This window comes from Talpa europaea (assembly GCF_964194135.1).
Source record: "Talpa europaea genome assembly, chromosome: 4".
Taxonomy (NCBI): domain Eukaryota; kingdom Metazoa; phylum Chordata; class Mammalia; order Eulipotyphla; family Talpidae; genus Talpa; species Talpa europaea.
The window spans coordinates 103,307,074-103,428,969 of NC_140070.1; the positions used below are offsets into that span (position 1 = coordinate 103,307,074).

At 46.0% G+C, this 121,896-nt stretch overlaps 1 protein-coding gene and 1 pseudogene across 2 annotated transcripts; one reads left to right on the forward strand and one right to left on the reverse strand.

Annotated features, from left to right (window-relative positions):
• Positions 1 to 33,494: 33,494 nt before the first annotated feature.
• PDIA5 (protein disulfide isomerase family A member 5) lies at positions 33,495 to 121,433 on the forward strand (the record flags this gene model as incomplete). Its single annotated transcript, XM_084232210.1, has 17 exons — positions 33,495 to 33,669; positions 57,396 to 57,522; positions 60,168 to 60,255; positions 68,344 to 68,427; positions 68,683 to 68,728; positions 72,487 to 72,579; positions 75,764 to 75,824; positions 80,775 to 80,842; positions 87,320 to 87,411; positions 87,494 to 87,565; positions 94,100 to 94,236; positions 107,271 to 107,341; positions 107,874 to 108,034; positions 111,735 to 111,865; positions 114,844 to 114,914; positions 120,906 to 121,040; positions 121,353 to 121,433. Exons 1-17 carry the CDS (start codon positions 33,622 to 33,624, stop codon positions 121,431 to 121,433), a joined length of 1,566 nt encoding a protein of 521 aa, XP_084088336.1. The 5' UTR covers positions 33,495 to 33,621.
• LOC311169936 (large ribosomal subunit protein eL22-like) lies at positions 82,494 to 82,867 on the reverse strand (annotated as a pseudogene). The gene has a single exon. The product of its transcript is annotated as a large ribosomal subunit protein eL22-like (transcript).
• Positions 121,434 to 121,896: the final 463 nt, after the last annotated feature.

Sequence of the window (121,896 nt, forward strand, 5' to 3'; positions counted from 1 at the left end):
CAGTTTCCTCAATTGTCAACGGAAGTTGTAATACCTACCCTACAACACGATGTGAAGAACAAGTAGGGGCTGCAATGAATAAAATAAGATCAGGAACATTGGGAGGGCATCCAAGAGATTAGCGATCCCCAGGGGAGGTGGAGCGTTCTCTGCTCTGGAGGGAAGGTATAACGTGATCACACCCAGAGAGGCTGAATTGTTTACAAGTTTAAGTATCCAGTGTTTCTGATGGCAAGAAGGTGGGAGGGAAAGTCAGAGGGACAGCTTCAAATCCTTTCTGCCCAGGCTGCAAGAGGGGTGGAAAGTGAGCCCTCTGCTGAACAAAAAGAGGTATTTAAAGACATTTTTTAAAGGTGACCTAAGAAAAGAATGAAGGATAAAGACAAAGAACCTGAGAAATTGAACACCAAAAGTGTGAGTTCAAGAGATAACCAAAGAGAACTGAGGAATAAAAATAGATAAGTTGAAAGAAGGAAAGCATTAAAAGACTTGCTGGAGTATGCCAGAAATTTAAGAAGCAGAGTGAAGTATTTTACATAACAAAATTCTGGGGAAAAGAAATCCCAGATAATGCAGAAGGATGGAGGCAGAAAGAAACCCAGAGATGCAACACACACACACACACACACACACACACACACACTCTCACACACACCCTCTGAAGCAAGGAAAGAATTGGTGTGGCCAGGATGATGGGAAAGAGAATCCAAGAAGGGAGTTTAGGACACACTGTAAAGAGAAACTGTGCAGCCTCTCCGAAATAAAGACTTTCTAGGACAACAGAAATGCTGAAACTCATAATGTGCAGAATGAAGAACCTGCCAAAGTAAGACACACTGTGGACTAGAGGAGAGAGATGTAGAGAAGTGGGAAAAGGAAGGAATCGGTTATATCCAGACATATCAGTTTGGTAGCCTGTCCGTTGAATTTGGAGCTGACAGAGCCGGAAGAGGTAATGTAGGGCATTTGAGCCCACGTCTTTGTCTTTCTTTTGCAGACAAGGACTGACATCTTGACAGGGAAAGCCATTGTCCCGGAGAGCCAGGTTGAAGTGGGCAAAGATCCTCTGAGCCCCAGTCTGGTACCCTTCCACTTCATTTCCCTTCCATCCCGGTTTCTCTACAAAACTGTGGGAACTGTTTTGTCACTGCAAAATTATAAATGTGTGTGATATAGACACATTTTAACTAATACAAAACCACAGAAATATTTCATATACTGCAGAAAAAGAGGATAAGCAGAAGGTTTCCCATTTGTTTGCGTTCAAACTGTCCTCTGAGTGGTTGTCAGCCCAGCTCTCTCTTGGAGGCAATAAAAATCTTCAGCTTCATCTAGTCACTTGTCCTCCATCCTTTTTTTCCACTGTGTTTTGACTATTTTCTCTGTTTCCCTTCCCATCATTACTTCATGGCCCTTCCTGGCTCTCCCTCACCAGGAATGAGTATGGGAGGGGCTTGATGTAGAAAGCAAAGAGAAGAGACCCCAGCCTGGGGGTGCAGGCCAGGAACCCCTCCTTTTCAGGGGAGACAAGCAGAGGAGGCTCCCAAAGAGATACAGACATAGGAGCAGAGCTGCTTGGGATGCTGAGCTAATTAATCTTAATTGCATTCTACAGTATTGTATTGATTAACAGTGATTACTCAAGAGCTCTCAATACAAGAGAGCTTCAGAAGTCCAAACCTAGGAAGGGACAGTTGATTTGTTAGCCTTATTTACCACCTACTTCTGGCATCTCTGGTGTTTGGTAAATCCAACCTGGTTAGAATCTCTTAATCTTTTATTTGGAACAAACCTGGAATGTTAAGCCCCCTCACCACAGTGTCACTACCACCTTCTGTCACCTTCTTAAAACCTTTGCAGGTCATCACCTTCTGCCACATTCCTTAAACCTGTACAATAATAACTTTATTAAGAACGAACTTTTCTACCTACTGGAACACTGTTAATTAAGCAGAATGTAAATACAGTAATTAATACAGAATTATCCAAAACAAAACAAACATGCTAAAGAGCAGTGAACATGGTGGGAAACAGTTCTTAGAATTCACTCTTAACCTGGAAGTTCCAAACTTATCTGGAGCTAAGGTGCAGAAAGGTTAAGAAGTACTCCAAATTCTCAAAAGCAACGGTGTAAAACTGGGGGCTGTTTCCTAGAAGATTTAGCTACCTTTGTAAAACCAGAGCTCAGTCTTCCCAGGAGTGTGTGTAGGGTTGTGTGTGTGTGTATACACACACATCTGTACATAACCCAGGCACAAACACAAATTTGACCTTGCAACAAAAGGCAAACAACAGTCACATGTGTGTTGATAGGAGAGAGAGAAAACTGAAAAGAAAAAGACAGCGATCACTTATCAAATAATTTCCTGGTCCCCAAATCACCTGCCCATTGTGTGCAGGGGAAAAAAAAGAAAAAGAAGAAAATTCTCACTCAGAAGTTATTGTTGGTTTGTGAACCAAAAGCACACTCAGGTCAGAGGCACTGAAGAGTCAGTAAATGGCAGTTTTGCCATTGTCTTGAGCTGGTGAAAGAGAAAGACCTTCATTCCTTCCTTCCTCTCCAAACAGGTAAGTGCCACTCACTGTGCTAGGCAGAGAGGTCGTAGGAAGAGAAGAAAGGCAGAGGCTCACAGAAAGGCAGGAGAGGCAGATATAACCACAGTCAATACTTGTATCTCAGAAGGACCAGAATCTGTGAGGACCAGTGATCAGCTCTACTGGGCAGGGCAAGTAAGTCTTCCCATCAATGGGCCATTTAAGCTGGGAATGGAGATGGGGCAGCAATTCACTAGACAGGGACGCCGAGAGATTATTCCAGGCAGAGGAAATAGCATGTATGAAACACAAGGTGATATAATTAGATTTCTGTTTTGGAAGAATTACTTGGCCCTGGTTAACAAATTCAGAGAGAGCTGAAGCAATAAATGTGAGCAGGTGCATCGTGTGGTGGAAAGAACACCACACCAGCAGTTAGGGCTTCTCTGTTCTAGAATGGGCTTAGCCATGAGCTAGGTGTCCTTGGACAAGTCTCTTAACCTCTCTGACCTCACATCCTCCTGGAGAAAATGAGAGGGTTTGATCCACTGGCTTCTAAGATCCTTCTTGCACACACATTCTACCTGCACCTACTTCTTAATTATGCCCTTTACCATGTTTATGTATTTAGTCTTTTCAAGGTAGATAACAGTTTACAAAAGTGATTTCTGTATAATATCTTTTGAACTTGATGCACCTGTGTAGGAGACAGATACACTGATTCCCTAGTTGATTTTGTCTAGGCCCATAGCTGTAAACACTATATGCTGCCGCTGATGATGATTATTATCCCAATTTACAGATAGGGAAACTGAGGGTGAACAACACAACTAGTAATTTTCAGAGTTGAGACCTAAATAGATTTTTTTTCATATAAAGCTGGTCTTGCTAGTTGATTATTAAATATTTATGCTTGTACTTTTAGAAGATTTTTAATAAAAAATACATATTATAGTGAAACATATACAATACTAAAGTTTTCAACATGGTTAACCACATAGGTCCATTGACCCCCTCAGCAGTTGTCCAAGTCATACGTTAGCTCTGAAAACCCAAACATATTAAGTGGTCCCAATCCCACATGTGCACACTCATCCTGGAATCATTTCTGTTGTATTACAGCTCTAGATTTTTTCCCCCCATTCTTGAAAAAAATGAAATTCCTTTCCAGTCTTCATATATTTACTTTCATACATTATCTCTGGTAACAAGTATAAATAAGTGCACACATACACACATGCCTCATTTTTATATTTCCTAAATCATGGGTACAGTGAGAGAAAAGGAAGACTGGCCCTTGAGCTGACACCCAGGGATAATCACCTCTCTTTCCCAGAAGCAACTTTCTGTCTCCCTCTTCTCTACTGCGCTGGCAAACACTGGCAGATTTGGGCTGAGGATGAGTCAGGAAGAGGTGAGGAAAAGGAGAGGTATAAAATTGAGGGAAGAACAGAGGCATGACTGGTCTGGAGGACACCACCAGGCCTCCTGGTAAACGATGGATAAAAGGCTGAGTCAAAAGCTCAGCACCAAGTGAGGGAAGGACACAGTCCTGTGTCTGTGATTCTCTCCAGGGTGGAGCCCTTGATCCTGGACATCAGGAAAGAGTGGGTGTTAGCCAAGGAAACCTAGGGCTCTGTCCCCAGTGGGGGCTGTGAATCTTTTCAAGAAGAGAATATCTTGGATACTTCTTGTATCCAAGAAGAGGCATGGACCCAGCGCTTAGGGAACCCAAGCAGGGCCAGACCTGGGGACAGGGCTAAGGAGGAATCTGAAGGAGAACCTCCTGCCTGAATAGGAGTAGAAAACCACTATAATAGTGGAGAAGTCCATAGAGACTTCTCAACCCTGACCAAAATGTTTCTCCTGTGGAGTTTCATGACCCCTGCATTCCTCACCATCATAGAAAAGTGGATTGGCACAATGCTTTATCTAAAGAAGGCAACCCATAAATTAACAGCACCACGGAGGTTGCTGGACCATGAGCAGGGCCAGATTAAAAATGCCAAATGCCACAGGAGCGGTTTGGATTGAATCCAACGGTACAGGCCAGGAGACTCATCCAGGAGCTGAAGCGGGAGGCTGAGTTGTGAGGAGGGGGACAGAGGGAGGACTTGAGAGTGAGCTGTTTAGGAGAATGTGATTTAACAACTGACTAGGGTGGGGGCGACAGAAATGATGAAAACCCACTGTCCACCTTTGTTACATGAGGCAGCCACCAAAGATAGTGGAATATAGAAAATAAGGAACTGAGCTAGCCATGAGTAAAAAAAAAGTGAGTACAGAAATGTGGGTACCCAGAAAAGTGGGCATGTCAGCCAAGTGAGTTACAAGGGCAGGCATAAATAGAACTTTGACCCTACAAATAGGGCTTGGTGCTGGCTCCATCCCTGAATCTGGGAAGTGAAGGGGGATTGTAGATGCCCTTAGCATATCCTGTTACAGGCCCCTCAGATCTCAGATGTTGGCTGGGAAGCACGGATTCTCAGAAAGGCTGCATTTCAATTAAATACGAATTTTTCCCCCTCTGTTATTTGCTCAGTTCAGTACAGAGGCTAGAGAGGACACAGATAGAGGATGAGCAATGCTTAAGGGATGATCGTCTTACTGGGAATGTGAGGTGCATGCAAGAAGTAAATAGCAGGTAAATGCCAGATTGCCTGCTCCAGGCAATAAACACCAGAGAAGTTCAAGAGAGAGGGAGCCAGCCAACTGGCATTGAGTCCAGAAAGACTTCTCAAAGGACATGGGAACTGTGGTCCACACAGAAAGTATAGGTGTGGGCAGGCATAGGGGAGGGAAGAGACAAACTTAATGGAGCTCTTCCAGAAAGAAAGGAAGTAGACATACCGAAGAGAAACGACTATAATCTACTTTAGACTTTTAAAAAGCTTCTCGACATAATTCTCTGAGAAAGGCTTTTGAAAAGGTTAAGTCACCCTGGCGCTAAAGGAGGGATGATGTCTCTTTTATCGAGATCTGTAAATGATACAGAAAACAAAAGTGGGGGCAAATTCAGGCTTTTCTAGATGCTACACTGTTAAAATTCCCTCCTCAAGAATCTGTGTCATGAATGGATAACAGAATGTGATAAAGACAGACAGTGGAACACTATTCAGTTTTATTTTTTTAAAGATTTATTTATTTATGCATATAAGAATTGGGGTACAGGCCAGAGGTGTGGGGGGTGAGAGGATTCAACAGAGACAGAGTGGGGAACAGAACAGGCAGACTGACTGAAATACACTGCTGAGGGGAGCAGTCGGTGAGTCAGAAGAGATCTGTTGCACCATGTGGGTAGCTCCCTGGCCAGGGATGGTTGAGTCTTTTTTTTTTTTTAAAGATTTATTTTTATTCATTTATACAAGCACTGGGTACAGTCAGAAGCGCGGGAAGGTGAGAGAATTCACCAGAGCCAGAGCAGGGAGCAGAGCAGGCAGAAGGACCGAAGTACACTGCTGAGGGGAGCAGCGGGTGGCAGGAGAGGTCTGCGCCCCATGTGGGACCCGCCTCCGGTGGCCCAGGAGCAGCCGGGGATCGAACCGGCGCTGCAGAGGCTGCGGGCAGCTTTGCAAGCCAACGCTCAACCCACCGGGGAGGCCCTGGGGATGGTTGAGTCTTAACCCCTTGCGCCACAAGGGAGGCCCACTATTCAGTTTTAAAAGGGAAGGCAATTCTGACACATGTGACCACAGGGAGAAACCTTGAACACATCATGCTAAACAAAATGACTTCACCTACGTGAGGTACCTAGAAGAGTCAAATTCATAAAGAGAATGGAATGGCGGTTAACAGGGATCATGGTGATGGGAAAATGGGGTGTTAGCATTTTTTTTAAAGATTTATTTATTTATGCATACAAGAGCTGGGGTACAGGCCAGAGGTGTGGGAGGTGAGAGGATTCACCAGAGACAGAGTGGGGAGCAGAACAGGCAGAATGACTGAAATACACTACTGAGGGGAGCAGTGGGCGAGACAAGAGAGGTCTGCAGCACCATGTGGGTTTCTCTCTGGCCGGAGTTCGAACTCGTGCTGCACAGGCTTCGGATAGCTTCATAGGTTGTGTCTTAACCCCTTGCACCACCAGGGAGGGCCTGGGGTGTTAGCATTTTTAATGGGGACAAGAGTCAGCTGGGATGGATGAAATGTTCTGGAGATGGTGGTGGTGATGGTCCCACAACCATGTGAGTGTACTTAATGCCTCGGGATTACACATTTAAATATCACAAAGATGGCAAATTTTATGTTATATGTATTCCACCACAATTTAAAAAAGAAAATAAGTGTGTAGAGTAATCCAGCTTACATTTTAAAAATAAACTTAAAAAAAATAGTTAACCTCGTAAATGTTATGTTTATTTTACCATCACCACCACTGCAACAATAACAAATCTATGCCAAGACTGACCTGATTAAATATCTTTACAAATGCTCTGGAGGGGAGAGTGCCTGTGACAAACCACCCTGTGGCAGATGACTAAATGTATTCCTATTCCAGTAGAAATAAACTGACAGGCTTGGACAGTAGGAGGCACCAGAGTAGAGATTCTCAATCCTGATCGGACAATAGAATTACCTGGGGGAGCTTTTATAGATATCTCTCTCTAGGTCCCAGACCCTAAAGAACCTGATTTATCTGTCCTGGGGTGGGATCCGGAAAACTGGTGTTTGTTTTTTTTTCAAAGCTCCTAGATGATTCTAATCCAGACTTAACTGCACAGAACATTAAAACTGAAAATCTCAGTTTCTCAGAGTTGCCATCTAGGCTCTGCCATTTACCAGCTGTGTGGTGATCAAGTTACTTAATCTCTCTGTTTCTCAATATTCTTATCTTCAAAATTGGGTAATAATAGTCCCTACCTCAGAGCGTTGCAAAGAAAGATATGACATACTTAGCACAGCGCCTGGGGCATTTTAAAAGCTCAGTAAATGTTAATTATTATTGTTATCAACCGAGTTTGTATAAATTTGGCAGAAAGGAGGCAGATGAATTTAACACGGCAGATGCAAATATGTTTAAAAATAAACATCCAAACTTTGTGATTAACATCTCTGTCAAAAGGCAGGGAAGGGCCTGTGTCTTTGGAAGCACTTTCCCCTCTAGTACCGAAGTTTGAAGCACTACTTTGTTGCGAAGACCAAGAAAACACAGCAATTATCAGCAAGGGATGGGGCAGGCTGAAAATAACTGAGCCCCTACCCTTGCACTTCTCTAATCATGATCACCTGCCCTGTATTGATTTGTGGTGAGTTCTAGACACTGAGCCTCTGAAGGATGTTCTGACACTAGAGAAGGAACAGAGAGAACAACTGAGAACTGTGGGGGGGCGGGGGCGGGGGCGGGGGGCATCGACAGGCCTAAGGTTAGAATTTTCCAAACTGGAAAAGGACACAATGGAAATCAGTAAGCTCATCAATAACCAGGAGAAGGTGAACAAGGACTTATTCAACCCAAACATTCGCTGGAGGGGAAGATGAGAGAGGAACAGTTAGAACAAATAAAAGAAATGGGTAATAAACTCGTGAAACACATTACTCCTAGATGTAGTACATGAGGGAAATATAAATGAATTTACAAAGGGCCTAGACAAATTAAAGTCAGAGATATAAATGGACACCCAGGGGAGCTGACATACGCCCACCTTGAAGATTGGCATCAGGGAAGCCAAGGGGCATGTCCTTTCCAACAATGGGCTGGAGAAATCATGGTGTGAACAGGAGGTACAACCCAACTTCCTTAGTGTCCTTAGGGAGGAATTTGGCTGAGGGTCAGGAATGAATAGGAGTGAGCTATTGTCAGGGACAGTGAGAAAATTGGTTTGGCTGGAGTACAAGGGCCATGTTAGGAAGCGAGGGGGTTTGTCGGAATGTGTAAGACTGGGTTAGATATCAAGGGAACCCAGAACTGGTGCTGAGGACCTGAAATTAGATAGAGAATCACAGGCTCTTGTAGCTCTCTTCTCATTCAACCCCTTCCTTTAAAGATGAACAAATTGAGCTTCAGCAGATAAAGTCACTTGCCTTGGGTCCTGTAACATGTCAACAGCAGAGCAGAGACCGGAATCCTGAGGCTTTTCCACTACACGGTGGGCTGGGGTTGAGAAGACCATGAGCAAGTGTCTTAACTCCTCGGAGCCTGCTTTGAAATAACTTGACAAAACCTTCCCAAGCATATTAGCCCGGGCAGAGACTTGGCTGATCTCACAGCTCCACCCCCATTAGCTCTACAGAAATTGTTGTTTCCCCTAATTCCTACCAAAGTTGGTTCTAGCAAGCCCCATCACAGATCTCAGCCAAGTCCTAGGCCCAGCTGTCCTTTCTTTCTTAGTTCTGTGGGTTAATGTCTCCAGTCTCTACTCTTATCCCATTTGAGGACATGCCTGGTATCCAACAATACCTCCAGATCAAGTGTCCTCATTAAAGGGCAGGGAGAGGGACACCCCAGAGTCCCCAAACCTGCCCGTTCTAAATAGGTTTTGCCATCCGCAGCATCAAGACAAAACATATAAGACCTTTAATGGAAAGGAACTTAAATACTATTAGTGTGCAACAAAGAAAAGAGTAAGAATAATGTTTCCAAATCAAGCACTCTCATGGGTAAATGTCCAATCAAACAGGTTTGGACCAAAACAAGGTCTGAAAACCTGCCACCAGTCTAAAATACCTTCTGGTGGGGAGTCATTGAAAAGGGGCAAAATGGCCAGCCAGTCTGGAAGTAAAAGAGCAAGAGCAAAATCAAAATCAAAATTAAAGGTACCATCGTTATCCTCCCCATGGGTCTCTCACCCACATCTTTTTCAATCAGTCCAGGACCGAGAAGCAAATGCAGCTTCTTCACAGGTCTCTGCTCCATGGGCATCCTCCAGGTCTCCTTCTTGCTCTCCATCCTGCTTCTTTCCTTCCCCAGTCTCCTCTCCAGTTTCTTCTCCTCCCTGCTCAGCTTCACCCTCTCTTGGTAGGGCAGGGAAGCTGGAACCTCCCCTTCTCCTGGGGACCCCCCTGTTAAATGCTGAGGTTTGTGTAGAGGGCATCGTCCTGGTGGCAGAACCCCCAGTTCCTCTCACTGTCTGTTTTTTATAATTTCTTCAAAATGGAACCCAAGCAACTTTTTTTTTTATTTTTTTTTAATAGAGGCATGCTTTATTTATTTGTTTGTTTGTTGTTTATACATGCAATGGGTACAGTCAGAAGCGCGGGAGGATGAGAGAATTCACCAGAGCCAGAGCGGGGAGCAGAGCAGGCAGAAGGACCGAAGTACACTGCTGAGGGGAGCAGCGAGCGGCAGGAGAGGTCTGCTCACCGTGTGGGACCCTCCTCTGGTGGCCGGGGAGCAGCCGGGGATCGAACCAGCGCTACAGAGGCAGCGTGCAGCTTCGCAACCCAGCGCTCAACTGCTGCGCCACCGGGGAGGCCCCCCAAGCAACTTTTTGTATTTACTAGCTCTATACTGCAGTGGCCATGCCTTCAGACAGGCCTGGATTACAGAACAATCTGAGTGCTACATTTTCTACTGCACTCAGAATTCCCCCTCTCCTCCAAAACTGAGGCATGCCCTCAGATTTCTCACTATTGTACCCCCGCCCAGTGCCTCACACAGCGTTGAGGACATTGTAGGTGAACTACAAATATTTGATGAATGAATCAGTGGGCAAATCTTTCTCTTCCAGGTGGATTTTTTCTTCAGACTGAGAAAATTAGCTTTGTTTTTTTTTCCCTAGAAGGCACAAAGCAGTCCCTGCATCCTTGTCTACATCATTATCCCTATAGTTTCTAGATAGGCTTGTCTGGACCTTAGGGTTACCAATGACTTAGGCTCCAACTAGGACCCTATAAATCTAGGATGCATGCAAAGAGGTAATATAGAAAAACATGTCCAGCATAGAAACTGGGATAGCACAGATTACTCAAAACCATTATTCCTTTCTTTCTTTTGCCCAGGAAGGCTCACTGACTCAGAAGGGGGAGGAACATCAAAGGCTTCACACAAAGAAATTGATTCAAATTGAAAGCAATTTGTGGTACATCCGCATCTGGTATAATGTGGGTAGTTCTACTCACTGAACCTTCAAAAAGCTACAAGGATTTTATTTATTACGATTTTACTCTAGATCTCTTCTATTTCCACAGAAGATTGGAGGCAAGTAACAACTCAAAAAGTGAAAACTTATGGGTAAGAAAAGCAGGAAAAGGAAAATAAAGGCACCAACCAGCTGGTTGAGTTTGTGTGGTTGAAGAATGGAACGGTTGAAGAGAGATGAGCAGCAGTGGCCAGGAGCACAGCCTGAGCTGGGGACTGCAGGAGGGGCTGGCAGTGCTGAACATGTCACAGGTCAGCATATTCGGGATGGAGACCAAACACGGACATGCCTGGGAGTTCCCGGGTGAGCGGGAAATACCTGGTGTTTCTTTGATCAGTCTAAGAAGAAAATAGACGCTGGTTAAAAGGCAACAGAGGAATTACATTAGTAGATATGAACTTGGAAAGAAGAAATTGTACCGCTTTGAAGGAGGCACTTTTGTATGGATGTGACAGAATGATATGAGGCACCAGCCACTGTGTTCTTTACTTCTCTTTTTCCTCCTCTTCATTCTATTCAGGCCTCAAAGCAGGGGGAGAGAAAGCTGCCTGGATTTTTTAGACCTTGAGGGTGGCATCAGAGAGCAGGTGATGAGTGGGGAAGAGAGTTAACTGAGAAAGAATGTCAGAGTGAACCAGGGCCTGGGAGTGGCTCCTCAGTTAAGATGAAGGGAATGTGTTTTATACTGTCCCCACAGTGAACCTGATGGGGATGTGACTGCAACTATGGGTCCCCAGCACCAAAAAAGTGCAGTCTCCATTCAGAGGACTAAACGTTACACCAGTCAGTCCAACTATGAGGCCCAGAGAAGCAGACACCATCGACCTCACGGTTCCACTACTAGGGGAGCTTTTGCAGAACCCCACTTTCCTTCAGTGCTTCAATACCATCCCAAAGGGAAAAGGAGAAATTACCATGATTTGACTACCTTTTTAATAAAAAATGACTAGGAATATTGAATTTTATTGAATTTACTTGAAATTTAATAGAATTTCTAGATTAGAATACAATTCTTTTTTTTTTTTTTAAGATTTACTTATTTATTTATACAAGCACTGGGTATAGTCAGAAGCGCGGGAGGGTGAAAGAATTCACCAGAGCCAGAGCAGGGAGCAGAACAGGCAGAATGACGAAGTACACTGCTGAGGGGAGCAGCGGGCAGCAGGAGAGGTCTGCGCGCCATGTGGGACCCTCGCCTGGCAGCTGGGGATCGAAACAGTGCTGCAGAGGCTGCGGGCAGCTTTGCAACCCAGTGCTCAAACGCTGCGCCACCGAGAAGGCCCTAGAATACAATTCTTGCACCAAGCAGAATAAAAGCTCAAGATCAGAACTAACCTGAATTAGAAGAAGTTACGTAATTGTACACCCAAGTTTGTGGATATGAAATTTGTACCTATTGTTCTGGTTTTTATTGTTGCTGTTGCCATAGTAACAACTCAATTAACCAGAAAGTATAGGCCCAGAAACTTTGAGCTTCAAGAATAGCCCCTAAATGAGATGAGCTATTTCTTTCCTTTTTTTTTTTTTTTTTTAAGATTTTATTTATTTATTTTTGGCAGAAGAACTGGGATGTAGACCAGAGGTTCAGGGGGTGAAATAGAGTGGGAAATAGAGTGGGAAACAGAGCAGGCAGATTTACTGAAATACACTGCTAAGGGGAACAGTGGGCAAGACAGGAGAGGTCTGCTGGGCCATGTGGGTTAGCACCCTGGTGGGGGATCACAGTGGGCCTTGGAGGTGATAACACTGAGACTATGGCCCTAGGCCAGCAGGGAGGCCCAAGATGAGCTATTTCTAATGGCAAGTAGTACCTGGACATGGAGTGACACTGAAAACAGGAAAAGAAGTGAAGATCTGAGGAGTTCATACTGAACCTGGTTGATTTGTGTGCCATAATCCCTCACCTGCTCTTCTCTCTTCCACCACTTCAGAGTCACATGACTTAAGGTAAGTCATTTAACCTCTCTAACACCAGGAACTGTGGTGGAATAATTGTGAACATGCTTGGGGAGCCATGATAAGCTACAAGTATATAATGCATAACTTCCTAATTAAAGGACTACAAATCACACTGGGTGATGTTTGTCTCTGTATTTTGTTTCTCAGTCTTTATACCATGTTTAGCATGTGCTCAATATTCACTACAGGTGTGTTAGTTTGAAATAAACAGGTTGACCACAACTAGTAAGGTCAAAATGCTTTATGGAAAATGAATAAGAGAGATAAGGAGAGAGAGAAGAAAAAGTGCAGGAAGCAGAGCGGAATGAACAGAGGAGGAAGTGGTAGAAAAGTCAGCCAGGAACATTCCAGAGCCAGACCCACTAGCTCTGTGACTTTGGGAAGTTAATCAGTCATGCTGGACTTCAATCTCCAAATGGGAATGATAATGCTACCTACTGCACAGGGTTCCAGTGAGGATTAAATGAGTTAGCATAAGTAAAGTATAAATTCTCTGTTAATTAAGTCTATCATTAGACACATCCACAGGACATTTAAAAATGGGTACTCTCATTAGTAAGTGAAGAAGTGAAAACAAAATGCCATTGTCACCAATCAGCAAAGTTTTTAAAATAATTACTTGCTATTCTTGAACACCATTCTATGAGGGCAAAACAGAAATTAAGGAGATGGCGATTTGAGGGGAAGGATTATTTTATGAAAATTTCTTTGGAGAGCACTGTGCTGAGATGACACACACACATGCACACACACACACACCTGTCAAGGGTAGGATGCCAGTGTCTATCCCCCAACTCAAGACTGGTATAGGGGGATCCAGCAGGACCCTTTAGACAATGAAATATGTGACCCTTACAGTTGGAAGAGGGGAGTACGGGAGCCTGGTACGTGTCCCTATGAAACTAGAGGGCAGGAGAGGTGGGTGGGAGGGCTGCCTAGGAGACTTAGAGCGAGAGTTGTAGTCAAAGACACAGAGCAAGCCAATCTCAAAAAATGCGTGAAAGTGCTCACAAAAGAATGAATTAGCTTTGAATATTTGCTGTGCTATGGGAGCACAAGGCTGTTTTACCACTGTACCAGTTAAATAAAAGCCTTTTCTTCCTTTTTATCCTGTTTTCCCCTGCTGTGACAACAGAGGGGCAAGAAGCCACAGGTCAGGTGGAGAGAAGAGAAGGAGGCTGACCACTCTCCTCACTGAAGGCAGACAGCTTGTCTGCAACTGATCAGTTGGGATTAAAGAGCTAATAGAATTAACATTCTATTACTGAATTTAAGATTGTATTTGTATCTTAGGGCGATCACAGGCTGCTTTATTATTTCAAAGTGAGTAGTGCTTATGCATTCAGGGACAGGACATAGAATTCCTCCACTAAGCAGATTTAAAGAAACATAGGAAGTAGGGGAAAAAAAGTTGTTTTATTATTACATCCTATGAGTTCTGTTTACTGATTGTGTATTGTTTTCAAGCTGTATTCAGCTGTGCCTGTGTTGAGATGTCAACTGCATCTTTTTTCTTTTCTTCTCCTCCTTTTTCCTCTCCTCCATCTCATTCTTGTCTGAAAGGAAGGGAAGGAAAAAACCCCTGGATTTCCTAGACTTTGGACATGAGAAGGCAAGTCTAGTTCCCGTGAACTTGGAAAGAGAGAACATTGGAGAACAGGAGAAATTGGAGAAACATTGGAGAAATAGGAGAACATTGGAGAAATAGGAGAACATTGCTGCAGTTTTGGTAGGCATTTTAATCCAGGTACTATTCTCTCTGACTGAGAGGCATGTACCCAAACATGAACTCAAACTGTTACAGCCAGGTCTCCTTCTGGCTCTCCATCCTGCTTCCTTCCTTCCTCAGTCTCCTCTGCAGCTTCTTTTCTCTTTGCTCAGCTCCACCCTCCCTTGAGTGGGGCAGGAAACCTGGAACTTCCCCCTTTCCTGGGGACCACCCTGTTACAAAACCTCCTTACTTTTAGACTTTGGGGCCAGGACTGGCACGCTGGAGTTAAATTATCCTGGCAACTAAGTTGTTCCCTTACCCAGATTCTGGAATGTCCCTCATTCTGTGGGCTACCTCATGTAGCCACTCTCATTGGAAAACTGACCGTGGTCAATTTCTACTTCTTACAATAGAAAGATTCCCAAGTGTCATACAGGAGAGAAAACAGTATATGCCCAAATAGAGCTGGTGATATGGCAATGTCATCCTATGAGTAGGAATCCTATGTTTCTATAATGAAAATGTTATGGAACACATCTTATCAGTAGGTTTTTTTTTTTTTTTTGGGGAATATGAACAGTTTTCAAAGGTGGCAGGAGAGTAGGGATGTAGCTAGACAAATAGGCAACTAGCCATATAGGTAGGTATAGATAAAATTTTTATTTCAAATATCATATAGTCATTTTCTCTCTGGCTCAGTGCTAATTTGAAAAGGTAAATGGATTCAAATGAGCAAGTATGGTTGATGGAACCACGTATTTTCTGAAGAACTGTTTTGGTATTTCAAAATGAAACAGAATTAGAAAATTATGCCAAGTTAGTGAAAAGTTATCACTTCATAGTCATAAAGCTATAGACCAATTTGGGGATCTTTTCAAGGAACTCTTTTTGAAATACTGTCTCTCTTGAGCAGTTTTATAGTGTTTCTGAAACTGGTATGTCATTATGTGAAGTTTAATGATCTCTAACCCAGTAGGTGTCAGTGAATCAAATGTCCTGGGGTTTAAGCAGAATAAAATAGATTAAAATCCAGCAATGTGTATTGAGGCTTGTAGCTGACATCGTTGGTGTCCTGCCAATAATCATCATTCCCCTTCTATGCTAATAGAACATGTGTGCTATTCAGATATAAGGCAATTATGTACGTCATGGATGGCTTACCCCAACCCTAGTCCAGCAGACAGTTCTACTCATTAAAGTAATTCTGTTTATTTTGCGAGTGATTAGCTTTAAAAAGGACAAGTGACTGAATTCTGTCTAATGGGATATCAGTATCCATCTATTGGTTTGAAGGTTTCCCAAGGGACTTCTTAGTTTTAAACAAAGATTCAAAAAAGAGATTACCCCTTTCCTGCCTCTGGATAGTGGTATGTGAGGATTTGATGCCTGGAGATAGTGCAGCTATGTTGGAACTATGAGGAAAACTGGCTCCTGTACCTACGGTGGCAGAAAGGAATGAATATACCCTGGATCATGGATAATGTTCTTAAATCAATATAAGACCAACCTGATCCTACTTCTATACTTCTTGTTATTATGTGAATTAATGGGAAATAGCTATTGTTTCAGCCATCTTGAGTTATTTTGTGTTACTTGAAAGCCTTTCTCTTGGGGACCTTACAATCGCTTTTTAAAAATTTCAATGAATGGATTTTTTTCAAATCTTTGGACTAGTTTTTCTCAGACAAAGTTATTTTCCCTAACTGATACTAACATCCTTTTGAATCTTTCATGAAAGAATACTTAAGAATCATAGACTCCCTAGGTGAACAAAGCTATCCTTTTACTAGATCATTATAAAATGTTCCCTGAGCTTTTGGTCTGATAATATTTTCACTGGCTTCCTGCTCACCACCTTCTCCCCTGCCCTCACTTTCTCCCTCAATGTTACTTCCTTGATCTGACCTGTGGACCAGGGGGATATTCCAAATATGAGGTATTATTACAAAACAAATGTCATGAGCAAGCTGCTTTATCTTGCAGATACTATAGAGGATTTCCCTAGCCTGTGACAGTATTAAAGATATGGCTTTCATATTGCTTGTACTTGAGAGTCTGTCAAAAGTCAAACATGAAAATGAACCTGAGGAAGTCATAACCAGTGGCATATTTGGAGATGTATCACGTGATGAGGATGATAATAGTAAAGATACACTAAATAAATTGATATCAAAATAATCCTGTATAATTTTGTGGCAATGGCAAAAAACAATCTTCCTTCACATCCAAGCACAAACCTCTTGCACATGATGGTACAGTGGGTCCCAATCCAGTTCATAGGACTAAAGATAGAGAAATAGCTGATAAGATTTCAACAGCTGCCAAAGGGTTAAATGACACGAAGAGGACATAGTGAAAAAGAAAAAAACCTCTCTGGAGAGTGAGCAATCACTAGCAGAAGGCAGCTCTGACCTTTGATTTGCTAATTAATTTTGCAGAAAGGCAACTTACACTACATTGTCCCCAAAAGCAGGGAGGATCCAACCTTCACCTAGCTGTATGGGAGAGAAGCAAATAGCCCAAAGCAAGCTGACTTTAAGGCTTTTCCAGGAGAGCGATTTGCAGGACCTTTCTTGGAGTCAGTGATCATTCAGCCCTATGGGCCATTCTGTCAGCCATTAGTACCAACCATGGAGAAAAGTGAAGGTCAGTGTGATGTCAGACACTGCCTGGCATAGAGAGATACCGCAGGCTTTGATGTCACCTGTCTCCCACCTCTCTTGCCTCTTGTTTCTACCTTGAAATGTGCTGTGTGACCAGAGCACATTTCTTATCAATATTCAATCTTAATTTTTCCATTTGTAAGGTATGGACAACAGCTTAGGTCTTAGAACGTTATTGTAAAGACTTGTGAATGCAGTAGATGCCTGTGTTTTTTGTGGGTCCATACCTCTTTATCTGGGCAATGCCCCCCCACTCACCTACAAGTTTTCCAAGGTTGTCATCCTATTAATACCATGACCCCTACCCATTGGCCACAGTTGATTGGTTAAACTGGGTCACTGGAGTCCAATCTAGGAAATTTAAACACAACCAAGAAAGTAGGAGACATGTCACTACTGAAACTGAGGACCTATAAGCTCAGAAGAAGGTAGCCCTGTTCTGCAGCGGGGGTAAAAGACGGGCAATAATTATAGAGAAGAAAGAAGGAGGGACACAGAGAGAAGGAGAGAAAAGGAACTTCTCCTTGGTGTCCCTAGGATTCTATCCTGGTTCTAGTCAATTCCTAGTGTTTGGACTCCATTGGCGACCCCATAAATCCTATTGATACATTTCCATTTATGCCTAGTTTAGTGAGAGTCATTTTCTGATGTGTGCACCAGTGTAGTACTTCATAACACAGTGTGTGTCATACGACAAGGGGAACTTATACACCCATTCAAAGAAAATGTCTTGCTGCCTGTTCTGTGCCAGGCTTGGTCTAGGCCCTTGGTGTACAGTGCCCTCTTCATGGAACTGACAACCCAGTGAGGAATACAGGCAATTTACAAATAATCACACAAGTAAATATGAAACTCTTGGTTCCATTCCCTTGTTTTTAGGGGGGGGAGCTAAATTGTGCCCCATTTAGATACTCAAGAAGGTCGAGCAGCAAATTATTGGCGTTAAAGTTCAAGCCTTGGCCCTTCAACAGTTAAATTTCATTCATGTGGAAAATGTACTAATCCCAACAGTATATTCCCTCCTGCCAGATGAGTGGGATGTCACTGCGTATCTGTGGGCCTCATGCTTCCATCATCACCTTTATTGCTCTCTTTAAATCCTGGGGTTTCAATTTCCCTTCCCATCAAATGATTCTGCTTTTAACAGCCCCAGACCTTTCTCCCTGTGATTCTGTAGCCTCAGGCTGGTGCATCTACACATGTAAGAGAGCCTTCTCTCCCAAGCAGAGGGCTGCACAGACCCCAAGGAGCTGTATTGTCACTGATTTATGACTCCCTGTCCTCTGCCTCTTGAGGAAAATCACTTAATCAAAATGAAAAGTCAGGGGTAGGGTGGAGTGGGGCTTCCTGTTTGGCTCCATGCGTTCTGCTGCATATTCCAGAGGCTCTTCTATTTATCAGCCCTCAGAACTGCATGTGAATGATGTGGAGAGAAATTACCAAATGTTGAACAGAGGTGTGTGCTTTACTTTATATTTATTCAGTCATGCTTTTCAGGATTTCAATGCAGGGGGGAGGGGCATGGTTCTGAGCACAGAAACAGGAGCAGAGGCAGCAGCCTGCTGGCAGATGTTTCAGAGGAAATAACTCTTGTTTTCCATTGAATGCATCTGAATGCACTTGGGGTCCATTAGCATCTCCTTCATCTTCATCACTATCATTATCACCACATTTCAGCTTGAACCTCTTCCTACTTGCACCCATTGTTTCACAGATGCAGAAACTGAGGTGCACAAAGGAGGAATGATTTGTTCAAGGTCATAATGTGAAATTGGAGCAGAAGCTAAAAACCAGGTCCTCTGACTTCTGATCTATTATCAGGCCTTTTGTGTTAGGTGAAGAGTGGACAAAGCCTGGAGCACTGGGTGTTATTGAGTGGCCTCAGTCTGGTATGCAGAAATTTTAAATTTAGGTTGCTCCCAACCTCAGAAGGACAAAACATAGGCAGATTTTCTTGCCTTTTGTTTCCATGAAAGTAGCAATGAAATTGTAACAGGTTGGTCCCCAGGAAAGGGGGAGGTTCCAGGTTTCCTGCCCCACCCAAGGGAGGGTGGAGCTGAGCAGGAAGAGAAGTTGCAGAGGAGACTGAGGAAGGAAGGAAGCAGGATGGAGCTAGAAGGAGACCTGGAGGAGGCACATGGAGCAGAGGGACACGTGAAGAAACTATGCTTGCCTTTTGGTGGTGAACTGGTTGAAACAGATGTGAGTGAGAGACCCGTGAGGAGGTGACAATGGCGGTTTTTGTCTTGATGTTGATTTTGCTCTTTTCCCTCCAGACTTGCCTGGTTGTTTCTGATCCTTTTCTGTAGGTCCCCACTGGAAGATGCTTTAGACTTGTGGCAGGCTTTGGGGCCTTGCTCTGGGCCAATCGCATTTGGATGAACTTTTACCCACGAGGGAATGGGTAACTTTGGGTGCTTGATTTAAAAACTGTATTCTTTGTCTTTTCTGTATTGTTTCCTAATTGTATTAAAGTCCCTTCCCATTAAAGTCTCATATGTTTTGTGTTGATGCGATGCAGCGGATGGCAGAACCCGTTTAGAGCAGGCAGGTTTGCGGGGTCTGGAGTGCCCCTCTCCCTGCCCTGTAACAAAATCATGCTACAAAAACTTGGAAAATGAGGAAGAGAAAAAATTAGTCCCATCATCCAAACCCAATCTATGTTAGTATTTTGTTCTTTTCTAATGTTTTCTTTTACTTTTAGTTTCCTCTCTGCAGTTGTGATTACAACAGATCTGCACATGGTAGTCCTGTGTCCATTTAACTTTATGGCACAAGTGTTTTCCATATTACTGCTTTGTTTTCATAGCCATAATTTTAATGATTACTTAATACTCTACCAAATATATATGTACTACAGTTTTCTTATCCACTCCTGTATCATTGGACATTTAGGTTTCTCCGGTTTTCCATTAATATAAATAATGCTGCAATGAACATCTTATGCAGATAGCTTCCCCCCAAATTTATGCTATTTCTCCAGGATAACTTTCAACAGTGGAATAACTATGTCAGTGATTCTAAAGAGTTTTATGGTTCCTGATGCATATTGCCAAATTGCCTGCAAAAACTTCTTACCAATTTACATAAACAATTTTGAGTGAGAGTCAAAAAGGTGATCAGATGAAAACTTAGCAAGGAATTAAGTAAAAATCTCTTCCTGTACACTTCATAGATACATGCTGGGTAAACACATTCTGGGTTGTATGCTGTGAGATAATCTTATCTCACTCCTAGGGTTCAAAGAGAAGAAGAAAGTAAAGGCCCTTATTATCGTCATGCCATTTTTTATCTCCAGGCTTCTGTAGTTCTTATAGCTGTACAGTAGAATTACCTGAAATGCTTATTAGACTGACAATGCCCTGGGCTGGACCCCAGAGAATCTGGTTTAATTGACCTGGAATGTGGTCTAGCTCTGAGACTGTAAAAGTTCCTCATATGCTTCTAGTGGGTCAATGAGTTCCCCAGCCTGATCAACAAAGGCAAAGACTTTGAGTAATGTTCCCAGATCTACTTCCTTCTCTGCTTCCTGTGCCCTAGAAAGACCTCAACTAGGTGCCGACCAGTCTCCCACTGTTGCCCCAGCCTGAGGCTGGAAGTACCTGCCACATCCAGCTCTCATAAGCCCTGACTTGGAGACTCAGGGATTCCTGTGAGGAGGGAATGTAAAAGAGTATAATGTCAGAGAGTGTCTAAACTGCCAGCCAGGGCTTTGAAAGGCTAGGAACCCTAAATGTCCAACTTTGAGAGATTGGTGGACACATCACATTACATTCACATCAGGGAGTGTCATGCAGCCAGTGAAAAGTTTGTGCTAAGATGAAAAGTTCTTTAAAATACTGAAAAAAGTCACAAACAGAAGAGGTGTACAGAATATTCTGATTTGGGGATCAAAAAGAACCTATTGTATGCATATTCACTTGTATGTGCATGGAAGGTGTCTAAAAAGATACAGGAAAAATAAATCTGCACTGTGGATACTCAGGAGTGGGGGAAGAGTGAAAGGGAGTTGAACTGTTCACTTCAAGCCCTTCTGTATTATTTGTATTGTGTGTTTCAAGCATGTATTATTTTTAATTTTATTTTAAAATGAATATTATAAGCTTTTCTAATAGCAGAGGGCCAGGAAGAGAGATAATAGTAAGAATATCTCATATAATCCTCATTGTGTTAGGGGGAAAGGCTGTCCTGAGCTAATCCCATACAGGCTTTGTGGACTCCACCCCCACTCCAGACTAAAGCCATCAAGACATTGGGAAAGACAAATCCCGTCACCACCAAAGGGAGGGTGGCTGGGACCTGAGGATGGAGTTGGACAGCCAGGTTGGATATAAAAACCAAACACGTGGGCCTTGGGGGGGTGGGTCGGTGTCGCTCGCCTCCTGGCTTCACGGCTCCTGGCTTGCAGCCAGCTCTCAGAGCGCCATTTGGGATTCCTGATCAGCGGATTGGGTAGGACTCATTTAAAACTTTGTCTCCCATTTTTCTCCCTGAGCTGTACATTTCTTCATTTCCCCTTCCCTTGTAAATAAACCTTTTATTAACCTTTCGCGTGTGCCTGCAGTAGAGCATTGATAAGTCCATTTAAGAGTGCGGGTGAGGACCCACAGTCAGGCACCCCGTTTTGTATCAGGGTTGCTCTACAACAATTGCACATTACAGTTCTGAAAGTACTATCATCTGGTGTGCTTGGGAGCCAATGAGAGGCATCTTCCTTTCCTCTGTGTACCCTGCAGTGCCTTGCCTGCAGGTGGCATAAAACCCTCCTGTAAATGCATATCAAAGTCAGTGGAGTGTATACCATCAAAGATGGTGAAACTCACTGTATTTTCCATTTTATTAATTTAGTTACTATATTTATACACTATTATTAAGTATAGTAAATTAATTTACAATAATATATAATTCTATCAATTTTATAAATGTCTACCGATTATTTATTTGTAATTGATTTATTACTGAACTTGCAAAAGATAAGCTAATAACCATTACCGATTCTAGTTTACAGATGGCAACTCTTGAGTCCTACAGGTATAAGAAAACTTGCCTGAAATCACACCTAGAGGAAGAGAAAGCCAGGATGAGCTGGGCAGGGTGACTTGGGATCAGCTGGTTCTGCCACTACACATCCCACATTCCAAGGACACGGCATTTCTCTGAGATGCTATTGAACCATAGTCAAGCACAGAAATCTGGAGTGGGGATTTCAGAGGGTTTTGATAAGGAAGGTTGTTACATAAAAAATGAACCTTGAGGTGTGTTCATCTAATGAAAAATCTACCAAGCCACACTTATAATTCGTGCATTTCATTGTAGGTAGGTTATGCTTCAATAATGATTAAATTAAAAAGGATGAGCTAGCAAATAGTTCCTGGGGCTCCTGATACCGTCTTATATAGAAGGATGACTGGCTAATTCTTTTCCTTTCCCTTATGGTGGGAGATGGCAGGTTCAGTCCCCCGTAATCTCTCCTGTACCACAGCACCCTCCACACTGCTGCGGGAGCTGTCACCCTGCAATAAAGGGACCCCCTCTGCCTATGGTTCCTCTTTGGCTTCTTGGTACCTCCAGAACAAATTCCAGATTCCTTGGGGAAGCCGGCCATGTTCTGCACTTAACCAACTTTCCAACCTAATCTTTCATGAGAGAGGTGATCTAAGACCCTGGGTTCTACCATCTTTTTCCCTGCTGTGTAACCCTGGCCTCTCACTGAAGTGCCCCTGTAAAATGGGGCTGATGGTGATGCACTGAGGGTGGTAAAGAGGCAGGAATTGAGCACTGAGCTGTGGAGCTGTCCACAGCCTCTGCAGCACAGGTTTGATTCCCGGCCGGCCAGGGAGAAACCCACATGGTGTGGCAGACCTCTCCTGCTTCGCCCGCTGCTCTCCTCAGCAGTGTCTTCGGTCCATCTGCCTGTTCTGGTCCCTGCTCAGTCTCTGGTGAATTCTCTCATCCTCCCACGCCTCTGACCTGTACCCCAGTTCTTGTATGAATAAATAAATCTTTAAAAAAAAGAGGGAGGGGGCCTCCCCTGTGGCACAGCGGTTGAGCACTGGGTTGCGAAGCTGCCCGCAGCCTCTGCAGCGCCGGTTCGATCCCCGGCTGCTCCCCGGCCACTGGAGGAGGGTCCCACATGGCATGCAGACTTCTCCTGCCGCCTGCTGCTCCCCTCAGCAGTGTACTTCGGTCCTTCTGCCTGCTCTGCTCTCTGCTCTGGCTCTGGTGAATTCTCTCAGCCTCCCGCGCTTCTGACTGTACCCAGTGCTTGTATAAAAACAAATAAATTAAATAAATAAATAAAGAGGGAGGAATTGTGCATAAAATGGTATGCTGGGGGAGGGGGGGGTGCACCCCAGTTATATCCCCTGAATGTTTGGAGGGCACTTTTTACTTGACTACCTGGACACATTAGACCTTTTCCTCACAATTCCCTGATCCATTTCCTCCCCTCTCCCCTTACATCTTTATTCATCCACATTCTCCTTCCCTCTCTGCATTCCTCCTCTCCGCCCTGCTCGTTGTTGGTGCAACTTCTCAGTCCTTTCTCATTTTCCCACAGTAATGTCTGTACTTCCACCAGACACTTATTCTATGGCAACAGCTCTGCCACTTGAGTGCTGTGGCACTTGTGTGTCCCTTGTGAGGGACAATGTCTTATGAATCTCCACAAACCTCCTGGTGAGTGACTGGCACTTGTACATTGGTACTTTGGAGCCATCAATACTGGGGATATTTGCCCAGCAGGTGAGTCAGCATCCCAGGCCTTTCTCTGACACATGCCACTGTCTCCAGCAATATTTTGCACACTATGCCTCCCTGCTCCACTGCCCGCTCCAACCAGTGCTGATAGGAACTAGGGCTGAGCAACAGACCCACGTTGGACTAATCAGAATATTTAGTCTTGGAAGTTAGAAATAGAGGGGAGATCTGTGTTGGTCTGGCCAGCACTGCTCATCCTTTGATGGGAGTTCAATTGTGCTCCCCTCAATGATTTCTAACATTGAAGTCTTAACCTGCAGCACTCAAGAATGTGACTTCATTTGGTAACGGTCCATGTTATGGGACCAGATTAAATAATGAGGCAAGTAGGGTGGACTCTAATTCAACAGGACTAGTGTTTTGTTTTGCTTTGTTTTTTAAAAAGTTGAAATTTGGACACAGAGCTAGAGAAATACAAAGCAAATTTGATGTGATGACGGGGAGACTTTATAGGTCTAAGCCAAGGACTGCCTGAGACTACCAAAAGCTAGGGGAGAGGCACGGAGCAGATTCTTCCTCACAGAACCTTGGAAAGAAGGTTGACTTCAGACTTCTGCATCACAGAACTAAGACAATAATTTTCTGTTTTAAATCACCCAGTTTGTGATATTTATTTATTTATTTTTAAAGATTTATTTATTTATGCAAGAACTGGGTTACAGGTTAGATGCACAGGAGATGAGAGGATTCAGCAGAGACAGAGCAGGGAACAGAACAGGCAGACTGATGAAATACACTGCTGAGGGGAGCAGTGGGCGCGACAGGAGAGGTCTGCCGTGCCATGTGGGACCCTCGCCGGCCAGCCAGGATCGAACTGGCGTTGTAGAGGCCTGCTGACAGCTTCACAGTGCTGCGCTCAACTGTCTACACCACCAGGGGAGGCCCAGTTTGTGATATTTAGTTATGGCAGTCCCACTCATTTGGTGAACTTTCCCTGTCCTCCCAAACACGTGATTTCAGGAGAACATCATCCCCTCCTCTCCTCCCTTATAATAATCATCATCATTATCATTAACACTAACAGAGCCTTACTGTGTGGTAAGCTCTGGTCTAAGCCCTAAATTTAATCTTAATAACAATCTATGAGATGGGTCCTATTGTTATCCATATTTTATAGACAAGGAAACTGAGGCATAGAAAGGTTAAGAGAGGCCAAGTATCACACAGCTAATAGGTCACAGAGCCAGTCCTTAAACCCAGACAGTCTGACGCCGGAATCTATGTTCTGTCCACTACCTTGCCTAGTCTACCTCCCATCCTGCCCGGGAGGGAGACATGCTCTAAGCTGAATCAATTAGTGCAATTAAAGTGCACTCAGAATTTTTTTAAATTGGAATTAGCAGAAAAGAGTCAACCTTTGCAGGAGTGAGATTTATCAGGTGCCGTCTTAACACATGGAAGGAGCAGGCATAGGCTGTGGGTTAAGGAAAGGACACTCACAGGCAAAATGAGGAATGGAGAGATAAATGACATCCAATCAGTTACCCTCTGTCTTGGAGGCCTAACCTCAGTGCGGCCCTTCTTAAAACTTGTTTATCAGAGGCTATAAATAATAATTTTGTTCAAGCTAGTGATGTTGGGCTTCCATCTTTTGCAAGATTACTAACTAGCACACCTGCAACTTGCAAATCAGGACTGAAAGACTCCATTCCCATTGAAGAGTGGTCTCTTGAGTGGCAGGGATAAAAATAAACCTTGGATTCTGTGAGGCAGCAATCTTCTACAAGGGGATGAGAGAGAGAGTGAGCTGGGGTCTGCAGGGGAGATGGGGAAGCAGATGCTGAGAAAGGCAGAGAGTGGATAAGAGCGAATACCTTGGATGCCTGAGGTTTCCAGTCCTGAGGTTTGGTTGTATTCCTGCCCTTGGTTCTGTGAGGCCTCCCTGGGTGCATGTAATCACCTCTCCTTTTTTAGTTTAAACTGGCACAAGTTGGTTTCAGTAGGTTGCATGCAAAGAATCATAAATAATACACACGCAGTAGGAACTCAATCCTGTTGAATATAATGGAAGGTTTTTAACTGAAGTAATAAACAGGATGGAGGCTATTCCTTAAGAATATTGCTCTGGAGCCTGTGTGTAGGAGAGATTAGTTGGGAAGCCATGAATGGGAAGCAGGGGTCATGACAGAGGAGACCCACCAAGGTAGGAGAGGGGAACAGGACCTGAGTGACCAGGGAGTGGCATGGGGGGAACCAGGGGGAGAATTTGACAGGATTCAGCCGCTGAGGAGATTCAGAAGTAAAGGCAGGTATGTCACAGAAGACGGAGAATTTGAACCTAGTTTTGAGAAAGCAGGGTAGTACCATTAATAGAAGGAGGGAAAACAGGAGAGAAGATGATCCAAGAAGGGCTGAGCAGAGGTACCAGTGACAGAACTAATTAGAGTAACTGCACAGAAAGAAATGTGGTTTGGCATTTAGGGGAGGAGTCGGATGCAGAAGCAGAGACTGGGGGTCACCCTCAGCTGCGAGCTGGAGCTGGCAGAGAAGCCCAGGCAGCTGATGGAGTGCACAGAGGAGGAATAGGCAAGAGGGGGCTGACTTAGGAAGTGAGAGAAAGAATAAGAGAGGAAAAGCAGTTGAGAGTTAGGACAGAAACATGACACTGCAATGCTGAGGCATTGAGGAAGGAGACAATTTCATGAAGGAAATTGGGGTGAATGGTGTTCAAAAGTGCAGACAAGCCACAAATGGGTGGTTCTTAGGGGTGTGAGATAAGGCGACAATTTGCTGAGAAAGCAACTTCCAAGGGAGATGATGAAGGTATGAGACAGATGTCAAGGCTTGGGGAGAAGGGGGCTGTAAGGGGTTTAATGCCACAGCATCTGCAGCTGCTTCTGCCTTTTCAGGAAGTGCTGAGGATTTTACAACTAGGAAGATATTTGGACGGCCCACTTGAGCAAGAAAGGTGAAGCCTCTGGGACAACCTGGATATGCTGGTGAGATGCTGAGAGTCCCGAGCCACCCTACCTGGAAAAGGGCAGGATCTGTGCAACCCTGGGAATGTGAACTGGGGGTAGAGCGAGAAAATGTGAAGAAGCAGTAACAGTCAGTGCTCTTGGTTATAAACAACAGAAACTGGCCCTGGCTAACTAACAGGAGAAAGAGTATGCTAGAAGGTTTATTGGTGTCTCCTAGAATCCAGAAGTATGTTAGCTATTTATGCTACATAACAAATTTTATTCTCCAAGTTAGAGGCTAATAAACATCACACATTTATGATCTCATAGTTTCCATGGATCAGACATTTGGGAAGAGCTTAGCTGGGTGGTTCTGGTTCTGGCTGTCTCACTAGATTTTAGTCAAGATGTCAGGTGGGGCATAGGTCATCTGAAATTCGACTGGACTTGGAGGAACTCTTTGGAAGATGGTTCACTCACTGGTGTGTTGAAAGAAGTCTCAGCACTTGGCTAGCATCGGCAAGGGATTTTATTCCCTTGAATCTGGGTCTCTGTATGGCTGCCTTAGTGTCCCTTTGACACGGAAGCTGGCTTCCCCAACAGTGAGCCATCCAAGAGGCTTGGGAGATATGACAGGGTAGAGTACAAGGGGATTGGGACCCAGTTACTTGAGGAGGACAATTGCTCTAACTGAAGGAAGGGCCAGGGGTGGGCTTGAGTGCCTACAGGTTTAAGGACAGGCAAGTCAAAGGGAGGCTGGGAGATAAGGATCAAGGCTGAGAAAAAGGAGCGGAAAGTGCTCTTACTAACTTGATAACTGGGTTTTTTAATGCAATGTCAGAGAGGTCTTGCAAATGAGTCTATGATGAATGTCCAATCAATGACCAATAATGAGTTACTAATTATTATTCAATAACTATGCTCTTTCCAGACTTGCCATAGAAACAAGCAGCTTACAGAGACGCTCTGAAGCTGTCTCTCACATACCCATGTTTCTGGAAAGCCCTGCCTTAAGCCCCTCTTAAAGCCCCTCTTAAAACCCCTCTTAAGCCCTGCCTGTGAGGATTCCTTTTCATTTTTTATTATTTTTTTAAGATTTATTTATTTGTGCATACAAGAATGGGGTGTAAACCAGAGGTGCGGGAGGTGAGAGGATTCACCAGAGACAGAGTGGGGAGCAGAACAGACAGATGTACTGAAATACACTGCTGAGGGGAGCAGCTGGCAAGGCAGGAGAGGTAGGAGAGGTCTGCTGTGCCATGTGGGTTGCTCCCTGCCAGCCCAGATCAAACCGAACTCCTGCTGTAGTGGCTGGCAGTAGCTTGATAGTGCTGTCTTTAACCCCTGTGCCGCCAGAGAGGCCCCAGGATTCTTTTTTAAATTGTACAGTTGATCAGCGTTTTCTGCTTGCCCATATTAATGTTGGGAAGTTTTCTTTTTCTGCACTGTCAAAACCTCTTGTTAATGTTCCTTTCAAACAGTCATTGATCTACTATGTGCCAGGCACTGTTCTGTGCACTAGGAGATACAAGGGTAAACAAGGTAACCTGGAAGTTGTGCTCATGAGTTCACATCTCTAGTGTGTATGTGTGTGTGTATACGCGCGTGTGTTGGGTATGGGGCTTACGGTGGTTGAGAAACTGGATACTATAGAAATTATAATAGATTGTGAGGAAGACTACCAAAGAGATAGAGATACATATTGATCCAGTACAAATGCTAGCTAGACATATTGTATATAAAAATCTCATTTAATTCTCAATATATCTCTGCCAAGAAAGTTATTATCCCGTTTCACAGGAGGATCTGAACTTCCCTTAGGTCATACATCTAGTAAGGATTCAATCCATGCATTTCTTTCTTTTTTATTGTGGTAAAATATACATAACATGTGCAACTTTAACCATCCCTTTTTCAAACCGAAATCTTGTTAAAATTTTATTTTGAAATTCTCACGTTTATTTTTTTAAATTAAGGTAAAACAGACTAAAATGTACCACCTTACCCATTTGTAAGTGTACATTCTCTAGGTAAAGTGCATTCATATCGCTGTGCAGCCATAACTCTTTTCCTCTTACAAGACTGAAACTCTGTACCCATTAAACAACAACTCCTCATTTCCCTCCCCACCATCCTCTGGAAACCACGGTTCTACTTTCTTTATCTGTGAATGTGTCTGTGCTCTAAAAGGCCATATTCCACACAAGAAAATGTGGGAGCACAGAGAAGGGACAGTTGGACTCAGATTGGTGTGGATGTGGGTCAGGAGAGTGATAAGTGTCACAGAGACCTTTGGAGGAGGAGAATCAAGCTGGATTGGTATCAGCCAAGCAAGGGAGTGCACTGGAGCAACAGGCCAGCTGAGCATGAGCTCCTAGCAAGGCTGGTGAGCAGCATGGGATGTTCTGGGCTCTGTAAGCTGCAGCATTCAGTCCCTGCTTGTCTAGGAACAGAGATCACTGAATGCTTCCCCAGTTGTCACTTTCTTGGAATTCCTGTTCCCTTCCCTATTTCTTCTCCTCCATCTCATTCTTTTTTTTAATTGTAACCTTCTTTTTGAAATACATCTATAGCATAATCTATGATTGTGTGGGATGAATTTTCACAAAATGAACCCACCCAGGTATCCTGTACTCAGATGGAGTAAGAGAACTCTAACACCCCAAAAGATCCCTTCCAATGCCTACCCTCAAAGGTAACTCTTTTAACAAAAGAAGTTACTTTTGGGCCTCCCTCGTAACCAAGGGGTTAAGTCTCAGCACAATCATGCTCTGGCCTGACTTAGATCCCTGGCCAGGGAGCTAATGCACATGGTACAGCAGACCTCTTTTGTCTCACCCCTGCTCTGCTCAGCAGTATATTTCAGTCAGTCTGCCTGTTCTGCTCCCCATTTTGTTGAATCCTTTCACCTCCTGTACTTTTGGCCTATACCCCAGGTCTTCTACACAAAAATAAGTAAATCTAAAAAAAAGAGGTTATTTTTGCCCTTTGTGTAGCTTCTATGAATGGGATCTTATAGAATATACTCTTTTAGGTCTGCCTTCTTTGGCTCAACATTCCTCTTTTTTTTGTTCTGGACCAATTTTCACCCTTGTTTTAATGTCAGAAAACAGGCATTGGGGGCTTCCCTGTTGCTGCAAGGGTTAAGATGTAACCTATGAAGCTGTCTGCAGCCTCTGTAGCATGAGTTTGATCCCCGGCCAGGGAGCAACCACATGGCACAGCAGACCTCTCCTTCCTCGCCCGCTGCCCCCCTCAGCAGTGTATTTCAGTCAATCCACCTGCTCTGTTCCCCACTCTGTCCCTGGTGAATCCTCTCGCCCCTTCCATGCCTCTGGCCTGTACCCCAGCTCTTGTATGCATAAATGAATAAATCTTAAAAAAAAAAAAAAGAAAACAGGCATTGTGTAAGTCCTCCTTCCAGCCAAGACGCTGGAAAGGAACTGACTATACAAATATAAGATGGCATCACAATTCACAATAAGCCACTGGACAAGAAGTTTTGTTGGCCTGGCCCGCGGGCCTGCTGCTAGAAAATGGATAGTTCCCATTGAGGGCTGTAATGGAGAAGGGACAGAACTTGCCCTGTGCTATTCTCCTAATATTTCAAGGAGAGTGAAGCTTAGGATTGTTAAACATTCCCAGAAGGGCCATAAATCTCATTTTAGCTAGTTTCAATTGCAGAAGGAAATGGCCTGTTTTCTTGGCAATTTTTATTTTTCCCCTCTCAGTCCCTTGTCCGCTAGTTCTCTGGCTCAGGGACACACGGCTTCCTTCCTTCCTTCCTCTCCTGGACTCTTTCCCCTTTTGGCAGTTACATTTCTTCAGAGTTCACCCTTCCTCCGAATTCAGGGACTTTTAGCCAATCTTGGACTCAGGAGATACATGAGTTGCAAGGCATCCTGAAGATGAGCTGATTCATCCTGCCCCTCATTTTTAAGACTTTAAAACAATTGAGATATGATTTACATACAGTAAAGTGTACAAATCTTAGCACACAGTTCAATAAGGTCAATTCAATGAATAAATTAATTTTTACATAAGCAGACTGTCATGTAACCATCATTTAGTCAAGATATAAAACATTTCTAGAACCCAGATGTCTGCTCTGTGATAACGCTTATTTTTCTTTGATAAGAACAATAAACCTATCAAATTTGCTTTTTCTTGAACTTCAGATAGTGGATTCAGATAGTATGGAGTTTTTTTTGGTCTGGGTATGTATGCTCAACATCATGGTCTCGAGATTCATCCATTGTGTGTTGTTGAGTATCTGCAGTTTGTTTATTTTTTTTTGAAGTTTTATTTATTTTTATACAAGAGCTGGGGTACAGGCCAGAGGCAGGGGAGGGTGAGAGGATTCACCAGAGACAGAGCAGGGAGCAGAACAGGCAGATGACAGAAATACACTGCTGAGGGGAGCAGCGGGCGGGACAGGAGAGGTTGAGTTCAGGAGAGGTCTGCTTTACCATGCGGGTTGTTCTCTGGCCAGCCAGGGGATCGAACTTGTGCTGCAGAGGCTGCTGACAGCTTCAAAGTTTGCCTTTTAACCCCTTGCACCACGAGGGAGGCCCAAAGTTTTCACCTTTAAATACAGTTACATTCTGAGGTCCTGGGGCTTAAGATGTCAACACAGGACCTGGGAGGAGGAGCACAAATCAGCTCACACAGCTACAACAAATAAACAACTTTACTATGAATATTTTTTGGTAAACATTCTATATGTATAAAGTGTTAAAGTCCAAAGTAGTTAAACCAATTTAAACTTCCATCAACAATGTATGAAAATACAGTTGCTCTACATCTTCCTTGAATTTCATTTTAAGAACAAGGGGAAATCATTGGGGGGTTTCAAAGGAGTGACAACTCAACCTGACCAACATTAACAAATGAATTGTAGGGGATATAAGGAGGAAGAAGCAGGCAAACAATTCAGATTTTACCCTTACCTAGGTGAGACATGTCAGTGATTTAGACCAAGGAGGAGGCAGAGAAGTTTATTTTGGAGGTAGAATTGATAGGATATGGTGATGGTTTGGGTGGATCTGTTGAGAAGAAAGAGTGAGTCAAGGATGATTCTAAGTTTTGAGCTTTGACTCTCCAGGCAGTGAACAAGGATCCTTCAACTATAACCTATCAACTCCAGACTGTACTACAATGTCCATCTCACTACTGCATATCTTGAGCTCCAGGATGTAGTAGGTGTTCAATAAACATTCTGGAATGAATAACTGATGATATGCACAAATGTCTCAGCAGATGGAATGCATTTAATGAAGGTTTTCTTTTGAAGTTTTTTATTTAAGTAAAATTCACATAACATAAAATTAACCATTTTGAAATGTAAAATCCAGTGCTGTTTAGCACATTCTCAATATTATGCAACTATTGGCTTTGTCTAGTTTCAAATATTTTCATCACACCCGAAGGAGTCATCACCCATTGAGGAGTCACATCCAATTCCCTCCTCTCCTCAACTCTGGGCAACCACTAATCTGCTTTCTGTTCCTGTAGATTTACCTATTTCTGGATATTTCTTATAAATGTAGTCATATAATACATGATTTTTGCGTTTGAGTTCTTTTGTCTAGCAAAATATTTTTTTTTATTTTTTTTTAATTGTTTTTTTTAATAAATTTTATTGTTATATTCCCCATACAATTGCAGCCCCCCCATTCTGACCCCAATCCCTCCCCTCCCACCCCCGCCCCCCTAAAAGTGTCTCTGGTTCATAGTTTTTTGTTGATTTTGATTTTCACTTTCTTATAGTTATTCATTTTCCTGGTCCCTTATTTAAGTTTTCTAGATTCCTGCTATGAGTGAGACCATCCGGTATTTTTCTTTTTCTTTTTGGCTTATTTCGCTGAGCATGATCCCTTCCAGCGCCATCCATGTTGCTGCAAATTGCATGTGTTTATCTTTTTTGAATGCTGAGTAATATTCCATGGTATATATGTACCACATCTTCTTGATCCAGTCATCTATTTTTGGGCATTTGGGTTGTTTCCAAAGCTTAGCTATTGTAAACAGTGCTGCTATAAACATAGGGGTGCAGGTGTTCTTTGGAATTGATGTTTCTGTGTCCTTTGGGTAGATACCTAGGAGTGGTATTGCTGGATCATATGGAAGCTCTATGTTTAGTAGGTCCAGAAATCTCCATACAGCTTTCCACAGTGGTTGGACCAGTTTTCTAGCAAAATATTTTTGAGGTTCATTCACATGGTAGCATAGATAGGTAGTTCACCCTTTTTAGGGTTGAATAATACCCCACAGCATGTATATACCATATTTTGTTCATCCAGTCATCCCTCAATGGGCATGTGGGTTGTCTCCATCTTATGACTATTGTGAGTAATGCTGCTATGAACATTGGTGTTCAAGTATTTAAATAGCTTCTCCCCCCAATTCTGGGCACAAACACTTGCAATGGAATTCTGGGTTATATGCAGTAATCTATGTTTACCTTGAGGAACCACCAAAGCTCAGTAAAGTTTTACAGAATGCAAAAAGAAAGGAAAGATGGGGCTGAAGCGTTTTCCTATTGCTCTCCCACAAGCATCCCTGGCCTGTGCCATTTGCAGACTGTGTGGGTCAAATCACTTAAATTCACTGGGTTGTTTCCTTACCCTCAAAGTAGGGAATTAAAATTTTACCTGCTTGCTAAACGAGATACTGTTCCCAAAGCTCCCGACACAGACTAAGTATCCCCAATTAATTGCCTTCGTTTTCTCCCTGACCTTGCCATTTTACACCTCACTCAAGCTCCCACACAGTTTTGGGGCAAAGTGCATGCCAGCGGGCCCTCCAGCGCAGCCTTCTGCAAACTACAACTCCCAGCAAGCACTTCGCCCCAGCCGGCCTCTTCCAGCCTGGTGCGCATGTTTGGCAGACGTGGCACCGGGAACTCGGAGGCGGGGAGTGGCTGGGAAGTGGCCGTGGCGGTTGCACCCGACTGGGCGGGCGGGCACGGGAGCCCGAGTGGAGACCGGAGCCGGCCGTGCGCGGCGGCGGCGGGGATGGCGCGAGCCGGGCGGGCGTGGCTGCTGCTGCTGCTGGGCATCTGGGTGAGGCTATAGGGTGGGGGTCCTGCCCGGGGCCGGCACGTGCTCCCAGTGCGGGATTCTGTGCTCCCTGCTCCCGGCCCTCTTCCAACGCGAGGGGACATGCCCCCCAGCTCGGGGGTGGGAACGTGCTTGCCAGGCAGGCTGGGACTCGGTGGCTGCGGGGGAGGCAGTGGGGTGCCCCATGTTCCCGCCTCACAGAGCGCCCCGGGGCTGGAGGGAGCCGGGGGTGCCGGGCGATCTCTCGCAGGGTACTTGCGCCACTGGCATAACTTTGCGGGGGCGCGGGTCAGGGGGCGGCCGCCTGCTAAGGCGGGCCACCCATGACTTTGGAGGTGCCCCCAGCCAGCCCCTGATGCCGGGCCCTGCACCTGTTTGAGTGCTTTCCACCTGCGTTACCGGGAACCTTTTTTAAGGGCCACCTTGTTCTTGGTTTGGACCCTGAGCTGCTGGGAAACTGCGGGTCACCAATTGGGCCCCAGCCTGCAGGCAAGGCTAGGAGGGTTGGGTGGGGTGATCACCTAGGAGTTCTGCTCCGACATCCAACTGAGGCTCACTCCAACCTCCGCCACTTGGGCTGTGTGACGCTGCGCATCATTTAATGTATCTGACTCAATCTCCTCTTGCATGAAATAGGGACGGGGAAAGATAGTCCCTTCACAAGGTTGTCACCAGAGCCAGATGAGAAATTCAGATGAGAAATTGGAGGAAAACGCTGTGTAAGCTGTAAAATGCTAAGAGTGGAAGAGTAGCGGGCCAGGATGCTAGGAGTGGTGGGAGAGGAGAGTCTACACGTGTGGGGAGAGGGTAGGGCATCCCTGGGAGAGGCAAGAATGGGTGTGTCCAAGCAGTGCAGAACAACCCCCATCCGCACCCTCCCCAACGCACCTCCGGTCTGGCTTTGAGGTTACTTTTGGGTGTGTGATGGGATATTATGACCTTCCACATTTTTCTCATAACTTGGGCCTTCCTTATCTTAGGACCATCTTGATTCCTTTTTTCCTTGAAGTTCCAGGGAATTTCCTGTTGCTGACACCCTCATCAACCCAGATTCTTCAGTATTTTTGTTTTGGGTATGGCAAGGAGTGGGCCAAGTGGGAAGCTGGATGCAGGTTGAGTTGTTTCCAACTCCCAATACCCGATATCCTGCCCTATGGGAGCACCAGTGACCAGTAGCCTCTTTTTTTTTTTTTTTGACCAGTAGCCTCTTATTTCCTGGTTATCTAGAAGTGAATGGGGAAAGAAGCTCCCTGTACCCCTAATTCTGATCATTCTCTCTCTAGGACAGAGCTAGACTGGGTGGACAGTCACTTCACCGCTATCTGAATGTATTTGATGATCTGTTTGCTTTCTGCCCCCTGGAGCCAGTTGACCTGGCTGGGCTCCAGGCCAGGACTGTGCAGCGAGGGCTATCTCCAGCACTACCCCTATCAGATAGTGCACTTGGGTTGTTTTAGGAAGGCCCAGCTTTCCTTTCTTCCCCTCTTTCCCTTCCCTCCTGTGAAAATAAAGGGTTAGGTAATATGACCGGATTTCATTCAGCAAACATTTATTTATCAATGTTTGGGGTTGGATTGGATTTGGATTTTGGGTGGAGAATAAAGCGCACATTGTCCCTGCCCTTCCCTATTACTTTGGGTTGGGGAGCTAGGGTAAGTCAGTCCTGAGAACAAATAAATAGTATAGCCAGTGCTAATGCCCTAAGTGCTGGGCTCCTAATCTAGAGGGCTGATCTGTCCTGACTTTCCTGAGGGGTTGGTTGAATAGTCTGGAGGAAGTGTGGTCATCAGCCAGGCCTTTAGGTTTTTGCAGGTACTTTTTGTCAGGAGGTGTGGAAGTGCAGTTAGGTTTGTTGAGGGCACTAGAATTTGAGAGTGCGCAACAAGGTCAAGAAAATTAACATTTTCTCCTGCCAAGCCCAAGAGGTGGAGGCACAGGGTTGGTGGTGAGTGGCTTCTGAAGACCAGGTTGAACTTTTGTAAATTTAAACTCCATGTTCCTCTGATAAGGGCCCCACAGGAGCGGAGTGGATTGAGTCTCTTTGTTCGCTCAATATTTACCAAGGGCTGATGTGTGCACAGTGCTGGGCTGTGGCCTGAGGGATATGGAAGTATAAAGAGGTCTACAGAGCTTTGTGGAACAGGGATGGACATCCTCCACATTGTTTACAATAGCAGAAGTATGGAAATGGCTTCAGTGCTCAAAAATAGCCACGTGGTTAAATGACTTCTGGTGCTGTCCATACCACGGAAGATGATGTTTATGAAGAATATTTACATTTACTGGAATGCTATGTTTATTATTAAAATATGTTATGATGCTTATGAAGAATATCTAAGGACATGGAGAAGTGCTCAAGTGTGATAATTAGGGGGAAAGCAGAGTGCAGAACTGAAGCCTAGAGTGGCTGAAGGCAGCTCCTTGTGTGTTTGACGACTGACAGCTTATCAGTGTTAACACTGATTGTTTGGGGAGGTGGAGTTGTGGATGACTTTTGCTTAGGCGTTTCTATCTTCCAAGTTTTCTACATGAAGATATATTAGTTTTTGATCAGAAAAAATTATTAAAGAAACCTTTACAACTAGCTTCTTTGGGGGCCTGTTACCCTTCCAGTAGAATACTGGGTAGAAAGAGTCTTCGTCCTCCCTGGTGGCACAGGGGTTAAGGACACAGTGCTAGCAAGCTATCACCACCCACTGCAACATGAGTTCAATCCTGGCCAGGGAGCTAACCCACATGGCTCAGCAGACCTCTCCTGTCTCCCCTGCTGTTCCCCTCAGGAGTGTATTTCAGTAGATCTGCCTGTTTTGCTCCCCCCTCTGTCTCTGGTATATCCTCTAACTCCCCTACCCCTGCACCTCTAGCCTACACCCCAGTTCTTCTATGCATAAATAAATAAATCTTAAAAAAAAAAAAAAAGAGTTTTAGTCAACACTTGGAACAAGTCAGTTCAGCATTTTCAGGCTGGGTGTCTGCTCACGGCCTGCAGCTGGGGAAGCCCAGGCCTTATTGTCCTGTCCCCACCCCTATGGCAGACTCCCTTGCAAGTGACTCTTCCCCTGAGCCATCCATGCTGATTGTCAGACAGTCCACACCCAGTCCTCAAGTGGAGAAGTGTCAGACTGGAATGGAGTCTAGACGTCTCCTGGCTCAAGTGGTTCCAACATCAGGCCAAAGATGAGCTGGGCTCTGGTTCACAGACAAATTGGATAAAAACAATGGTGAATGTTTTATTTTCATTAATCCAAATATTTCTCTTTAAAAACTTGTTCATTTTGCTGACCTGATATCCATATTTGAGGGGGGGTGGTAAATCACAGTGTCCTTTTGAAAAATGAAAGTAGTGATAATATGTTGTGATTAAAAAATAAATCCTTGATAAAATTTTCTTTAATAAAATCCATAATTTTAAATATATTCTGCCAATCTGTAAGATTCAAAAGTCTGAGAATTACTGAACTAAGGTCCTCAGGCCAGAATTACTGAGCCCTCCCATTCTATAAGAAAAAGTAAAGCTTTGAGAAGAAAGCCACTTGCTCAAGGCCACTTACTTGGTAAAGGTAAAGCCGAAATTAGTGACAGGCCTCCTGATTTATAAATCAGGGTTCTGCCTGCTCCATTTTTTTCCTCCCAGCTCTCCCACCTGCTTGCCCCCTCCCAAGCCACTGCTAGGCCCCCTGATGGTGACTTGAAGCTCAGAACCTGGTGGGCCAGTGGGCCGAGGTGGAGGAAGCAGATTATTGCCCTGGTCTCTCCTGCAGAACTTTTAATGTACATGTATTTAGGTTCTACACCATTATATATTTAATAGGCTTTTGTGGGCTGGCCTGGGGACCTAATTGCCATTTATAATGCTGTTTGGAAACTGGAGTGCACTTTTCCCACAGAAATAAACACATTATAGAGGAAGTTTTAAAACAGAACTGGCACTTAAGTTGGAGGAATGGCTGAGTGCTGTATGAGTGGCAAGTGCTGAATGCTGTGCTTTTGTGCAAGGGCTGGGCTGGGGGACACTGACTGACAAGAGGGGCCTTAGCTCCCGCCTCATGAAGACAGACTCCATGCTCTGTGACAGTAGGGATGCTCCCTGTCCTGAGCACCCAGTGCAGGACCTGCCTTGCATTTTGCCCCTGGTCCTTAGTTGAAGGAATTAGTATTGCAGGCAGAGAAAGGAAACCTTCAGGAAACTTTCAAAGGGAAAATCCTGGGCAATGAGCAGTGATAGATAGGACTGGATGAGAGAAGACTTTGAATTTGGAGATGGAGAAATAAGGTGGGAAAGTGGACGGTAAAGGACTTTAAATGCTCAGTAGAGCTTTAGAGACTTGATTCTACAGGTAATGGAGAGAAAGGATGAAAGCTGCCCTTTGAATAACAGGGTCAGTCAGGCCACAGTGTAGGGTTGGGCTGGAGTGGGAGAGACTGGATTAATTTCCCCAGAACAACACTTTCTTCCTCTTACTTTCTCCTCTGTGATCTACAAGATAGTGTCAAGTGTGATGTAGTGGAAAGCTTGTGGACTTTTAGCCAGCCAGACACTCAGAAGCTGTGTGACTTTGGGCCCTGCCTCAGTTTTCTTTCTTTTTTTATATATCATTATACTATGTCATTTATATTCAGAATTCACCAGTTGTCCTTATAGTGTATTTTAGAGCATTTTTTTCTGATTAGATTCCAATCAGAGATTGCACATTGAATTAGTTGTCATGGCGCTTTAATCTTCTTTGCCTTTATGCTGTATGCTTTTACATCTTTATTTTTAATTCATTTACTTTTCAAGCATACTAGCCTCTCCCCCCCCCCCTCTTTGTATATAGGTTTTTTTCCTTCCTATTTTCCCACCAACTCCATCCTTTGTGTCCCTTGTTCCTTGTCCTTCAGCGCCTACTTTTTTTTTTTAAAGATTTATTTATTTATGCATGCAAGAACTGGGCTACAGGCCAGAGGTGGGGGCGGGGGAGGATGGGGGTGAGAGGATTCACCAGAGACAGAGTGGGGAGCAGAGCAAACAGATGTACTGAAATACACTGCTGAGGGGAGCAGCGGGCGAGACGGGAGAGGTCTGCTATGCCATGTGGGTTGCTCCCTTGCGGGGGATCAAACCCGTGCTGCAGTGGCTGCAGATAGCTTCATGGGTTGCGTCTTAACCCCTTCTGCCACCAGGGAGGCCCTGCTTCCACCTCCTTCTTAACTTCAGAACTGTCAGGATGTTTGTTGATGTCCAATAGTTTATGAAAATGTTTAGCATTTTGAATTGTCTGTGTAATATTTGTTTTTACTGTTCTGACATGTTTTGCTAGTTTTCTTGTTTATAGTTGCTGGTAAGAATATCCACCTCCCAGAGTTGAAAGGATGGGAAATAACGCAAGCGCAGGGCTTGGCACATGGAAGCGTCCGATAAATGGACGCCACCGTGGTCATCTCAAGTTGTTGAATAAGAGGTACCAGGGAAGCCAGTTGGGAGGCAGTAGGCAGTGAAGGACCAGAGAACGTGTGAGCTGAGACTCTGCGATGTGGGGGTGGGGAGGGGCCTGTGCTGCGGGATTCTCTTTCACTGGGCTCTTGAATACTCCTTTGCTCCCTCCCTGCTGGGCTCCCGGGTCGGGGTGGGGGGTGGATTGCAGAGGCTCTAAGTATTTAAGTGCTCTAAGTCTCTTTTACGTTCTGCAAGCGAATCCTCTCTTGAGAATGGAGATACCAACCACATTGCCTCCCAGGAGACTTTGCCCCAGCTTTGTGGTTTTGTTCTGTGGGGGTCTTGTGTCTCACCTACTGTTCTCTTATATTACCCTCACTTTGATGGATTATTTGTACCCCCTCCCACCTTTCCCTCTCCTTCCCACTCCCCTTCTCCCTTACCTCCTCCCCTACATCCCCAACCCATTCCCACCCTCTGGTCTCCCAGTTGGAGGGGGAGGCGCGCTATAGTGCTCACTTACTGCTTGCAGTGCTGATCCGCTCCTCCTGCCTGGCCCATCCTGCAGCATTCACTGGAGCCTCTGGCTACCCATTTGATATGTCGGCAAGAATTATAAAGCACCCAGTACATTTGTAGAAGGCTTTACAGTTTGCAAAGCATTTTCACATATTTCACGTCTGTGTAGCTTTGAGTCCCATGTTAACTGAGCTCTGTTAACTCCTAGAGAGGGGTGGGTACTGGACTGGGAGGTAGGAAGAGATAAACCTTTGGATTATAGTGGGGGACGTGACCTGGAAGGGGAGGGGACAGACAGATGGGAGGGAACACAGTATAGTTCTCCAGGGCTTGCTTGAATGGTTAAGCAGCTTTGCTGGCAGGTGAAATGGCAACATCAGCCATTTTACTGGGGTGGCCTGAAACTTGCTCTTTAGCTCCCTGTGGCATTGGTATGGGAGGAGGGGCAGCTAACTGGCACTTAGTGACCATCTTTTCCCACCTTTCTCATCATTCTCCCTGACTAGCACTAGATTGCTTTCTTCTCTGACTTCCTATATCTAAAACAGGACTTTTTTTGCACACCCATTTACAGCTACTTCTAAATAATGACTTTGCAGTTTGTGGTGGGCGCTTAAACACTCAGTGGAGTATGGAGTTAGAATAGCCTTTTTGTGTCTTTTCATTCCCCAGGGTCATGCTGATCCCCATTTGCTGTGTGCTCTGTTCCCAGATGACCTGGTTGTGAGCCTGTGTCTGGTTTCAGAGTCTCCAGCTTACGACAGTTTTCTGGGCAGGGATAGATCCTACCATTCCTCCAACCCCTTGGCCTGAGCAGATGTTTTTAATCATAAGCCTATTCCTTAATTCTTGCTTTGGAAGGTATTAATGAAGATCCAGGTTGAGGTTTCTGGCCTGGGGCTTAAACATAAAGATGATCTGGCATCTGAGCTGAGATGTGGACTTGCTGGAAGCTCTGTTGTCAGGCCAAGTGGGGCAGGCTCCCGAGGAACAGCAGGTTTGCTGTCAAGGGGTCTGGTCTTGCTGGGCAGAGTATTCTACGTGCCTCTAGTTTCAAAGGCATGTGGCCATTCTTCACCTCTCACAGATGTGCATTCATTGCACAGATTTTTCTCTTTTTTTAAATAGATATTTCTTGAGAATCTTCTATGAGCCAGACATACCATACTAAGGCATTGAGATATAACAATAAATAAGATGGATGCCGTCCCTTCCTCCCACAGCATAGTGGGAGAGCCACAAATTTATTGTTTAATTCAGGTAGTAAGTTCTAGAAAGAGGAAGTATAAAGTATTAAGTGTCAAGAGACTGTGTAAACAGGGGTCCCTAACCTAATGCAGAAAGTCAGCAAAGGTTTTTCTGAGGATTTATGGATCCTTGTCATAGAATTTTTTTTTAAATATAGATATAATTAACATGTAACATGTTGTAGTTGTACAACCTAACTCAATATTTGCATATTTGAGTAATGATAAACACAGCTATCATCAAACATATAGAAATTTTTTTCCTTGTGATGAAAACTTTTAAGATTTACTATGAGCAAGCTTGAAATACATACTGCAGTATTATTAACTGTAGTGCCCATGACTTGTTTATTTTATAGCTGGGAGATTCTACCTTTAAGCCTCCTCCCTTTTCACTCCCCTCCCCGCACAGTGGCCATCAATTTGTTCACTTATCCATGAGTTTCTTGTCGTCTTTTTTTTCTTTTCAGATTCCATATATAAGTGAGATCTAGGATATGTGTGTTTCTGTGTCTGACTTATTTCACTTAGCATGATGGCCCACAAAGTACATGTTGTGGCAAGTGGCAAGGTATCCTTTCTTCTTATGGCTGAAAAGAATTCCTTTTAAGGTTGATGATTTGGTCAGTGATGGACCACATACATGTCAATGGTCCCAGTAGGCTGTAATCACATAGCCTAGGTGTGTAGTAGACCATATCTCTAGAACACACAACTGAGAATCTCCTAATGAAGCGTTTCTCCAAATGCAATCCCCACCCTTAAGTGACTCATGGCTGTATACCCTACTTTCTTTATCAATTCATCTATCACTTAGGCTGTTCCATGACTTAGCTGTTGTAAATAATGCTGCAATGAACATAGGAATGCAGGTATCTTTTCAAGTTAGTGTTTTCATTTTCTTTGGATAAATAATCAGAGGTGAAATTGCTGAATCACGTGGTAGATCTGGTTTTAATGTTTAATGAGGAATCTCCATAGTGTTTACATAGTGGCTACACCAATTTACATTTCCACTAACAGTACGAAAGGTGTTTTTCCACGTCCTTGCCAACTTTAGTTATTTCTTGTTTTTTTGATGATAGCCATTCTGACAGGTGTGAGGTGATATCTCATTGTGTTTTTTTTTTTTTTTTTTATAAAATTTACTTTTTTTTTTCTTTTTTTTTTATAGAGGCATTATTTATTTATTTATTTGTTTGTTTGTTCGTTTGTTTCGTTTATACATGCACTGGGTACAGTCAGAAGCGCGGGAGGGTGAGAGAATTCACCAGAGCCAGAGCAGGGAGCAGAGCAGGCAGAAGGACCGAAGTACACTGCTGAGGGCAGCAGCGGGCGGCAGGAGAGGTCTGCGCACCATGTGGGACCCTCCTCTGGTGGCCGGGGAGCAGCCGGGAATCGAACCGGCGCTGCAGAGGCTGCGGGCAGCTTCGCAACCCAGCGCTCAACCGCTGCGCCACCGGGGAGGCCCCTCATTGTGGTTTTGATGTGCATTTCCCTGATGATTTGAGATATTGAACTCCTTCTTTAGAAAAACTTTCAGATCTTCTGCCCATTTTTTAATTGGATTGTTTGTTTTCCTGCTATTGAGTTGTATGAATTCTTTATATGTATATTTTGGATACTAACCCCTAATCAGATAAATGACGTACAAATATTTTCTCCCATTCGATAATTTGCCTTTTCATTTTGTTGATTAAAATCCTACTTGTTTATTTTTGCATTTTTGTTGATTTGCTTTTGGTGTCAATCCAAAATATAATCTCTAAGACCAAAGTGAAAGAGCTTGCCACCTATATTTTCTTTTAGGAGTCTGATGGTTTTTGGTCTTTGATTCAAGTCTTTGATTCATTTTGAGTTGATTTTTGTGTATGGAGTACGGTGATGTTCCAGTTTCTTTAATGCACAACTGTCCATTTATTAAAGAGACTGTCCTTTCCACATAGTATATATTCTTGATTTCTTTGAGAATAATGCCATGGATATATAGAACAGAATCCTTGGGATTACAAAGGAAACCAATAATATTGAAACACGGTCATCAAAGTGTAACAAATACACACATATATACAATAATATATACATTCTTTATTAGTATGTCATGTAAGATCTAGTGACAGGTTTGACAAATTTCTGTAATTTTAAGTAGTGATGTGCATGAACAGTGTTTTATGATATTTGTACCAATTGTAATGTGATGAGAAAATGTGACTTCTGAGGAATAGGTGGCCAAAAAGAAGGAAAAAAGAAAATGTGCTTTCTGTTGTTAGCAGTCATAAGCACTTTCTCTGCTAATTCTAGTATTATTGTAATTTGTTACTTATATTCATAATAGAAGGAGGGCTCGAGGTAGAGATTAGTAAAATCTCTACAGGTAGAGGTTAGTAAAGAGATACAGATTCATCCACCTTTGTATAAAGAAAAATTATCCTAAAACTTGTAATGACATATTAGAATGTTATTTATGAATCTTACCTAAGAGCTGTCCAGTTCTAGGGAATGTAATTTTGTTTGTCATTCTTTAGGACATGTACTCAGTAAAGTTAGATAAGGTACAAACAATTTGTTTGGTAGAGAAGAGAGACCTGAAGGTTAGTGCCCTGAGACACATTAACCCATTTGGTATCTAATTTAGCTATTTTTATTTTTTTTAATTAATTTTTTTAAATCTTTATTTTTTAAAAGATTTATTTATTTATGCATACAAGAACTGGGGTACAGGCCAGAGGTGGGGGGGTGGTGAGAGGATTCACCAGAGACAGTGGGGAGCACAACAGGCAGATCTGCTGAAAAACACTGCTGAGGGGAGCAACGGGTGCCACAGGAGAGGTCTGCTGCACCATGTGGGTAGCTCCCTGGCTGGGGATCGAACTTGTGCTACAGTAGCTGCAGGTAGCTTCATAGTGCTGTGTCGTAACTCCTTGCACCACCAGGGAGGTCCCTTTGCATCTCTTTTCAGTTGGTTACCCGCAGTAGCGAGACTGGAAGGGAGAGCCGACTTGCTGGCCCTCTTGGGTCATGCTCTGGGTAGAGCTCTAGTGAGTGATGGGAGCTCTGGGGATACCAGTGGTAAGGATTTACACTGACAGGCAAAGAGAAGAGCATCCTGGCTCAGAAAACCCCATCTGAGTCCTGGCTCTGCCATGTAAGACTTGACTCGAAGTGGTCCTGGAACTTCTTTGAGCCTCCTTTTCCCCATCTCTCACAGAGATTGTTTAGCAGTTTCCCCAGACACTTTTACTACAACTCCTGCAAGAACAATCACATTTTCCATTATATACAAGCACATATACAAAGAAATATAACAGATATATCTCACTTAATATTTAGTCTTGCTGTCTATGGTGCACACTTATGCTTTCTGCTTAATGTCATTTTTAAAATGACATTAACCCACCGAATTGATTTTTTGACTCTGTTGAGGCCTCAAGGTAGATACCACTGGTTTAGATTTTCAACTTTAGAGGATTGAATGAGACAACATGTGTAAAAGCGTGCCTATATACCACAGGTCATAAGCAATTGAACTGATATTTTCTTATCAATTAACAGAGCTTAGAGGCAGAGTTGAATCCCTGAAGTCGGAATTCACCCGCTCTTCCTCTCTCTGTGCTGCCTAATTCACTGTTCCCTCTACCAGTTCTTGATTAACAGGCCTGGCCTACCAGGTTGTCCCTGGCCCAAAGCCTTCTTGGCTCTAAAAGAAGTTTTCCAAAGCATTACAAGCTTTAGGGACTTAATCCAGGTTAAATGCACCAAAGTTGCAATTTCAGAATAAGAAAAACCTGTTTGTATAAGCTCTCAGATCAGTTGTCTTGCCCCTGAATTGTCCCTTGTCACATTTATACTGTGCGCAGTATAGGGGGAAGTCTGGACCTTGAAGCCCACTTACAGGTATGGTTTTTAAAGGAAGCAAAGTATAAGAAATGCGGCTGCCCTTTATTTATAGGAATAAGCAGAAAGATGTGTGTGGCTGGAGGAATCTGTCATCTTTGTGCTCTGATGGCAACTTGGGCTGACTTGGGCTGAAACACAGCTCCCTTATTACCTGTTGTATGGTGCTGAACAAGTTTCTTAACTCCTCTTAGTCTCACTTTCCTTATCTATAAAATAGGTATAGTGAAAATACCACCTTAACTCACTTGCCAAGATAAATTGCTACCAGTGTGAACCTAGCTCCCTCCTGGTCAGACAGTAAGTACTGTGTACTTTCAGCTATCATCATTATTATGGGCTAATCCCCAGGCCCTAGATTTTGGAATTAAAAAATACTCTCTTAGGTTCTATTCCATGCCAAGTGCTTTCCCATTTCTTTCTCTTTCAATAAACACATTAATTCCTCAACTATAATCAGCAGTCCACATTTCCAGAGCAACGCACCCACCCTTCACCCTCCTCCACGCACACGCACACGCACACGCACACGCACACATACACCCATTCAGGGACTCAGTGATGGGTGGATCATTGATGGGTAGATCCTTGAACATTGGGAAGTATTGATAGTGGAAATGCCCACATTTGGTCTGACATTAAGCCTTTGACTCCTTGTGAAGAGTGGTATTTAACCATGATAGTAACATATGCTTAAATTTGCTCTTTTAAAGGGGCATAAAGTACCCATATTTAAAATTAATGTTCTTTTGTATATATCTGTCAAAGCCAGTCTAGATGTCTGTTGCATGCAAAGTACTTTGCAGATTCCTAATAATAGTTTCTATAAAACACTATCTAAGATGGGGATAAGTTTACCTCCCATGCTTTGTCAGAACATCACCTCTCATCCTTGCTCATTAAAGAAATATTACATACTCTTAAAAAAAAAACAACAACAAAAATCTATCGAATGACAGGAATATAGTCAGCTGGAAGCGGGAAGGGCAGATAAAGAACCTACTCTTCTCTGGGAAAGTGCCAGTAAGCACTGGCTGGATGGCAGAAGTTATTAGAAGTCCAGTAGAAGATATGGGCAGTGTTTAGTTGTGTTCTGGACACCTTTGTTTTTCTTTTTTTTAGGTAAGCTTTTTTTCCCTAACTCTAATTTTGAAATGATTTCGAACTTATGCAAGAATTGCAAGAAGAAAATAAAGCATTCCATTCTGTCCTTTACCCAGATTCCACTCATATTAACATTTTATCACATACATTATCATATTCTCCACCAAAAGAGTATACATTATGCTCTTTTGCCTTCTGAATACTTCAGAATTTCCTAAAAAGAAAGGACAGTCTCATTCTCTTACATAACTACAAGCAGTGATCAAAATCAGGAATGTAGCATTTGGCTCAGCACACAATCTATTATCATAACTTACCATCAGTTGTCATATCTCTTTACTCTCCTTTAATCTGGACCAGTTTCTAAGTCTGTCTTTTGTGACCTTGACATTTATTAATTTAATTTAATTTTTAATTTATTTTTTATACATCATTGTTCATTTTTAAACAATGTTTGCTTCCCCCCACCCCCTCAGGTGTAGTCCCCATAGAGTTTCCTTCACCAATGCACCCATGCACCATCACCTCAGTCCCCTGTGCTCCTCCCTCCCTCCCTCTGATCCCTCTCCCTGCTCCTCCCCTGCAGGATGTCTCTGATTTATAATTGTCTGTTTTTGCTTTGTTGTGTTTTATACTGTTATTATTTTTTTACACTGATGTCTTATTTGGTTCCCCTATATTCCTGCTATAAGTGAAACCATGTGATATTTTTCTTTTTCCTTCTGGCTTATTTCACTGAGCATAATTCCTTCTAGCTCCATCCACATTGCTGCGAACGACATGAATTTATCTTTTTTGGTTGCTGAATAATATTCCATGGTGTATATGTACCACATCTTGATCCAGTCATCTATTTTTGGGCATTTGGGTTGTTTCCAGGTTTTACCTATTGTAAATAGTGCTGCAATAAACATAAGTGTACAGGTGGTCTTTTGGATCAATGTTTTTGTGTCCTTTGGGTAGATCCCTGGGAGTGGAATTGCTGGGTCTTGTGGTAGCTCCATTTATAGTAGACTGAGGAACCTCCAGACAGCTTTCCATAGTGGTTGGACCAGTTTGCATTCCCAGCAGCAATGTAGGAGAGTTCCTTTTCACCACATCCTCACCAACATTTGTTGTTGCTTGTTTTTTTTTTTTTTTTTTTTGTTTTTTAAAGATTTATTTATTTATTTATTTATACAAGCACTGGGTACAGTCAAAAGCACGGGAGGGTGAGAGAATTCACCAGAGCTAGAGTGGGGAACAGCGCAGGCAGACTGACGAAATTCACTGCTGAGGGAAGCAGCTGGGGGGCAGGAGCGTCTGTCGTGCCTTGTGGAACCCTCCTATGTGGCCTGGTATCAAACCGGCTCTGCATAGGCTGTGGGCAGCTTCGCAGCCCAGCGCTCAATCGCTGCGCCACCAGGGGAGGCCCTGTTGCTTTTTTTTTTTTTTTTTTAAATCTGTGCCATTCTTACTTGTGACCTTGACATTTTTAAAAAATATCCCTCAGTTTGGTTTTTGATGAAGTTTCCCTTCAGCGCCTTATGGTGGGAGGCATATGAAGTTGATTTGACCCATTATTGGTGGTGTTAATGTTGGTCTTTTAGTTAAGAGCCAGGTGGTTCTTGCCAGTCTTTTCCACTATAAAGCTTTCTTTTCTTGTTGGGAGATACTTTGAGGTTCTTGATTATTTACATGATGGTAAACAAATGATGGCAAATTTTTTTCTTTAAATATTTAAATTGGACATGCATTTTTAAAAATTTTACATCATTCTTTTTTTTTTTTTTTGTGGGACCCTCGCCAGCAGCCAGGAACCAACGGGCGCTGTAGAGGCTCGAAGCCCAGCGCTCAACCGCTGTGCCACCAGGGGAGGCCCAAATTTTACATCTTTCTTGAATGTTTGCTTTCTCCTCTCAGGTGTAGTCCCCATGAAATTCCCACCACAGTTCATCCGTGCACCATCACCATAGTCCCTTGTGCTTTTCTCACCCCTGTTTTGATCCTTCTCCCTCCTCCTCCCCTGCAGAATGTCTCTGAATTATAGTCGCCTGTTGATTTTGATTTTTTATTATAATTGCTTTTTTGGGACATGCATATTAGAATAATAGAGAGGAAGAGTAAAACCTACCCAAGGACAAAGCCTTATTTTGGTGCATTTTTTTCTTCCAGTCTTTTTCTAATTGTAATCTTATTTGCATAGAGTTGTGGTCAAACTATCTACTTTTGTATCCCAATATTCAAAACTTAACATTAAAACAAATGTTTTTGCATTGCACAATTTTAATTTTAATTTTAATTTATTTATTTTAAAAAACTATTTATTTATTTATTTGTACAAGCACTGGGTACAGTCAGAAGCGTGGGAGGGTGAGAGAATCCACCAGAGCCAGAGTGGGGAGTAGAAAAGGCAGAAGGACCGAGTACACTGCTGAGGGGAGTAGCAGGCATGGCAGGAGAGGTCTGCACGCTATGTGGGACCCTCACTGGCTGCTGGGGATTGAACCAGCACTGCAAAGGCTGCGGGCAGCTTCGCAGCCCAACACTCAATGGCTGCGCCACCAGGGGAGACCCTGCACAATTTTTAAAGATTATATTCTATTGAGTGATTTCCTCTAATCATTCCCTGCTGTCTTTCAGGTGTTTAGGTTTTTGACTCTTACAAGTTTAGGGTTTGATGCTTACAAGTAGGACTATGCAAGTCACATCTTTGTTAGATGTGCCAATCTCAGGACAGATTCCCCAAAGAGGAATTACCAAGTTGAAGTGTATAAATACTTTTATGATAATTGGTAAGTTGTGCCACTAGTTTCTAAAAGAATTGTGCTAGCTTGTAGGCTTTTGCCACTAGTATATGGCAGTTGGGCACGATATTTAAGAGATTCATTAATGGTGTTTCTCAACATTTTGTTTTAAATTATGACCCACCAGTCAAGATATGTAGTAAGATGAATTTCTTACATTTTAAATAATAAAAGAAGAGGTATTCATTTTCAAAACAAATTATAGTATAACACATTAGCCTTCAAGTTCTGACTCTGTTCCCGGTATGGGCTGACTCTGAGAATCATGAACTTGACTGTGTCCAGGGCAGATCATTCAGGAAGGGAAGCGACTTGTGGGTACATCTGAGGAGCTGGTGTATTTCACCCACACAATCCTAAGAGGGCATGTGTTTGCCATCCCCAGAGTGTGAGAGACTGGTGGAATAATGTGTGAGTGGGCGAGAACTTTAACTTGCTAATGACTGGAATGATCCAAGATGAAGTTGTAGGGGGAGGCCATGGATTTTTACTTATTAACATATTTGGTTCCCAAGACATCTGGGTCACTGAGTTTAGCAGCCTCTGGGGAGTTTCAGCACTCTGGAGGGTTATGGGCAGGCTGAGATGGCATGTGAGGAGCTTTGAGAAGATTCCTGTGTTTGGGCAATCAACTGACTCAGCTCAAGTCTGTGACTCTCAAGGGATATTTTAGCCTTTCAGTCTCCTGCAGTGATTTCATTTTGATAAAGGGCTCTGAGGTTGTAGGGAAACTGGAGAGTTACTAATTAATTTTCCTTTCATTTGTGGGTAGTTGTCACTAGGTTACCGAGATACCTGATAAGAACAGATACTATTGAAACTTGGGTAATTAGGAAGAATACAGTAAATCGAATCCTTGATGTCTGTCTCCTTCCTTATAAACAATTTATCTAAAATATAATGCATGTTATGATGCCTTCAACATCAATCTTTGAAATATCCCAACCAGAGCATATGTTAATATTTCTTTCAGGTTAAAGTTTTTGTTCCCATGCGTACTCAAGATCTATTTGTATGTGTGCCCCAGAAAACCCAGAATGATAGTCCCTTAAAAAGATTGTTTATGGAAAAGCCTGGAGAGGGGTATCCAGCATCAGTATATCTCTCTGTGGCTCAGGGACCCAGGTACCTTCTATTGTGTTACTTTAGCAAGTCCTTTGCCCTTGTTTAAGGTGCTGCCTAAGTTCCAGCCATCTTGGCCAAATTTCAGCTGGCCAAAGGAGGAGAGGACTAAGAAGGTTTATTTATGTGTGATGTCTTTCAGGGGTAGTTCCTAAGAGTTCTCACTTTCGGAGCATATGCTTATGTTTCAGGGGCCAAAATTTAGTCACCTGCTGCAAGGGAGAGCTGTTGTTTTTAATATGGGTGGTTGTATGCCCAGGGAAATTCAGTGATTTATTCACAAGGTGTAATTATCTTACAGTATTTATGGTAGTCACAGAACACATTTAACTAAATGTCACGATTGGATAAGACTTTAGAAATCACTGTTAACCCCTCCAGAGGAGGAAACTGAAACTTAGAGAAAGTGGGAGGACTTACCCAAGGTGACACAGCCAGTAAATATCCAAGTCAGCACAAACCTTGCTTTTCTTGCTCTTTCCACCAAACCTCCAGCTGTAAATTCTCAGCCACCTTGAGTTGTCAGATCTTGGGTTCAGGTCATCTGTTTTTAACCTTTTTTCCTGGATCCCTTTACCACTAGCTTCTTAAGAGTCTAGACTTTTAGATTCTGACATTTCAAAACTATTTTGAGCAAAATGTGGGTTATACTAAATTAAACCTGCTTCTTCACAGCTCCCAACATAAGAAGAGTATCTTTTTTCAGGTGACAGAGCAAAAAAGGTCAAGTTCCACCTCCATTCTTTTTCCTAAATGTTAAACTTCTGTCCTCAAATCTTCCTCCTTTATCTAGCTGCTTTTACATAATTGAATACCTCTGGCTGCATGATCTGCATTGAATAGTGAATCTATAACAACTGACAGCTTGCCTGGCTATAGGGAATGTGAGGGTGCTGGCACGGACCCCAGAGATCTGGAGCTTTTTAAAGCCGAGGGTGTGATGTGGCAAGGACTGTTCTCCCTATTATTTTCCAGAATTGTATGGCTCTTTTATCTCTTTAGTCTGGTGGTGATGGTGGGTGGTTACTCCCTCATTAAGTGAAGTTAAATTAAGAGCGAGGAGTTTGTACCTGCTGTATATTAGAAGGTGAGAGCGAGGTGGAATGGAGCACAGACTGCTTAACTGTACATAGCCTCAGATTAGCCACAGATTTGGGCTAACTGCCCCAGGGCCCTCAGACCGTGGCGCACTGCAAGATTCTCTGGGCTTGGAGGAAGCAAAGCGTTAGCATCAGTCCTCTCTGGGGCCTTCCCTGCCATGGGATTCTGGAAGACTTGGCCTTTTCTTAGCTGCTTTGATGGGCCCTGCCTGAGAAGAAGGTTTCCCTTTTCTGCTTGGGTTACCCCAAGTTCAGGGAGTTTATGGCATTGAAAGAAGCAGACCACCTCTGGCCAGGAGCTGGGGGACCTGTGCTTTAGTCCTAGCTCTGCTACTTATCTTCTCTCTGACTTTGGTAAGTCATTAGCCTCTCTGAGCCTCAGTTTCCTCATCTACAGGGAGTGGCTAATACCTAGCTACTCCTCCGGTTATAGTGAGGGCCACCTAACCTGAAAGGAGTGTTCTCCACGTGCTATGTGGCCTCTGGATCTGGGTCGCTGTGCAGATGGGTGATGACTCCCGGTTTTACGTTGGTGACTGTGTGCTTGTGCCCACTCCTTCCTGCCTGGACATGCTGTGTCACCTGATTGTAGGCAGGGCTCTGGAGAGGAAGAGGTGGTTCCCATTTTACTGTTGTCCTTGCTCTATCTGTGATGTTTCGCTAATAGTGCTAATAAAGATAATTATGGTTATTATGTACTTCTGTATGCCAAGCATTATGTTAGATTCTCTGTGTACTTTTTTCCCCCTCATTTAATCCTCAGCCAACCCTGCAAGGCAGGTGTCAGTATTACCCTTTCCATGTTACAGGTGGAGAAATGCTACTCCGAGGGGGCTAGTAGATGATGAGATGGCCTTGCTATAAATGAGGGGCCTGGATTTGACTCCAGGTCTGTCTCATTCCAGAAACAGTGCTCTTCCCCTGGTGTCTGAAGGGTGGTAACCCCGCAAAGGGAGTAGACCTCTAGGCTGGAGCTCCTTGTGTCTTCTAGGCCCATCATATTGGCAAACACCTGTTGGGAGAATACCACATGGGGTTTGGAAGGTGAGGAGAGAACCCCCATTTACAAACCCCATTGCCTCCAGCCATGGTGGGGGGTGGGGGGTGGGGTGAGGGCTTCCATGCCAGGCACATTAGGTGCTAGTAGACTCTGAGGAGTGTGCCTTGTCTTCTAATGGGAGAACTGACTTTAGGGGGCAGGGGCGGCAGATACTCTGATGGAGGGACCTGGTGTTCTGAGTGGAAGTGTTGGTGCTCTGACAGAGTTTGCCACTTGGAGGACTGGTACTGTTACATGGTAGGGGCTGGAGGTGCTGGCTCTTTGTGGGACCTGCCTTTGGGGGCCTGAATTTTCCAGCAGCAGAAATAGGGATGCTGTCTTCCCCAGCTTCCCTATTCTGTCCTGCACCAGGGAAATGTTTTATGGGTCTCAGTGCAGCCCATGGGGTAGTGCAGCCCTGAGGTAAATACTGTTAAAGCTGAGGGTTGGTGAGCAGAATGAAAGCAATTATTGGAGGTCAGGAGTCTGTGTGGTGAACAAAGGAGATTTTTTTTTTTTTTTCACTTTTTATGTCCAAACAATGACTTAGAATGTAAAGAGGCTGCCAAGCCCAGGAACAGTTCCAGGGTGAGCTTGGAAGGTGACTTGGCTTTAGAGTACTTCTCAAACACTGCCCGCTTCTCCCTGAGGGCTTGACAAAGGAGCAGAGAGTTTGTGCACCATTAAATGTTGTTATTGTTGCAGCGGTTACTGTTGTCATCAAGGTTTGTGGGTTGTGACCTACGAAGTCTACAGGAAGGTGCCTGGTGAGGCTACCCAAGGCTCACTGCATTTCAGAGGAGGAAGGAGTGTGCACACGGGAAAGGTTAAAATAGACTCAAGTGGAGGAGAAAGAAGAATGTTAAGTGGGCTGGAGGAGAGTCCCCTTGGGCTTAGGGGAGGGAGGAGGGGGCTACCCTCTTAGCTGGCCCTGTGGTTGCTTGCTAAGGTGAGGGTCTGTCCAAGACCAAACATCCTCCCCCTTCTCAGGGATGCTAAGCCTGGCATCTTAGCTCTTTGGACACCAAGTACCCTGGATCCCCCTGGATCCTACTTCTCCCCTCTCCATTCCAAATCTCCCAACCCTGCCTTTCTAGGCAAATCCTGCTTCTTCTGTGACCACACGTGTTCACGTGACTCCCCTGGGTTCAGGAGAGACAGCCCATCTTTCTCCTGACCCTGCCGGGCTGCCTGCGCTTCTTCCTGTCTTCCCCCCAGCTGCCCCGCGGGGTGTGCTTTCTCTTCGCTGTACCCCTCCTTCATGCCACTAAAATGCTCTCAGAATGTCCCTGGGGACTCTGCCCCAGCCTTTGCCTGTGGATCGATTGCCGCCTGTTCTGTGTGTCTCCGCTGTGGTCTGTGTTGACACAGCACTTCCCATCTTCTCTTTCCTGCTCTTCCTCCTTCCTTCTCCCCCCTCCTCCCTCCTCCTCCAGCTAGGCCTTGGTTCACCCTCTGAACCTCGCTCTCTGGCCTGGAAGAATGCCTGTACTGGGGTGTCTCACTGTCCACACATGCACACCTGTGCTTGTCATCTTCCTCGACACGAAGTAGAATCCTCTTCTGCTGCTGCTTTTCCATGCTTTCCCATTTATTGCTGTTGTTTCTGCTCTCTGCCCAGAATCCTTGGAGTCTCGTTAGCCTCTTCTCTCTTCTTTCATTGCTTACATGTGAATAATCACTGAATTCTGTTATTTTTCCCTCAGGTTCTGGATTGATCCACTTCTCTCCACTTGGGCAGCTTCCAAGCTGGTCCCTCTACCTCCAGTCCCCCTGGTGACTGCCCCATCTGAAGTCATGGCCAGATGACTTTTGAGCCAGGCTTTCAAGACGTGGATTAGGCCCTACACACCTGCCCACTACCTACAAGCCAGGCTTTGCTGTGCTGCAGTCTTTCTGGTTTTGGTGTTCCCTTTGGGTCTCCTGAGAGCTGCTTTGGACTCACCTTGTAACATGGTGCTAGTAGTGGTGACCTCCACAGAGATGAGAGGTTGGCGACCAGTGTGATATGTCATGGTGACTGCTGGACAGACATTTGCTGAGGGCACTCAAGGGGCCAGATGTTATGCTAGGCTCTGCCCTCATGTGCTTTGTCTAGGTGGTGGGATGGGGGTGGGTGAGGAGAAGACAGGCCTTCCATAAGAGCTCTAAACCAGGCCCGCTGCTGGCGGTGCTCAGTTTAAGCCCTATCATCATGCCAGGTGTTCAAGCAAAGTCAGTTTGCTCAGTGTATCTTAAATGGCTTAGGTTCTTAGCTGTGAGGGTATATGTTGGGTCAGAGGCTTTGGTAGCTGGCTCAAGAGTGGTTTGTTTACTCTGAAGATGGCTGTAGGTTAGATGACCTGAGATATTCACTGGTTTATAGGAAGGAAGCTGTGGTTATGCTGTGAGACTAGGCTTTTGTGGTTTCTGCTGTAGACATTTTGCTATTGCTGTGGCTCAGCTACATGCCACAGAGCTGCCTGGGCAGGTAGGCACTGGCCCACCCGGCTGCCCTTCTCTGTTCCTTCTCCCCGGATACCTGCCAGTCTCAGGAGGGTTGGTGTACTGGTCAGAGTCCCGAGGCACTGGGCAAGGGCAGTTGTTTTTCTCAACTGGTCAGATTATCTGAGGATTAAAAATAGAGCAGATTCAAATGTGTTTTGCAGCAGATTCTTGTCTTTTTGTCTTTAATCGTGTGCACTGAGCTATGGTAATTTTTAGTCTGAAGTCCATTAGCTCCCTGGGAGCAATGGAATAACATGTAATAATAAAACAGAATGAACTTTTTGGTGAGCGCTTGAAGGGGGCTACATGAGGGCAGTGGCATTGTACATAGCTCCGGTAGGGCAGAATGGAGAAATAATTTCATGACGCCTCCTCCTAGGTGGTTTTACCCTGGAGAGAAGAAACCGTTGAATCCCAAGAGATTATATTTAGAAACATTAGAATATGACCACATTTCTGTCTTCTCTGCTGAGATGGAAATGTGTAATATATTTTATGATAACTGATGTTATTGGAATGCTTCCTGATTTATAAAGCATGTTCGGTAAGTTATCCTATTTCATCCTCACGACAGTCCCATGAGGCCTGAGGTATTATTATCTCCATATCAGATCTGAGGCACTAACATCTACAAGTGATGTTGAAGTGAGTGATGTTGCTGAGGTTATTGAGTGGGAGAGCTCAGACTCAACCCAAGACTTCTGCCTGCAAAGAGGCAGTGGCCTGAGCGGGCACAGGGGTTGAATTAGAGAAATTGGGGTTCAGATGTTGGCCCCGCTACTTATTAGCTGCGTTACTGTAGTCAGATTGTTTAATTTCTTTTTTTAACTTTTCTGGCAGAAATTAAAACTACTTTCAATATAATCAAGCATTTCAGATAAACTATAGTTATCACTTTGTCTTAACTGTATTATTCCACAACCCGCTGTCATTGTACCTTTCTGGGCTGACTGCTCTGTTGGCTACAGAACACTTGCCCTTTGTCTTCTCTTCAGCATTATCATAGTGATTCTCCTGCATCTCCCTGTTGGATACTTTTTTTCTGGGTTCCATGTCTTTCTCATTTTTTTATTTGTTCTTGTCTTAGTAGAGCATTAGTTCTAGTAGTTTCTCGAGAAAGGGTATATTGTTGGTAAATGAATTTTTCTCCTCTGAGGTCTTAAGACTGAGGAAATTTCTAATCACAATTGATAGGTGCTTTAACTGGTTATAGAATTTTAGTTGGAAATCATGTTGCTTGAGAATTATGAAGCAAATACTGCTTTCTGGTATACTGATGAACAACCTTGCTGCTTCTGCCTCCTGTCTTTTGTATGGGGTGTTTTGGGTTTTTTTTTCCTCCTTTGAAACATTCAAAATCTCCTCCTTGTCAGTAGTGTTCTGGAAATTTTCAGTGATGTACGCTGGTGAAAATCTTTTCTTATTCATGGTGTTGGTCCTTTTCAACTGGAGACTCATATCCTTCAATTCTGGAATATTTTCTTGAATTATTTCTTTGATAATTTCTTTTTTTCTGGAGTTCCTTTAATTTGACTCTTGTGCCTAATGGATGTATCTTTTAAATCCTTTTCTTTTTTTCTCCTGTTTTTTATTTCTTAGTATTTTCTGAAGGTTTTTTTTTTTTTTTTACAATTCTACTTTCAATCTTATTTAAATGTTTAGTTTTCATGAGAGTTTTACTTTTCAAAAGTTGTAACTGATTCTCTTTAACTACTGCTTTTTCATAGCAGGCTATTATTGTTTTTATGAATGTACTATTTCATTTCTCTGAGGATAATAATTATAGTTTTGTTGTTTCCTTCTGTTCTTTTTCTTCTAAGTTCTAATTTTTCCCTTGGTTGTTTGCATATGTGTCTTTTGTGTTGAGGACTTTCCTCAGATATCTGGTGAGCATGGTCATCTGTCTACATGAATGATCACAGGAAGACTGAGTGTATGGAGGGAGTTTATTGGGAGGATCTTACAGTGGGTATTTGAATGGGTACTCATCTGTTTCATTGGACTGTCTTCAAATCATTGTGTTTCTGTGTTTTTTTTTTTTGTGTGTGTGTGTCCCTTAGTTTCCCCAGAGAAGAATTCCCCACTCTTTTGCCTGAGGGAATAGAATTGAATTGGCAGCCTTCTGGAAAAGGGAAGGGAGATGCTGGAGGCGGGGCTTAGGTGGGGTGGGTGAACTCATTCAATTTGTAGACTTTCCCTAAATCCTCTTGTTCTCTCTGGACCACACTCCCAACCCAGTAGAATTTTTCTTGTTCAGTCTCTCCCTGAAGTTACCTCCATGTTTTCTGCCCTCCTGGCAAGGGAGCGTTGACCATCTGTGTGTACTGGGTGAGGGAATCTGCTATGACTGCTCCTCATACAATGCTTTTAACTGTACACCCCGCCTCCACCCCTATATCCCTTCCTCCACCCCCCAGCACCCCTCCCCCATTCAGCCTATCCCTCATTATGCCTGAAGAGATACCTGGTACTTCTAGTGCCAGGGCTTTCAATGTTGTCTGGGAGAATTGGCTCACTACTTTTGACTGCCTCCTGAGATTACTTGACTGAGTGGGAAAAACTGAAAACGCACCCATACATTCCCATCCTAAACATTGAGAGGCGATTTTCTCTGAGGATTTTGTGCTTTGGTTCATCTAGGTAGAATGGAGTTTTCACATAGCTCCAGTGTACGGTACCTGTGGTGAGGTGTAGAGTATAAACCTTCTAGAGAGGTCTTGGTTGAATGAGTGGCAAGTAAGTTTATGCAGCATGCCTGTCCATATAACCTCATAAAAGTGCCTGAAGGGAAGGGGTGAAATGGGGACTGGAGGTGGGCTGGGAGGTGGTGGGTAGGTGGTGGTGGTGGGTGGGGCATGATGTGATGAAGTGAAAGCTAAGTGTGGTGTCCTGAGATGGTGTGTCCTGAATAACTCTGACGTGAAACATGCTCTAGGCGGCACATCTGTGGGCACAAATTTTTCTCGGGCCCAGCCAGGAGCTGGAGTTAATGGTTCTTGTTTCCTTGATTCCCAGGTGGTCCTGCCAATGTGGCTGTGCTCCACAAAGGTCTCCTCACTCATCGAGAGAATCTCTGACCCCAAGGACTTGAAAAAACTTCTCAGGACCCGGAATAATGTACTGGTGCTTTACTCCAAATCTGGTGAGTGCCCCTCCGGGTCTCGGCTCCTCAGTCAGGGATGGGATAGTTGGGTGTGGGAGGAAGTGGAGGCAGAGGTGGGAGGCAGCGCCTGAGGATCAAAACCGCTCAGAGAAGGTTTAACAGATACCATGTTTGTCAGCTTTCCTCATAAAATAGGGGCAGAGGCACAGGGGGCATTAGTTCTTCCCCTTTTGGATTCCTAAGAGGTCATTTTAGTTCCCTTTGACCAGTATTTCATAGGAAAAGCCATCTGGAGTCCCTCACTACCTCCAAAGGGAGAGGACATCTGTGACAGAGAGCAGAGGACAGTGGGCTCTGGGAAGGATGTTCTGGCTTCCTGAGCAGGCACAGACCAACCCTGCCAGGGCAAACTTCGCCAGAGTTGTTGATTAACTGACTGGGCCAGGCTGTCAACAGCTAAATTGGTCCCTGGCGTGAGGGCACATGCCCAAGCTGGCAAACCCTGCCCTGCCTGGCCCCCGTCTGTCCTACTCAGGGGTCAGAACATGAAGCTGAGTTTGGAGTATTCTTGCCTCTTCTGACCTTGAGGCTGGTGAGGGCAGAGTGGAAGGAGAGAGATTTGCTCGCTCTTGGCTGAGACTTCAGGCAAGTGTGAAAGTCTGACTGTTGATGTTGTTCCAGCAGAGTTAAGTGTTCTTGCTGCTCCCAAGGATGCCAAGTTTTCTGTGCCCCAGAGAAGCAGCAGCCTGTGGCTGGGCCAGATCCGGGCAGAGCTCTTCCCGGCAACTCATCCCCAAAACTCATTGGCACTGGGGGCTGATGGATGTTTTGGACGTGTGTCCCTCCTGAAGCCTGCATCCTCCAGGCATGCTGCTCCTTGCCCTTCTGAGGGTCTGGCACTCCCTGGGGTGGTTGTTGTGAGCCTACCATGTTATTAGCATTTCTCTGCTGTCCAGAACAGAGGGGACACTGAGGCAAAGGAGAAGTAGGGTGGCTTTCAAGACCTGGGGTGAGGGTCCTAAATCAGCATGTCTTACCCCTTAGATGCTCCTGGGACTGGGTCATTGTCAGGACACTAGTACCTTCTCTGGGTGGGTCCTGTCATATGAAAGCTCATGATTTTATCAGAATTCTGCCAGGCTCTTCTGTGACACTCTCTCATTTGTTCCTTTGCCATGAAGGACGCAGGGCAGGTTGTCAGACACTGTTCAGTTTACAAGTGAGGAAATTGAAGCTGAGAGAGACTCACCTGCCGTCTGCCAGCTGGTGGATGGTAGAGCTTGTCTCCTGTGCTGCCTCCACCTCGTGCTTCCCCTGGTGGAGGGTAGGAAGGCATCTTTTTATTCTGTAATGATGGAGGGGCCCTGAGGCCTGGCTTTGGTTGTGATAAGTTAGAGTGGGATGTGAGGGTGAGGGGGTCGGGTGGGGCTATGGTGCTCTTACTTTCCCTCTGGCCCTTACCCAGCCTGTCTCTTTTGTTGCCTGTGGAGCTCCCACAGCTTTCCCTTGCTGGGCTCCTTTCCCTGCCAGGATGATTTTACCTTCCTACCTCCTGGCTCTTGCCAGCCCAGCTGCAAGGACTGTGACCTGCAGCTGAAAGGCAGGATAGGGGAGGGGGTGCTTCATATCCCTCTACCTCAATGCCATTCCCCAGCCCCGTCCAAGTGGTGGAGCCATGGTCTTGCCCACTTCAACTGTACCCCTTGCCCTGGTGGGGGCGCTCATTTGGGTAACTGTGCACTGCTCTTGAGGGATGCTTTTTCTTCCCTTCCAAGAAAGGCTCAGCATGCTTTATATTCACAAACAGCTAGCATTAGCCACACTAGGAAAGGAGATCTGTGGAGGCAAACAATCCAAACATCATTTCTGCTTGGCTTAGGACTTATTAGATTTTTGGCAGGGGGAGGTGGCAGGCTGCTCCCCAACGCGTCTGCCTGCCCTTCCAAGTGAGCTCACAGGTGTGACGGGATGTGACACACTGGCCTTACTACTCTGCAGAGGGCCACTGTAGCTGCCAGTTTAAAATCCTGGCCACAGGAGCTGTCCCTAAGAAACTGCCCTTCTACGGTCCTTTCCAGATGATTCACCCAAGCCCACAGGAATTGACACCTAGATCACAGAAAAACTCTTCCTTGCCTGTGTTCTTTCCATCCTGTCCCCAGGAATCGTTCTCTGCCCTGTAACTGAGCTGCAAGTGTGGCTTCTGTGGCTTCTGGGAAGTGGGCTATGAAATGTAACTGGGGACACTCGGCATTGTTCCATCAGAGCCTGTGTCACATGTAAACGTTATTTAATTACTAAGTTGTGCTGAGTCCCTGGATGAGTGTGCGATACACAGGTTAAGGAAGGATCTGGCCCCTGCCCTCTTCAACTCCTGCCTTAGGCACCCAGGCAGACTAGTATGGAGCAAACTCATTTCCTACTTTGGTTATAGAATTGGAATTGTTTGGTTATAGCATTGTCAGAATTTGTGCTAGAAAGGTGGTGAGTCAGAGGCTGTACTGGGAGTTGAGGATGACTGTGGCTTAAAGGAGGGTGAGGTGGGGCCCAGACAGTGTTGTAACTCGTCCTCAGGACCTTACTCCCCCAGGGTTGGCGCCACCCTCTCTTGCTTGTGAGGAAAGGTGGCAGGGGTGGCCCTGGTGCCCTTGGGCACAGACATTTAATTTTTGTTTTTTTTACAGAGGCCGCAGCTGAAAGTCATCTCAGGTTATTGTCCACTGTGGCCCAGGCGGTGAAAGGACAAGGCACCATCTGCTGGGTAGACTGTGGGTATGTCCTGGGGACATGGGGCTGCAAGGCTGGAGGGCAGGTGCCTTGGGGACTTCGGTGGGTGAAGTAGGGAGTTGTCCCTTGATTCAGACTCTGGGTGAGAGGAGATGAAGGAGAGATTATTGCAGGAAGACCTCCGCGTATCACGGTGGCATGTCTGGACTGGAGAGGGAAGGGGCAGGTTCTCGCTCTTTCCTGTTCTTTCCACCCCTGCTTCTTCCCTCCTTCCCCTGTGCTTTTCTTTTTCACTCTGCTGTATGTGTCACTTGAGTTTTGTCTCTCCATATCAAAAAAAAGGGCAACAGAGGGGACCTCCTTGTTTTAAAGAGGGAGCCTGGATGCCCAGAGAGGCAAGGTGAAATTTCAGGGTACCTGGTAGGCTTGCTTGGGGAGATCTCAGTGAGAACACATAGGCTTTAGCCCAACCCAGGCCTTTAAAAGAAGACTACACTGGCCACAGCGTAAAGGTAGCGGAACCACTGGCTACCTGACTGCTGCTTTGACTTCTGAGGTGGCTGTTAGATGTGTCAGCCCAGGGCAGGTAGCTTATACCTGCCGACTCTCTCTGAACTGCATCCCCACTCCCCCCACCTGTCCCATTGCCAGAACTCTATCTCCTTCCTGACCTCCCTCCTCCCAGACACTTTTCCAGCGTTAAGGTGGCAGAATAAGCACCAGCCTAGGGAGGGAGTTCTTAGGAAGGAGGCTATCTCTTGGCGGGGGCATGGTCCTCTTGGTGGAATTTCCCTGACTCTCTTGAGATTGAGAGTGTGAATCCCGAGTTTACTCAGCTCCCTTTACTTTTAATCATTGGGATTGATTTCCACATCTCTTTGTGGTCAGCTCTTTGCTTCTGGGGTGTATATCCACACAAACACACACACATCTCATATCATATATTTAGCTCCCAATTTGGCAAAAACACAGAAAAGACACATAGTGAGTGAATATAGGAAAACAGGTAGTTAACCTGTTTTACTACCAGCTTGTGCAAGGCATGATGCTGTACTTGGCTGATTCCCACGTTCACGTGGCCTTCTCATGGATGGGGGGGGGGGCGCTGAAGTGCTGTGTGCACACTTGCCTGTGGCTTGTCTGCCGTGGGGTAAGTAGGGGGGCTGAGCCAGCATCTTCTTGCAGTAGCAGGTGGTCAGCCAGAGCTTGCTTCCTGTGGCTTGGGCCTTGCTGTCATTCCCATCTCTCTGGAGGCTAGACTTGGGGACCCCAGGCTTGGGGTTAGGGTGATAAGAAGGTCAGGAGTGAACAGGCACTTTGCTTTTCCCATAAAAAGACAGGTGAGGGGACAAGGGTACTCTGGGTCGAGAGAGGACAGTGCTGTGGTGGTGAGCACTGAGACTCTGGAGGTACATAGAATATTGGAAAAAGCCTTGCACGCAGGAGAAGTCCTGGGTTGAAGGGTCACCTCTGCTACTTACCAACCCTGTGGCCTTGGACAGCCTGTTTCTTACCTATATAATGGGACAATAGTACATATCCTGCACTCTTTCTGAGTCCATGGTGAGGATTGGGTAAAGTTCAGAATAGAGTTTAAATGCAATAGCTATTCTACTGTTGTTAATTTTCATGTGAGCAAGATTGGGAGAAATGGTGTATTTCTTCATTGAACAGTTTTATTGGGTGAGGATCCTTTCTTTAGCTATCGTGAGGATGTCCCTGAAGAAAGTTCCAGGTATGAGAGTCAGCCCCAGTATGTGGATATCTTTCTCCAGCCTTTATGAAGTATGGGGTGCTGTGGAATTTGTAGGACCATGGCTCGGGAAACCTGGCTTTCAGTTCAGGCTCTGACAACAAATAGCTTTGGGACTTTGAGGAAGTTGCTGCCCTTCTCTGGGCTTCAGTTTAATCTTCAGTGAAATGTGGAGTTGAATCTTCCAAGTTGCTCTCATCCCTAGTATGGTTTAGAAAACTCCAGAAGCTGTTAGCACAGTGTGTGTGTGTGTGTGTGTGTGTGCGTGTGCGTGTGCGTGTGCTCACGCACGCTCACACATGTCTTTGGTTGGGATGTTCCTTTTCTCTGTGTTTCTCTCCTCATACTGTTATCTGCTATCTTAGGGCTCTCCCAATCCCCCCCTCTGAGTTTCTTGCCTCTCTCTTTCTGTCTTTCCATACTAGTTTTTTTTTTTAAAGATTTATTTATTTATGCATACAAGAACTGGGGTACAGGCCAGAAGTATGGGGGGGGGGTGAGAGGATTCACCAGAGACAGAGTGGGGAGCAGAACAGTCAGATCTACTGAAATACACTGCTGAGGGGAGCAGCAGGCGAGCCAGGAGAGGTCTGCTGCACCATGTGGGTAGCTCCCTGGCCGGGGATCAAACTCGTGCTGCAGAGGCTGCGACAGCGTCATAGTGCTGTGCTTAACCCCTTGCGCCACCAGGGAGGTCCTCCATACTAGTTTTTGTTGTCTCTTCCCTTTTCTGGGTCCCTGCCTCCCCTGTTCTGTTGGTCTCTTTCCTCCTGTCCTCACTGCATGGGCATTTCTTCTCCTCTTGCTTTTCTGGTTCTTTCCTCCTTGCCCCTACATGTGTGCCTGAGACTCACACTCGCACATATACACCCTTCTCTGTTGGTTTTCTCCAGGTTCCCCGCCCTATAACTTGTTGCTGTGAGGTGTCTGGAGGGTGTCTGGCTTCTGTCCAGGCTTTTGCCAGCACTCCCTTCTCCCCACTCCACCTCTTGGCTCAGGCCTCTGCAGCCACGCTCGGGTTGGCTGGTGGTGGTTGTCGGTTGTTAAGTTGGTTGTGTGTGAGGGAGTTGGTATTCCCCTCGTGCCCTGCAGCCTGACATCGGGGCTCAGCTTGGCGTGAAGTGCCACTGTCTGGGCTGCTGAGCTGGAGCCAGCGGGCAGAGCTGTGCCTGGTATGCTAATTCCTGGGACTGATCCTCCTTGGGCCAAGACTGCCCTCTCGGGTGCTCCCTGCTTTCTTTTTCCAAGGGTTTAAGGTTATTACTGAGCCACATTTCCTTTCTTCCCTACTCCCCCTTTTCTCCCATCTGCCTTATTTTCCCCAGAGCAGTGCTGCTTCCTGGCATCCTAAGATTTGGGATCTGCCTGGGCTGGCATAACTCATTTGGAAGTCCTGTTTTCTTCTAAGAATTCTTTTATTTAGCATTTAGCATTTGCTTCCTTATATGTTCATGTTTAATATTACTTACCGTGGGGATGAAGTAGAGTTCCAGAAAAAGAACCGTGTTTCTGTTGTGGCTTCTGATATTGCTTGGCACATTGCCATGTACACGTTGGGGGTAAGGTGGCCCCAGCTGAGGTGCAGGAAGAAACTGCTGGCTGGGAAGGCAGGTAGCGGCAAAGCACGTTCCTCTCTCTTAGTTCCATCACTTTTATTAACTGTGCTGCATAATTCATACTTCATTATGTGCATTCTTGAGGTATGTACCAAGCAGAGCAGCCAAGCCAGGAGGCTCCCTACCGTAGCGAGTCCCTTCTGCAGAGTGCTGTGTGATCACCAAGGTTTGTCCGTGTTCAAGGTCCAGTTATTCTAGGACTGTTCTCTGTCTCCTGCCTGTGGTTCTCCAGCCACCCTCTTTCACCTTGTCCTTGGTATCTGCACCTAGCAGTCACTCTGTTAGTATGCTTTGTTCTCGCGCATTCCTTGTTTCCTATTTCTTCCTGTCTCTAAAGTGGGGACACTCTCTTCTTACCCTTTCTTTCCTACCCACCCTTAGGGGTCACTGGTCCATTTGCTCAGAATCCTGACTTGTCAGACCTGGCAGCTGGGAGAGATGTACCCCTCTTTGATGGGGAAATGGCAGCAGCAGGGCTGCTTAGCCAAGGGCACACAGTTAGTGGCCAGGAGAGGCTGGGGGCCTTGCCTTTGGTTCTCAGGGTAGCTTTCTGCCCTGTTGTAGGAGACTGCTCGTGGTTGTGGATGTAACGATGCCAGCTGGCTGAGTGAGGATCTGGGTGGGAGGCTATGACAGAGATGATGGAGGCTCAGGTCTTTCTCAGTCTCTCCCTTCTGTCCTGGCTTCTGGCTCCTAGTTTAATGTCAGGATATAGGTGACCAGTCTTGATGCTTTCGTAATACTTGACCCAGTGGAGGAATTGAAATCGCCATTCAGTTCATGTGGACGACTGATTTTGAAGCTTGGGAAACCAAGGTTCCTGCCAGAGGTCACAGGCTGGCCGGTGGCAGAGCCAATTAGAAGCCGGCAGTCATTCCAGCTGGCAGCTGGGCCTTCCTCCAGGGAGGGCTGAGTACTTAGACTGCAACTTGTGAAGGTCATACCTCCCCTTCAGAGCCTCCAGCATCTTGTTTCTTTTTCTTTCTGCTGTCACTTCCCCACCTATAATCCCTGGGTCTGACTTCAGGAGTGAGTCGCTGGTCTTTGGATGATCGTTACGTGCAGGAAAACCTAGTGAGCACAGCACATCACCTGCAGCAGCCATTCCGCACTGCTAGCCAGCCCCACCACAGCAAATTCAAATGAAATACCCACATGTTTGTGTCTGTCAGGGCCAGGGCTGAGGTGCAGAGTATAATCTTTTCCTCCACATGCTGGACAGAGGAGAGCTAGGGGCAGTGTGGGGCAGGATAGGATGGATCAGGCCCCTGCCTTGATGCTTTGCCCCTGCAGCGGTAATGAGTGGGCAGAGGGAGGTGGGCTCCAGCATTCCAGTAGATGTCTGGTCCTGCCAGATAGCCAGGAAAAGGACAAGGGAGAATCTTTGCACAGCCAGGATCACCCTACATGATCCATGGGGTTTTTTTCCTCCTGCTCCATACCAGCAAAGCTTATTTCCCTACTCACTGCCTTTGTCTCCGTTTCCCCATGAAACCTTAGTCACTGACTAGGGAAAGGAGGTAGAAAAGGAGATATCCAGTAAATCAATTAATTGTGCTTCATCTATCAACCCAGATGCCTGAGCTTGGGTAATTTTTCTCCCCTTTTTGAACTCCTAGAACTTCTGTTGTTTGTGCTGCACAATTTGTGTGTCTTGTCTGCTGCACACAAATTGTGCAGCACAGACAACAGACACACACACACACACTCTCTCTCTGTCTTATACACTGAGAGAGAGAATCATAGGAATGAGGGGAGCTAATATGGGCATACTGTCAGCACTGTCTCATGGCAGGGTTCCTGGAGCTTAATAGACAGAGCCCAGAAAGCTGGAAGTACAGAGCCTCATCCCAGCAGCCAGAGGATAGCATCATTCATTCATGCATTCATTCATCAGCCAGATTAGAGAGTGCCTGCTATGTGCCAGCTGCTGTTGTAACCCTGGGGAAATAGCTGTGAACCACACAAGCCTTGGCTTTTATGAAACAAATGCTTCTGATGGGGATTACAGTGGATAAGTGGGCCAGAGGTGGAGAGAGGATAGCAGAGAAGGGGCTCTCTTCTCCCACCCTCCCCTCAGAGAGAGAGTGTTTAGGGGCAGGAGAGAACAGTGCCTTCCTGGGAAAGAAAAGGGCTGCATAGATTCTTCAATAGCAAGTCCTGTGGCAGAGACAGACAGAGCTGTGATTCGCTTAACTGGAGTGGGGACCACAGACTGTTGTGGGGGCTAGCTTCACAGGCAGGAGTCCAGACTGAGGAACAGATTGGAGAACCTCTGCCCTCCCCGCTCCTCTCAGCCGACTTGGTTGATTTGGAGCATTGCCTCTAAGCCTGGGCTGGGGAACTCACCGAAACTTTTCTGTGGATTGGGTTCTGTCAGAGCAGGCAGGGATTGGGGTTGGAATTTCAGAGTCCTGTCACTCCTTCTCTTGCTTTCTGAATGTCCCAGGAGAAGCTGCCAGCCAGGCCTGGTGGAAGAGAGCTTGTGTGCAATGGCCTTCTCCCCTCTGGCTGCCTGCAGAGTCTGAGCAGCCACTGCAGGCACAGCAGTGTGAGTAGGCCCTAGCGGTGCCCCTGCTGGATGCCAGGCTGGGAATAGGGAGGCCCGTGGGTACCAGAAACTCTGTCCCTACCCTTGTCGTTATTTGCTATTACAGGTGGACAGACAGTAGGTGGTCAGAGAAACAGGTGAGAACAGCAGAGCAGAGCTGGACAGGGAGAGGGCCCAGTAAGCGGTTATAAGCCTACTGAGTAGCACCCTCTCTCCCAAAGAATTAGCTCCTGGGCTCCACTGCTGCACCCCACCCCAGGTCCAGGGTTTTCTCTCTTTATTTAGTCCTACCTGTGCCAGCCACCACAGGGAGAGGGTTCCTTGGACACAGTTGTTCTCCGACAAACCTGGCGCCTATATGTGTGGCTTCACCACAGAGCCCCTGTGGGATAGGCAAACCCATGGTGCAATCACAGCTGTGAGTGTAGGCTTGTGTGCAATGGCCTTCTCCCCTCTGGCATGGCGTCCCACGGAGCTTTAGGGCCAGAAAGATCCCAGCAACTGGATGTTGTGGGCTGCCTTTATAGGGCCTTCTGATGTATGCTCTCAGCCTCTCTGGGTCTCCTCTCCACCCAGCTCATCCCTTCTCTCTGAACTCTCCTCATCATAAAATGCCCTCACCACCTCAGGGGAGCAACCATTGCACTGCCATAAGCTCTTCCTTTCTGAATCCATCGTGTGTGTCTTGAGTCCCTGCTGTGTGCCAGACCCGGGCTGGGAGCTGCAGCATCCACAGTGGTAGCTAGCACAGGTGGGGCTAAATAAGGAGGGAAAACCCTGGACCCCGGGTGGGGTGGAGCAGGGGATCCCGGGAGTGTGCCCTACACACTCCCTCTCTGACCTTCCTGCACTTCCCCAGTAAGATGAGAGTATGACTTGCTTTGAATTGCGAATTGTATATTTGCACTTAAAACAATTTTTTGTTTGTCCACTGATGAGCGTTGCTTTTAGAATTGAGCTGAATGGTTTAATTAGTCCATCTGTTCTGGGGCTGATGCACAGCTGTGTGAAGCTGATGGCTGTGGAAGGTGGTGAGGTATGTAAACAGGTGGGAGATGAGGGACTTCCCTCAGGTGGCTGTCATATCTGGCAGAACAGTTTTTCATGAAGTGTAGTCAACAGGGGCCGTTCGGCTTGGGTGACCGATTCGAATCTGGGGAGGGGACCTTGAAGAAACCAGCAGAACCCTATCCAGGTGGGGTGTCTGCTGCCTTTGCTATGTATTGGGCAGACTTGACTAAGTGCAGTGAGGTCTTGGGAAGGCCATGATAATGGCAAAGTTCCCTGAGGCAGCTAGTGTGGGGCACAGGGGCAACCGAACTTCATGGAGGTGGAGGAGAAAGCAAGATTGTGCACGGCATGCATCAGAATCACCTAGAAAGTCTCCTTAACACACAATTGCTCAAGTACCTTGGTTTTGATTTAGTAGGGCTAAGCGGGCAGAGGTTTTGGTTTCTGGATGATGCTGATGCTGCTGGTCCAGCATTATAATTGCGGTCCTTTTGTCTCACAGGAAGGAAACCACAATTACATGAGCTCATGCATGAGCACTGTGTAAACAGTGAATGACATCTAACAGATGTTTGAGAGTGTGATAATGCAGATTTTGAAAGTGTGGTAATGCAGAGGTGGTGCTCCCTGCGCTGAAGTGTTCCCCTTTCTCCTTTTAGCTTTGTCAGTAACTGGTCAGATTTCATAACTTCTTAAACACTGTAGGACTTATCCCTCTTATCCCAGTCCAGATGGTTTGATAGCATCTGGTTTGGTGGCATACAGCACACATTAGAGCTCTAAAAACATAACTTGCTGGGTCCCAGGTGGAGATTCTGATCTAGTGATCTGGGGAAGCCGGGGGCCGATATTTTCCAAAGCTTCCCCAGGTGATTCTATACTAGTTGTTCATTTTCCACCTTAGCATAGACTGTCCACCCCCTCATATTCTGGGGACTCCTTTGTCCAAATCTTTCTGAGCGGCCTCTTGCAGGCAGCAGGGCAGCCTCTTGTCCACCTGGCCCCTTCTTTCTTGACCTGTCGCAACTCTTGCCTGCTCCCTTCTCCAATCCTGTGAGAACCCGTCTGTAGTGAACTTCTCACTCGCTTTTGAGAATGTCCCGTTACCTGACTTATTGTTAGGCCACTGGAATATTTTACTCTGTCAACACCTATGTGAGGACTTTAGATAACAAATGGTTCCCGACATTTGTGTCTTTCAGTGACGCAGAGAGTAGAAAATTGTGCAAGAAGATGAAAGTTGACCTGAGCCCAAAGGACAAAAAGGTCGAATTATTCCATTACCAGTAAGTGCACGTGGGCATTTCCAATTTCCAAGGAAGGGCTGAAAGCTTTCATTGGTATTCTCAGTGAACAGCAGTTTTTAGTTAGATTAATTTTATTTCAGAATGATTTTTTTCTGTTTTTACAATTATTTCTTTACCAAAAAAAAAACCCCAAACTGTGTTGAATAGCTAAATCTTAAGATGCTGCAGGAAACCAAAGGTATATATCTTCGCAACCATTCTTACAGTTAACACTTTTTTCTCCTCATTTGACAGGGATGGTGCGTTTCATACTGAATATAACCGAGCTGTGACATTTAAGGTAAATTTACCTCCCTCATTCTCAGCAGAAGCAGAGTCTGAATGGACGCCAAAAGTCTGGCAGGTTCGCTCTGAGAGAAGGAAGGGCAGATTGCACAAATAGCTCTGCGAAATGACCTGAGGGATTCTTATCTCTAGAGCATATGTCAGCAGAATATCTAGAAAAGTTTGTGATTGTTAATACAGTGAGGATGACCAGCCTCGGAGGTAAATCTCTGAATTTTTCAGCAGTGGTCCAGTGAGGCATGTCCCATCATATTTGTCCACTCCGCAAGCCTGAGTCTCCCTTTGCTGTGCCTTCAAGCCCTCCCTTATCTCTGGTAGCCCACAGTGGTTGGCCCCTGTGGGCTGATGTCACTGAGATATTCCCACTATAAATCTAACTTGGAAGTAGATGTAAAACATCAGTGAATATAACTGTGAAGTTCTTGTGACTTTGTTCATGCAAAGCAGCTGCTCCAGCCTTGAGTTCTTCCACTGCCTTTGGATTCTCCTCCTTCAGTGTACATTCTCTCTTCAAACCAGTCTTATCCTACCTCCTGTTCAGGTGGGATTCTCCTGCCATGCTGGGGCCCTCTATTTCTCCTAGTCCCAACTGTGCGAAACTCACTCTCTCAGACTCTCTCGCTTCTCACGCTGGGTTGGAACCTGTGCTTCTCTCTCTGTCTCCTTTTCTTCATCTGTGTCTCCTGTTCTTCCTGTCTTTCCATCTATCTGTGCAGCTGTCAGTGCATCACACTCCCTGGGTGGCGCCCCCACTTCCTTGATCATTTCTTGTTTATCTGCTAACACTCATTCTTTTTAAAGTTGCTGCAGCTTTTGCCTTATATGGACTTAGCCTGATTACTCATCATCATCACCCCCACTTAGACACCTAGAGAAATTCTACCAACTAGAGTTGCTTAACCCCTCTTTTGTTGTATTAAAACATCAACTGAAATTCTTGGGAAGAACACATGCTCCCCAAGGAACAAGATTGAGCGGGGGGGGGGGGGTAAGGGAAGTACTTATGTAGTGATGGAAGGAGGGGGTGGTGGTTCTTTGTTTTGTTTTGGAGGCTGTGTTGAGTTTATATTTAATCGGGCCAGGCCTTCCGAGGAGTTAGTTGTGAGATCATGGAGCAGAACTTGCAGCTGCTCAGAACTGTGGTTGCAAGAAAGGAGCGAGGACCATAAGTGGACTGAGCTGGCCTGGGTGGGGGAAGCCAAGTCCTGGCCTTCTTCCCCCTCTTTACAAAGCCTAAGTGTGTGGAATCCGCTTGCCCACATCTTTCTGTGATTTCTACATCAACAAGCTGGAGAAATGGGCTGTATGTTGTACAAGATCAGTGTCTTTAGCAGAGGCAGGGCATCCTGGGTCCCCAGAGCCCACAGGGCCAGCATCCCCATGACTGCCTGATAGCTCTGCTTTTCAGCAGGAGCAGCCGAGACCAGAGCTCCCTTGTCAAGGATTAGTTTTCCTTTCAAGGTTTCTCCTGAGCCTTTTTGTCCAGGTAAATGGACGCACCTGTGGCAGGACAGGGGCATGGTCTGCAGGCTCAGGCTCTAGCTGTTGATGTTGTCATCATGTTCTGTCTGGTAGGTCCCTGGTCATAGGGACAATGCTGTGGTCTTTAAATGATTCCAGGGGCCAGATTAAGTGTGGATAAGAGTTGGAAACTTGAAGAGTTTCCTGTGTTATAAATGGCCTTTTGATTGTCAGCAGTCTATCCAGCAAAATCCATGAAATGTGTAAGTGCTGAGGCCCACTGGTAGCTGGAAGCTGAAATTCATGTGGCCCTCTAATGACTTTCTCCCAAGGCCGGCCCTGTAGCTATAAGTGTGCTTTCCCAGCCAGGACCATGTCCTTAGTTCTAAGGTATGCTATTAGGCCATTTCCCTGAGATTCAGAGTACCCAGAATGGGCTAACTGAGGATGGGGTTCCAGGTATTGCTCCCTGGAGACTTTTCCACCCAAGATCTTGTTAATTAGGGTAATTTTGAGAGGACCCTTGGGTGGGGTTATTCAGCTTGAGTTAAGCAAGAATTATCTCCACCTAAAAAGCAAAAAGAATACTAGTATGAATGTTTCAATTGTTACATTAAAAGAGGCAATTTATTTCCTTTTTCTGTCCACATTCATCTTTTTTTTTTTTTCTTGATATGAAGCAGAGCTTGGGGGGTAGGGAATGGGGAGGCTGTGAACCTTTTAACTCAGCTTATGCTGGTGTGGGAACAGGAGTCCCCAAAGAGCATAGTTCCTAATTTATTTTGGGTTCCTGGTCCCACTGAGAATCACCTGAAAACTGTGAACTTTCTCCCTAGAAGCCATGTGTGTGCATAAATTAAAGTAAATGTTTTCATGTCTGGGGTTTAACAGACCCCAGAAGTCTTCTGTGCTCCCTAGACTGAGATCACTGCACCAGGTCTTTCTAACAGGCAGATGGACACCTGTAAGCCTCTTTCTCACATGGCCTGGGTAGGCAGCTGCCTCTGCAGCTATGGGTGGGGCCCTGCCAGTTCCATTTTGGCTTATATTGTCACAGTGAGGCTTTGAAAAGGAGCTGAGAAAAGGTGGATCTGCCTTTGTGATGTGGAAACAGCCCTTCTCTTGCCAGGAGGCATTTTGCAGCTCCATTTGGACCAACAGGGACCATTACCTGAATGAAATCCTACCAAATCTTGGCTGCCTCCCACTCTCCCATAGGAGCTTGTTCCAAATGGGAGTCTCCAGAAATACTAAACCTCACTGAGGTCCTCTGTGTGTGACCAGTGATTGGGATGCACAGCCCTCCTGCAAAGAGGTTGTTTCCCTTTCTCACCTCAGACCCTCTCCCAGCTCATCCGCTCACTGTCACTTGATCATTGTTGAAAGAAGTAACAGATTCTTTCTTCATCAAATTGGGGGACATCTAGGGCTCTGTCTGTTGACATGGAGGCCAGTCACTCCTGTCCGGGATTGGAGGGATAGAGGTTTGGTCGGTTTCTGGAACATCTTCCTGGTTCTCGTTGACTTTGAGCACCAGTTCCCAACCAGCTGAGGGGAAAGGAAAGCTAGATCAGTGCAGTGTGAGGGACTGGAGCGCAGGGCCTTGCCCCTTCCATCCTACCTGCATGTGTCTCTCCAAAGGAAGTATGGATTTGACTCAGTTCTCCCAATGACAAAGGCTAGTTTAAGCCCTTCATCCTGAAGGTGTTTGTCAGCTCTTCCTCCGAGGCAATACAAAAGGGAGGCCTTTGGGAAGAGAAGTCTAGCAACAGAGTGGTCACAGAGATGCACACCCTGCCCCATGGGCTTCCTGCTAGGACCCCACAGAGGGTGGTCAGGATTTAAAGCACCCCCAAAGCGTTTACATCATGAGATACTGAGGAGGTTTCAAGTCAGTGTAATTACCTGCCTGTGGAGTTGACAGTTTGAGTGGCTCTCTGAATGTGGATAGGGCTGGATTGGAGAGACTGGAGGAAATGAGGTTTAGTAGGAGCAGTAGTGTGTCTCTGAATAAGCCCACTAATTGTCTCACATTTCCACTTTTTTTTTCCTGACCATGAAGTGGCATAGCAAGTATAGATCAGCTAACCAGAGTATGGTTAAGTGATTGAAAAAGCCTGGTGTGGCGATGCATTCTTAGGGCCATGAGTCACTGCACACCCGAAATGTTTGCGCATGTGCCACATGCAGCCCATTCCAGGCACTTGGGTCTCCGGGCAGGTTAAGAACAGGTTCTTGATCTCCCATCTCTTTGGCTAAAATGTGTTTTACCATCTCTTTTCTTTTCTTCAGTCCTTAGTGGCATTTCTGAAGGATCCAAAGGGGCCCCCACTATGGGAGGAAGATCCTGGAGCCAAAGATGTTGTTCACATTGACAGTGAAAAGGTAATTTATTTCTCATCATACCAGAGTTGAAAGAAGACATGCCTCTGGAGCTTAGAAATGGGAGAATTAGGGACTGATTGTGCTTTCCTTCAAGGAAGCTGGATCAGGGTGCTAATACTTGATTCTGTTTCCCAGCTCCATGACAGAACCAACGGGTGGTCACAGGCTGGCTCCTGAGAGCTTTCTCCGTTCTTCACCACCTTACTTGATGCAGTTTAACATGTTTAGATTTTCTTTATATTAATTTAAATATCTTCTCCTTGTTATGTATCCACTTGTTGCTAGGATTTGGCTTTGTGGTTAGTTTTTAAAGTGAATTCTGCTTTTTTTTTTGTAAAAATAATCTCAGAGATTTGAGTTGGATTTCCAAAGACTGGGGTCAGGTTTTACAATTCTGAATCACTGCATAACTTTGAGCAAATTATTTACTTTCCTCAGCTTCAGTTTCCAGGTTTTGACAGAGTGGGGTTTGGGGACACACCATGGTTCTCATGTTTGGTCTCTGTACAAGCCTTCTCTTCCTGACAGTGGCCAGCCCCTCTGACCTGTATGTGCGCCCTCCACATGTGCAGTGTTTGTGTCGTGCACACTCATGTGCCTTATTTGCTTGACTGTGCCTTGAAGGGGATGGACCGGACCTTCTTTGTTACATTTCCAGGGGTCAGTGAGGCAAGCAGGGTTTTCTGTAGATGCGGGGAGCAGCATGGCATGTTACCCTGATAACATCAAAACATAGCTTTATCTTCTTCTGCCTTCTCTCTCTTTTCATTTAAAATCATTGACTTTTAGAGAAAATGATGCCATTTATACTTTCTGAAGGAGGGATTGTGTGATCATCATGGACCAACCAAGTGGGTGTGTGGCGATTCCAGTTAAGGGGCTAGGCACCTGCATTTCTCTGCACTGGGTAGGCAAAAACAAACAACTCAAACTGATCATGTCTCCTGGAGAGATTATATGATAACAGATGTTTTTAACCTCTCTGGAAAGGGGCTGTCTGCCACCTTCCCTCCCCAAATGTTTGTCTCCTGAAATTCCTAAGCTTGTTCTCGTGTAACTGTAGAAATATTAGGCAGAAGGCCTCCCTGGTGGCGCAGCGGTTGAACGCTGGATTGCGAAGCTGCCCACAGCCTCTGCAGCGCCGGTTCGATCCCCGGCTGCTCCCCGGCCACCAGAGGAGGGTCCCACATGGCGCACAGACCTCTCCCGCCGCCCGCTGCTCCCCTCAGCAGTGTACTTCGGTCCTTCTGCCTGCTCTGCTCCCCGCTCTGCCTCTGGTGAATTCTCTCACCCTCCCGTGCTTCTGACTGTACCCAGTGCTTGTATAAATAAATAAACAAACAAATAAATAAATAAGTCTTTAAAAAAAAAAAAAGAAATATTAGGCAGAATATTTTTTCCACATCTGTAGGCAATCCCCTTGTCCTACATTATGCTATTTTCTCTCATATGAACGTTTCAGGTATAGCTGCTCTTCTACCAATAGGATCTTCACATGAAATAACTGAAAGTTCCAAATTCAGGTTTAATTTGCCAATTCATACTTGAAAGCTTAGAGTTCCACACTTAGCTAAAGTAGCTAAATATCTTTGACTGTAATATAATATTTGTTAGTACTCAGGATATGAGACCAATTTGGTCTGAAAAGCCTTTTCTTCTTAGACCTTTTACCTAATTTCATCTCCAGGGATTCCAGAGATCATTTTCAAAGTGTTTTCATCCTTCACTCTTTAATAAGGGCCAAAGATCTTAGTTACTAATCTGTCTTAAAATGAGTGCTTTAACCCTCGAGTTGTGTAAACAAAAGAAATTGTTTTCAGAATTTATTATAAAATGTTTTCAATTTCCACAAAATATTGGTATTTTTTAAAATCTAACTGGAAATAATAATTCTAAGTAATTAATTTTAAGTAATTTTAAGTAATATAAATTCATCATTGAAAATTTAGAAAATGCAGCTTAAGCACAAAAGGGGAAAATATCACTCTGGTCCTTCCTGTTGAGAGATGTCCACTGCTGGAGTTCTCTGTCGTCATTCAGGCTTTCAATGTAATACAGACATAAACATCTTTACTCACTAAAGTGTCATTACATTTTTATTTACTGTTTTGTAACTTGCTCCCCCAGATACTTAATGCAATGTGCACGTCTTATTGTGACATTAAATATTCCTCTCCCTCGCTTTTAATGATGCAATTGTATTCCATTGTGTGGGATTAATGTACTATCATTTATTTATCTAATGCTTTTTTGCTGCCAGAAAGATGCATTTTGAAATTTCCTCTTATTTTCCTTTATTCAAAAGAGAAAAAAAACCTCTGTGGTTTTTCCTTCCGTGGAAACTGGTTAGAGGAGCTTATTTTGTTCAAAATAGGTCTATCATGGTTTGTCACCACAGTCCATGATCGATTTGCTTTTTCCTGTACATCCTTAGTGCACATTGGAAGAAAAATCTCCTTCCCTGCTTTACACTGGAGTGACTGGAGTGTCTACCTTAGTACTGTTATGACCATTTGTCTTTTTACATTTATAGTATTTGTTTAACAAATAACTACATATTGCCTCAGAAGGGGCCAGGCACTAAGTGATCCATTAGCTTGTAACCTCCTGGGTGGGGTGGGTCTGGGCATACTTTTATCCTCATGCTCCTGTAAGCACAGCAGACTCTTTGGGGTGGTGAATGGGGGTGAAACTGGAGCTGGGAAAAGAGATTAGTCAGCCTTGGTTATCCCCCAGTTAGTTACCAGCAGATCCCTAGCTAGCCAAGTCAGATCTACACGAGAACAATGACCCCTCACCTCAACAAACACTTCTGTAGAGCAAGGTGAATGAGTGGCCTGGTGAACAGCCTCACCGGACACACACGGCTCCTTGTACCCTTTTAATTGTTCAAGTAAAGTTGGTTGCTTGGTCCAGACAAGGTCATCCCACCTGGTGACCTTTGACAAGCCATTTGGCCCCTTGGTGCCTCAGCTTCCTCATCTGTAATATTCCTGGAATAGATATTGTCTGGACAATCTTTTTCCAGAAGATTCTTCCAGCTCCTGATATGCCCTGGCTGTGCGTTGCATCCCTCAGCCTCAAGTCAGTGCCTGCCCTGCTCCTCCCACCATGGCGGGGTTCCTGGAGGGATGCTCTCTCCATTGTTGTGTGTGACCTGTGGTGTTATCTGTTTGTGCCTCAGGACTTCAGACGCCTCCTGAAGAAGGAAGAGAAGCCGCTGCTGATGATGTTCTATGCCCCCTGTGAGTGACCTATGTCTTTTGAGCCATTTTTAGCAGTGGGGTGAGGGGAGGAAGAGTGGTGGGAACTGGGAACTAGCTCAGGTCTCTCACTCAAAACTGTAGTATCATCACTCAGCCCATCCCTGTCTAGACTCTTTCCTTTCCCTTCTCCTCTTCATCTGGCACCTGTCTCCTGCTATCCATACAGGTTTTCTCTCACTAGAGTCACATCCTTCTGCTCTCCTCACCCTGAGAAGAGGTGGAGCTGAGTGCCAATCAGCTACAACTGGGGTCTCCTCTCCAGGTTCCTCGCCTTCCCCTGCCCCTCTCCTCCTGTGAGCCCGAAGCCCCTTTGCTGCCTACCTTGAGCCCTGATGGAGCCCTGCTCTGATTTTGGATGTGCTCTCTGAGGTCCTGCTGCTGCTTTGCCACCCCTTGGCCATGCTGCTGCCCACCATCCACAGCCTCATCCGCCTCTGGGCAACAGCTTGTGCATCTCTGATTCTGCTGGTGCCACCAGGGCGGGGGCAAGGGAGTTCCAACCAGGGAGAAAGGAGGCCGATATTTGTTTTCAGTCTTTTTTTTTTAAAGACTTATTTTTGCATACAAGAATTGGAGTATAGGCCAGAGATGCAGGGTTGAGAGGATTCACCAGAGACAGAGTGGGGAACAGAACAGGCAGACTGACTGAAATACACTGCTGAGGGGAGCAACGGGCGAGGCAGGAGAGGTCTGCTGCTCCATGTGGGTATCTCCCTGGCCGGGAATCGAACTTGTGCTGCAGAGGCTGTGGACAGCTTCACAGCGTGGTGCTCAACCCGCTGCGCCATCAGTGAGGCCCTGTTTTCAGTCTTTATGTGTGTGGTAAGGGCCATGCGAACAGCAGATGAGAACCAGAAGATTTGGGTTATGATTTCAGCTATGCTGCCAGTAAGCTGAGCGACCTTAGCCAAGTCCTTCACCTTTCTGGGTCTCAGTTTCTATACCTTTTGAGAAAATGGATGGGCTCAGATCAGTGGTTTTAACACTTTTGGATTGCATTTCACAGTATTAAAAATATTTATATTGCAACCCTTTACGGTGCAGTTATTTAAATTACATATAAATAAGCTGAAACAGAAGTTTCACAAAACCATGGTAACCTTTACTGCTTGCCATCCACTCTACCAGACATAGCACACACCATATTTTCTTTTAGTTCTGTTTTATTATGAAGTTGTTGGTTATTCCTACAATTTCATAACTCTCTAATAAGGGATCAGCAAATTATGGCCCATGGACTGGCTGCCTTTTTGGTAAATAAGTTTTTGTTAGAACACAGCCAATTTGTTTACACTTTGTCTGTGGCTGGCTGCTTTCAGGCTTGAAACAGCAAAATTGAATAGTTGATGGTATATCCCAAGAGGGCTCAAAATTCACTCTCTGGGCCACCCCTGCAGTGTTTGGGCCTGCAGATTGGAAAACACTGGGTTAAAGCCTGTATAAGGCCCTTGGGCTGTGATTCTGTACATGCTCTTCAGGAAACCAGAGGTCTAAAAGCTGGAGAGAGCTGGCTGTGTATGGTTGGAGGTGGCTGTGCCCAGGCCTGACAGTGGCTCCCAGGGTGGGTCACTGGGCTTCTCTTTCTTTTTTTTTTAAAAGATTTATTTACTTACGCATACAAGAGCTGGGGTACAGGCCAGAGATGCGGGGGGTGGGGGGTGAGCGGATTCTCCAGAGACAGAGTGGGGAACAGAACAGGCAGACTGACTGAAACACACTGCTGAGGGGAGCAGCAGGCGAGACAGGAGACATCTGCTTCACCATGTGGGTTTCTCTCTGGCTGTCTGGGGATCAAACTTGTGCTGCAGAGGCTGCAGATCACATCATAGTGAGGTGCTTAACCCCTTGTGCCACCAGGGATGCCCTGGGCTTCTCTTTTCTCTTGAAAACCCTCCTCATTTCCCCTTCCTGAGGAGCTCTTTGAGCAAAGACCCGCCCATCATTACTATTGGTTGGTTTCACCTTTTTGTTTTCCCTCTGATGGATCTTGTTAACTGCCCAGCCATGTGGTGCTGTAGGACTCTCCTACCCATGCTGACCCTTGAGGATAAGGCCTCCTTTGGTTTATCTCAGAACCCTTCAGGACTCAACACATTGGTTAGTGAGACTCAAGCAGTGTGTGTGAGTTTATAGTACATGTCACAAGGCAGGATCAAGGCATAACCGTGCTGGTTCTAGTATAATGACACTAGTTAATCACTTACAAAGAGCGGTTCACTAGCAGTTGGCACTGAATGTGTGCCATCACCACCTCCCACTCTCCAGGCTGTCTGGCAGCGTGCCCATCCTACTCATCACAGCAGGAGAGAGGCAAGCATAATTATTATCTTTATATAATAGAAAGCTTTGTAGAGGAGTTAGTTTCCTTGTAGGTGTCACAGAGCAGTTAGTACTGGCAGAGGGAGGGAGAAAGCTCAAGAGCATTAAGTTCAAACCTGCCATGGGGGGTTGAATCAAATAGCTTCTTGGGTACAAGGGAACCTCAGGATTCCTGATTGCTCCTGATAAAGCAAACTTGTGACATTATTACACTAGTCCAGTCCAGCTCTTATCACCTCATAATTAGGCTTATTCCTGGGAAACACCCCAATGCCCTAACTGGGAGTCTTTTAGGACTCTGACCACATTGGGACTCTGGGTCCCCAGGACCTATTGTTTATTCAGTAGATGTTTGTTGACTCAATGGGAAAATAGAAGGGCTGAATGCTGTAACTTTTGAAATTTGAGGGTGATAATTAGTCTTATCTCTTCTTCTGCCTCTCTGTTGAATCTGCTGGAAAATCATAGTACCATCTCTATTTTTTATAAAATTAAATTGGAAACTGATTTGGTCTGTAGCTTCCTTTTACTCTTCCATCTCCTGTTCCTCCCAGTAACTTCTCTCCCCAGAACTGCTGGCCTCAGCTCACAGGGACAGCTGGCCGCTTACCTGCTGTTTGGGGAGCATGGGGGGTAATGTTGCTGCAGGTTGCAGACAGGCAGAACTCGAAAAGAGAAGCCACACATGTGGGGACTGGTCATCATTTAAGGTCCTGACTGATGAACGTGGCTCAGTGGGTGTCAGACTCCTACCATCTCATCGAGTCACAGAGTGAAGAGTAGATGAGGGGTGGTCAGTATCCCCCCCTTATTTCCTTCCTGGGGAGGAGAGTGGCATCCTTTGCCCCTCAGGACAATTTTTTCTGCCGTGGACCAGGAGGCAAACTCTCAGGGCTGTAGTCACTGAGCCTCCCCTGTTGGTGCCCAGTTCTGCCTGCCTCATGGCTCTCCTCTGCCTGCAGGGCAGGTGCTGCCTCCACTCAGCAGGTAGAGAAGCTGAGACTCAGGCCATCTACGCCAAAGGTCACACTAGCAGCAGGTGGTCAAAGGGAGATGCAGACCCCAGTCGTGGTCTCCTTCCACTATGAGTGGAAGTCGTGAGCTCCTTCCACTATGGCCTCCCTCCCACTGGCATCCACCTGGTGGATCCTGGGCATCTGGAGGAGTTGGCATGTCCTTCCTGTTTCCATTCTCTTCTTTGATAATCCCCACAGTGGGGATTATTCCCCTTTCACCATGATTGTGGGGAAGGTGCAACTACTGAAGATCGGGCACGTCTTATGCTCTGACGGCAGGTGCCATGGCTCAGGCTTTGGGTAACCTCACAACAGCTGCTGCACTCCTGTGTCTCCCAGACTCTGACCCTGAACTTAAGTCCAGGCTTAGTAGACTGGTGTGTGGCTATCTGTATGTCAGGCAGGAATGTGGGGGAGGGAGCCATGGACTTCGATATGTCAAAATATCCCACATTGCACCTTATCTGGTAGTCTTGGTGCTGCAGAGGGAGATTCTGGTGGTCCCAGGGTATTTGATCTGCTCCCAGTCTTCCAGTATCTGTATCTGGCCTGATGGGTGCACCTCTCTGATATGTATTACTCTGCCCACGGCCTGACAAGGCATGAACCTAACATGGATTAGAGCTTGTCAAAATGCCACTGGGTGGCCCTGTTCCTGATGTGTCCTGTTGAGACGAGATGGAGCCTAATGCCGGCTTTGGTTTCTGCAGCCCTCAGATGCATCTCAAGCTTGTATTGCAGCAGAGCCGCTGTCAGAAAGAGTAACCCCTGGCCTGTCAGAACTCCTGTCTGAGGAAACTGATGCCTATGTCCTGTGGTGTCAGTGCCCAAACGTAGCCTGTTCTGGTTGTAGAAAAGGGACGGGTATAAATAAGGTTCAGGTCACGTCACAGTGAGTGTTTGGAGCTTGACTGTCTTGGTTCTGAATCACCACCCCAGGAGAAGAGGATGTATGTGGTGGGCTACAGAACCCCTGAGTCAAAGATAACACAGAACTGGGGGTTTTCTCATGCACCCCCCTCTTTGGCCCCAAGGAACTACAGCCCAGAGAAAGGAGGTGATCTGCCTCACAAATTGACAGGAGATGAGACCCAGGTTCCTGTCTGTTCACGGTACTTTCTCCCCAGGACCAGAGCCAGCACCCACCGGTTGGCCTCCAGTCACTGCGTTAATTATCTTTGCTAATGAAAGAAAAGAAGTATGAAAATCCCAGAAGTCATTGTATTTGTGGTTGTACATTTTCTTAGTAATGGCATTTGACTTTGGGTCGTTGGCAGCTCCTGACTAGGAAGTGAGGCTTCTAGTTGTGCATGAAATGACGGGAGGTGCTTTCCTGATATCTTTTCTGGGTCTCCACATTCCTGTTTAACTCACTATTAGCTCTAGTTATGCAGTGCTCTGTCCTTCTCCAGCTGTGTCACATTTGTTAGTCCACCATTTACTGTGCCACCAAAATTGTGAACACTCTGGGGCCAGGGCCTCTGCCTCTGACCCTGTACTTCTGGAGGCTGGACAAATGCTTGCTAGGTAGAGGTGAGTGCAGGGCCAAGCACCCATGATAACTGACTTTGGTTTTGCTCCTGCCCGTGACTAGGGTGCAGCATGTGCAAGAGGATGATGCCACATTTCCAGAAGGCTGCAACCCAGATGCGAGGCCACTCTGTAAGTGAGGCACCAGGGTCCAGGTGGGGCTGGCTATCTGGGCCCCAGGCTTCTTCTCACAAGGGGAGTCAATGGAGGAAGGATGTGGGTGGGGTTGGGGGAGATACCAGGAGGGTTGGGCGCCTTTCGAAGGCCAGTGAGTAAATAACCAGGACACCAGCAGGGAGCGCATGTACTGCTGGGAGGTCAGAGGTCCACAGCAGCCTATCAGGTCCAGAATCACTGGGGCTGGGCTCCAAAGCAGGCTGAAGTACCGGGTGGAGGGCCTGAGGCATCAGTGGGTTCGCGTGGCCCTGCCCCACCCAGGCTTCCAGGATTCTGTGTGGTGGGAAGAACAGTGGAAGCCAGAGTGGAAGCTTGCCCAGCAGCGAGCCCACGGCGTTTTCTGAGGGAGCATGTTCTGGGAAATGGGGTGGGCAGGCAGGAGACAAGTGTGTCTTAGAGATGCTCACTGCAGAGACGGGCAGGGAAGAGGAGCCACTCAGGAAACAGACTTTCAGAGAAGCAGGAGCAACCAGGATAATCAGCAAGAGAGGGGTGACCCTCGGGGGTCAGAGCTCACCCAGGCGGGTCCGTCACTAGTTGTCCTGGTCCTCTCTTTCCTTCCCCTACCCTGCTAGGCTCGTTTCTTCTGACCCTATGTGTCCGTTTTTGCACTTACCCTGAGTAACAGGTTTGGGATTTGTTGTTTTATTTTATTTTTTTGTGTTTTTGTTTTGTTTTTGTTTTGTTGGCAGCTGGAAAATAACTATTAGCTCCTCTAGGGAACATGGAAAAAAATCCATGCACCTGTCAGGAAAGGGTATAGGGAGGAGCCGAGTCTCAGTGGGGCTGACCAAAGTTCCTTAAAGGAGTTCTGAATCCCCCAGAGCTTCTGGGGGCTTCCCCATGCCAGGAGAAGAGGATGACTGAGATCATAAAACTGTGTCATGATCTTTATGGATCAAATTAAGTTGGCGATTAGCTCAAAGTCACTTTTAAAATTTTAAATGGCAGCAGCTAGGCATTGTGATGGCCCTGCTACTTACTGTGCTCTTGGGTTGCAAAGAATCAGTGCTTTTTCTTTTGACCTTATTCTGGGGCAACTCCAAGGTCCTGCTTATTTCTCACGAATGAATTTTTAGTTACTTGCCTGGAGACGTTTGGCCTTGGGGCACACATACTTTACTCTGAGGAAGTTTCACTTTACATTTGGGCCCTCAGTAGCCACCATATTTTAAGATTATTTTGCCTGAAGAAAAGACTTAATTACCCACAGTGTGCTCCCTGCACGCCCCTGTGTACACTTAGAAAACTACTCTGCTGGCTCAACCTCCCAATTCTTGTGCCACGGAGTTTATCCTCAATGCCCATTCGTGACAATTACCTTGGCTGGTCCCATCAAGGCAGACCTGAATTTGGTGCTTCACATGCACATTCTGGAAGACTCTTGGCCAGTGCTGCATCTGCCAAACTCCCGGCCCCTCCTGCCCTCCACAGAGCTTGTCCCTGCCATGTGACCAGGTCCACCCATCTTGCATTTATTCTAGTGTACTTGGTTCATCAGTTGACACTAATTATGATTTGATTTTTCTTTTCTTTTCTTTTTTTTTTTTTTTGGTTCCCAAGTTTTATTCAAGAACTCATATAAAATATTCCAGGTAAATGAGCTTTAATCCTCATCTTCCTCCTCCTCTTCATCCTGGTTAATCTGGAAGCAACGTAATTCGTAATTCTCTTTGCTGTTAGCAACTACGTGCAGCCAGTCACGTAGATTGTTCTTCTTCACATATTTTTTGGTGAGATATTTCAAATACCTTTTGGAAAAAGGCATCTCAGAAGTTACAGTGATCTTGCTCTTGCTCCGTTCAATGGACATGGCCCCTCTACCGAGATTCCCGGCCTTCCCGTTCACTGTGATTCACTCCTGAAGAAACTGCTCAGAGTTGGCAGCATCCCTGATTACATCTTCTATGGGGTGGGTGCAGTCAAGGGTGAACTCTTTTTTTTGCCCCCCTTCGCCACAAGTTTTTTCACGGGTGCCATTGCGGCAGCGGAGGCAGAAAGGGCATAATTTGATTTTTCTCGCTGAAAGGCAAGCTCCTTTTTTTCCCCCAAGATTTTTATTTATACAAGAACTGGGGTACAGGCCAGAATCGCAGGAGGGTGAGAGAATTCACCAGAGACAGAGCGGGGAACAGAACAGGCAGAAGGACTGAAATACACTGCTGAAGGGAGCAGCGGGCAAGACAGGAGAGGTCTGCCACTCCATGTGGGACCCTCGCCGGCTGGCTGGGATTGAACCAGCGCTGCAGAGGCTGTGGACAGCTTCACAGCATGGCGTTCAACCGCCTGTGCCACCAGGGAGACCCTGAAAGGCAAGCTTTTTGAAGGGCTGTTTGACGCATGCCTGTTTCTTCAGTACAGCACGCAGGCTTTAGCACATAGGAGACATCCAGTAAGTGCTGGTGAATGAATGAATGGTATACCATTCCTGAGTATATGTTATTTTAAGCTCTACATTTGCATTAAAAGTGATAATCCCATTTTTAAAGGAATTTAGAGCATAAGTTATTAAGGACAGAGGCAAAGTCAGAAGGACATTTGTGGCCATGGGCTCACACCAGGCTTTTTTGCAAGGTGAGCCCTGAAAATTACTTGTGTTAAGAATAACTGTTTCTAAAAAAAGGAAGGAAAAAAAGTACCTGCTTCTTCTGCCTGGACCCAGGTCAAGATACATCAGAGGTGACACTCCTTTCCCCAGATGGCATCACAGAAAAGTCAGTGGGCTTGTCTGTGCCTAGAGAGCCTTGCTGGGCAATCCTAACTATGGCCAGGTGTTAGTCACAGATGACCAAAGGCATCTGTATTGTGTGAACTCATCCATTTCCTTGCCTCTGTGTTTTCTTGCTTGGGGTATGTATTGTTGTTTTTCCCTTAGTTTCTTAGGAAAGTATTTTTTGAAAGTTCTCACCCTTTCCTAGATACATAAAAGGGCAGGGTCCTAGTCACTGAAAGTATCCACTTCAGGTGGCCTGTGGAGGCCAGGGCTCCCCAGAAAGAGGGTGGTCAGAGGAAGGAATACCTTTCTGTCCTCACATACAGGCCAGAAAGGGACTGCCAGTCCCCAGGAATCAAAGTTCATCCCCACCCCACTGCTGAAATCAACTGGATTAGTGTTTCCTGTCTCCTCTCATCTTTGTCATCTTTGAGCCCTTTCTGGCTGGCATGTTTGTGGCAGGGGTCAGAAATCTTTATAGAGTTCTTGGGAGGTATTCTACCTTAGGATGCCATTAATATAGAAGCCAGGCCAGGTCAACGATGCACAGCCTTTGCCATTTTCCAGACTCAGATTTGCCTCTTTTGCTGTCCTTATGTCCAGTTAATCACTGGTGTCTGTCCCATCTACTCCTGATAATTGACATCCTCATCAGCAGTCACTGCTGCTCCCTGTCTCAGAGCAGCCATCAGAACCAGCCCTGTTCTCATCTGCCTCCTCCCCCATCCTTGCCAGTTATTGATGTCTGTGCTGAGCCTTTGAGCTTTGCCCAGGCCTTTGTTAACCTTGGCCATCCGGGTGTAAACACTGGGTCGGTCAAGGTGACAGATTTGTATAGATCACCAGGCTCTGCTTCTGGCTTCACTAATTGGCTGGGATGTCTTGGGCAGGCTTTTTAACCTTGGAGCCTCTGGTTTCCCATTTGTGGAATGGGAATGATAACGCCAACCGCATGCCACTGCACTGGACTATGGTGAAGAGCAATGGGTGGTGCATGGAAATAGCTTGTCACCTACAGAGCCCTTTACAGATACTGATAATTGATTGACCCTTCCCCACTGCTCTGCACTTACTATTCCTCCCACCCACCAGGTGGAGGTACTGCCAAGATTCTGCTTCCCACCCTTTCTTCTGTCTTCTGAACACCTTGGAGTAAGAGCCTGGTATTGGGCTTTCTTTGTCTTGTCATGCTATGTCCCTCAATGATTTTTATTGATGTCCACAGTTTCAACAAATGCAGTTTCATGAAGCCTGAGTCCTCCACTTAGGTGCCAGGACCACGTGTCAAACTGCTTGCTTGGCGTCTTGATCTGGCCTCCTCTCCCCTCGCCCCCTTCCCACTTGCCCAGAATATAAGCCTTCCAAAATAAAATCCAGTACCTTTGCCTGGTTCTCAGGCATTAAGGTCTTTACCAAGGTGACCTCAGTGAACTCCCTGTGTCCTCTCTTGCTACTCCTGTCTGTGTGTCCTGAAGTCCAGTTAAATTAAAATGTGCCCCATTTCTTTGGCCACATCTTATCTTGCCTCCCTTTTGCCCTCCCTGGAATGTCTGTAGAAATCTCAGCCTCCTCTGCACGCTTGCTCACATGCTACCCACTTCATGAAGCTCCCAAGATCATTCTGGTGGAGAGACTGCACACGAGGAAGAGCTCGTGGTGCCGGCAGAGTGGGTCAGGCACACGTGGCTCAGCGTCAGGTGTTGTGGCCCTAACTACCCCTTAGAGTGGGACCAGTATTGCCTCAGTCAGCTTCACAAACTACAAAATGTCTCTGTACATCTTTTTTCAACAAATATTTGTCTCATTATTGAGTAAATGTCCCCAAAGTGATTCAAAACTGCTACAAAAACTCAGAGAATTAAGCAGACTCACCATAAGCCAAAGTGGTTTGAAAAGGCAGCTCAGTGAGGCATGATTTTCTTTTCCTTAAAGGATGGATGAGACTTTGGTGGTAGCCAAGAAGTGAGGACTGGGCCTCCTGAGCAAGAATCAGAGGGCACTCAGGCCCGCAAAGCACGGCACGTGTCAGGAGCTGTGAGCAGTATTACAGTCTCTTCCCATTGATAAAAACGGCTACCATATTTTGAGTGTTATAGAGACTTTGTATTCCTTCATTAAAACTTCCTAGCAACCACATGGCACAGCTGCAGATGAAACCAAAAACAGAGGCATCTGTGACTTGTTCCGGGAGATGCATCTCCTTAGTAGGGAGTCAGTTTGTAATCCAGTTTCTAACCTCTGTGCCCAGGCTCCATACCTGTGTGGTGTATTATCTGTCTGCAAGGTGCCTTAGATAGCAAATAGGCCAGCTTCCTCCCTTGCAGAAATCGCAAATTATCTCATTCCTAGGAGAATAAAAACCTAGACACTAACAAGTGTACAATTAAGGGTTTTGCGAAAAATAAAGTCAAATGTGAGATAGGTCTTTGAGTGTGGAGTTAGACTTCAGTTCATATTTAATACAATTGAGAGGTTTTGTTCAGGGAGGTGATGTCATGAAGGAGGAAGATGTGGAAGATTAATTTTGGGGTGACAATACTGACACTAGGAGATCAATTAGATGTTAAAAAAAGAACTTAAAAGCAGACAAATATTACTAGAACAGGCTGCTGAATTGGTCTGGGGAAATAAATAGAGTGGATTTTAGAGAGTTTCAGAGCTTCTTGTACATTCTACTTCAGGCTTATTCTCTCTGTATTCCCTGAAGCATTCCCAAATGGGCTGGAGGAAAAAAATCAGTGTTTAGTAAGTGTTTATTGTTTACCTGCTCTGTGCCAGGCATTGAAGCTAGATTCATAAAACAGCTGGAAAGACATGTTTAGATGCCTTTAGGGGTGGAGGGGCCTTAGGCATCGCCAGGAAAATTGGGTAAGAACCTGAGTGGGAAAGCGAATATTGTTTAAAAATGAACAATGATACAAAAAAAAAATTATTAAAAAAAACCTCACCAATCCAAAAAAAAAAAGAGAAAAGAAAAGAAAATTGGGTAGGAAATGGAAAATTTGACAGTTATTAAGCATCAGTTTTGCAAGATGACGTGGTTCATCTCCTTCAGTCCTCCTAAGAGCTCTGTGATAGTCTCATTACCCACACCCTACAAGCAAGGACCCTCTCAGAATACATGACTTGCTCAAGGTCACCTAACTCCTAAATGGAAGCTGTCTTCTGAATCAAGCAAGCTCACTGGGTAGGCTATAGATGATGGTCACAAACCGGAAAGAGTTGGTGCAGCCTGGTGAGGTCTAGAGGGAGGAGAATGAGGTCAGTGGATTGTCACGAGGTCCCACATTTTCCTTGGCCACATATGAGCTGTGAGATCTGAGAATGTCATACACGATGGTGGGCAGACTAAGGCCATGAAGAAGCCATCCTGGAAGAACATTGTGGAGTGGCAGAAGCAGGGCACAAGCAGAACATGGGTTGATATGAGCAGAGCAAAGGCATAATATACCTTGTTGGCACTGGTCTCATTCTAGGTCTGGTTTGAACTTGGTAGCAAGGTCAGGTTTCTTTTTCAGCTCTGAGAATTTTGCTTTTGTTCTGGGATTGTTCTTCATGCAGGGCTGGTAAGAGGGAACACGAGTGGAGGGCCGCTCTGGGCCCAGACGCCTGCCTCTTAGTAGCTCTGGGTTGTCGGTCCCAGTGACTCAGCCTGCCAGGGGCTGCACCGGCAGCGTGTAGATGAGGTGTAGGTGCACAGATCTGTTCTCCCTTCCCAGGTGCTCGCCGGGATGAACATCTACCCCTCAGAATTTGAAAACATCAAGGAGGAATACAACGTGCGTGGCTACCCCACCATCTGCTATTTCGAGTAAGTCCCCTGCTTCCCTTCTGCCTCCCGGATGGCATTTGCATCCCTGACTGAGCCCACTTTTTCTCTCCACATTTCGCAGGAAAGGACGGTTTCTGTTCCAATATGATAACTATGGGTCCACAGCCGAGGACATTGTGGAGTGGCTGAAGAAGTAAGTGGGACCTTTGCCTTGGGAGCATGGTCCAGAGGGGGAGGCACCTGGCGCTCTGGGATGGTCTCTGGGTCACAGGGGTCTGGCTGGGGGTTGGGGCTTGTTGTGCTGCCAGCACAGCTATTTCTGCGTCAAGTCCAGTTCAGGGTGGGAGCATCTGAGTTTAGGCTGCATTTGGTGAACAGACCCTGTCTGGCATGTTAGGTGGAAGGCCTTTCTCCTACACCCTCTCCCTCATGCCAGAGTTGGGGAAGGGCCACCTCTGCCCATCAGTTCTCACTAACAGTCAGGGGCTTTCTGAAATCTTCCTGCATTTCAAATAGTCTTTTCCTCCTCATTGTCTATCTGATGGACAAAGATATATCTTACCCAGGATGTCAGGCTTAAGAGTAGTTCCACTACAGGTCTCTGAAAATAGAATTGTCAATTGAGTACTTATTTTAAACATGACACTATATTAGGTGCTGTGAAACTACCAAGAAATTCTAGTGCCTGAGATTTGCAGGGCACTTTACCATTCACCACGCACACCTCACAGAGGCTGCTTCAGAGTGCCTTGTGATGCTTTGTAATGTATGAGGGCCTCATGACCCAAGCCCTACCCCATTGCTACCACTCCCTCACCTGGGATCCCCCCACCAGTCTAGGCTGTGACTTTGGTGGGTTGAGCAGACCTGACTGCAATGTTGGATGTGGAGACTGTGTCCCCCAGCCCTGGCCATTCCTGCTGAGCACTCACTTGCTCGATTTGTGCTTTGCTTGTTGTGAGTTTGTCACTTACCAGTCACTGTCAGAATGTGGTTATTTGTGTATGGTTCTTGGAATAATAATAGCTAACATATTTTGGGCTGTTTTGCGACTGACACCATTCTGAGCACTTTGGCAGATTCTCTTGTGATCCTCAGCATAGCTCTGAGGGAAGGTAACGTGATTACCCTTATCTAACGAATGAGGTAGACAAGCACAGTGATGAAGTGGCTTGTCCAGGCTCCTACAGTTGGCCTGAAGCAGGGCTATAGTTGACCCTGGGCAGTGGCTTCACATGATGCAGTTCTACTCCCCTAAGTTCTTGTCAGAGTCCCTTCTCCTTCCTCCAGTTTCCAGCACAATGGATATTTACTGACATCATTATCTGAGGAGCACAGAGTTAAAGAACTAGTTATCTAAAGAGATGGATGTTGAAAATGTGTGTTTTCAGAATGAGAAAGGAGATGAATTTTGTACCCCCCCCCAAAAAAAAAAAACCCAAACAAACCCAGAAATGTTTAAAATTCTCAGTCTGTTCTGTTGGTTCCCAGATACCCGGGAGAGAGAACCCGATGACAGCACCATGTGTGCATAGCATCTTTCATTTCTTGGGAGCATTTCACATCTCTGTCCCCATGTCTTCCCTCATTTCCAGCCCCTGCTTGGGAAGGCAGCTCCCCATTATCATGCATTCATTGTCTTAACCTGGACTTTCACTTTCTTGTTTCCTTTTTCATTTGATAATAAGCATATCTTCTTCTCCAGCCAGACATATCTCACTCTGCTTTGGGAGAAGGCTTCAGCAAATAGCAATCTCATTTGTCACCAGAGCATAAAATCTGTCTGCTTCCCTCCCCCTTCTCTAACCTTTCCTGATTTCAAAACACCCTCATATCTTGTTGGAAAGATGAGGTTGGTTTTTTTTGAAAAGTGTTTGCAATTGCTTGATAACCTTAGACCAGGGGAGCACATCAGTGGAGTTTGAGATGGCTTGTTATCTCCCACTGGAGTCCGCCACTCCATTCCTCACCCAGCTCCTGCACCAGCTCCGCTCTGCCTTATCCACCTGCCTGAACCCAGGGCTGCCTCCCCACCTCTGTCCTGGGCTGGTGCCTCCCAGCACCCCTCATCTGCCCTTCTCCCTTTCCTCACCTCATGTGGGAAGGAAACCTTGTTAACAGCTTCTGGTTAACTAGGGGACTGTGAGGGTTGCGGGAGGGGATCATTACAGGTAAAGGGAGGGAGCATCTGGATCTCCCTGAGCTGCCCCCATCCTTGGCCTCCAGAGAACACATTGGGGGCAACTTCTTGGAAGACATGACCCACTCTTCCAGCTCAGCGCACAGGAAGGCAGCCTCCACAGGACCCCCAGTAAGTCCCCTCATCTCACACCTCAGTAAGAGCTCCTGATGTTGATGTCCCTGTGCTGCCAATTGGTTTTATTTTTTAAAACTCTCTTCTCATTTTAAGCCTGTTCAAGTGAGATGTGTTGTTATATTTAAAAACAACAACACTTTAGGGCCTCCCCTGGTGGCGCAGCGGTTGAGCGCTGGGCGGCGAGGCTGCCCGCAGCCTCTGCAGCGCCGGTTCGTTCCCCGGCCGCTGGTGAGGGTCCCACACAAAAAATAAATAAATAAATAAATAATAAATAAATAATAAATAAATAAAGACAACAGCACTTTAAAATGTAGTTAAACAAAAAGAAAAGCTTTCTTCACTAGCCAAAGATAAGGTTTGGTGATATTTTGGTGAGTTTCCATCCAGATTTTCCTCCCTGCAAACATCCAGCTCTGCATGTGGTTTTTTTTTTTTTTTTCCCCCTGTGCCAGGTGTGTTAAGTCTTTACCAGTTTTCCCCCAAATCCGGGGTGGAGGGGAGGGTAGCAGTGATCTCAGCTTTTGCCTCCCTCGACTTTTCCCCTGGGCCTCTCTGTTGTCTGCTCGCTGTTTGTGTGTGGCTAGTGTGGAAAGGTTGAGGGTGGATCCAGCCTTGGTAATCCTCTGGATGGCCTTCAGAAGCCCTGGAGGGAAGAACCTGGATCCCACTCTCTTGACAAGCGGCTGGTGACTGGGCACGGTGTGGGGCAGGACAGGAGACTCTGGTGTCGTAGTGTCCCAGGCCTCTGGGGCAGATGTCTTGACCATGGTGGATGTGCCCCTTAAGCCTGCATTTCTCCTTCCCTCGCTGTAGATTTCACGCCACCGCCTTGGGGTTGGCAGGTAGAGTATACATATGTGGCGATCCATTTTGGCCTAGCTACTCATTCCAACCTGTGTGTTTTTACACCAACTAGAAGTGAGCTGAAAGCAAAAGCAAAGCTTTCCTAACTCATCATGCTTCTGGTTGCATCTGTGGCATATGTACCTACCTTGGATGAGGAATTTGTGCCCACTTCCCAGTTCTGGAGAGCCCTGAAGTAGAGGGAAGGGTTGGAAAGGGATGTGAGTCAGCATGTCTGCCCTAGCAGTTCCCTGTTGGTGTTTGCATTTCCTCCGGAGTATATGGGGTTTCCTCAAGTCCCACTTAAAGACCTCAGAGAGGACATGGCCTTGACTCATTGTGAGGTCACCCACTCATATTTGAATAATTCTTAAGATTTAGGTTATGGATGATATATAGGAACATTTGGGTAGTGCTTTATAAATTTACAAAGTATCTCACATCCATCATCTGTCTAAATGTACCTGAGTGGTAGATAAAGAAAGGCCTATAAATATACTGTCCTGTAGATGTTTCAGTCAATTTGAGTGTCTAAAAGCCCCTAAAGCTGGTTAAGTGGAGGATACAGGATTCAAACCTGGGACTTCTGACTCACGGTTTGACTCTTTCCCTCTCTCTGGTACAGATAGAACATTCTTAACTTCTATTGAGCAGAGATTTCTTTCTTTGATGGTTCTACTTGTTGGTGTTCTCCTCTTTAGGGACATGGAAAATAAAACTTAATTTCTCCTCCCAGTGTATTCTGAAATATTTAAAGATAGCTAGCATGGTCCCCATGTCTGGAACTCCTCTAATTCCTTCAACCATTCTGCTTTCATTTCGTCATTTATACAAAAAGTATTTATTGGATATCTGCTGTGTATTAGGTGCAGAAGGCGCAGAGATAAGAGGGAGCCTTAGTCTACAGAGAGACAAACAACAAAAAGCATAATTCAGTAGTAGTATTTGTGCCTCAGATTTCTATTCAGTCCCCCTCTTTCCAGTAAAGCCTCTTATCCCCATGCCAGCTCCACAGCCCCTCCTAGAGAAAGTGAACTTCCTATTGTCTCCTATGTCAGAGAGGGTGGTGGCCTGGCAGGCAGCGAGAGAGACACAAAGCCCTGCTGCTATCCCATCACTGTGCCTCTGGTTTTCAGCCCAGGCCCCAGCCCAGCTTCAAGATGCTGGTGTTTCCAGGTTGGAACCTTTGTCTTTGAGATCAGAGTGGTTCTCAGGCCCTGCCCCTGCTGGTGCCCGGTCTTCAGGTCTCTGTCCTGTTTTGCTTCTAATATTACACTGACCTCTTTTTCCATCTTCACTGTGTCTTCTTTTCTGTTCTTTTTGCTCTTGTGGATTCATACTCTTTTTCTTCTCTCCTGTATTATTTTAGTGGTTTTGGAGTATGTTCTCTTCCATATTTAACTAGAAGTTTCTCAGGTGCTTTTATATGGTTCTGCCACTGCTGAGTCACAGTTTCTCCATTCTGTGTGTGTGTGTTCTTACTGGATTTTAAAAAATTAATTTAATTCTTCAGTACATTTTATTCACATAATTAAAAAAAATTAAAGATACTTGAAAATCAGACACTGAAAAGGTTTGCTTCTACCTGTATTCTCCATCCTTTTCTCCCTCCCATCCCCCTGGAGGTAACAACTTTGCTTAGTTTCTTTATTCAGATACAAGCAAATGTGAATAAATTTTTTTATGTTTTCCTATGTGAAAGTTAGCACATTATGGACTATTGCTTATATCCAGCAGTGTGTCCACATTGGTTGTGGGGACATTCCTTGTTCTTCTTCACTGTGCTCAGCCCTCCGTAGTATGGATGGGCTGCAGTATACCTAGCCAGCTCCTATCAACAAACTCTGGGTTGTTACCAGTCTTGGGTATGACAAATTATCTATAGTGAATATCTTCGAATGCACGTAATTTTGATGTGTGCCAGGTGTATTATAAAATAAATTCCCTGAAGTGGACTTGGTGGTGTGTTGAGGGTAGGTGTTTTGAATCCAATTATAGGAACCTGGGTTTCATGGTGTTGGCTGGTGACTCATTCCAAAACTTGATTTTACCACCAGCCCTGTCTGATGTTAGATGTATGTGGGATGAGAGTGGTTTGCCCTTTCTCTGCCTCTTCCCATTCCTTGGAACCAGGGTGTCTGAGGCTGCCAGCAGGGTCACTCAGAAGCCACAGAGACTGCTGAGGGTGATGTCCAAGCCAGATCCTGCCTGGGGGAGGGGTGGCAGACTCCATTGTGTTGGCCACATGGCTTTCATGAAACCTCAGCTCTGGCTGCTGAAAATTCTACTTTTTTCTGTAGTAGGTTCTCAAGGACAGGAAACAATGGTTGTCCTTTCACATTGTCATCCAAAAGGATTTTTTTTTTAAAGATTGATTTATTTATTTATACAAGCACTGGGCACAGTCAGAAGTGCGGGAGGGTGAGAGAATTCACCAGAGCAGAACAGGCAGACTGACTGAAATACACTGCTGAGGGGAGCAGCGGGTGCAGCAGGAGAGGTCTGCGCACCATGTGGGACCCTTGCCAGGGCCGGGGATCGAATCGGCGCTGCAGAGGCTGTGGGCAGTTTTGCAGCCCAGTGCTCAACCTCTGCGCCACCAGGGGAAGTCCCCAAAGGATTTTTTTCAAAGCAGTTAAGGTGCTTTAGCAAAGGTGCTTGTGGCAGTTAAAGCCACAGGCAGTGTATGTCACAAGCAGTCTTGTCCTCATCTTTGGAGCAAGAGCAGGCACTTGTGATCCTGCCCCCTCATAATAGCCAACAACATAGCTATCAGTACCTAGGAATCCCCGGTGGAAGCAGGCTCCAGAGAGGCTAGGCAGCATCCTGAGGTTTTGCAGGTTTGGGTAGTAGAGTTGAGATTTAAATTGACCTCCAAGCTCAACTCTGTGCTGCAGCACTCTGCCTCTGGGAGAGCTAGAAAAAGTTGTCCCTGGTCTCCCAGAAGGACTAGTAAAGTAGTGTAGACACCGTCCTTTCCCTTGGCTCCAGTCGTCCTCACTGCGACCATTATCCTCTGCACCTCCCATGTGACACCCCCCCCCCAGCCCCCAGCCCCTCCCCTCAAGTTTTGTTATTGCTCAGACACCCTTTCCGCCTCATCCCCACGTGCATACCCCGCCTCTCTATTACTCCCTCTCCCTCTCCCTGCCCTGTGGGGCAATGCTAAACACAACTGAGCTTTTCCAAAGGTCATTCTTGACTGTTGCTATTTATTCTTGCCAGTTTGCCGAAAATTTGAAAGAGCTTGAGATGCTAACAACCCCCCCCCCCCCCATTCCTGGGAGGAAGTGAGGTTTCTTGAGCTGCCTGGAGAGTTACAGCTAAAAGCCACTATTTATAATAGGATATCAGCTAAGCACTTCTGGGGCTTTGAGGGGACGGTGGAGGGGGCAGGGCCATGCCACCTACCCCTTCTCTGGGGGTGGGAGGTGGGGCGGTGGTGAGGGTTTCTGGGAAGCTCTTGGAGCAGGAGCCACTGGGGATTTTGTGTCCGGGGGCTGGATTTGTAAGGGCTGCTTAGGCCCCGGGGCTTGCTCTGAGCTCTGCCTGTTTTTGGTCTTCCAGTCCGCAGCCGCCACAGCCCCAGGTCCCCGAGACTCCCTGGGCAGATGAGGGCGGCTCCGTTTATCACCTGACCGATGAAGACTTTGACCAGTTTGTGAAGGAACACTCCTCTGTCCTCGTCATGTTCCACGCCCCATGTGAGTGGAACCGTGCCCTTCCCCACCACATTCTCTCCTCCCTCAGTCTAGGAGGCACGCTCCTCTGGAACGTGAGTCCACAAGCACTTCCTTGTTGGGCACCTCCTCTATGCCAGGGATGCACTGGTGCCAGGCCAGGTCCCCTCCTCACTGTGCGCACAGCCACTCTGCATTACCATCTGAACAGCACAGAAGTCCTAACCAGGCCTTGTGTCCTCAGATAACCTGGTGGACATGAGTGTCCTCCAAGTCAGCATGAATTAGGAAATGCAAATGGCTTTCCCAAAATTGAAGAAATTAGGACTTATAGGGCCCTTAGCAATTACTATAATAGTAATCACCCTCATCTTACAAGTGAGGAGCCTCAAGAGGGAGCCTCAAGAGGGCCGGCAGCTGAGAAGGCACAGGGAGCCGGGGCTGGAACTTCAGGCCCCTGGCACCTCATATGCCTTCGCTGTTTTCCCTGGTATCCATCACAGCCTGGAGACTGCAGTGGATAAGGAAGGACAATGTACAAATGCTGTAAATTAGTGTTTGCAGTAATGGCTGGAAAGCCCGTAGCTCAGGACTTTTTAAGACTAGCGTCCTCCCCATTCCAAGAGGGAGAAGGCTGCTCCTGGAAAGGTGAGTAAGGATGGTGTGAAAACAAGGAGGTGACAACCCCAGAGTTCTTGGGAGCAGCTCTCAGTAAGAGTACACCATCCCTTCCCAATGGATAGAGAGAGGGACCTGTAGGGGGGCTTGATTCTCTCATAACTTCCTGCCCAGCTCTTTGGTCCAGTAATGACAGGTAAGAGATTGTGGAAGAGTAAAATACACGAGAAATAACAGCTAGGATCAAGTGCATGAGGATAGTTAGTCCAGCACACAGAGGCACAGTCAGTGATGAGAACACATTGTCAGCTGCCTTAGCCATAGGGAAGCTTATGCTAACAGCTGCTTATCACCCTATGGTGACAAAGTGGCTTCCTGCAAGGTCATCTCCTTTCATCTTCCCCACAGTGCTGAAAAATGAATATGATTAGCCCCATTTTACAGATAAGGAGACTGTTGCTCAGAGAAATGGTACAAATAGTTCACTATTCTGTGAGTTCAGTACTGCCGACCTCTGTCTGCCTGCCTTTGGCCTCCCCTCCAGTGACAGGGGACTGGTTCTGGGAGTCGGGAAATGTTCAGAAGCAGACCACTGCGGGGGATTTCCCTGACTCCTTTCTTAAAAGTACCAAATTCTTAAGAGAATTCAAAGGAAAAGTATTCCCTTTGGCTCTTCTTCTGAATCTCAAAAACTGGCCAAAACAGAAAGTTTCAAAGACTCTCCTGAGTAAGAGCAATGATAGGGCCTCAGGAGAGTGTCCCTGCCTGTGCTTGAAGGTACTTGAAAAATCACCTGACAGGCAGCACTGCAGTGCTCTAGCTGAATGTGCTCTCCTGGCCAGCCTCAGAGTTGCTGATTGAAGCAAGTCTTGCAGGAAGTTATTACGTTGAATCTAGAGCTGAAATCACACTGCCTGCATCTCTTTCTCTGCAGTAAAGGCAGACACTAGCTTCCTTCACCCCTGTGTGCTGATCCTTTCCTGGAGCCTGCCCAGCCCCCAGGAAAGCGCAGCGGTTTGAGCAGTGGTCTGTGGCTTGTGCATCACAGCATGAAGGCAAGAGTATATGTCCCCTTTGATGAAGCCTGGAATTTATCCAAAAACAATAAGTACCAGATAGATAGGGTTGTTTAATAATTGTTAAGCCCTTTCTGCCCTTTCTGAGAACTCTCGTTGCAAACTAGTCATTTTTTTTTTTTTAATCTGTGTTCTTTTTTTGTGGTGAGCTGTACATTGTAATAATTGATGCTTGCGGGACCTGGGGCCCAAGGGCTGAGCCATAGGGACCCTCCTTTCTCTGCTTTCTGACCTTATGAACCTCAGTGGTCTCACTCATTACTGAGTCAAGTCACTTATGGGGTGTAGAGTAAGGCTTACTGAATGGGAAAATGAGTTCTAGAGCTAAATTAGGGGATGGGAACTAGAAACCAGATGGCATCTGGTTTCTATCTATCTGTTGTGCAGGTGTCAGTCCCAGACCAAGGAGAGATTGGTTTAGAAATAGACCATTTGTTTTCCCCATCAGTCATTGTTACCAGTAAATATTATGAGCGCCACCCTGCTCTGTGTAGAGCCCCATTGTGGGGGCCCTGATTTCAAACTTGGTGAGTAGAGATATCCAAGGATTCTATTGGTGGGTATCTGCCTGTTAGGGACATTGCATTCTCTAGTGGGAGGTCTGCATGTGTGTGCCGTATGGGTTTATTTCTGCTGGACTGGCAGAGTAAGAATAATCAGGGCAAAGCGGGAGGTGAAACGAATGCCTGTTAGAGTCCCCGTTAGATGGGAATGGCTCTGCAGCAAGAAATCTCTCACACAGCTCTTCTTTGTCTAGGAGCATTGGCCTGGGAAAGGGTGGACAAACACAATATGAGGGAATCCGGGGCTCAGGCGGGGTGAGCTAAGAGCAGAGGGCTGTGTCTCAGGCCCGGGTTCTCCAGAGCCCCACAGTGATCAGGAAACCACTTCTGTGGTGTTTGAGGAACCTGACAAATGTCAAAAGACCAGAGACTGGCAGTGTTGTCCCTGGTATACCAAATTCAGAAAAGGTTTTTTCTGGAAACAACGCCATCTATTTGTTGTACAGGTGTCAGTCCCAGACCAAGAATGGTTCAGAAATAGACCATTTTGCAGACTTAGAAAAGCAAGTTGAGGGCCTCCCCGGTGGCGCAGCGGTTGAGCGCTGGGTTGCGAAGCTGCCCGCGGCCTCTGCGACGCAGGTTCGATCCCCGGCTGCTCCCCGGCCACCAGAGGAGGGTCCCACATGGCGTGCAGACCTCTCCTGCCGCCCGCTGCTCCCCTCAGCAGTGTACTTCGGTCCTTCTGCCTGCTCTGCTCCCCGCTCTGCCTCTGGTGAATTCTCTCACCCTCCCGCGCTTCTGACTGTACCCAGTGCATGTATAAACAAACAAACAAACAAAAAAATAAATAAATAAAGCATGCCTCTATTTAAAAAAAAAAAAAAAAAAAAAAGAAAAGCAAGTTGAGATCTGTCAATGTAGGCGACCATGGCTTCTACTAAGGATTGCCAGATAGGCTTGGTTTGTTTCTTGGGATGGGATCACTAGATTGTTGAATTGGTGTGACTTTTTTTTTTTTGCCTCCTTGTGATAGGAGGAACCTGGCAGGATGGGACCACCTGTGGGGGCACATTCCCCTTGTGCTTTATGACTTGTGAGTCTGGCCTGGTCTGTCTAGAGGGTGGTATTTGCAATTTTGTTGAAACTATAAAAAACAAGGCATACTTAAAATTTTTTTAAGACCTAGAATTGGAAAAGAGATAGCTAGCCAAAGTATTGAACAATTACTTTAAGATGTTAAAAGATCCCAATGGACTGAAATCATGGGATTCAAACTAAAAAGCTGAATTTATTTTTCATGGCTTTTTTGCTAATTACAAAAGAACTCATGTATATTTTGCTGAGGGCTTTTATAGGAAAGTTTAGAGATGAAAATTAGCATTCCTGACTCTGACTCCCAAGGAGAGCCCCATCTTCCTTGCAGTGTTATTTCTGTGCACGGAGTAGGCGCTCCTTTTTAGTTTCTTACCTGGTCATGCTTTGAAAGACCAGGAGGAGGTTGTCAGCTTTCTTCCTGGCCTGCACAGGTAGGTGCTTCTTGTCTCCTGCCTCAGTAGGCTCCAGAGGCAAGTCCCGACTCGTTTCTCTGCCTGGAACGTTTAAGGGGTACCTGGGAGCCTCACCCCCAGGTTCATGACAGGAAAGGCAGGTGCCTTGGTTGTGGCAGGTCATCAAACACCTCCATTGGCCTCCTGCTTCCTTTTTCTCTTTCCCAGTTTTCCTTACATCCCTTCTTAGCCTCTCCCCTCTCCTTTTCATCTTCCTTCCCTTCCACCACCCTCCCAGCTGGCGCTCTTCAGAAGCCCCACACAGATTCTTCAGCAGCCTCTACATCTGATGCCTGAGTCTTCATTGTAACAAATAAGGACAGTTACACCTTCCACTTCCATTAGCCCCAGTCCTGCCCCAGGTCACAATGAGGGAGTTGGGGAAGGAGGGACAGAGATTTACAAGCAGGTTGCCTCATGTGTGAGCAGTAAGCTCTGACATGTCCACTGATGTCTCACACACCTGGACAAGACCTGGGCCCCACAGCCTTGGGAGCCGCCCCTCCACACTTTCCCCTTTGTTGTCCATCTGCCCTTCGGTGTGGGGCCTGGCATGGATGTGGGAGGCTGCAGCACCAGATCCCACAGAGAATGAGGATAGTGTCTGAAAAGGATGTGACAGCAGGACACTGACAGCCATTAATTCATCATGCCTTTGGTTTCTGTGGCATCCTGAGCAGCGTCAGACTGTGCATTGTCAGTCATGTGCTCTTATCACTGTGTTTTGTTACATTAGTATCCATCCACCTGCTCCTCCCTCTCCACATCACTCCAGCCCTGCGCTAGGCAGGGGGATGCTACACATGCTATACTAATATGACCTGAGTGAGAAATACTCACATGGGGGTGATAAAAGGAGCAAGAGAGTTTGTCTCTCCCATGCCTAAGGTGAGAGCACCCCCTTGCAATCCCCTTTGCAGGGCTACAGACTACAGGCAGCTCTGCTGTCCTCCACCCACCCCCTTCCTTGGCAATAGGCCTGGGATGAGATGTTTTCTTTGCCACAACTGGCCCCCAGCAGGTATGTGCTGGGGGCTGCTGGGTCATCCTGCCTCCTAGGACCCGGGCTGTCTCTGGATTCGGTAGCAGGTTCCCATGAGACTCCGACTTCCTGCTTCTTACTTTATTTCTGCCTTTTTCTCAAAATAATATGCAATCTTTGTAGCAAATCTAGAAAGTACAGAGAAGTAGAAATGATTAAGGAAAGACAACCTATAATCCCGTTATCCAGAGTCAACCACTTTTTACTTTCAGGCACTATGCCTGCTAGTTTCTTTTTCTTATTTTTAACTTTCATTTTTTAAAATAAACACACCTAAATTGACTTTCTGATGTGTAGATTTCTGCTCATGCCATAATATTACTTCATGTCATCACTTTCATTTTCCATTTGCACAAATAATTGAGGAATCTTATTGACGACCTTCTTGTTGCTCTCAGTATAAGGTTCAGGGGAGGATACAGAAGAATGTGGTGTAAATGGTCTCCTTCCCAGGGCTGACACTGCTAACAGTTGGTACATCCTTCTCCTGTGCTTCTGCCTAAACAGCAAGGTTTTTGTGTTTGTTTTTTATATAATAGGATCATTTCATATCCATTTTACTGTGATTTGCTTTTTTTTTTTACTTAAACCAGTAAGTCTTAAAGATGTTTTTGATACCGTAATTTCAGGTTTTCAGGCCTAGTCTTCCAGCCAGGAACGGGTCCCAGGCTGCAGGGGCAGCACTGAGTTCCAGCCACTAGGCCACCATGGGTTGGTGTCTCAGGAAGCTGCAGCAGGAACTTCGCTGATGCTCAGGCAAGCAAGCGAAGAGGCAGATTTGTTTAGAGAAAGAAGTTTATTGATGAGAAAAGGAACAGAAATAAAATGGGACTCCCAGGCCAATGGAACCAGGCCAGGAAAGGGCAAGGGAGCTGAATGGAATCGTGCCTTAGGGAATATACACCTTCATTCCCTAATTATTCTAAAGCTCCACCACGCTCTTTGTGATTGGTTAGATCTCAGTGGTCTCAGTCACTGCCTAAATGTCTCTGTGTTTAGAACTAAGACTCTGTGTCCCGCCCCTTATCTTAGAGTCCTTTTATTGTCCTTGTCCAGGATGTCCTTTGCTCTTAGTCCTGGTGTGTTTGATTAGTCCCCTTTTGGAATTTGTTGCCCTTATCTCTGGAACCTTCCTTAACTCTCCTGAAGTCCCTGCACTGCCCCTGAAGCTGCCTAATTATCCCTTACTTGCCCTAGGACTCATTTTCATGTAATGTAAATGTTGGCCTATAAATCTGCCTCAATTTTTTTTAGCCTCTGATTAGTATTTTATAATTTAGATACACTGTAAATGCTAAACCATTCCCTCTTGATTGACATTTGTCTCCAGTCTTTCATTATTGAAATAATGCAATGAACATTTGTAAACATGTATTTGGGACCATGTCTCAATATTTATGACTAATTCCAAAAAGTGAAGTGGCTGGGTCACAGGATATATGTGCCTGAGCTTTAGTGGATGCTGCCAGCTTTTGTCCAGAGAGTTTCATCACACCTGGTGCTGTGAGAGCGCCTGTGTCCTCACCGGCCCTGGGTACTGTCAACTTTTCCTATTTCTGCTAACCTGGAGGAAAAGGCCTTTCATCTGCAGCTTCCTGGCTTCCAAGGAAGTTGAGCATGCTTTCGTGTGGTAATCCACCTTTCTTGTTTCTTCCGGTGCCACCTAGTCCTACTTTTTGCCCATTTTTCTGTTAGGTGATTTGTCTTTTTCTTCATCTAGAACTCCATAATTATGAATACTAATCTGTATCTGTTATCCTTGTTTTCTCTTCATATCCATTGCTTGCTTTAGCTTTCTTTATGGTACCTTTCATTGTGCAAAAGTTTTATTACATTCTTTGTAGTCAAATAATGAATATTTATTGAGTATTTATTTTGGATCATTGTTCTAAGCACTTTCAGTATATTAACTCACTTAATCTTCACAACAAATCCTGTGAAATAGATGTTAAGATTATCCCCACTTCACAGGGTAGGAAAGGGTGGTGCCAAGAGATCAAGAAACTTGCCAAAGGCACAACCAAAAAGGCAGAGCCAAGATTAAAACCCACGTCGCCCTAAAGGCTGTATCTCACCAGCCTTCTGTGAGTCTGGCCTTCCCACCCTGACCTCTGGAATTCATGGCTTACTTGGGAAATTCACCCGTAGGATATAAAATTGCCCTCTATTTTGTTAGAATATTTTTGTTTTTTCATCTTGCTCTTTAATTGCTCTAGTTTTTTCATTTGTTTGTTGTGCTGGGTGGGAGAAGGGGATTTAATTCTTTTTCTTGAAATCCTTTTTCCATGCATATTTTCCTTTACATTTTTCTTTTTTCTTTTTAAATTATTTATTTATTTATTTATACAAGCACTGGGTACAGTCAGAAGCACAGGAGGGTGAGAGAAATCACCAGAGCTAGAGCGGGGAACAGAACAGGCAGACCAATGAAATACACTGCTGAGGGGAGCAGCGGGCGCAGCAGGAGAGGTCTGTCGCGCGATGTGGGACCCTCGCTGGCAGCCGGGTATCGAATCAGTGCTGCAGAGGCTGCAGGCAGCTTCGCAGACCAGTGCTCAACTGCTGCACCACCAGGGGAGGCCCCCTCTACATTTTTCTTAATGTTATCTTGTATTTCCTTATTTTTTAAAAAATGTTTTTTTTTGGAGGGGGGGCCTCCCTGGTGGCACAGCAGTTGAGCTCTGGGCAGCAAAGCTGCCCGCAGCCTCTGCAGCGCCAGTTCGATACCCAGCCGCCGGCGAGGGTCCCACATGGTGTGACAGACCTCTCCTGCCGCACCTGCTGCTCCCCTCAGCAGTGTATTTCGTCAGTCTGCCTGTTCTGCTCCCCGCTCTGGCTCTGGTGAATTCTCTCACCCTCCCGCGCTTCTGACTGTACCCAGTGCTTGTATAAATAAATAAATAAATAAATAAATAAATAAATAAATAAATATTTAAAAAAATAAAAATAAAAAATGCTTTTTTTGTACATGCTTTTTGTGGTCACATAATATTCCATTGTATAATGGCACCATAAATTGTTTAACCAGTACAATAATGTTGAAGGATTGAGTTGTTTACTGTATCTCTCTATTACAAATCATCCTGTAGAGAACATTTTCATGCATAAATATTTGTCCGGATGTCAGATTATTTCCTTAGATAAAAGCCTGGATGAAAAATTTTAAAAGCTTGTTATTTGCATTTTACACTAATATAAAGAAATAAAAAAAAATTTCACTTTGCACAAGAAGAGGGCTGTGTGATGGATGGAAGTACCATCAGTGTGAGAGTGCCCCAGTGTTTCTACAAGCCAGCTTTGGTGTGTATACAGCCCAAACCTCAAAAGAGCCTTGAGGTCTCTGGGGACCCTTCATGATGTTCTTATCTGTAGGAACCACTACTTCCCTGGCATGCCCAAGCCAAGTTCCAAGCAAGGCAGTAGGAATGCAAACAGGAAAAACCCAATCCCAGGTACCAGGGAGCTTTCCAGATTAATCTAGTCTCCTGGAAAATCCTGGTTGCAGGATCCTGAAGTCTTCCTGGCAAATAAAATCTTAAGTATAATGGAGGTTAATGGAATTCAGAGGAATCTGAACGCTTGGGGTTGACAGGAGGCCAACATTCCCACAGCCAGAAAAGAGTGATACAGAGGAGTTGATGTGCAGCCACTGTGCCAGGTCATGAAAATCAGCATAAGCACACTTACACAGATGATAAAAACCCAACAAGGAAGTTTGGCAGTAAAACTTAATGGCCTATCAAATCACAATCAGGACACTAAAACACAGTGGGTTGGAATCCTGCTCCGGCATCTAATCCTCCTCTGACTCTCCTGCAGCCCACGCAGCCAGGACATCCTGAAGGCCAGAGCCAGGACCCAGGGGCTGGGGTCAGACAGGCACCATTTATCACCCCTGGCTCCCCAGTTCAGGCAAGTGCCAGCAAGGGAGTGTTTGCTCAGCCAGATCTTTCTCTTCCTCTGACCTGGCCAGTGTCTTTATCATAAATTCTCTTGCTAGAAGTGTATCCCTTACCCTTAGTATCTTGTTCAGGGAGCAGAGGAAGTTGATGCCGGAAGAAAAACTAAGAATGATATTAGAAGAACTTTAGGGTATAATATCCACAGATAGTTTCCATAGATGTTTCCCAGACCTAGTAAGGAGCAGGGAGACTATATAAATGGTGGAGAGATGGGGTGGGGGGGGGAATAGGGGGGGCTGTAGAGGGGGTATGGAGGGGAGGGGGCATGTGCATGATACTTGGCTTGACTGCCAGTTATGCTGATAGAGGTGTTTAGTCAAACCAGAAATTATTTAGGTATAAGGCATATCCTTCGCCCAAAAAGAATTTAGTGCAGTTGAGTATAATTGAGAAAATTTATGGGTAAATGATGTGGTGAGTTTCCTTTGGATTAGATGGTCAGGGTTTTTTCTATAAAAGAGAAATTTGAGTTAAAGCCTGAAAGATATGAAGGGGTGAGCCATGCAACAACTAGGGGGAAGATGGTGTTCCCAGCTACCTCGTAGTAAGGGCCCCGAGGTTGAAATGAACATGGTGTGATGGGAGGAGAGAAGAAGGACCACAGGCTACAGTTCACTGGAGAGAGGGAGCGGAGTTGTGGAAGGTAGAAGGTCAGCTGATAAGGAGTTTGAGTTTTGATCTACTCTTGCTGAGAAACTGTTGAAAGCTTTTAATTACCAAGGGAATTTGATCTGATTTATGATTTGACAAGATGCCTGACTCTCTCCTAAATATCAGAAAGCAGCAATATGACAGCCACAAGGCAGTACCAAATTAAATGCCATCGAAATATATGAATAAGAAGTATTTTGTAGGTAGAAGAGCAATGAGTCATTCAGTGGGGCTAGAATGAACTGGAGATTCAAAGCAGGGGCCGGTGGCCAAGCGGTCACTCAGCCATGGAGAGGTCTCGTCCATCAGGACAGAGGCTGTGATTAAATGGGGTGGTGCTGAGGTATAAAAGAAATTCAGGGAAAGCTCTGTCTTGTATGCCTTGTGGGGTTGCCCTTTGCAGGGAACAAGCATTCTTTTTATTTGGGCAAGACCTGGGAGATGAGGCCGGAAGTCCAGGAAAGAACCATGAATACAAGCTAAAAAATGGCGATGTTTTCCTGACATACTCAGCTACCCTCCCAGGGCTGTGACAGACATCGTGGAGTGACCACAGTTCTCCCTGGTGAGCACCGCGCAGTCTTAGGAATCATCTCTGGCCTGTCGCTGATAGAAGCTGGCAGGCAATATGGGGCCTATTTGCCATCCCAGCAGGGCAGTGCATCAAAGGGCTGATGGAGGTGAATTGTCTCCTCTCCAGGGGTCCTGTCACATTGACTGGGACATTTTAGACAGAAACAGTGGTTTGCTTTGAATGGCAAAGGCTGGCTTCTCTGGGTCTTCCTTTCCCCTACTCCCACTCCAGTGCAACTGCCTTCCTTGGCCATGGGCCCTGCTGGCACTGACTTGACAACACCATTCATATCCTCTTTAGGAGTGAGGATGGTCAGGGGAGCATCTTTTGCCTGCTTCTCCCATCTTCCACAGAAACACTTGGAGCCTGGGTCTCCTGAGACCTGCCCAGGTTTCCTCCCATATGCACTGCTGTGCTGCGTCAGCCTCATTCAGGCCACTCACTTCCTCCTCTGCAGGGTACACTGAACTCATGGGTGCTGGGCTCCTTAGAAGCAGCAGTGTCTCTGAGCTTCCTTTTCTTGCAATCCTTAATGCAGGATGAGCCCCTTTACTCTGCCCCAGTTGGAGGAGATCAGTCTTGGAGAGGAGAGTGGGGGTGGTCACCTGTGGCAGGGCTCAGGGAACTGTCAGCCTGGAGGCAGGCCTGGGGGCGTCCTTTTAAGTTGTAGAGCCTTTTCATCCTGCCATAAGTCCCAAAGTTTTAGTGAGAACCAAAAAAGAAAAAAAAATTTAAGTCAGTATGTTTTATGTTAAGTCAGTAGAATCTTCCCTAGGATATCCCATTTTCTCCTGACCTGTAGATTGGTGTGGATGGACACCAGACCCTGGACACCTGTGGGGACAACACTGTGTGTTATTCTACTGTTCCTCCCATAGGAAAGTGACTGCTTTAGAGTCAGACTTTCCCCCAGCCTTGTCTTGTTTGCCTGGGGCTATGTTCAGGAGGTCCAGAGCTCTGAAGTAATATGTAAAATTTGGAATTTATACACATCAGTACCAGAGAAGGGGAGGTGCTTTTGTTAAATTCTCTAGTGTCAGCACCCGGGAGACCCTGAGTCCTGCCCTGAGCTGAGGAAGATACTGTTTTGCTGCTGTTCCACCACTGCCTGAAAGGAGAGGCCCATTAGGTGTCCTGAGCTGGTTTGTGAACTGCATGTTTTCCTTCGGGGCTGGTTCAGTGAAACAGAGGTGTTCCATATTCTGTTGAGGTATATTCTGTTAAGTGGACTTTCATGGTCACTTTTTTTTTTAAAGATTGATTTATGCATATAAGAATCGGGGTGTAGGCCAGAGGTGCAGAGGGAGAGATGAGAGTATTCACCAGAGACAGAGTGGGGAGAGGAACAGGCAGATCTACTGAAATACACTGCTGAGGGGTACAGCTGGCGAGATGGGAGAGTTCTACTTCTCCCTGGCTGGTGTTCGAACTCACGCTGCAGTGGCTGCAATAGCTGTGCCACCAGGGAGGCCCCTCGTGGTCACTCTTGAGGATCTGCATAGAATCTGTGTATGAAATTGTTTCTGTGGGGTAAACACATTTCAGTTCTCAACAAACAACTAAAAATAAAAGAGCCTTTTTTAATCTGATTGTTTAGAAGTGACAAATAATTGTGATAGTGCTGAATGTTCACTTCTGGAAAGTAATATTCTTATATTGCAATATCATGATGACCTTAAATCTCTGTAGTTCATGGGGGCCCCATGTGGATTCTAGTCAGACCCTGAACCCCTAAAATCATATGTGACACTGTGTATAGTTCTGGAAGGAGGTTTTACTACTTTCATTATGATTTTTAAAAATATCTGACTCTGGGGGAGCAGAGTGTATTTGAGCGGGTAGCTTAATAACTTCTTTCATGGAGACAGTAAGGCCAGGCAGCTGCCCCATCCAGCCTGAGGGCCATCCGTTGGGGGTTCAGGAGCTCATTGGTTCCAGATGAACCAGTAGGAACACATCTGGGGTCCCTTGCCTTCCTTGGTCTCTGGCAGTGGAATTGCACCCTGCTTAATGAGTCTGCTTTCCTCTGTGGCTGCCTCAGCCATCTTCATCAGGCTCTGTCCCTTGTCACTTCCATATGTCCTTCCACTTGCCTCCTCCAAGAAATCTCAAATCCCTGTCACCCTAGCTGTTGTCTACTAGTTATTTAATTAGGTCTGTTCTTTTCATTGCTGACCAGTAAATATTTATTGTGTGTCTATTAAGTAGCTACCCCTCTTGCCTCTTGGGAGAGAGGGAGGTATGGCAGTGGTGTGGCCCTGGGAAGCACACTCCAGCCAGGTTACTTGGTTTCCAACCCAGCTCTTTGACCTGTGGCTATGTATGTCACCTTGGGCACTTGGTTTTCTCATTTGTGAAGTAGAAATAATGTCAATTGCTATGTTGCAGGGTAATTTTTTAAATTTTATTTTTATATTCCCCATACAATTGCAACCCCCTTATTTTGACCCCAATCCCTCCTTTCTCTGCTCGCCCCCCAATAGTGTGTCTCTGGTTCATAGCTGTTAGTTGATTTTGATTTTTTTCTTTCTTATAGTTAATCTCTTTCCTGGTCCCTTATTTAGGTTTTCTAAATTCCTGCTATGAGTGAGACCATCCGGTATTTTTCTTTTTCTTTCTGGCTTATTTCACTGAACATGATCCCTTCCAGTTCCATCCATGTTGCTGCAAATTGCATGTGTTTATCTTTTTTGAATGCTGAGTAATAGTCCATGGTGTATATGTACCACATCTTCTTGATCCAGTCATCTATTTTTGGGCATTTGGGTTGTTTCCAAAGCTTAGCTATTGTAAATAGTGCTTGCAGGGTAAATTTTTAAGTGCTTAGAGCAGTATGTGGCATATGGGTCCTATAAGGTATTGCCAGTTAAGGTTAGTAGTTATTTCATTTTTGCCTCTTGGGCCTCCCTCACCCACCTTTCAGTTGATTGGGTAAAAGGTTTCTTTTTTCTGAACTGATGTGCATTTTCCTTTTCTCTCAGGTACCCCTGATGTCTGGGGAAAGGGCTAAGCCACAGTACAGAGGTGGGGACATCACTAAGGCCTATATGCCTTGGGAATAGTCACTCTTGATTTCTTCCCACAGGGTGTGGACACTGTAAGAAAATGAAGCCAGAGTTTGAGAATGCAGCAGAAGTCCTCCACGGAGAAGCAGACGTAAGCTTCCTGTCTTCCCCCTCTCCCACCTTTATCTTCTAAAGAGCCAATGATGTGAATCATTACAGCTTCCCCCTGCAAGCCCCATAGAAGCTTCCTGGAGGTCTGTGGTACTTCTGTGTCCCTGAGTAGACATGCCTAAGTCAGACGTGAGGGGCTCTACTAAGGATGGAGGGGTGTAGAGAGAGTAGGGGGTTATGGCTCCATACCCTACCAGGTAACTTCAGATAGGCCATGGCTCTGGGGTGAACATCCAAGGTTCTCCTTCTTTGCTCTGAGACCCTGGCTATTGGGAACAGCTCGGTCAACCCAGCCTAGTTGGTAGCGCAGATTTAACATTTCCATCTCAGCCCACAAGTGAGAAATGATGGATATGCCAAAGTTCAATTATTCCCTGGGGTTTATGAGCCTGGGGCCAGTGACCCCAGTGATTCTGGCAGGTTGAGTGGGTTGGGGCTGGCATCTGGGCTCCACTGTCTGCCAGCACCGCGTCTGAGGCTGTCATGCATGGTTGGCCTCTCCCCCATCCCAGAGCTCTGGTGTCCTTGCAGCTGTCGATGCTACTGTCAACAAGGCCCTGGCAGAAAGATTCCACATCTCTGAGTTTCCTACACTGAAGTACTTTAAGAATGGAGAGAAATACGCAGCACCCATGCTCAGAACAAAGAAGAAGATTATTGAGTGGATGCAAAAGTAAGTTTGTTCTTCATAGCACATCTTGACTCCTGGCTGTCAGCCCCTGGAGACAGCCTGGAGGAAATGATGTAAATCTTAGGGGGCACTGACTTCGACTCAGGACCAGGGGAGCCGAGACAGATTTGACTTCTGCACCTGAAGCCATCTCTGTCGTGCTAACCACAGGTCCTCCCCGAGCAGGTCCCTGGTAGCCTCCCTGGTGCTGTTTCTTCAGCTCCAGTAAGCTGTGAGTCTTTCCCCCCCCTCTCTGAGGCCTAGGTTTTGCTGTGTGTATTTTATTCCATCCCCTTTAAAGGAATGTAAGAAACACAAAGTTCTTCACATTAGAGCTGCACTCATTTAATTCCAGCCTTGCTAGTGGTTGACTGGGCCTTTGGTAATATCCTGCCTGTGGTCGTTAGTGTGTGAGAATAAAAATTTCAAAGAGCCCCTTCAGCCTGGGTATTGCTTTGCTAGGACTGCCTCAACAAGTAGCATAGACTGGGTGGCTTAGCAGCAGTTTCTTCTCTCACAGTTCAGGAGACCGCAAGTCTGAGATAAGAGGTTAACAGGACTGGCTTCTTCTGAGGTCCTCCTCCTTGGTGCATCTTCTCCTCTGCATCCTTACAGGCTCTTTCCTCAATTGCTGTGCCCTAATCCCTTCTTAGAAGGATGCCAGACATGTTGGATTAAGGTATTTAAATTACCTCTCTAAAGACTATCTCCAAATATAGGCCCCAGTGACCTCATGATTTCTATTCTAAGGACCCCCTACTCACCCAAGGACTTTGGAACCTGTATTTCTAACATTTCCCCTCCTGTGAAGGGACTGTGCCATCACACAGATGCCCTGGAAATGGAGGAAACCATACTTAAGGGATGAAAATTGTTAATAGGACACAGTTGAATAAGCTTTCTCCTGCACACACTCCTCGGCACACATGCAGATGTGTGCTTACTCATACATAACTCAAATATTCAAGGAAATTTCCTCATTCAAGTATTGAGCGTAAAAGAAGACATATCTCAGCCTTTTCATTGGTTCCTGGAACATGGCATAGTGATGCCCATGTGAGAACCAAGACTTTGGCATCACAAAGCAGCATGAGAACCATGAAAAATAACAATGCTATGTGATCATGTTACTTTATTAAGACATTGGTCTTGGGCCTCCCTGGTAGCGCAGCGGTTGAGCGCTGGGTTGCAAAGCTGCCCACGGCCTCTGCGGCACCAGTTCGATCCCCGGCTGCTCCCCGGCCACCAGAGGAGGGTCCCGCATGGCGCGCAGACCTCTCCTGCCGCCCACTGCTCCCCTCAGCAGTGTACTTCGGTCCTTCTGCCTGCTCTGCTCCCCGCTCTGGCTCTGGTGAATTCTCTCACCCTCCCGCGCTTCTGACTGTACCCGTGCTTGTATAAATAAATAAAAATAAATAAATTAAAAAAAAAATAAAAAAAAATAAGACATTGGTCTTAAAACTTTAATGTATATAAGCATTATCCGGTATTGGGGTGCTTACTTGAAGTGCAAATCCGGGGACTGTTGTCCTGGATGTTTTGATTCAAGAAGTGTGAAAGGGATGTTCAGCTTTCATGTTTTGAGAAACATCAGTTTTTGGAATGGGAGCAAAGTTACCCATAGGTTCAGGAGAGGCCCTTGCATAAGGAGATCAAGCTAGTGAGGTCCTGGTCTCGGCCTCTCCCACCTTGTCCTGCACATCGCTGAGGGTGGATTCTAAGAGTAGCTGTGCCTTTGTTGTAGGGAACAGGGAGGCATGATGATTTGCCTCCAAAAGGAACAAGGTACCCACTCCTCCAGGTCTTGTGGGGTCCGAAGCAGACTACTATTCACACCGCTGGTCCAGCCTCACTCTGGTACTAGACTGGTTCATCGGGAGGGCCTGAAACAGGTAGAGGTTTAGGCATCGTCCTTGGATAGAGAGCTAGGAAATCTAGAACCTTAATCTTTGCTGATATGTGCTTGGGAGGCCTGGCCACAAGTAGTGAGCACCAAGATATCTGCCCTTTCTGTGCCTGCTTGCTGCTTCTGAGCCCCGAAAAGCACTGAGGGCGAGAGCATGGGTTTGGGAGTCTGAGAGATCCGCACTAAGATCATGACCGACCCCAGCCATGTACTTATTGACCCACTAGGCCCCAGTTTCCTGTCCACAAAATGGAAAAAGTACTTTTCCATAGTCTTGCCTAGAGAATTATAGATAGAACAGACTATTGAGCTTATTGGATGATGTGCTATTGAGCACAGTGGATGATGTGAAAATACTCAGAGGATAGTCTTTTTATTATTCATGCCTGCTTTCATGTGGAGCTTTAACCAGTAGCTCACCACCAAAGCGATAATACCTGCCCAGCTTTGCAGAATGCTGTTACATCTGGCGACCCATTTCCTCCTGAATTTACTGAGGCCAGAAATTTTATTCTATTTCCTTGATGAAGAAACTTAGGTTCACTTTGGTTAAGAGCCTTACCTAGAGACAAATAGTCATTCTTTTGGGTTCGCAAAGAACCCTTCAGGCGGAACGTGAATGACAGATGGCTCTGAGATGGAGCATTGAGACTTGTCTCCCAGAAGCAGGGTGAGCAGACGGCGTCTGGAGAGGCTGATGGTGTTTCCAGGCTTGCGCACAGGTGGCTGCACTGTGGGTAACTGAGCTGTGCCTGCCAGCAGGCCTGCCTGGGAAAGTGGGATTCAGGCTCCAAACAGAGCAGAAAGGTCAGGCGGGCACCGACAACCACAGAGCCAGGGCTCACGACAGGGAGCCTGGAGGATAAAAGGAAGAATACAGGAAGGCTGGGGGCCTAGGGGAGAGGTAGGAACCACGCAGGGTGATTCATGCTGCCCTGTGCTGGGTGCAGGGATGGATAATTCAGGAGAGGATGTCGGGGCACTAGGTACACACAACTCCCCAAGAACAATTCTCAGAAAAGGATGAGAGAAATGTGATTATAGATGGGGGCAGGGGAAGGGGGCAGCAAAGGTTTTTGAAAACCTCTGGACTCTACTTGTGTGAGGCAGAGTGGAAGGAGCCACTGGACAGGAAGAGACTGGAAAGTTATAAAAGCTTATTGAATGGCTGTCATTTATTAGAGCATATAGGCTTTCAGAAACAATCAGTCTTGACAGAACGCATGCTTCACATAAACCATCTCTGCTCTCCGTTAGGCTCCAGGGAAGTAGGTATTATTGTCCTCATTCAACAGAAGGAAAACTGGAAGCTCCAGGGTTAGTAACTTACCTAAGATTACATGTCTGCTAAGTTGTCTGGATTTGAATCCAGATCCATTTCACTCCCTGGCCCGTGCTCTCTGTACCTGAACAAAGGCTCAGGAGCAAATGATAAGGGAGGGCCCTTTGAGCTCCCAGAAAAGGTAGGCGGCTGGGGGAGCAGAGTTGCTTAGATGCCCATGGAAAGGAGCTAACAACCCACACCTAAAAAGATTGCCCTGCCCTGAAATGGGCTCAGGTCTTCCACACCTTCACAAATGGCTTTTTAAAGTTGCCTCAGAGGGAATCAGAGTATCTTTGCTATAGCACAGATTTGTTTGTGTTTAAACTGAGGTTTTACAATGGACTTTTAGATAGAATGCAGAGATTTCTTCATGTGTGCTCCCCCAAGTGTGTGTGTGTGTGAGGAGGAGGGGGTGCTTGCTCATTCACTAACCTCTTCTTATGGCTCTCTCCCCTCACCCCTGCTCCCTGCAGCCCCGAGGCCCCTCCACCCCCTGAGCCCACCTGGGAAGAGCAGCAGACCAGCGTGTTGCATCTGGCAGGAGACAACTTCCGGGAGACCCTGAAGAAGAAGAAACACACCTTGGTCATGTTCTATGCTCCTTGTAAGTAACTGGGCCACTTCCTCAGGGGCAAGGTAGAGGAATGCAGCCCGACAGAACTCTGGGCTCAGTTTGTGTCCCTGATTTCATTCCAGACTAAGAGATCCTTCAGATTCCAGGGTCTCCTCTCTCAGCTCTGTCAGGTTCTTTCCCTCAATCTGGGAAACCTTTCTCATGTCAGTGCCGAAGCCCTCTACTTCTGTTTGTGGCAGGGACCTCAGCCTTCTTGTGTCCCTGGGGTCTTCCAGGCTGCCTGCCTCCCTCCTGGCCACTTCCTTCCACCCCTTGACTCCCTTCACTTCTACAGGCACTGAATGTGCCTCTCAACCTTCAAATTTAGCAATGTGTACTTTAGCCTCTGCTTCCATCTCTTTCCTGAGCATCTCTGCCTGGCCCCCTACAGCTGACCTTCCAAGTGGCTGTGAGGCCACTGGGTGGGAAGCTGTGGTGAGGGTTCAGTCACATTAATTCCAAACCCTCCCCCAACTTCTGTTTTAATCAAAGCTTAAGTTGAGGAAGTGACACATCTGCTAACATAGGTGTTTGTGACCTCTGTTTTTTGTGTAATCCCATTTTGAAGTTGTGAATTGAGACTTAAAAGGAAAGACTCAAATTTCCTACCCTTCTGTTGCCTTTCTCCCCCCCCCCCCCCCCCAGGTTACAGCTCAGCTTAATGGAGTGGGGATAATAAAAGCTGCACTTATAGAGAAACCAGGCAGCTCAATCAAGTCATAAACCCGCTGGGTTGTAGCCAGCCCTCCTGTTTGCACCCAGCCTACCCCCACTTTTCAAGTGTCAGTAATCCATAATGTCTCTTCTCCACTCTCACTGTGTGGGAGGGGTTTCTCCTGGCCCCGCCACCCCCGGCCTCAAACCCAGCCCTCCAGACGCTAACATATCGCTCGCTAACATACTACCTTTTCTTATCCTAGTGGAACTTGTTCTCTCTCAGTTTGTTACAGAGCTTCTTGCTGTCCTCATCTGTCCTTGGAACATGTCTTGAAGGCTGAGTGGATTTTAAGAAGTTAACATCTTCCTTCAGGGCAGAGTGGGGCACAGATCCAAGACCTGAGAGATTCATGACTTGCCCAGGGCCTCAGTGTTAGTGACAGTGCGCCTCCTTTCTCTCTGTCACAGACTGGAAGAGACTCAAGTAAGAGCTTTCTCAGCAGCGAGTTAGAACCCGGCCCTAGAAGTCCTTGAACAGACACTGGACAGACTTTAGAAAGTCCAGTTGAACTGCTCCCCCTCATTTCCCCCAGCCCTCTGGACCTGAGCAATGGCCTCTCTAGCTCTTTTGGACTGAGGGGCTTTCATGATAGATAGGAAAGTCCCACTGATCCTGGGACAGATGTGTTCCGAAATCCCCAGAGATTTGGTAGTGGAGCCTCCTACCTTGCTAGGGTGCCAATGATGTCTCTCCCTCCCTCAAATAGTAGCTTTATGCTGCATGGTATCTTGGGCACTGGATACAAAGGCAGGGGCAGGGTCCTGCCACACCTCAAGTCAAGGATCACTCCGACAAGAGACATCTCTAAACGAAGTGCATTCAGGCCCAAGTCACTGGTCAAGAGTTTGGCAGCTGGAGTCTCCCGTCTACCTTACTTCACTTCCCTGAACTCTGCCGCTGACTCCTGAAATGTGTTCATCAGCAGGCAGAGGGGGCGGGAGACAATTCAAAGACAAACAACCTTTTAAAATTTTCCAATGATAATTCCTCACACAATATTCCTCTGTACTTGAGCAAAATGTTAGAAGAGCAATTTTAAAATGAAGGTTTCAGGGCCTCTCTGGTGGTGCAGAGGATAAGAAGCAACCTATGAAGCCATCCACAGCCACTGCAGCATGAGTTCGATCCCTGGCCAGGGAGGTGACCCACATGGCACAGCAGACCTCTCCTGACTCACCTGCTGCTCCCCTCAGCAGTGTATTTCAGTAAATCCACCTGTTCTGCTCCCCACTCTGTCTCTGGTGAATCCTCTCACCGCTCGCACCTTTGGCCTGTGCCCCAGTTATTGTATGCATAAATAAATAAATCTTTAAAAATAAAATAAAATGAAGGTTTCAATAAAAATAAGGGAAGGAAAAAGGAAAAAATTTTTTCAATGATAAAAATAATATATACTTACAATATTTAGTATATAATATATACTTATATATAAAGAATCTAAATACTAAGAATGATCAAACATACCTAATAAAGGTAGGTATAAAGTAAAATGCAAAAACCTGCTCCCCATCTCTCCTCACCCCACATACCCCTCCTCTCCTATTCACTACATAAATCTTCTCTGCTACTGCTTTGTTCTCTCCTGTTCCGCACCCCGTCTGCTTGGAATATTCTGGCATGGTGACTGCCCATCTTAGGCCAATATGGCTGAGTCTCTAGAAATGGAATTTTCTGTCCTGTCCTCAGACTTTGTTCCTCTCTCCCCACTGTGGAGGGCTTCCTGCTACAAGAGGTGGTGCCTTTTTTTTTTAAGAGCCAAAATTACAAAGTCTTGCCTCTTGTGAGGCATGTTATAAGCATCTTTCTGCCCTTTCTGTAATAGCCTCACCTTCTGAATACATATCCTCCTTTTCTAACCACAAAGTTCCCTCTCCACCCTGGATCAGGTTCTTCCTAGCTCTGGTGGCAGTCCCATGTGGAAAGAGCTTGTTGAGCAAGCTGAGGGGTCTCCTCCACTCTCAGCCCACTTGGACTGGTGAATGATGGGGGGTGTGGGATGGGAGGAGTGAACTCTGGGCAGGGGTAGACCAGATGGCTGCAGTTTGGACTCCTATAGTCCTCATCTGACAGCAGATGCACAAGGCGGTGCTTTGAACGGCAGGGCTGATGTGTGGACCCTTATGTTGGGATGGGCAGGGGTTGGGAGTCAGATGACTCCCTAAAATCTGTTGTGTGGGGAGAAGCTCCTGGAAAGGCTTCTCTGAAGACTCTGGCAAGGCCCCTGGCAACATTCCCTCCTTCTCTCACGCAGGGTGCCCACACTGTAAGAAAGTCATCCCGCAGTTTACTGCCACTGCTGACGTCTTCAAAGATGACCGGAAGGTAAGGACACCCCTCCTTATCACTTGTCCCGCCTCCAACTTTGCCCTGCCACCAATTCTTGGACTTTCCTCCCTTCCATGCAGGTCCCCTTCCCAAACAGATTCTGCTGGGGATTCCTGGAAACCAGGATATTTTTTAATAAGGCTAGATAGAGCAAGCTGAATTTAACTGCAAAATCAACTTAAAGGGATACACTAAACTGTTTTAGTCCTTCCTTGGAAGGGAAAATGGCCAAAGGGTCATCTACTTAGTATATTTTTGGTACTTGAACCCTGTTACAGTAGTAGTTGTAGTCACGCATTACTTATATAATTAAAAATACAAATAAAATTGTCCAACAAAAGCCAACTGGAGGCAGCACAGTGGAGGAGAGCAGCACAGCTTCATCCTGCCTAAGTGAAAGGCTCCTGTAGCTGCCAGCTGATACAGCATAAAATTAACAAGCAGGAACTGCAGACTGGATTAGAGTTGGGGAGTGGGGGCCCCCACGCCAATACCCCAGGCAACTCCAATTGCCAGGGCAATGCTGGTGGAGGTGTGGTTGGTGCTACTTGGCTGCTGCTAAACTGTGTGATCTGGGAGAAGTGGTAACTCTCCAGGCCTGGAGTTCCCTTCCCTAAAGTCACGGTGCTCATCCAGATGATCTCGAAGACTCTTCCCAATCTGATACTTGGTCATAAGAACCTCTCCCCAGATCCGTCCCGGAAACACACTCACATACACCCAAAACCAAAATCACATTAGCTCTTCCTTCTTTTCCTGGTAGCTTCCTTAGGTGGGGCCGGGGCATGCTGGATACTCATGCCAGCACATCCTTGAGTGGGCCCTGAGGGAGTGCCGGACTTGGAGGGTGAGAGCTGGTCCGAGGCAGCAAGTTTGAGGAAGACAGGCTGGGGCATAGGCATGTGTGTGGAGAGCGAGGACAAACTGGGGACTCAGATCCTAGGTCCTTTCCCTGTACTCAGGGAGCCCTGTTGTCACCCATAAGCCCTGGAGGTGCCCTGAGAAGCAGTTTAAGAATAAAAACGTTTTCTTCTCTCACTTGGCTGGCATCGAGAGGGCCATGGCAAAAGGGCTTCCCATCTTCCATCTCCTTTCCTGCCCCATCCCTGTCTGCCTCCCAGGGCCTATGCACAGGACAAAGTGGTTGCTTCTGCTCCGGGAGCTCCAGACAGGGACGTCTAGCACATCTGGGCTGTCAGTGCCCATGGGGCTTCTCACAACCTGAATGTTAGTTGGTGTGGGGAGGTCTTTATACCCTGGAGTCAGGATTAGATTGGCAGTCAGTCCATGTCAACCCCCATCACCCCTCACCATAACACTGGGTACTGTGGACAGAGAGGAGAGTGGCTGAGGTAGGGGTTCCCCCTTTGTGAGGGGATGCTGAGGCACTGCTGATCTGCAGAGCCTGGGCTTCCCTCATTGGGCCTTGCTGGTGTCACCTTGCTGGTACCAGATCCAGAGTGGCTGGGGAAAGCCGGGAGCTGGTTCAACTTTTGACATGACTCCTTTTTCCCAACCACCACAGAGGCTGTGATCCTGGGGGCTGCTCTGTAACCATAGGGAAACATTGTCTCTGGGCTGGGGGGCTAATGTTGCTGAGTGGCAACTGTCAGATCAGAGTTCTAGGAATTCGTGATTTTTAAGAGCAGGATCTTATGCTGAGCACAGGTGGGTATTTGGGAACTACTAGCCTGCCCAGCCTCTCCTGCTCATGAAGGGTCATAGTGTAGAAGGAGCTGTGTCCCATGACCGAGGCCACCTAGTGGGTCACTGTCAGCCAGAACTAGGTCTTCTTCCTCCCAGCTCTTCCTGATACCCTGTGCTGCCGCCTCTTAGCCAGAATTGTATTTTTTTCCACCTGGAAGCCAGTCCCTGTTTCTTCCCCAATCAATATGCAGTTGGTTGTTCACTTCCATTTCCATAGCCAAAGTCAATATTAGCTCCTGCAGAGATTTATTTTACTGAATCAATAAAGCCATGCGAGGCAGCTCATATTTTAGCTGGGGAGCCTCCATCCCCTCCCAGGAGCTTGCTGGGGAACTTTAGCAGTTGACATGCTCAGTGGTGAAAGGGCTGCACGCTGGTTGTGTTATAACGATGGCCACATGGAAGGGGCTGTGGAAGACCAGAACCTGAGGAGGAGGACTGGCGGGTACTGGCAGCGCTCAGAGGACCCCTGGGCTGGCAAGATGGGTCTCATCTCTCACTGCACATAAAGTGTCCCCAGCTCTGACAGTGGGGGTGGGAGACAATAGTGCCATCCTAGGCAAGAGTGAAGGTCATCCCAGGAGGGGGTCAGTGGATGCAGTGGGAGCCCCTCCTTTGTCATTAGCCCTGAGGCTGCTTTAACTAGACCAGTTTTACTTAGTCCCTTGTGTTTACCAGACTGTCCTTCTGGAGGAAAAGTCCTTGAGGGCAGGGACCTCATTTATCCTTGAATTCCCCATACTCTTGACACCTGAAACCTCTATTAATGTTGACTAAATGAGGGAAAAATAACAGATTTGATATTTCCTGAGAGCTCTTAAAAAGCACGATATCACGTGTCTTCACAATAGCCTAATCCACTAGGTACTATTCCTGTCCCACTTGACAAGTGAGGAGACTGAATCGCAGAGAGGTTAATGACCTTTCCACATGGAAAGGGATAGTGTCCAGATCAAATAAATAAATAGATATCATCAGAATTCTCCCAGAAATGAACTCAGGGCTTGGGGGTCTCACTTTCAGGGAATTTATTTGAGAGGAGGTCTCTGGAAGCAGGCAAAGAAGTGGAGGAAGGGAGACCAGACAAGGTAGGAGTAAAGCAGGTATATGAATGAGCAGATTTTTGTGTGGGACATCCCCAGGGGACCTCACTAGGAAGCCCGGAAGATTGAGGACTCGTGAACTCAAGTCCCATCTATTACCAGCCTTATTTCTATTTTTTTTTTAAAGATTTATTTATTTTATGCAAGATCTGGGGTACAGGTCAGAAGCGCGGGAGGGTGAAAGAATTCACCAGAGCCAGAGCGGGGAGCAGAACAGGCAGACAGAGCGAAGACACTGCTGAGGGAGCAGTGGGCAAGGCAGAAGAGGTCTGCTGCGCCATGTGGGGTTCTCTCTGGCCAGCGGGGAATCGAACCATTGCTGCAGAGGCTGCGGACAGCTTCGCAGCGCGGCGCTCAACTGCTGCGCCATCAGGAAGGCCCCAGACTTAGTTCTAAATCCTTGTGGCCCAGACTTGCAGGTGCCAGTGGCAAGTCCTGGGCAGAAGGTCAAGGGAGGACACTAGCAGCCCTCTACCATGAAACAAATCTAGAAGTTACAGGTGTATGTTCTGTGCTTTAGGTGAGTCAGTACAAATCATGAATGGGTATGAGGGGGACAGGCATTTAGACAGGTGAAATTGGGATCTATGAGAAGAGGTTTATTTGCTGCCTTCTAAACACTGCTTTATAGAGAGCCACTTTCATCTCTTCTCCCACAGAAACTGGGCATGGAGGAACCTTTGCAGCTAGAAGTAGCACTCTGTGTCTGCAACTGGCAGCTAGGTGAGGTGATTCAGAAGAAGTACACATTTTTAATTTAGTAGATTTATAAAGCCATATACTACATTTCCCACAGCTCCGGGGCATGTATACAAATTAAATTCATAATTTAAAGTGGATGCAGGGAGAGCAGCAGCCAGGAGCACCGCTCACCAAGCACTCAGTGAGGCAGAGGAGGACTGGGCACAGAGGCCCGCACTGCCTGGCATTGAGGTCTCCCCTGGGCCAGGCCCCCCAATTCCTGCCCAGAGAAGCAGACCCTCTGGTCACTACAGAAGCATCCACCTCACTCTTTCTAAATAATTCAGAAAACGCTTTAGGGGGAGAGCTGAAGGTTCTCAGCAGCCTGAAGAGGCCAGCCTACCAGCCTGGTGACTTAGGTTCTATGTATTGGATGCTGAAAATCAGCAAGTTGAAGCTGCCTAAAGGAGCCCCATGTTGCCTGTGGGAATTCAGGGCAAGTGCCGTCAAATCTGGCTTTTAAAGAGAAGCTGGAGCGTCAAACATTATATAAAATTTCTGGCTTGGCAGCTAATTCAGATTTTTTTTCCAACTCTATGTGGGCCAAATAAAACAGGACTGAGAGCCAGACATGGATTGTGTGCAGTGAGTTTGCAAACTCTGCTCTAAAAAGTCTTATTACTCTATAGAATGCTACATCCTAAAGAGGTGGAAGGGATGCATGGGGTGCATGAGGGGACAGATGTGGTTCACAGGTAAACAGAAAGCAGGCCAAACCGTATTCTTACTCTGCCAGTCCCATGCTCACCTAGTTGAGAGGTTAGTGACGGTAAGCTTACTGTTGGTGGCCTGTAGGGCTCGCCTCCTGGAGAGGGGGCCTCTGAGCAAATGTAAATAACCAACAGCCTAAGAATTGTGTGAATCATGGATATTTAACAATCCTAGACTCAGAGGTGTGGTAACGGTGCAGTCTGGGTTCCTTAACAGGATCCTGCCTCGGAGCCATCACACTCACCCCTTGCTCGGGTCCTTGAAGAGGCTGGACTTTCTATTAGGGTGCTCTTTCTTTGGGCCTTCAAATGCCTCCTCATCGTTCAGGTCTCAAATTAAAGTTACCCCCTTGAAAAAGCCTCCTTGGCCATCCTGGCAAAGAGATATCTTATGGACTCACCCTCTTGAATTTCTTCAGAGCATCCACTCTTGGACTCTAGGGTAATCTCATTTATATGTCTATTATCCGTCTTCCATCAGTAAAAGGCATTTGCTCTATAACTGGACTTTGACACGGTCACCCTGTCCCCTAACATCTAGAGCAGGCGTGGCAGCTGGCACGGCTTGGCTGAATGCTGCCTCCCACGAGAACCTGCTACCCCTCCTGTGTCGTATATTGCCATTAGCTACCACTTCCCCTCCTTCCCTGGTTGGGGTTCTGCAACAGGAGAAAAGCTCGCAGTGTCTGTTATACCTTCTTATTCTGAGAACAATAAAGGATAAGGAAAAACTTCCCAGCATATGAGATTTGTTAGATGAGCAAGAAGAGGCGCATCCAGTTTGGAAGCATCTTTCTGACCAAAAACTTCCATTGCTTAAGTTATCCTGCACTCTTTCCCAGCTCCTGAAGTGTGCTCCCTGGCTGGGACTTCTTCACCTCTGCTTCTGGCCTCGGCTCAGATGAGAAACTGGTCAGAGAGCCTTGACTCTGCCCCCCTGGATCTCTTGGCACCCTGAACTGCCTCCGTCATGCCTATCATGCCGTGGGAGTCCCTGCCTACTCCCTGGCCAGAGCTGAGCATCTAGCAGGACGGCCTGGCGAAGAAGGGGGAGAGTGGTGTGGAGGGGAGCTGGAGCGCACAAGTCCAGTAGCAGTTAGCATGTCCTTGCCGCCGACTAAGTCAGGTCCTGTGCCAATTCACCTCCCCTGAATCTCCCTACTCAGTCCTCATAATGTCCTGAAAACCTGGCTATTGTTATTATCCCCACTTTACAGATGAGGCAATTAAGGAACCAAGAGGCTTAGTAATTTTTCTTAAGTCTTAATATGCAGTCAAGCCTAGATTTGCACCTGGGAAACTTGACTTCAAAGCTCTTGTTTCTTAACCTTGATACTTCACTGCCTCTCAACAGATGTTCAGGAAATATTAGTTAATAGATGAATGAATCCCACAGTGCCTCCAGTAAGCATCACAAAACCTGTGTTTACAGATGCTTTCAAATCATAATTTCCTTAATGATCATTATATTCTTGACTTTAAAGAGTAATCTAAGGGCACTCCCAGCTGAGTTCCTTAACCTTACCCATCTGTATTGGCAGTTGAAAACTGGCAGCATCAGTCTCACGGGAGCTCTGAGCTGGGGTGCTTTAGTTCAATTCATCCCTGTATTTGGAAAGAAAAGTCAAAGAAAGCACGTGATGTGGACATGTAGTCGGTGCAGAGTCCAACCTCCGGTCTCACCTTGGTGGTGCCCTGCACTGACCCTCACTATCTTCGGCCTGTAGATTGCCTGTGCTGCTGTTGACTGTGTCAAAGATAAGAACCAGGACCTGTGTCAGCAAGAGGCCATCAAAGGCTACCCCACTTTCCACTACTACCACTATGGGAAGTTTGCAGAAAAGTATGACAGCGATCGGACGGTAAGCTGGGGAGAGGCTCTTTCTGCAGATGGGCAGGGGAGCGGCCATTGAGAAGGGGCAGCAAAGGGAGGCTGGCAGACACCACAGGAGGCACCTGGACTGTGAGCTGTGACACTCAGACCTCAGAGGACAAAGTCTCTGAGCCCCCTGGAAGACAGCTCCTGTTCCCAGTGTCAGCTGCCCGCACAGCTCTGCCCACCTCCCTCTGTCCAGCGGAGTGAGGGGTAGCAGTCAGGAAAGGGAAGTGAAGCGAGAGTGCACATCCATCCGTGGCTAAAGTTCCTTTTTGTGTTCTCCTCTCCTTCCCTACAGGAACTGGGATTTACCAACTTTATTCGAGCCCTCCGGGAGGGAGACCATGAGAAACAAGGGAAGAAGAAGGAAGAGTTGTAATTTCTGCCTCAGAGAAAGCTTTTCCATTACACTGTGAATGATCCCTGTTTTGTTGTTCTTTCTGAATTTCCATGTTCTGAAGACAGAGTTTTTTATAGCCAGTTATGGCCATTTTGTACAATTTTGAAATAAAATTAAACCAATTGTTTGGTGGTGTGGGTTATTTCCCCAGAGCGATAACAAAGATAACACTCTAGCTTCTGTTCTGTCGCATCCTCTTCTTGCAAGTGGAGTGCTGTGCTCCCTGTCATGTCTGCAGAGACACGTGATGGCGGAAGGGTTGGGAAGGAGAAGGGGGCATGGACAGCTGGCCCCATCAGTCATTTGAGAGCAGATCAGGGAAATTAGACCACAAAATAGCCTGTTGGAAGGTGAATGATTGTGAGAGAAAATACATTAAGGTCATCAGGCAAAGTGGGGGTGCTGAAGCAAATGGTAACCAAGCATTAGATTTCTCTAGATC